The 106753-nt window shown below is 42.2% G+C and overlaps 4 protein-coding genes across 5 annotated transcripts; 2 read left to right on the top strand and 2 right to left on the bottom strand.

Moving 5' to 3' along the window:
* Nucleotides 1-6055: 6055 nt before the first annotated feature.
* Nucleotides 6056-7835, bottom strand: admp (anti-dorsalizing morphogenic protein; the record flags this gene model as incomplete). Its single annotated transcript, XM_079529335.1, has 5 exons — nt 6056-6483; nt 6617-6809; nt 6965-7084; nt 7304-7440; nt 7568-7835. 5 exons carry the CDS (start codon nt 7833-7835, stop codon nt 6056-6058), a joined length of 1146 nt encoding a protein of 381 aa, XP_079385461.1.
* Nucleotides 7836-11108: 3273 nt separating this feature from the next.
* On the bottom strand, nt 11109-17487 carry pnhd (pinhead). Its single transcript, XM_079529932.1, has 7 exons — nt 17326-17487; nt 16141-16236; nt 15722-15861; nt 14876-15152; nt 14346-14527; nt 12182-12240; nt 11109-11486 (listed from the first exon to the last, which is right to left on the bottom strand). The coding sequence occupies exons 1-7, from the start codon at nt 17375-17377 to the stop codon at nt 11336-11338; spliced, it is 957 nt and encodes a 318-aa protein (XP_079386058.1). The 5' UTR covers nt 17378-17487; the 3' UTR covers nt 11109-11335.
* A 460-nt stretch (nt 17488-17947) lies between these two features.
* Nucleotides 17948-23452, top strand: LOC306943478 (serine/threonine-protein kinase NIM1-like). 2 transcript variants are annotated; one of them, XM_079529860.1, is made up of 5 exons: nt 17948-18013; nt 19982-20084; nt 20271-20601; nt 21957-22225; nt 22382-23452. In XM_079529860.1, exons 3-5 carry the CDS (start codon nt 20379-20381, stop codon nt 23132-23134), a joined length of 1245 nt encoding a protein of 414 aa, XP_079385986.1. In that variant the 5' UTR covers nt 17948-18013; nt 19982-20084; nt 20271-20378; the 3' UTR covers nt 23135-23452. The 2 variants fall into 2 exon arrangements, with proteins under 2 accessions (XP_079385986.1, XP_079385987.1); XM_079529861.1 differs by lacking the exon at nt 17948-18013 and having other exon boundaries at nt 19795-20084; nt 20288-20601.
* A 12641-nt stretch (nt 23453-36093) lies between these two features.
* ranbp3b (RAN binding protein 3b) lies at nt 36094-57536 on the top strand. The gene is made up of 17 exons (XM_079530474.1): nt 36094-36194; nt 40731-40786; nt 41545-41581; nt 41697-41786; nt 41883-41960; nt 43377-43442; nt 45646-45738; nt 46091-46200; nt 46389-46508; nt 47597-47697; nt 49737-49812; nt 49943-50039; nt 50450-50574; nt 50760-50880; nt 51454-51596; nt 53231-53423; nt 56047-57536. Exons 1-17 carry the CDS (start codon nt 36173-36175, stop codon nt 56094-56096), a joined length of 1578 nt encoding a protein of 525 aa, XP_079386600.1. The 5' UTR covers nt 36094-36172; the 3' UTR covers nt 56097-57536.
* The last annotated feature ends 49217 nt before the right edge of the window (nt 57537-106753 follow it).

The following is a 106753-nucleotide window of genomic DNA, read 5'->3' as shown; positions in this document are numbered from 1 at the left end:
AACACATGTAATGTAATTAAACATTACATTTGATCATATTTCTTTTGCCAAGATTAGAACAAAATTCTCTCAGTATATCTCAGTCATACAGATGTTTCACAGCATGGCAGTCAGATGATCTATAAGAGGGTTGGTCGGTGTGTTCGTAGCTAATCTCGCAAACCGCTGGACCGATCAGTAGCAAATTGCCTACAGGAGCAGCTCCACTATTTTTAATAGGAAGCGACACATGTCCATCAACATGCTTGGAGAACCCAGATAGTAAGAATATCCCTTGTCAACAGACAAGCCACAGACAGCTTTGACAACAACAGTCTTTCAAGTCACCTGGTCATGGATCACCATCCCAGAGTACCCCTCATATCATCGCTTTACTCGGGACACAAGCTTTTGTTCTTCTCACTGTAGGTGCTGTCACAGGTGACATTAGGAAACAGCTGAGCCTGGGTCTTATTTCAGTATATTGTGGGTGGGTGTATGTGTGTGTACGCATGCATAATCATAGCATGTGAAATATAAAACAAAAATACATCGCATGGATGCACCTGGGACGTATCCTCAGTGATGTATCCCAAGGTCATCAGGGTTTCGGGTCTCCCAACATCATACCTCTCACTCGGGTGTCCCAGCCGGGGTGATCAAGTCCTGACTTACGTACCAGTAGCTACCCTCGATCAGTCCCATTAGGGAAAAACCAGGGCCACACAATCCGTTCCTCCCGAAATACTCTGCCGGGACTGGGAGGCACTATTCTGGCACGTGGAAGGACTAGGCTCTGTGGGTTGACTCCTGTCCGGGCCCCTCCTACGTCTCACCAGGTCCACTCCTGCTCTCACGAGGTCCAGCCCCTGTGCATTCCACCAGACTCCCAGGAATGGTGGATTCTCGAGCCGCAATGGTTCTGCAGGCTCCACCTAGCCCATTAGTACAGGAAATCTATGGAAAATACAGGATCAACCTCTAACTAATTGCAAAAAAAACGAACTCAGCTGATTTTGCATCTTCAATATATCCTGAATAACAGAAAAAAAGTTGCCTGGAATTGTCTGAGGGGAAAGTGTTGAAAATAGCCTGTACAGTGTGGCCACCATTGACATCATATTATAAGGTAATATTTTCTAAATGTCCTTATGCTTTAAGTAGCATGTGACATATCAAACTATAGGGTTTTCATGATGCTGAATCCATTCCAAGCATTAGTTTTGCATAAAAACACTCATTGGGCTAAATTTGGCCATAGCAACTTGCCCAAATGTGCTGACCTCATTACATTTTGGCAAGTTGCTATGGCCAAATTTAGCCCAATGAGTGTTTTATGCAAAACTAATGCTTGGAATGGCTTCAGCATCATGACAACAACCTAGTTTGATATGTCACATGCTACTTAAAGCATAAGGAAATTTAGAAAATATTGCCTTATAATAGGATGTCAATGGTGGCCATACTGTACAGGCCATTTTCAACACTTTCCCCTCAGACAATTCCAGGCAACTTTCTTTCTGTTATTCAGGATATATTGAAGATGCAAAATCAGTTGAGTTTGTTTTTTTTGCAATTAGTTAGAGGTCAAATTACATTATTACTGGACTACATGGTGGTGCCGCAGGCTCCACGTGCGGCTTGAATGGCCCTCCTAAAGGCCTCACCGTGGGTTTGTTGGGCTTCTTCCTCACGGAAGACACAGGCTGGGGCGCCAACCCATACTGCTCCCGGGTGCCGTCTACATTCTGTCTGTCTCTCCTGTGGTCACCAGACTATTCCTGGTTTATAATATAATATAATAAGAAAAAATACATTTAAACCAATCTCTGAAACACATTTTGAAATATTATTTTGTTTTTATTTATTCATTTTTTCTCATTCCATATAGGCCTACCGGTATCCATAGATTATGGGCTCCATCTTGCGCCACCCTTTACCCCTAAACTTATTTGCCATTTTTTACTATTTTAAAACATTCAAAAATAGTTAAACTAGCCAATCTACATCGACATGTTGTTACCTATTTGTACTATTTTAAAATGTTTTAAAATAGTAAAAAAATTCAAATAAATTTAGGGATAAGGAGTAAGGGGTGGCAGATCTAGGGCATAGTATCCAAAGGGGTTACCCAACACTTTCATCAACGTTTCATCACCCTCTGGTGGTAATACTCTCTCTGTGCAGACTGTAGAACATCAAAATATCTATAAAAAAAAGAACTGTTCCCTTCCAATTTGATGAAAGCCTGATTTTAACAGGTTAAGACCAAGTGATATTTTCTTCTGGTCCTCATTGCAATTCTTATTTTATTTTTTGTTCAATCTATTACAGGTATTGATTTTAAATCAGTTTAAAATGTTCCGTAACTTATTTAAACGAATAAAACATTATTGTAACCAATCGTTATGGCAGTGTTAACTATAGCACATCTGTAATGGTTGGAGGTGGTCATATGTCATGACTTCCATTAACCCATTTTGGGCGGGAACCCCTTTTGGTGTTAGCATTATGTTATGCTTTAGCTATTGAAAAATAGCAGATCTACAAGCCCATAGCGTGCTACCGAGTGGCGCGCTACGAGCTTGTAGATCTGCTATTTTTGAAAAATCGAAGTGTCAAAATGGGTTAATTGTCACCAGGTCTCAACATAGAGATTTTGGACTGATGTGTTAAACAGAATTGGACAATCAATGCTAAGACAATAAGACATTGAAGCTTTTCTGGTGGCCCATGACACCTTTTTTTACATGATATTTTCATTTTAATTTGTCACCTGTCTCTCTGTATAATAGAACAGTTACCTGAGAGGCTGCAGTGCTGGCATTAAAGTGAATTGGTGGCAGTAAAATAAACATACAAACAGCAGTAAAAATCACTAATGGCAGTACAAAATGTGAATGTCATTCTGTTACAGTTTAATGTTTGACCTCAGAAGCCAAATTGACCTCATGACTTGTCACATGTCATGTCACCATTTATAGCTACACTATTTTTTTCCTTTCACCAGTGAAATGTTTTGTAAAGCGGAAATGCTGTAAAACTAATCTGATATGATATTCCCTTATATTAAAGGGACTATATGCTTTAACATATGTTATTCCTATAATACTTGCCTCCGAATAGTAGTTCATGACATAGTAGGCATTCAATGAAGCAATAATGATCTGAGAGTCAACCCAAAAGCCTGCTCCAAATGCATGTCTACTGCTGGACAGTTAGAGAGACAATACATTTTCAAATCCACACTACTCATTGAAGACTTGTCACCTTTAGACACTTTGTTCTCTCCAGACACACTGCTGTGTGCAAAATACAGATGTGGATTGGCACTCAGCAATGCACGTCCATTCTTTTTGATGAATTGAACATGGTGGACCCTCTTGTAAACAAGTGTAATGCTTAATTGGGTCGTCCACTCACAGTTAACAGTCTTTGTATTGAGTTTGTGCTTGAAATGTACTGTAATTCTGCAAACTGTTAATAAATATTTCAATCAATCAATCAATCAATTCTCAGGTGAATTTACCCATTACGCTAGGCTTAATTTTAGGGATCTAATCAAGGTATATGTTAATCAGCATTGGCTATGTTAAGCCAATGAGTTTTTAAACCTTTTCCAGTGGCTAAAATGTCTCTAATCACTAATCAAATATTTCCGTAATAGAGTATAGCTGCTGCAAAGCTTGTTCCAATAAGAATACAGCAACATGTTCAATATTTTAATTACCGGTATAGACCAGATTTGAAAATAACATGTTTTGGGTGATTTGATCGGGACATCCCTACTTAATTTAACCATATATACATGACCTTATGTGGGTTGGGATCTCTCTCAAGTAAACCTCACCTGCATTTAATATTTGAAACAAAAATCAATATAAAAATGTACACATACAGTACAAAAACACTGAGAAAACTGTTGCGCCTTTATTCGTCCTTTTTATTTTTATTTTCCAAACTTGACTACGGTACACATACAGTACAATACAGCTGTTATAGCATAACAGCCTATAGGCTGTGAATTATTCAAGCTTTAATTGGATAAAATGGTAAATAGAAGCATAGCCTAACAGAGAGAGGGAGAGAGATCATTGAAATAGCACCAATGTAAAATATGTTTTCGTGTGGATAAAACAGAATACTGAAAGGTGTTCTGAATTTGTGCTTTTTTCTTTTCTTTCTTTTGCCAAAATAATGGTGTGCGGGCCCTACCTCCTTCCAAGAAAAATGAATAATACATAAATTAGAGATATCTCGTTCAAAAGAGATACTTTATTTTTCTTCCCATGGCCATTCAGGGGCTCCGTAGTTATGCCCCTGTTGGAGCAAAATGTTAACACTGCTCGCTTTCTTTAAATAATGGTATATTGCAGGGGTTGTCTACGTTGAGACTGTATTATGTGAACAGAGCAGCAATCTTTCAGGGTTTTGCAGTCCCTTTTTGGGACAAATAGCAGAGGTTTTCTAAAACAATTTAAAGGGAAACTTCACCCTTTTTGCAAAAAGATATATGTTAATGACATTTTGAAGATTTAGAACACTTTCCTGGGGCTCTTTATGTGTGTAATATGTGGTTTTAGATATTTTAGATTTTAGCAGCCCAGTGTCTCTGATGTCATGGACACCAAGGACTATACGGTGGACTCCATGTTGCTCCCTGGAAGGAAAGAAACATGCGCAATGGGCAGCCAACACTTCTGTGTTCAGCTTCCTTGGTCTCAATTGCGCATGTTTCTTTCCTTCCAGGGAGCAACATGGAGTCCACCATACGGTCTTAGCCTCCTGTCCTCTTTTAATAGTCCTTGATGGACACTGGGCTCACTTCCTTCCCTGACTACAATTCCGATAATGCTTTGGTGCACTGCTCCTCCTTGTGGATAGGGGAGGGCTGTCTTACTGAGACAACATGTAGTCCAGGAAGTAAGTGAGCCCAGTGTCCATGACATCAGAGACACTGGGCTCACTGCTAAAATCTAAAATGTCTAAAACCATATATTACACACATAAAGACCCCCAGGAAATTAACGTCATTAACATATATTATTTTGAAAAAAGGGTTCCCTTTAAAGAGTTTCTCTCAGTCTCACTTTTTTAGACTCAGTCTCACACGTTTTATTGTCATTCTACTGTGTACAAAATGTATTCATTTTTAAACCCTATTTTACTTTGCCAGCTTTGATGAATTGAGTACAAAGGACCCCAATGGAAACAAGCCATAGTGCTTTTTTTCTGTGTTTAATCCTATTAACAGACAATCAAAAGCAAGTGCCCCTATAGGCCAGGGGACATGTGAACCTCTGTTCTATTGGATTGAAAAATAAACAGGATTTATAGAGACTTTGTAAATAAAGACTATGAACTTATTAAAGCTGTGCTGTGTAACTTTCCTCCTCTACCCCAAATTTGAATCCTGGCGTTCCTGCGCAAGTTCTGAATTTTTACCATTGAGCTAATAGAGCCTGTCTGCTTTCTCCAGTATAGACGTGTTTTTTCCCCAATAGAAGAGCAGGGAGACAGTATAACCACCAACTCTTCAAGAGCATGCGTTAATATATAGTCAAAACTATTACGTTAAAAAATGTACAGATTGCATATTTATTTTATATAATATATATTATATTTCTTTTTTAGCTGGGCTCTTAAATGATGATTAGAGATAAAACCTGATGTAGACTAAAATGGAAAAAGGGCACGGAAATGAGTGGGTATATCCCCACTATACCAAAAAATAAATAAATGTCAATGGACACATTTTCATTCTCTATAGTTTTTTGTTTTTCTACATTTATTAATAACAGATAATATAAACATGTACATCTTTCACAGGATATTACTTCCTTCACAGCTATATATTATAATTTCTGCATATTTACATATTTTACAATGCCACTTGCCATCGTGCACATAACTCAACTGTTACCATCGCATCTAAAAACATAGTAGTTTGTATGTAGAGATTGTTACAATTTTATAAAACCTGACTGATTTTCACATTGTAGCTTTCCGTTCACATGACTGTGTTATGTCCTCAGTGGCTGGTTAATAGTCTTATTGGTTGTCCAGACACATATCATCATTGGCAGCCGCAACTCCCTGCCACCATGTCGTCATACTGCTTTAGCACCACATTCTCTTCATCATCAAAGTACAGCAGGTTGATGGAGAAGAGCTTATCGGGCACGCAGCATGGCATGTCGATGCCCTTGGTCAGCTTCAGGGCATTGATGATGGACTGGACCGTGGCGTGGTTGGTGGGCCTCATGTTCTGGCCCAGGGGGAAGGGGCACGCGCCCTTGCAGTGGTAGGCGTTGTAGCCACGTGGGGAGACGATCCAGCCTGACCAGCCGATCTCTTCAAAGTCCACATAGAGGGGTTGTCGCTGGCATGGCGTTGGTGTGATGATCTCCTCATCGAAGTAGTCTAAGGAGCGGGCAGTCCGGGAGGCAGCCCCCATCATGGGGCCCTGGGGCAGGGAGGGAGAGTCCCCTGAGTCACTGGGATCTGATGGAAGAGAGAAGAGATTTTAATTTAGGAAATTATATGGTTGTTGTCAATTCCCACCATAGCCTAGCTCTTAGATCTGAATGTAAAGCACATTGATATTGTTGTGTTCACTTATGGCGATGAAGTGTACCTTTGTTCTCCAGGGTAGCTGAACGGCGTCCATCATCAGTGAAGAGGACCAGCATGGGCTGCTTGCTCTGGTGGTGGTTGCGTCCTGATGCGAAACGCACATGATGCTTCATGTCCATGGGGGTCCCTCCCAGGGTCCTCACTACCACCTGAAGACCCAGATTACTGTCTTCATCTGACATCCAGGAGCGCACCTGAACACATGAACAAAATGTCATTAAGTCGATTGTAACACAGTCATCATTGCAGATTAATTCAGTAATTATGTTCACATTCCCAAAGTAAAGTCCTCAGTATCAATGGACACTGAGGATGTTGCTGTGCAGTGAGACCTGTAGGCTATACTTACAGCTTGTGTAACGGTGAACACCTCCCAACCAGTGGAGTGGACGGGGATCAGCCGAGAGGAGAGCAGCTTCTTCTGTGTAATGTTCATTTTCTTGCTATTTAGGAGTTGATAAATGCTGACCTAAATGAAGAAAAGAGGGGAAAAGTTTGGTCATCAGTTCCATGCTTGAGCTTGATGGCAGATTTATATTAAAATTAGCCTATATCTATAGTGTATATAGGCTTACTTTAGATTTAATTGCATGTTAGAAAATGTCTGCTGAGTCACAATTCCAAACTATAATTGCTGAATTTGATTAGTTGAGCATGACAAATCATGGCAGTCATAGCATTCAATTACCTGGCAGAAATGATGTCTGTTGAACGTTGCTGATGTCTGGGGTCTCAACTTGAACAGATGCAACTCGGCAGTGAGAATTTTCTCAGTGCTCCCAACATTGGACAAATTGAACCTGAACTGAACTTGATCACTGCGCACTGAAAAAGACAAATAATATTGTTAGACACCGGCCATTCCATCTGCTGTAAATAATATAGTATGGTTCGTATTATAAGTTAACTAAACTATAGCATAAGACATTCATAAATTATATTTCAATCTTACGTTTGTCGAAGAAACTGCGAACGGTATTCCCCTCCAAAAGATAGGGGTCCTTGGTAACGCCGTTGACGTCTGCAACTGTGTTGTATAAATCCAGCATGTACTGAGGAGGCTGCTTGTGGCCTCGAGCCATCGGTGGATCCTCCATCCCAAAAACCTCCAGGAGCCTCTTGATAGCCGCCGAGCGAACCTCCCCTGCTTCGTTTTCCACTTTTAATTGGTTTTCCAAATTATTTTTAGTGGGCCGTGCAACTGCGGTGCACACGACCATGGCACAACAACTCAGCACAAAAAGCAACATGTTGGAAATAAAAGCCTGCAGTTGTCTCAGTATAGTCTCCTTGTGCGTAAATGTCCTCAAGCCACACCGCCAGCAGAGTGAAGTGTGAAGGCGTCTGGAGGAAGCTCCACTTTTTATATCAACCGTTTACAGTGCCTCCAACCTCTCAGCAAACAGCTATAAAGATGCTATTTGGTCGCAAATGTAAATCACCCATCAGTGACTATAAAGGGAAGCTAATGGCGCTGTTAACAAGGTGTGAACCCGATTGGAGATTTTATTCATTCTCCTTCTCTCCACGTCTGGCAAATTGTAAAATAATAAAACAAACAAACAAACAAACGAGATTTGTGTTATGAAACATTCCAACTCATGGATGAATATTATGGAATATTTTTTGTCATATTTAGCTTTATAGACTATACATTGAATGGAAATGCTAATGCTGTGGCCAGAATACACGGAGCTGATGTTTCTAGGAAGTGCACTCACCACGGGAGGCCAACACCTTATAAATGAATCCATTAATTTAGAATAATGGGTGGAGTGTCTTACAGGAATACCAATTACTTACAATAAATAGAAACGTGCTGTTTGCAGCTTATGGTTCATTTAAATGACTAAACTTCTAGGCTAGAAGTTACACCTGGATAAACATAGATTCGGTATTTTTTACTTAATAATAAATAATGTCAGCAGGCCTTGCTAAATGACCAGATATCACATGGGCGCACCTAGTATATAATATTACGTTATTGTTGTTGATGATGACGATGATGAAAATGTTATTATTATTAGGCCTATTATTATTAAGCTATTATACGGCTATTCATATACAGCCTAAACGTGTTATTTTGCTATCATTTTCTTAAATATGGCACAATAGCCTATATAGAACAGTCTCAGTCGATGCCCAGTTAAATATTGAAAGTTCTTTTTTTTTATATAGCCTATGTTTGCCTACAAGTAAAAACAATTAAATAATGTACAATAATGTACAATTTCACTATAGTCTATAGAGTTTTAGACAGTAAAGGAATGTCTATACAAATGTCCATTGGGTCCCAGAGATAAAAGTCCAGTGTCTGACGGTGGCCTATAATACATTTAAATTTAGGGGCCTTTGAAATTAAAAGGTTTGAGAGTCATTGGCCTAGATTAAAGGTACAAATTCGTTTGAAAATGCCTATCAAAGTCTATATCGCTCTGATGTTTGTGAATTGAGAACTGTCCCAATTAGTACCTTTGATCTTCACACATCTTCACTTAAAAACAGCAATTGAAGAATTGACTTGTCCTGACTATTACAACAATTGTAAAACGCAGATCAAACGTTTCTTTATACGTGACTTAGCAAGCAAATCGTATCTTGTTTTTGCGTGAATCACAGAAGTACACACATTGTTGTTTCACACCACGATATCAAAATAAGGAGCTATTAACTTTGATGTACCGTGTGTTCTTTCTAAGGGACATCTGTAAAATCGGGATGCCACGTGTTTTGCAAGACAGTCCATTGTGTGCACATCTGTTCAAATTGATATAGGCAGGCTTGTAATATATTACATGATTTGCTTTTTACTGTATTGGATTTTATTAAACTGGCTTACAATGAAAACTCTTGACACAAACCTTGAAGGTGCTGTAGTGTAGAATACTTATTTTTTGTGGTCAAAGCAAAAACGTTAAATATAGTAAAAACTCTATAATTATGCACTGGGGTGTTTGTTCAGTAACATGGGTCTCCCCATCTCTGCAGTTAAAAACTATAGCCTACTACTAATATTAATTCATATTAATATTAGTAGTGTTAATTAATTATGAATTGCAGTTCCAGGTACCAATTTGATCAGGAGAGAGAACCTATTTATAGCTTCAATTGTATATTAGACTACTTCCAATTTTGTATCATCACCTCCAATCCGCAATCATGTATAAAGTATATATCCTGCATTCATCTCTCTCCTTATGGATAAAATGTGTATATATTTTCAGTCTACTAAAGTGCAAGAGAGACGAGAGACATGTTAAACACTAGGAATATAGAGCTTTTTAACATTTATTTTTAATCTAATTAATACATTAGATCGTTTAATGAATAAACAAATGAGTAATTAAACATAAATAAAATGAACATCCCTTAAGTATAGGCCTAAATTCTCCCTAACAGGAGCCCTCATACAAGGTTGTTTTATGCATGCACCTCATGGTACCACAACACCTCAAAGACCATTAAAACAAGGCTCCAGACTTCCCAAAACAAACTGGTCAGGCTACTACTTGACCTTACTCCCCAAACCCACCTCACCCCTGCCCATTTTGATATATAGGTTGGAATGGCTTATGGGTTGACGACAGAGTACAGCAACTTGCAATGGGCATGGTCTACAAGATTTGCTATACAAGATACCCATGTACCTGTGAGAAAACACCAGTTCAACAAACCACGTGCAACCCAGATTCGGTTCAAAGAAGGGTTTAAATTCATTTCGCTCCTATATGCCACTAAAATGTGAAACGCCCTACCAACATCCATTATGAAATGTGAATCCCTAGACTGCTTCAAAACTGGTCTAAAAAAGCACCTACGGGCGTATACAAAAGTCAAAGTCCCCCCCTACCCCCTTCTTGTTTTTTTCCTTTTTTTTAGGGGCGCTAGCCCCTCCTATATTCAGCTATAGTGTAGATTTTCGTCTTACACAAACATCAGATCTGCCAGCAAATCTGCCATTTTTGTCCTACACGAAGTGTAAATTTCCATTGACAATGAATGGATGATGTACGATGATAAAAGTGCCCCTCACGGGTGTGATTTTTAACTGCATATCTTTGTGTATATTTGTGCGTCATTAAATGTTCTGATTAATTGAAAATGGAGGACCCTTATGTAAACAAGTCTTTGTGCTTTTTGAGTGGTGTAAACCACTCCTACGACTGGCTTTGTTAGTTTACGTGTCTGTCTGTCTGTCTGTTCGTACCAAAAAATTAGCATGGTTGCTACGGTCACCCAGTTCACCCGGGTGTGATTTAATTACGTCAAGACATTACGTCAGATCAGAGCTGATCAGGCTATATAATACCTTACACCACTCAGTTCACACGGGTGTGATTTTTCTGGTATATAGCAGTCTTTGTATTGACCTGTACTTTCGTTTGAAATGTATACGCATTCTGCATACTGTGAAATAAAATCCATCAATGTGTTAAGTTCATTGGTTTCTGTCATTTTGGAAGCACACATATCATTCACTCTCAGTATTATGAGATAAATTTTATTTACAAAATTATTATATATATCTTTTTTACATATATTACATATAATACAGCAGTATTTAAGAAAACAAAATTGTTAAGACATCAGAACTTCAAGTTTAGGGGTTGTCATGTGGCAATGAGCTATACAGAGACACTATACAGTAAATGCACGCTTTACACTGCATTAAGTTCTTGAGAATGTCAGTTCATGTGTTGTTCAATGGAGCGTGCATTATTTAGTTCTGACAAAGACAGGAGGTGATGGCAAGGACATTGCGAATCTGCCCATGCTGATTAAGGAACGTGTGGCTCTCGTGGCCTCGTGGAACACAGGAACGTGTTGGCCTTTCAGCCCACAAGTGGCAATTATCCGGATCAGAGGGACTCCTAAAGGAAATGACAAATGACAAAAAGAACACAATCAGCATGATTTTTTTGGGGGTAAATGAATGTCCTACTTCATCATAGTATAGTGTCACAAAAGGTCATGTGATGCTGACTCTTAATCACAGCGATGATTGAGTGAATGGCCTGAAGATCTGTTATGAGAGGACATACTGTAGCGTGTACATAGCCTATAGAATATATATATATACAGTAGGCCTATACTTTATGTTATGTCATGTGTTATTTATATAATAAATGTAACATGCACTGCAGACCACTTCAAACTTGATTTTGAGGGAGCAACGCTGCCTGAAAATCTAGGTGTGCCTAAACATCTAGTGTGATACATCTCCAGAAAGAATTAAAAAACAAAGGCTAAGTAAATAAGTAAATACTCTTGGAGCAATGACAAAATAACTAGTAAAATGGGACACCACAAAATCCTTGGTGTTAATTTAATGTTGAGAGTCTAACAACGGATCACTATGTTTAACTCTCGTAGTTGTTAAGAACACTGGGGATTTTACTGGGTAGTGGGTACTAGGAATGATTCAATAATCCCTCCCCATGCCCCAAACCGACATACTGGAAGGTGTCAGAGATCACAAGTTACTGCTGGGAGGACCCGGGAGGACCAGGGAGGGAGGGAGAGACATAATGGTGTCAAGCAGGCTGGCAGCTGTGTTCATGCTTACCTGAGAAGGCATCGGTTTCCTGCGGTGCAGCCTCCCAAACATCGGCCCACGTCTATTTCCTGTAGAAAATTAGCAACACAGTGAGAGGTCTATTCACTCACAGCTGGCCACAAATATTGACCCTTCTGAGAGAGCCCAAATCCTTGCCATTCAGCATGCTAAATGCTTTGATTCGACACCTGCAAGGCACCATGTTTGCGCTCTGCCACTCACACCTTTTGTGCAAGGAGGGGTTAAGGCAGGCTACTGAGACCCAAACACAACAGCCGTAAATTCAACCCGGACAAATACCTTTAACTTTTTGTTAACTATCAAATAGGCACATAAATGCACACTTTTATAGGAGGTTAAATAGTGTTTCCTGGACAAATTCTATCATCTCAACATTAGGTGATACAAAAACAAAGACTCAACACATTGTAAATGGTATTTCGGACAATATTGCTTGTCAGACTATTGATATGTCGGAAAAGCGTACGCACCCATTGTGAATAACAAGCCAAATTTGTTTTATCTTCCACTACACTACTCTTGGGAAGTATTTCCTTCCAAGTATAAATGGTGAAACGATCACCCAACATTTAATGTGTATTGGTGTCGGGTGTGACAATATCCTTAACAGTCTGGTGTGCGGTGCCAGCCACTAGACAGTGGATTCGGCTGATTGATTGCTGACTTCCAAGCCCACGAATAAAGATACTTCATTACTGTGTCTCACACCAAGCTGGGACCAAGAACCTCCCCATTTTATTAATGACAAAAGAATGACCCTAGTCATAACGGACAGATGTACTCCCAAATGCACAGTCCAATGAGCATCAGACAACTTTTAAATGCAAGGGATTTGGTGCTCAACAATAAGGAACCGTTTCCAAGCAAAAATAATAATAATAATATACCTGGGCACTTCAAGACTAACGGTAGGGTTTTAGTTTGTTAACATAAATTGCTATAAATTCTGATAGTACTCATTGAGTATTTGTTCAGTAACAGGAGACAACATAAGAAGTGATAAATGAGCAGACAAAATTGGAAGTGGAATACTATAAAATGTAATCAGATAATTGGGTACTCTCTCCTGATTAGCTGAAATTTGCAACCCACTTGAAAAAAGTATTTTCTGTTTATTAAAGAGGTGGATAGACCAGGGAGACCTGTTACTGAAAAAACACAAAATAATATCGTGCTTTAACCTTTTAACAAATAATCAAAAATGATCACTTCCTTGCCTTTAAGACACTGCACACATCTGCAGACTGCAATATGCAGATGTTTGCAGTGTCAACCCATTCTGGGCGGGAACCCCTTTTGGTGTTTTACCCCCTCAGGCCGGGAACCCATTTTGGTGTTCTGTACAGTATGTACAGTATTCAAAGATTACAAAAAAATTATGCTGCTATATAAATATTTGAAGTTTTTCATAAAACTTAGGTCAGGATTTAGAAGGATTTTTAGAATCGGCCTCAGGCCTAAATGGGTTAAAGGCAATTAAGGAAGTGGTCCCACTGTCCCTTTTGTAGCCTGTTTGAAGTGACCAGGTAAAAGGTTTTTTCATATGGACATTGGACAGATATAGTATAGTGTCTGTCCCTTTTGTAGTCTGTTTGTAGTGTCCAGGTAAAAGGTTTTTGCATATGGACATTAGACAGATATAGTATAGTGTCTGTCCCTTGTGTAGCCTGTTTGAAGTGACCAGGTAAAAGGTTTTTTCATATGGACATTGGACAGATATAGTATAGTGTCTGTCCCTTTTGTAGCCTGTTTGAAGTGACCAGGTAAAAGATTTTGCGTATGGACATTGGACAGATATAGTATAGTGTCTGTCCCTTGTGTAGCCTGTTTGAAGTGACCAGGTAAAAGGTTTTTGCGTATGGACATTAGACAGATATAGTATAGTGTCTGTCCCTTGTGTAGCCTGTTTGAAGTGACCAGGTAAAAGGTTTTTGCGTATGGACATTGGACAGATATAGTATAGTGTCTGTCCCTTGTGTAGCCTGTTTGAAGTGCCCAGGTAAAGAATTTTGCTTCTGGACCAATATCGTTTGTTGTGGTTTGAATTATTTATATAAGTTGTAAATCATTCTTAAATTTAGTTTTTTTTTAAATCCACAATTAAGATTAATCAATATTTATTAAATAGGCTCATATGTGGCCTATACTTTACCTTCAGCTTCTCCTCTTTGATTCCATCAGCATGGTCTACTATTTCATAATAGTACTCCACATATGGAACTCTGTAGCAGCTTTCCTTCATCTCACAGGTAGACACTGTCTGGACGAGGTCTGCTTTATTAGGGCTCTCTACCAGGGCAGAGCCAAACTTGGTTGGAACACAGGATAATCCCTCTGTGAATGTATGAATTCAGATGTTAAACTTTGAATATGATGTTCACAAGACAATAAAAGCATTGGCAGTGTAGACAACTTGCCTGCAGTAATAAAGCACTGATGTGGGTGGCAAACAGTAACCTGACTCCGCCAGATGGGGCAGCAGAGAGTACACTGGGTTCCCCCTTCCCAGTGTACTCTCTGCTGCCCCATCTGGCGGAGTCAGGTTAGGCAAACAGTGGACGTGGATAAAATTACTTTGTTAACCCCCCCCCCCCCCCCCTTTGTTACCCCCCCCCCCCCCCCCCCCCCATGTTTGTGGGTGGGTGACAGTGACAGGAGGTAACATGTGTCTACACTACACACCTGGTGAGCCCTTGGAGGTCGAGCATCCTCCCACGTCGATGACTGCCTCGTATGGTGTCTCAAACAGGTAGGTCCGCAGGGCGGGGACGCGGACACAGTGTGTCATCTTGATATCACACTGACACTCCTCGATGACTTCCACCTCCCGCGGTCCTTCAAACAGAAGCACCCGTTCCACTCGCATCCCAGTGGGTTCGCATACGTGGTTCGGTCCACATGAAGGTAAATGCCCGGCTGTCTCTGCTCCCCCTGAAGACACAGCTCCACGCGTCCTTATCTGTACACAAGCAATTGCATTAGAGGTTAGGCATTGTCCAAACATTGTGGACAAAAATAGTTTTGAAAGTGTGTAACATATAGGCCACGAGAGGGGTATCCGGAGAACAAGCAAGTCCACCGCAGCGAAAGTTCTTCATCAATGTCTTCATCGTTATGCTAGTCTCGCGTGACCAGACTGTGCCTCCGCGATTTCCAGATTGTGGCATAGTTGTCTGTTAACGCGAGACTATCGTTATGCTAACATGCTGTCTTCATCGTTATGCTAACATGCTGTCTTCATCAGTGTAGTAGGTCTATGTCAAAGTGATACAATTATTTTGTGCAATTAAATGGTCAGCTATAATGATAAAAAGTTGAGTATGTGGATACCAATGACCAGGATATTGTTTACTAATGAATTACATTGTTTCGGTACTTTGGTGTTTAAACTTTAGCATTCCTACTTTAAAGCCTTCACTAGGCTTCACTGATAACTTCACTGGCGTTTTGTTGTTATTTTACTCCTTGGTCGACAACAATGAGGTTGCAGTTCCCCCTTGTGGCGCTTTTGGAAACGGCAGCACTTACTTTTTTGTTCCTGAGAAACTCCAGCATTGAGGAGTATCTGGTGTACTCTGGCTGTACGGCTGCATGTGATGTCCTGGGTGCTCCACCGCAATGTGTCCTGCATTTTCCTACGTCCACAGTGACTGGGCTCCCAGAGATATCTAGAAGAACATGGCAAAAATAACTATTTGAAACAACATGGTGAAAAATATTACATTAGCCTCCATCTATCTATCTCAAAATTACATCTTTATTTAGTTTTTCTTCAGCAAAACATTTCGTGACATTGGACTGCATAAAAGTAAAATGAAATAGGCTAAACATGAAAAAGAAAGGTAGGCCTATGGTTTTAACCTTTTTATGTAAAAAAGCCAAAGTAATAAAACAAATATTACATTGCAAGCATACAAAGGAACATAACAGTTGGCATGGTCTTTTACCTTGGCCGATGTAGACAAAATGACTCTGTCTTCTGCAGCATGCCCTCTGAGCCACCAGGTGGCGATGATCCACATGTTTGTTCAACACTCCAGCCACTGAGAATAGTAACATAATAACAGTCAGTACTGGTTAAATGACAGCCGTGTCTTTGACCTGGCCGACACAGACAGTTTTTTATGGACATAATTATATATATACTACTTTGTATTGTCTTCAAAAGTTCTATTACCATAGATATTACTGCCGGGAACCCCTTTTGGTGTTTTACCCTCTCAGGCCGTGAACCCATTTTGGGGTTCTGTACAGTATTCAAAAATTACAAAAATGTGATGCTGCTATATGAATATTTGAAGTTTTTCAGAAAACTTCAGGTCAGGATTTAGAAGGATTTTTAGAATCGGCCTCACGCCTAAATGGGTTAATAAAGCAAATTGTGAAATTAGTATACCTAAACAAGCAGTATGGCAGAATGGAAGTAAATTCACATTTGAATCAATCTATTCCACATGTGCATTGGTTGGTGACATTTTTCAGTTATGTCACATGAGATAATATATCTAATAATAATATAGGATACTGGTATTCCAATTGTCAAAGTATTCTTTAAATGTTTTGGGGCTTTAAAGTGTGTGTGTGGTTGTCAAAGTATTGTCAAAGTATTCTTTAAATGTTTTGGGACTTTAAAGTGTGTGTGTGGTTGTCAAAGTATTGTCAAAGTATTCTTTCAATGTTTTGGGGCTTTAAAGTGTGTGTGTGTGGTGAGGGTGGGGGGTTAGGGTTAACTGAAAGTGAAATGATCCCAATCCCCATCTGTTCTCCACAGCTGCAGAAACAGAGACATAACCACACTGTCATGCTCAGTTCAGGGTGTCAATGCTTTCCTAATACTAATACTAATATGTTTTCCAGCCATATCAAATTGCAATTATCTGGCAATAGGTCTGTATCTGAGCTGACTGGTGTCTGTTCAGTTAGAGTTAGACAATAGCTAGCAATTCAATTCAATTCAATTCAAAGGAGCTTTATTGGTATGAGAAAGCATACGTTTACATTGCCAAAGCGAGTGTCAAAATATAATAAAACAGTTGAAAATGGGTAAAGTATATACCATTGGAGGGGTTATAGCATTGTGTAAACGCTTGTTACAACTGGTACAACAACAGAAGAAAGCAAACAGTACTTACAGGTTAGGTTGAGGGCGCACAGAAGGAGCACACATGGCTTCAGTACATCCATGGTTGCTGTTGTAGTCCTTATTATTCCCTTGCCAGGTGTGGCGTTTCCCCTCTCCTCGCTGGGCTTTAGTCCCAAATGTCACCAGAGCTCCTTCCGTGGAGTTGAAAAAGTGAGAATGAATCAAATTCCCATTGCTTTTATAAATGCCTTGATGGATGCAAGCTCTTAGCCTCTTACAGGCAGGGACCACTTCAAAGGCAATTCCTCTCAAAGTATTGTGTCTTTTCCACCCCTGTCTGCTTCTGCCGTGGGAGACCTGGTGACTGCCTGACTGGCATGTGTGTGTTGACTGGGGATCAAGGCCCCTAATGAAGGGCTTAAGTAGGCTTGAGCCAATGCCGCCCCTCATTCAAAGGCATTAATCATCTTTTATCTCAGTGGGTAGGTGTTAAACACCTACCCACTTAAAACAAAACAGGGCTTAAACATAAACAGGATCAGCATGGGGCCCTGGGCCCTGGCACCTTTGTGTTTAGGGCCCAGGTCTGCCTTACAAACCACAAAGCTTCATTTTCTGCTGTCTTTCCAAGGGGAGAAAAGGGGTTAATAAACAAATTATTGTATTTTCTAGCTTCACATCATAATTTTGATGACATTTGGATGGAACCAAGACCAGTGGAATGACTTTTCTACAAGGTGAAATGCCTGTTTTTTGTTTGTCTTTCTCAGCTACATTTTACCTATATAATAAATGTATTACAAAATAATTATAGAATGAATTATAAATGAAATACATTCTGACAACATGACATCTGTGTTCTGTTATTACTTTGCATTGTGCCTGTGTGTGTATCTTCATTAGAAGTTTGACATCTTTTGATATGGTAATGTGATCCCCTCATTTTCTCCCTGGATCAACGGATCATCGTTCACACATGGTCGTCAACGTCCAAGATACTGATTAAGTTAATTACAAACAGCAGTTTCATTTGTAAATCCCTTTCATTAACTTGGTAAGGTGATAATCCAATCAAAAATAGAAACTCTGATTTAATGTTAACAATTAGTTGGATCAATTCAGTCATCTAGTGCAAACACACACACACACACACACACACACACACACACACACACACACACACACACACACACACACACACACACACATTACACCCCATGATTCATTCACTATAATCATCATGCTTTTTATTACATTTTTACAATTACAGAAATGTTGTGGAAGACACTTCACGTCCCTGTTTTTTGGATATTATAACTCACAGTAACTCACTTCGGACAACATTACTGTGTAATAGGGCATTCATTTATAAAGTAAGCTTGACCAAATCTGAATACAAATGGCAGTGACCCACACTTTAGTATTAATCCACAACAATTATCTACACACTAGGTCCAATGTGGATATCAGAGGACTGTAGAAGAGACAGTCAGACAGAGTGTCTGTGGGGAATGACAGATCCTCACATGGCTGGCTTCCAGACCGTCTGGCTTCTTGTCTCTGTCTGGGATACTTCAGGCTCCTAGCCTGGTAAACCATTCCAGTCGCGTGAATTTACATTTAATTCTGAGACTGGGCTAGGGGACTCCACCTTGAAGGTTTGGTGCACATAGAGGCCCACTTTTTTGTTTCCTTTATGTTTAGGGTTAAACATAAGGATAATAAGAGTAAAGTTCTATTGTTTTAGTTTGTATTCTGATAGGGAAAGAAAATTATAGGTATCTTTTTTTCTTTTAAAGGTGTGATGTTGTGACAGGGCTGTTTGCTACAATGTAATAATTCTTTATCGATTTGATGGATACAAACTCTGATCATCTACATACAACAATCTGAAAAAGCTGATTGCAATATGAAACTATTAATAAAAGTCAACCACAGAAGACCTCTCGCTCTATATTTTCGTCCATGCTAAACCTCTTATCCCTAAACTTCTTTGCCTTTTTTTTTCTTTTCTTTTTTTTACCATTTTGAAAAACATTTTTGAATAGTTCAACTAGCCGATCTACATCGACACGTTGTGAGCTTGTAGATTGGCTATTTTAACTATTAAAAAATGTTTTTCAAAACAGTAAAACAAGGCAAAGATGTTTAGGTATGAGGGGTTTAGCATGGATGAAAATAGAGCCCATCTGCATACCCCCAGGCCTTTTGATGTTCTAGGACTACTAGACAGTCGTTTATAATAGAGAGCTAATCCCATCAGTCTCTACTTCTACCTGGGCCAGGTGATATACTGTAGGACGGTTTGCTGTCTGAGGATTTAAACAAGCCTCCACAAAGCCTGTCCTCATGGAAGGAGTCCAGACTCCATACTTGGGGATTAGAACTGAGTACAGTGGCTGGATTACAGTGGCACAAGATAGACTTGGAGGAAGGAGCCTGCGCAGGGAGCGACTTTGAGGGAGTGAACTAGTGTGTGAACTTGTGTGAAGTGTGTGAACTCGACGCCCCGCAAGAGAAGCGCTCCGCATAGAGGACAGTGAGGATTGAGATGGCTAGTTATGTTTGGCCCAGGAACATCTATCAGAGCATTCCTAAAGAATACAAATGTTTGTGATTTCCCTAATTGCTATTTGGATTTATACCGTGCCATGCAAGGAAGTGACTTATTCTTGTGTGACATTAGAGTAATATTCACATTTTAGGGTTCATTTTCGGGTGACCAAAAGACCAGTCATATGATTTCAAACAGCAGAAGCAACATTAGAGCCCAGAGAAAGCAGAAGAGCACCAAAGGAAAGCTGTTATGTGAGTACACTATTATACTACTACTACTACTACTATATACTACTACTATACTACTACTACTATTATATTGTAGCATTTATGCTCCGACAGTCGTGGTTCACATTCAGTAATGAGTTTCATTGTTCACTGTCAGGAAATAATTCAGCAACTTTTGCATTCTCAATGCTCATGCCTCCCCTCCCCCAGGGAAAGGGTCTCATCAGAAGATTGCACTGCGAAGAAGAAACTTCACTGCCCTCATGCCCCCAAGGGAGGCAGAGGAAAGTGAGGGGCTGAGGGCAGAGGGAAGGTAGTATGACAGCAGAGGAAAACATGGAGTTAAAGCTGGCTGGAGACGAGGACCAGGAGAGGAAACAGATGACTGCTTTTGAGAAGGCTCTCCACGACCTGACACACACAGAGAGAGTGAAGAATGAGCTGATGTTCGGACGGAGGGTGGCGCTTTACCAGCTGAGAGGGCAGATCGGCTCGGGCAACTTCTCCCAGGTCAGACTTGGGATTCATGACTTGACCAAGGGTGAGAGACATTTTAGCCTTTGCTTTTGGGGGTTTTAGTTGCTTTCTGAAAGGCAAACTCAGAATGGCGAATGTTAAGGGTTTGGGTCAGGTGGTTGACTGGTGACGTGCTCAAGGACACGTCATGGTCGCTGATGGACATATTTATTGTCGCAGGGACTGTAGTAGCTGAAGAAGTGACCTTTTGGTTATGGAAGGGTCTGGAGCCGTTATGCCTGGTGCTCACGCAAGTGTGCTGCCATAAATACATCAAGTTGACTGATGTCAAGGACATTCTGCAGTAGAAAGATGTCCTTATGTTTCGGGAAGACATCGAGATGTTTCTGTATATTGTGCCCAAACAATGTTGCCCATCCTTTCTTATTAAAGGGGGAACAATCAGCTTCCAGGCATATAGGCATGTATTAATTAAAATAATATATACAAAATACAAAAGAATCCTGGGAACGTATGCAAGCTTTACAAGGCTTGCCAGGGGTTGTACATCACTGTTACAGGATTGACACTTTTGCGGGGACAGGGCAGGGTTTTGTGATTTAATCATAGAGAAGACATTCATCTTCATGTTTGTTTTTTGCCTATGTATTGTTATTTATATAATGGCACTGGGCCATTCCCCTGCGACAATGTATCATCTATCCAGCTCAACCTGAGGATATTTTCTAAAATGCCATACAGTGATCCGCACTGTATATTTTACCGTCGTTTGACCAGACAGTGTCCTTGAGGGGGGAAGTACTTGTTAACATGGCTTGATTGATTCACTAGCAGGAGACCTGCCTTAACTTTATGATTAATGTCAGATACAGGCTCTACTCTAACTCTACACCTCCTCATGGAAGACTCTTTAGTCAGCTCAATGGCTGCAGCCTCACGCTGCAATGCAATCCATTAGATTCCTATCTAGGTCATTACAGATGCCTAGAAGACAATGGCTAATCTCATCAACCAAGTGCCTGCTAATCCACCTATAAAGTGTCTTGAGCTCCCATAGTATGTAGCTTGTGTAAAAGCTAATAGTGATATTCTGTAGGAAGAATAAATGAAGAAAGAAAGAAAGAGAAAGAAAGAAAGAAAGAAAGAAAGAAAGAAAGAAAGAAAGAAAGAATAGAAAGAAAGAACTATAGACTTTGCTGTTGTTAGTTTGGACTCTTCACCTCTGAGCAGTCCCTGGCAGGGCTTGAACCCTCACCATGGGCATTGCTCACAGGGTCACTGAGCCATTTAAGCCTCTCCACCACGGCAAGGTCACAGCAACAGGAGAGGAAGAACTAAGTGAAAATGTTTTCATTGCCTCATCTCATCACACCCTGTCTGTCCTTCTCTCCCTTGTCACTTCTATGTTGAAATGGACAGAAAGAGTGGCAGTCAAAATCCTAGATAAGGGGCGCCTGGACAAGAGATCACACACAATGTTTGCCTCTGAAATCTCCTGCATGGAGAAGCTGGCCCACCCAAACATTGTGTGTCTGTACGAGGTGGTGGAGACCTTCAAGCGGCTCCATCTGGTGATGGAGTATGCCAGCGGAGGAGAGCTGTTCTCCCGTATCAGCACCAGGGGGCGCCTGTCAGACCTGGAGAGCAAGCTCATTTTTGCTCAAGTGCTGTCAGCTGTGAAACACATGGTAAGTCAGCATGGAAGTGTCTTAGCAGAGGCCTGCAATTGTTTTGGACAAAAATATGAGGTGCTAAGAGACCCCGGCCCTCACGGGTTTCAGTAATGTCTCTTGTGAACCTTCTTCAAACTGTTCTCTTCTCTTCTCTCTATCTTTCCCCCCCAGCATGATAGCAACATTGTCCATCGGGACCTGAAGGCAGAGAATGTATATTACACCACCACCTATTGCATTAAAGTGGGCGACTTTGGCTTCAGCGCGTCCTGCCGTCCCGGTGATGCCCTGAACACCTTCTGTGGCTCTGCACCTTACGCAGCGCCAGAGCTGTTCAAACAGAAAAGCTTTGTTGCTCATTATACGGATATTTGGGCCCTTGGCATCATGCTTTACTTCATGGTGACTGCCACCCTGCCATTCAATGCCACAGACCTGAATAAACTGAAAATATGCATCCTACAGGGCTCTTACTATATCCCTGCCTATGTGCCTGAATCATGTCAACAGATTATTAAGAGCATCCTTAGACCCACACCCACCGATCGCTTCAGTTTGCCACAGATTATGGCAAGCGATTGGCTAAGGGGAATTGAGTACCCCCAGGCATACCCCACCTCTGTCCTCACTCCTAGACACTTGGCCAGTCATTTACACATCCCCAACGAGGTAGAGCTGGAGGTAAAGGTGGCACTGGAGGAATTAGGCATCACCAAGATTCATCTCCTCAAGAACAACCGTCCAGACCTGAGGAGCCCCGTCACCGGCACTTACCGGATCCTCTTACAACGCATCCAGAAGAGGAAGGCTGTGGAAGCTGTGGGCTGCAGCAGCCAGAGCCCCAAAGACTCCCAGGGGAGGTGGAAGTGGAGTGCTACTGACCAGAGGAAGGAGCATCAGTCTGTGGTTTGCATCATCATGTAGACAGACGAGAAGAGGCCATTAGCCTACATACAGCAGGCTGGAAAAATACTATGGATTATGTTTCTGCAGACCTGTATACGTGCTTAAAGGGAAAAGCTTTGCTTTATCCCTGACAGCATTTTGGAACGCATTGCCCCTGTGACCATAAAAATCAGACCCGTCTGAAGTGAGTGGTGCTGTATTGTACTTGTGCTGTACGTACTCTACAAGCCCTCATCCCTGGCCTTTGTGTGTGTGTGTGTGTGTGTGTGTGTGTGTGTGTGTGTGTGTGTGTGTGTGTGTGTGTGTGTGTGTGTGTGTGTGTGTGTGTGTGTGTGTGTGTGTGTGTGTGTGTGTGTGTGTGTGTGTGTGTTAGGCTGTGCAACAGTTGGTGGTGAACAAACGCTATAACACTATTTTCGTGCTCGGACGGACCCAGCCACTCAGCCTTGGACAGACACAGGGACCCAGGGACCCAGGGATACACATAGCTGTCTATAGGAGTGGTTGCACCACTCAAAAATGTAACATGCCCTTATTGTACTGTGAGGAGCTTTAAATAAAGACGTCTGTCAAGTGGTATTTCTAAAAATGTCAAATAATTGAATGAGACGAAACGTTGAAAATTGAAAAACAAGACCACACCGGGGGGTTTGTGATATTCTGTGAGAGCATAAATGCCATTCAAACAGGTTAAAGTTATAGATGTCGCTGGCAGTCCACAATGCATCCTTTTCAACAGTGTAATTTATTAAAATGCTACTTTTTCTGTTATGTTCCAACTGTTAAGTTTTGTTCCACAGGTTCATAATGTCTATACAGTTTACTTCACAGAGTGATGTGAACATTATACTATATTATAATTTATAATTGATCTAAGCTCACAATTCATCACACTGCAATGTGTTGTGAGCTTGTAGATCTCAGTTATGTTTCGTCAACGTGGTTTAAATCAGGCATTATTCTTACTTTCTGTCCACTGTAGTCCCCTTGATGTCCTGTGTCCCATCCAACTACACCCCAGCATGCCATAACAGAGAGCATAATTTAGGTTTAGGGCATTCCTCACATCAGTAATGATAGGCCTATCAACAGGATAAAAAAGGTAACCCATATTTTTTTTATGTACCGGTAACTTGAGTATTAGGCCTTCAAAGGTACTTTTTTTTTTGTACTAAATGTTTTATCCCACAATTTTGTAACCCATTTTTCACCCAGTGTCAATTATCTAATGTAATCCTGGGCGCTACACTTCCTCTGCCAACCTGGGGGGGCAGCAGACTGACCTCATGCTTCCTGATATGCATGAGGAGTCCAAGCTGCTTCTTTTCACCTGACGGGAGAGTTTCCCCGGCCGGACGTAGCGCGTGGAAGGAACACGTTATTCTGACCAGTTCCTTTCCCCTCCATAAGGCGCCCCGGCTAGCCAGGGGGAGGTAGTTTAGAGACCAGGATTACGGCATGTTTTTGTGAGGGTACCTACCCTAGAGGACACGGTGAGAACATGCAAACTCCACACAGAAAGGCCCTTTCGCCAACCCCGCCTCGGGTATGGGCACTGATGACGCGGAGGAGGAAACACGCCCCCAGTGCCCACAGCGGCCCCAGCGGGAACCGAACCCAGGGCCTTCTAGCTGTGAGGCGACAGCACTACCGACTGTGCCACCGTGACCCCCAAAGGTGCTTTCTTGAGTTTGTTGTCGAACGTTAATTAGCTCTCCATAGAATTCCCATCAACATTGAGGCTGCCATGACATTAATAGCCTGGAATCTGATTTGGTGACTAGCTGTCACAAATGTCTTTCAGCATATTTGGCAGCCTACCTAGAATTTGTTCTGTTTACAACTGATGACTAACCGACTTTTAACTGACCACTCTGCGATCTGTGACACGGAGTGGTGTGTGTGTGTGTGTGTGTGTGTGTGTGTGTGTGTGTGTGTGCGTGTGTGCGCGTGTGCGTGCGTGCGTGCGTGCGTGCGTGCGTGCGTGCGTGCGTGCGTGCGTGCGGATATGTAGCCTACTATGCAGTGCACACCGATGCAATATCTGTGAATATGGTCACTGGAGCTTTGCAAGTCTTCATCAGTCTCCATCAGTGTCTAACCGTCAGCATGTTGTGACTTGTGAGTTGCAGCAGGTACAGGTAGGTAGGTTTTTCATTTTTGTTTTCATTAACAGTATACAGGCATGCCCCAGTTGTTCCTGCCTGTGCCTGTTTTCATTAACAGTATACAGGCATGCCCCAGTTGGTCCTGCCTGTGCCTGCATGCCAATATGAAAATGTATAGTTACGACAGAACAATGTGAATGAACATGTAAACCTCTGAGGCTATCCAGCATGGTGTCAGATCAGATACGGGAACTGGCTTTAAATCACTGAGACCTTTATTGGTTATGTGATGAGCACTACTTCCAGGGGCACAGCTAGTGCAATAGTGGGCCCCCTGAAAATGTCATCCCAGCTAGCTTACAAGTAGGCCTACTTTATACTAGTTCTTCAATATATCAATCGATCGATTTATATTTAACCTGCTACAACTCCAGCTGTTGTATCGCCAACCCTTTATGGAGGACTTAAAATTAACAGAGCTAACCTATACAGTATATATACTGTCTAGTATTTTAGTTTTAGTTAGTTAGGGAAGAGACCACCCAGCATGCCCGGCACGTTCGGTTCTGTCTCACTTGTGCTTCTCCGTTCAGGTCACCGGGCCGTCCACCTCCCCAACACACCACCCAAGCCGAAAACACCACCAGGGTTGGACCGACATTCAGGCTCCAGAGCCCCCTGTCCTGTCTTCCATCAGGCAGGACCTGCTTTGACACTCATCCTGCAATGTGGCCCGTGCCAAAGTGTTGATGACATGAGAATTCCTCCATCGTCAGGCTTCGGCGATGGTTATCCATGAGAGAGGTGCGGAGTTGTTCTGTTACGATATAGCGGCTCAATTCAACGGCTGGTCGGACAGCAAGAGAAGAACTGCTAGTGGAAAGGCAGAGAGGGTAAGTACTGGAGACCCTCGCAGGCCTCCCAGTCTTGAATCCCATGGTGGATGGGATGCAGTGCTCTCATGGTTGGTTTCTTCTTTTTTTTTTACACTGCATTTACACGCCCATCACAAGGGGGGCATAAACACGTGTGTATATAAGTATAAGCTGGTGCAGGGGTGGAGAAGAGACCTCTGTGGACTGCAGCCATGAGGAGGAGTGTTGGTGGAGGAGGTCAGATATTTGTAGGTGAGGAGGAGGCATTTGTAGGTGATGTGTAACTCAACCGGAAGCCAATAGGCCTCTTAGGTGGATGAGGGTAAGAACCCCTGCATCTGAGTTTCGCACATACTGGAGCCTAGCTGTCCATGGGCTTTTATCCCGAACAGGACATTGCCATAATCAAGATTAGATAAGGATAGGTTGTCAGAGGGCCAGCCTTGAAGTTACCAATTTGTCTGCTGTATTTTAGATGGTGCACACCTATAACTGGGAGAGATACCAGTATCTCTGCCATGTCTCAGGGCTCTTTTCCAGCCCTGGACCCTTTGAATCATTTAGAGTTTTCTCCCCAGTATGGCACCCCTGCATGTACCTCACATTGTAATTTTCTGCATTTTTTAGCGTCCTATAGTAAGCTTGTAACTAAAAATAACTACAATATTAAATACAGGTATAGTAAAAACCATGAAAGTATATACACTTCAAAAGGCTTTCATAAGTAGATAAGTTACATATTGTTGAATTGCATCATATTCTCCTTGAACTATTAAATGGAGACAGATTTCCTTTCTTCACAGAAAAAGGAATTTTGTTTAAAGTGAAAGTACATGATTGTGTGGGATCATTACATTTATGGCAGCCTCATAAAGTGCATTTGAGTGCCCATTGGTGTTTACATTATTAAGGGTGGAGGAAGCTCGAGATAACAAGTGTTTTAGCTGCTCCATGTTGAAACTTTCTTGGCTCACTATTGCCCTTTTTACACAGCCATTTGTTGTGGTCAAAGTTGAAAGTTTCTTTTTGCTCTCATTTTTAAAATGAATTCTGAGCTTTTGATAGTTAAAGGCATACTTAATATATTGTTTTGTTATGTAAACACAGGCACACAGCACAAAAAAATACTATGCCTTTAAACATGAGTTATTTTTTTAACATTTAGAGATAATTAATCTTGCAATTCTTAAATAACCATTGGAGTAACACTGACCTGTATATCGAGTTATGCACTCCTTAAGTTGTGCCAATAATTTGTGTCATGGGACATTATTTGAAAGCCAGAAAAGCTAGCAATCAGCAACAACACGGAGTGAAAGGTTAGAAAACAATATTATGAATTGCAATAATAATTGTATGAATATACTGTCTGTGTATGTGTGAGCGTGTGCATGTACCTGCAGATATGTCATTGTAATGTGTAAAACATATAGAGATAACTTCACAGAGGGAATTTTGCCTCATAATCCTTTTATAGCTTTCTTACTTTATTTCCATGGCATCAGTGGCAACAGTACAAAAGAATGATACAACATACAGTATACACAAACAAAATAACAAGACTGTAAGTAAAAACCCCACTGCTATTCTCAGTGGAAAACAGGAGACACAAAAGTCTTCCAAGGCTGAGGATGGGAGATGGATTTCAAACGCCTTTATTGATAAGGCTTGTCAATACATTTTTACTAAGCAGGTCTACGTGGTGCCTTGGGGTTTTTGTGCTTGTAACAAGACATTTAGGCTTCAGGTTCCAAATTCTCCTTTATATCTATATATATACCAAGTCACTTACATACTGCAATTGCATGTTTGTTGGAAAGCAAATCTTTGGTCACTTCTAAGGAGAAATGATAGACTACAAATGAAACCAAAGATTTTTACACAATCAAATACCTTTTTCATCATTAGAGATCATTTATAGTCTATTACCAATGATTAAACTTTCCCTGCAACCATTTACACAAAACTGTATTTCGAATTTGGAACAGCCTCACATTTGCACCCCACACTTACATTACACATCGATCCATGCTGTGTCCAGAGAAAGCCTTTGACCAGCAACATTACACAACTGAAAGCAGAAGTAATGCAGAGAACTGTTCATGGCCATACCCCTCAAATAGCAAAGGGTGAGGCTCCATAAATGTCATATTGATTTACAACAAGACTCAGCCAAGGGTGAACTCAGTCAATATTAAGAACTATTGTCGCAGGCGATGTCCTTCAGGCTTTCGTCTTGGTTGATGGGGCTGTTTAAAGAAAAGCATCCATTTCAACCACAGTTTTTCATTTAAATGCAATTGTTAAGACAGAAGTCATTATTGTTATTACCTTTTTGTTGGGAATCTTCTTCATGTCAATCTTCTTCATTAGTTCACTGACCCACTTTGCGTCTGGGTTTGCGCAGAAATGGCGCCCCTTCCTCATTGTGAACCTAAAGAATTATTGCAAATATTGGAAATATTAGACAACAATATGATTGAATCTGTTATCATCTATCTATCCCTTTTTTCTTCTTTTTTATATCAAATATATATGAATAAATATATTTACACAATAGCAGGGATGTTGCAGCTCCCATCTGCTATTTGCCTCCTGTACTTCACCACCCTCGGTTGCAGGCCTTTCTTGACATCTTTGACATATTTTAGACAACAGTCCTTATAGGAACCTGAGGACCAAAAATTCAGTACTGTTACAGACAGTATCTATACGTTCCAACAAAATTGTTTCAAAACTGTGTATATGCATTGAAAATACAGTCGGTGTAGTTATCTGTAGTATAACTCTAACAAATGCAAGCCAGGAATTGACTGTATCTTCTTCTGTACTTGAATGTTTTGTCCATTTTTAATGACCTCATTTCATCTTTGCCTTCTGCGCCGCTATTGCTTCCGTTTTTATGCTACAGGCTGAGTCATGGTATTCATAGTAATTTACCTTGTGCCAATGTTACATAGAGACATGCAAACATGAGTAGGAAGAATAGCACATTGATCCTCATTGTTCTGCCTTGAGAAGTGCCTCTGCAAAAGAATGTAAGACAGAATGAATTGATAACAGTACTAAACATAAATCTTATCAGTTGGAGAGAATTTTCCAATTCTATTCCCATGCCAGCCCCATGTCAACCTTTTAGCCTCTGATTTTTGACTGAACTCTTAGTCATAGTATCTCATAATATCAAACCCTTTTAAAACATTTGTCTGTTGTTTAGATCGAAGTTGATGTACCGTATCTTTGTTTGTTTGTTTGCAATAGTTAGCCTAAATGCCTTTGAGGAAGAGTAGAGTACTAGCCTACCACGTTTCCTTTCAGCCTTAAATAAATGCAACAAATCCCATCGTTTGATTTATGATGTTTTGAAGTTTGAAATTTGTTGAGCGCACCTGAAGCAAAATATACGCTTTACTTAAGTTGCCTATTTATTCTTCTGATTCTACATGTTACTCACCTGTAATTTTCGTAGAGAATATTGATTGTAGCTCTTTCCTTGCTTCTGGCTGCACGTGCAGGTCAGGTACAGTCGGTACTCTTATAAAGCAGCAAGGTGGGGGTGTTTTGCAAGGGATCGTATTTCCATCTAAGCTTCGCAGCTCACCTTTGTACCTGAGCCTGAACAGTCTTGTTTTTTCCCCCCATTGAATTTGGATGCCGTTCTAGCTACGACTCTGTGATTGGCATATGCAGCCTTTTAGTGTTCAAAGGTTTGTCATTAACCACTTGAACCCTATACTTAGTTGATCAGATTCCCAAGGGCTCTACAGTATACTAGGTGCCTCCTGTTCGCTCTATACTAAATAGCCTGGCTGATAATAGCAGATATACAAGCTCAGAACACGTTGCATTGCAAAGAGTTGCACGCTTGTAGATCTGCCATTTCTGCCGAATGTAAGCCCCAAATGAATGCTACTATATAGGGTTCAAGTGGTAATAACTAGTTCTTTCTGAATCTGACCACTCATGTACAATGCCTCCCTAAAACCAGTAATTCAAATAATGGTTTCACAGGGATCTAGCAATGCAAGCTATTAATCCTGCTCAGGAAAATATATGGTCTGCAATCCAAAGGGCACATTAGGATTTAGGAAGCTGACACATTTATGTTTTCAGTTGCCTAAGGTGAAAATATACTCTGAAAGAAAAATAATGAATGGGAATACTGACAAAATTTCGTTTTAGTTTTGGGGCCTAAAAGGTTTATACAGAATAAAAAGTTTATAGTTACAGGAATATATATATATATATATATATATCTCATATTATATCTATTAAACTCTGCAGTTGGAAATCATAGGCAGATATAAAGAAACTCAATATTCTGATCTTTGCTGTATTTGGATGGTTTATGCTTTTATCAAACCATAAAAGGCACATTGACATTATGGTTCCTATCACAGGATTAATAAGAAAGCACACATTGTAAAGGGAACTGGCTGTGCACCTGTCATAGGAATAAGAAGTTATAACTCCTAACTCATTAGCCAGATCCTCAACATCACTACATCAGAGATATTGTGGCAATGGTGGTAGTTAGTCCATTTCATGTTCTGACAGTTTGTACTTCTCAGCAATTTCATAGCATAGCAGCCTTCTATGTTCTTTCCAACTGACTCATGAGAAATGGGGTTCATGTTTTTGGTTTCAAGAGGATTTTCTTTTTTTTTAAGCTTAGGCACGCCACTTAATACTAATGGTCTTTGAGCATCTGAGTGGACACTTGATAGTGTTGTATGTGTTTACACTCGCATCCACCCTGCTAAAACTCAGAGAGGCATTTCATGGACATGCCCTTTCAATTCCCTCTGTCTCTAGGATTGTGTTGCTGTTCATGTTCCGTGAACTGTGTGCTCATGTGGCACAATTTGGAGAATGTCTGCCCTCTTCTCACTTGTCACCCAGAGTTTCAAGAGGAGAATGTGAGAGCAAACTGGTGAGAAAGTTATTGCAATACAACTACACATGCTTCTGAATCAGTTTGATTTATTCACACCTTATCTCAGACCTGCACACTGTAATCTGTGCACTATTCTTTCCCGCTTGCCCTTGTGTGTGATAAACCACCGTTCTGTTACAAGTTATGGAGGTATTTTGGCAAAAAATTCAAAACTAAAAGGTAAAAAAGGTAACAGCACGAATTATGAATTAATTTGGCTACAGTTTCCCCCTTCCCTGGTTGGAACTGCATGTTCATTGTTCCTGAATCCTGATGGATTAATTGCACTGAAGGGTAACCATGGGAAATAATGTTTGTTATTGTGATGATGGTCTTATGAAGATGATGGTCTACTGCCAAGCCAGCTTGGATGGAGTCCATGTGATGTCAGCATTCCATTAGACAATATGATATATTGCTTTAGCTTTAGCTCATAAAAGTCAATGTCATTTTTTCACCCATCTGAAACGAGATGTCTGTGAAGCCATTCATCTTTTCTTTGGTACCAAACTTGTCTGTTTAAGTTGAATACCAACGTTTGGGCTCATACCTACCGGTGTATCTGATACTAAATAATAGAAATAATGTATGAAATAATTATGACTAACTACTGACCAGTAAGACGCCTGAGGGTGAAAAGCGACCTCGCCCTAAAGGTCAGCTCCATGTATAATATGGAGATCTATGGGTGGCAGTGGTGGCAGTGTTTCGAGTGTACAGGGTTTGATGAGGGCCCAGGTAGGGCCGGGCCATTTTCGGGCCTGTTGAGAACTCTAGTTTTCGGCTGCACGAATAACTTTGGGGCAGGCCCGTCTAGAGTTTAAATGGACAGGTATCAGTCAAAAGGGAGACATCGAAGAGGAAGGATGGATGGGGAAGGATCAACATATGGAATGTCAGAACAGGGTCTGACATATATCCATACTAATATTGATGACATCAGGGATCTCCATATATGGGAGCCTGGGTGTCTTACTGATGTCATAGTGATGTCACCAGACCTGGGCACAATATATGGGGGCATGTATGGGGATTTTGTGTGACAAAAAAAGGCAAGATTGCACAGTTAACAATAATGATCTTTTGTATGTAACTTGGATTGGGAAAACAAACTGATTCTCAAAGCAACAAGGATGATAAAAAAATCGCACCCGTGTGAAGTGAGGGGCGCTAATATATTAAAGTCATGTTGATTAGGTGATGTAATGGTGATGTAAAACAAACGGTGCCAACACAAACATTAAATTCTCTTTATTGTTAATGGCATTTAATGTTTGTGTTAGGGACACGATGACGTAAATTTTCCCTTCATTGTCAATGGCGTTTTTAAAACAAACATTGAACTAAAAACAAACATTAAACCTGTAGCGCCAATATATTTATAGCACAGAAGGTGCTGGGAAATCTCTATTTTTATTACATTTATAAGTATTATTATTGTTCAGACAAATTACCAAAGGTACTCAAAACTGCATATTAAGCGGTTAACCCGGTCTCACCCAAACACTGTGAAATAGTTGATTGATTGATTGATTGATTGATTGAATACTTTTTATTATTTTTATTATTATTTATTTTATTTACTTTCATTTGTAGCCTACTTGAATACTTTTTTATTACTAAAGTATTTTTAAAAGCAAGTACTCCATTACTTTAACTCAAGTACAAATTTGACAGTGCAATTATAACCCCCCCCCCCCCCCCCTCTCGCATTAGAAGGACAATATCAGTCACCAGAAATGTATTTTCGATGAATCTATCATGATTAAAATGGAGTTTTAATTTACAGGGTTTGTAGGCTATAGGCAGGGGGTATAAAATGATATAAAATATCTAAATACTGAATCAAGCAACTTAAAAACTGTCTGTAGGGCTCACAAAAGTCTGAGTAGATTGCCCCAAACATGTTTGAAAGTGAAATACCTTTTAATGTTCCAATCTGTATGGTAGAGTATGTTGATAGAATATAACTTACAGTATATGATTGGGGTTGTTGTATTTTGTCTCACTGCTCTTTTATTGAGACATTTAGATCGTGTCAAAGTTCACGTCTCACCGAGATAATGTTCGAGATTCAATTTAACCCCTGAGGAAGCAGACTATTAGCTCAATGGTAAACAATAAAATTAAAGAATTTGCACAGCAAACCAGGTTCAAATTCTAGGTAGAAGAGTAGGGCCTCACTCACACCTATAGTGCAGCTTTAATCTGATTCTATTATTATTATTATTATTATTATATTTATCTCCTTTCAGATATGTGAACATTTTACAGCGACTTTGATGGGCTAAAGAAACATTTCATATTGTCTAATTATTATTAACCTATGTCATTGAGCATTATGAATCTGTCATGTGGATGCCATGTCTACTCTCTTTCATTAACATTAAAATACAAAACAGCTAATATTTAAGATTTATATGGATAATATACTGGATATTATGGTGACATATCTTTTGTTTTTCTTTTAGCTTTTCACCCTCCAGGGGGTTATCATCCTTGCTTGAAAGATATTCCAGTTATGTAACCGTATCAAGCTGAGGGAGACATCAAACGATCCATAGATCAAGGGAGACGGCAGCAGCTATCTATTTCACATTATAGAGTTGCTGGAATCCACCTAAAATGCGTTTAGAATAGTAGGTTGTTAATTACCAATGCTCCTGGTCACATAATATGGATTTGTTTCTGCCACACTTCTTTTCTGGTAGCTAAACCTATGACACCATATTACTGTATAATAGAAATATTCCTGTTCATATTCCAGTTCATGTTGTATAGAGGGTATGCGCGTGACATCATCATCAAACCCGGAAGTTATGCAGGAATGCCTACTGAGTGGCAAAAAACTATTTTCTGGCCATGACAGCCCATACATCCAAACAGAAAAGTCCTATCTGATTGCATTAAACAACGTTAAACAATGTTAAACTCACTTTGCATGTTGCTTTGCCACTCGATGTGCCATTCACTTTAAGCATGCGCATACCCTCTATTGCCTGATAACTAAGCTTCAAGTTCCAAGTTGGAACACGCCCTAGCTAGCTGGTATGAGTTTCATCAAAACTTGGTCAATATGATTGATTCAAATCACTGGTCAGCATTTTTCCTGAATGGTGTGCCTGTTAAATCAGAAATCTGCTGGGCCTGAATGTTGTTCTGGACTCCAAAGGAGTTCTCTAGTCTTAGGTACCAATTAGTTTGACTGTCCAGAAAAATAATGAGGTTATCTGTATACGCACACACCGGTTTCTGGTGGTCTTGTGGCATTTATATTCCACTGTTGTAGCTACTCAGACATTTGGGGATAAGCACCCACGTTATCAGGCAATGAAATTTAAAAAGTTTTGCATCTGTTATTGCCAGCTACATTACCCCATCTAGTGGTACGTGTAAAAATGTGTCTAGAATTATCAGCCTGCCCTACATGGTGGATTTGTCAGAAATCAGAAATAAATTGATAGATGTGTTGAAATAAGATCTTACCCATGCCAAAGAGCCAGCACTCGCCCAGCAGTCATGCCGTCACCCAGGCAGATATGTTGATCTGACGCCCCATTCCAAAGCACCAGCGCTCACCCAGCAGTCTGCTGTCTAATGCCAAGATTAAAAATCACACCTGTGTGAAGTGAGGGGCGCTCTTATCATCGTACATCATCATGCATCATCTCATGATGGCCAATCAGAATGCCTGTTGCCTGTGATTGGTTAGCTGATTTGCTCGTTTACATATGACGTAAAGTTTCCCTTCAATGTCAATGGCGGTTAATGTTTTGATGTTAAATGTACGTCATATTTAGCGGAATTCTGACGTCATTTCTCCGTTCATTGTCATCGTACATCATCATGGATCATCTCATACTGGCCAATCAGAATGCCTGTTGCCTCCTTTCATTGTCAATGGCAAATATTGAGACGTGTGGGGACACGATTTGGCGGACATTTGACATAATTTCTCCTTTCATTGTCAATGGCAAATATTATTATTATTATATTATTATTATATTACCTGTGTGAAGTGAGGGGCGCTCTTATCATACATCACATTCCGTGCTCAACCAATCAAATCATCACAAATGTCATTCCAGCCAATCACAATTTGCGTCTTCACTTTTCTGTCCTCACTTTTGGCTTTAATGTTTGTGACACTAAAAGTTGTGCATAGGAGGGGCTAGCGCCCCTCAAAAATAAACAACATTAAATTCAACTATAAATGCCATAAATGTTAATTCAATGACATCGTTTCAACATTTAAGTTTGATCCACCATCAACCTTCAACCTTAACCAGAAATCAACATAATTCAACGTGGTTTAACAACTTTTGTTGTCTGGGATGTCAGCATTGTGGTCAGTATCATGTTAGTATAATGTCAGTATCATGTTAGTATGTATGGAAACCCAGGTGAACGTCTGTCTGCCCACGAAGCAATGGAAACTTGACAAACAAACAAACAAAGTAATACATACATACATGTATGTATACATGTATGTATGTATGACGGTGACGTCCAACAGCCAATAAGGGACCACCATTCTTGGTGATTCAATGGTCAATAACGGATCTAAAGGATTTAGAATAGCAGAGCTCTATAGGACTCAGAGCAGCAGTCGTACCCAGACAGCAGCAGAGAGCTGTAGGACTCAGAGCAGCAGTCGTACCAGCAGCAGTGAGCTACTTGTGTGCAAGGGAGGCGCAAGTTGGCATCTCAAGAGAGAGTGCATTTCTAGTTGCTTTTTGTCTTTGTTAGGTGCTAGGCCTATACCCTGGTCTGCAAATGTAGGCTATCTTTATGTAAATTTAAGTAAAAGACAAAATAAATAATAATAACATAATAATAAAGGAGAAAAAAATAAACTTTGATAATGGGACTGCACTTTGGGCATCAATCCTGAATCCTGGCCTAGTATGCCAGGACCCTGGCAGTTAGAAAATTGAAAGTAACAAAAATGCAGCAATTCAAAATTGTAGATTATATCTAGATTACATTGTAATAAAATAACAAAATATAAAGTTAAATAATAATTAAAAAAAACTTTTAAACGGGAATGAAATGAATGACTTGGAGTGTACTGTGAAGATGCTACCCTACTTGTGTTCTTTGCGCGGTGGGTTGTGGGTGTGAGCGTAGAAGTAAAATGGCGGACTTGGCAAACGAAGGTGAGTAGTGGCGGTGTGAGAAAACAAAACAAAGGCTACGGCGTTTATACACGAAACGTGTACAACAATATCACTGGCAGTGAATGAAACAGCAGCTACGCATCTTTGTGATTATTAACCGGCATGGACGTATTGTTTTATTTGAGGCTCTGTTGCGTTTGAAAGGCAACACAAACGTTAGCTTACATTAGGGCCTCGGCTATTACCTGGAATGAAATTGCGTGCCGTTAGGACGCCGCTAGCTGGCTAACTAATTCCTGGCACCATGCATGCACCGGGTTATTTATAGAATAGTGTCTGGTATGGTGATTTAGGGGTAGACTAGACTGGTTTGTGTTGTCTCCCAGAGGTCGAATCAATTAGTTAATGTTGAAAACTTCTTAGTTGTGAGGGGGTTTCTGCAGTTGCATTTCAGGCGGGTAGATGGAATAATGCAAGCCAAAGCAGAGGGGACGACTCAGTCTAATTGCTGAAGAGCGATCAGATGGCATTTCCTTTTTATTTTCGTGTTGCACTAGTGTCGTATTGCTTGTTTGGGCAACTATTCAGCTATGTCCTCTGAGGAGCTTGGTTGTTGCATTGCATGTCATGAGATACGAGATGACTCATGGGCCAGCAAGCGCATTACCAAGCTAACTTTAGCCAATCAAGCTACCAGTAGAGTAGAGTAGACAACCGATGGGGGTGGCGGCTATGTGCTGGAACGGATCAGATGGCAAACATGTTTGTAACGTTAGTTCATGTAAACGAACGTCACGCGGGTTATTTGGGTTACGGTTGTAAGACTGTACACACATCTGGGTGCCTGCATGATGCATGGAGTGAGGATACATCACATAATTGTGCAATATGGGTTTATTATTCCATGTTTTTTGCCATAAATTTATGTTATAATTCGGTAATCTGGCTCAGCCTTGAGGGTTTGCGCCAGTATTGGTGAATATATCTCTAGGTCCATGTGTATGCAGTGCATTCTTGTTCCATCCGAGCAGGCACTTGATGGGTGTAGCTACACTAGCTATGGGGCTAGCCTCTTGAAATAGGCTTATCTCTGTCGGACAACAAGCCGTTGCTTTAATATGACATGACGGATTGGGTGTTAATGCAGTATAGTATACTGTCATGATGATCCCAATAGTTGCTCCTCTACCTCTAGTGTTGTGTTGACAGTAGTTTTCATGCAACGTATCAGCGCTGAGCTGAATTATGTGCTCGTATGTGCTCGTGTAGCACAGACTGTTTTGGTACTTGGTAGCTATTTATCCATTATCACCCAATTACAGATCATGTCAGTTCATTTCATACTGAACTGGACTGAATATTGTTTAATGTGGGACAAAAATTGGTCCCCTTTTCTCTTGGTTTACTTAAAGAAAAATGTTTATAGAAGTAGCCTCCCTGTGCAGAATTATCTCTGCCAGGCTAAAGGCCAGTGATATTGTTTTCACGTGTGTGTGTGTGTGTTTGGGGCTAATCTCACAAACTACTACACTGATCAGTGTCACATTTCTTGTGCACGGTGCCAGTAGGCCAAGTATTGATTATGTTTGGTTGTAAGTGTTAGATATACTGAACAATTTACCCATTTCCTATGTATTCTTTGGTTCTTGCAACTCTATAAATGGCCTCCTAAATCTGTGGGAGGCTGCTGCCAAAAAGCATGCATATTAAACCCTACCTCCCTCTCTGTTGTATGTAGTGCATGCAATGACATTGTTATCATTATGCCTATGTATGAAAAGGCACAGGGCTGGGGTGAAAGTATAGCTCTATGAAAAGTGGAACTATGATCCATAAGGGGCGCCACAGATGAGAAATGTGCAAAACTGTTTGAATTGGCTGTAATTGACTTGGAAGTTGAGTTGGAGCAGACCTTTTTATATACAAAATGTACTGTATATATTATGGATCCAATGTCCAATCACCCTCAAAATTGTTGACACAGGGCCTCAGCAGGGCCTCAGCAGTGGTTCCCAAACTTTTAAGCTCAAGACCCAAAAGAGATTTACACCCAAACTAATAAAAATAGCAGACCTACTAGTTCACAACGCATCACTTCAGGCCATGGTGTGTTGTGAGCTTGTAGATCGGTTATTTTCACTACTTCTTAAACACTCTGACTCTGACTCTGTACAAATCTAAAGGTATTTACAATCAGCATCCTTTGTCATAATATAGCCAGAGCTCTGGGCCAGAGCCCAGGCAGACTGTAGTAAATAAAGATTTGATATAATTTTAATTAACCAGATCTGTAAAGGTTTTATTTTGTGCCCAAAAAAGTGGATTTTATACAAAAGGTGGGGTTCTGTTTTGAGACGTTTCCCACCAAGGAGAACAATCTTTCAACATAAAGCTGCCTTTGATTCGTTGAGTAGCAAAATTGTCTACTTTATTTTTTACTACAGTTGGAGGCCTCACACGGTAATGGAAGTTTCTCTTTATGGGAATACCTCCGCGTCTGACCGATCGTTAGAGAGAACTCTCTAACGTAACGCTCTGGATCAGAGCTAGCCTTTCCCTGTGCCTTTTCGTACATGGGCATAATGACAATGTCAAGGCATGCACTACACACAACACAGAGGGAGGTAGGGTTGTGCCTTCTTGCTGAGATTTGAGCTTCAGGATAGGGCTGCCACTGCAACTATCGGATATTTGTATGTGTCGAATTAACACGTTGGTCCATTAGTTATTCGGACTAATCGATTTATAATCGTTTAAAACTAATCGTTTAGTCCATACATTAACTAGCCCAGTGGTTCTCAAAGTGGGGTCCAGGGACTCAAATTTCAAGGACCCCATAACTGTGTACAAATTAAACCAAATGGACCCTTTATGGTTCTATTTGTAGTTTTGTACACAGTACACACATGGGATCCTTGAGTTGAAATAAAAAAATTGAGAACCTCTAAACTAGCCCTATTGGACTTCATGGTCTATATGATTGTGTATTTAAAGACATGTACAACATGGGGTGCCTTATTCATTTTATTCATCTCTCACAAAGCTGAAGTGTTCATCTCACACAAAGCTGAAGTGACAAAGCTGAAAAATGTGTATTATTCAGAAGTCAAAGAAGATGTTAATGAAACAATGACTGCGCTAAGTTAGTTTACATTTCATATCAACAGTTCAACACCATTATGCATTCCTGCAACGTTCACCTAAGAAACAAAATAACAATCTAAATCAAATCTTTATTTAGATGATTAAATGTTGCAGCCCTACTCCTCTGAGTGCCCCTTTATTCTTTTTTAAGATATTAATTTTGGCTTTTTCTGCCTTTATTGATAAGTTGACACGGTGGCACAGTCGATTCCCGCTGGGGACGCTGTGGGTACTGGGGGCATGTTCTCTCCTCCGTGTCATCAGTGCCCATACCAGAGGCGGGTTGGTGAAAGGGCCTTTCTGTGTGGAGTTTGCATGTTCTCCCCGTGTCCCCTACGGGAGGTACCCTCACAAAAAACATCCTGGCATCTAAACTGCCTCCCCCTGGCCAGCCGGGGCGCCTGATGGAGGGGAATGTGTTCCTTCCACGCGCTATGTCTGGCCTTGTGAAACTCCACTGTGAAAAGAAGCAGCTTGGACTCCTCATGCATAGGAGGAAGCATGAGGTCAGTCCGCTGCCCCCCCAGTTTGGCAGAGGAAGTGTAGCGCCCAGGATTACATTAGATAATTGAGACTGGGTGAAAAAAATGGGTTGCATAAATGGGTTGGGATAAAAAAAAAAGAAAAGTTGAAAGTAGACTGGAGAGATATGGGGGAAGACACGCGGCAAAGGCCGTCGGGATCGGGCGTCGAACCCGCGGCACGGTTGAGCTAACCGTCCGGGCCTGAGTGCCCCTTTCTATTGAGTAATGTTACTATTGAGTAATGTTACTCCCTGATTCCCCTTTGGATTGAATTCAGTTTGGCACTAATCTGCTTGATATCATTCATGATGCTATCTAAGCAGTATGGTGTCACAGGCTCCTAATTATAGCCAGCTGCACAAGAGAAGTGGCACAGTAAACCCACAAATTTGTTTGATCTGCTGCAGAAACAGTGTAATATTGCAGCGGTTCTCAAACCTTTTCATATCAAGGACCCCCAAATTGATGTGCATTTGGCCACAGAAGACTGTTTGGAAATAGCACATCAGTTAAAGTGGTTAAACTGATTTTGATGCTATCTTAAAAATAATTTAGAATCACTGTTTAAGATGTTCTTTTACATGATTAGAGGTCATGATATTTTGATCTGATATGGTATCTATCTGAGGCATCTACAATTCTGCTGCCAGACTGAATTTCCTGAATATGCACAATTCTTTGCAACATCCAAGACAATTATGTTCGTGAGTGTTGCCTTAAACTACACAGTCCTTGTAAATGCTTCAGCAGTCACCCTTTAACTATTTTTGATGCGAAAATTAGGCCAAGATGTTACTGGGGTATAGCCTGGGCTATTTATGTTCCAGAAATAAAGTGGAACTTGTCAGACAAATTCTTTGTCTTTTCCTTTTAACCTGTATAACTAGCTTACATCTTTTCTTAACAGACAAGCCTGCCATAGCCCCTCCTGTGTTTGTTTTCCAAAAAGATAAACTACAGAAGGTAAGGCTTCATATGTTCAAATGTGGATCTACACCGTGTGATTGCAGATCATTACACCCCTTCACTTTCCCCCCACAACTTATTGTAAAGTATGTTATGGTTAGAAAGCTTAACCTATCTACCATACCATAATATAGTATGGTAGATAGGTTAAGCTTTCTATGTCTCGGAGTACAATGAACAAGACTTAAACTGAAATGTCCAAATCTGTTGACCTGATGATGTTACAAACTAAGCCAATTTATACAACAGGTCGTTTTGAGGAAGCAATCTGATCAGCTTTCTAGGCGTGCTTCAAACCACATTATTTCAACGCCTAATCAAAACAAACAATTCAGCCGTGCTTTTCTCTCAGAGCGCAGCAGACTCGGTGGCTAGGCTAGCTAGTTTCTTGGGACATTTGTGGTCGTAGTGACTTCATCTGTCATCTGTCAAAAAAAAATTCAGCGATTCTTAGTTTTAAGGGTAACTGTTGTACAATTGCAATATTACACTCGAGGGGGTCGTTTAACGTCATTAATGCACGCCTGCAATGCTGCGAAAGCAGCGCAGAAACCACCCCCTTGTGTAATATTGCTTAATTCATTCTCAGTATGGGACAATGCTCTCTGCCTTTGCTTGTATCTAGCAGCAGTTCTGAATTCTCTTTTGTTGTATGCTGTATCTCTTCTTTATTTGTATTTGATCAACATTTCATTAGGTCCATTTGCACTCTTACTTATGATAAATAACCTGCCATATGTTGCCTTCTGTCACAGCGGTCGGCGGAGGGATCGAGTGCAGAAGATGGAGAAGGTAAATTTCATGTCCAAATGAAGACTGACCTTTTCTGATAGCTTTTACAAACATCAGTATGAATCATCTGCTGGGGTCATTTGGAGCATCTGTGTGTATGTTTGCTTCTCCCCAGATTCAGACAAAGACGAGGGAAGCTACTGCCCCCCGATGAAAAGAGAGAGAACCTCATCGTTAACACAGCAGTTCCCACCCTCACATTCTGGTAAGGGCAAAGCAAGCAAGCCATTTTACTTTTTACTGTTTGTAATCTAGACGGTGATTTGTATGCAGAGCATCACGTTTGTCCTTTCTTTTGCAGTTCCCAAGAACAATGTGTTCATGCCCTCAAGTTTCTGCCAGTCTCCTACTGAACTCCAGAACTCTGACTCTGAGCCAGGTGAGGCATCTCAGACGCCACTCATTTTGCTTCCTTTAAGCAGGCTCTGCTGTAAGCAGTCGTGCCTTTTGAGAACCAGTGTAGGATGAACGTCTTGTGTTGTAAAGATTACATATGGCACACTTTTAACTAACAAGCATCACAACAAACTAATAACTATATTTATTGAAAACGGCACTGAGGAAGGGATGAACAAGTATTGAGAATGAGGGGATGAATTGGGCCCAAGTTGTACAGCGAGTGATTGGAGCCGAGTAGTTGTCTCAGGGAACCCGAGTTGAGTTGATACTCAGGTCGGATTCACCGTCTCGTTTCTCAGGAGTCGTAATCATAGACATAGAAACTAAGGTAGACGCCTCTTCCGGCTCTGGGGCGAATGCTCCCAACAGGGGGCAAGCTTCCACATTGGTGCTTCACAGAAGCTTCCGCATGCGTCACAGAGCAGATGTTCGGGTCTGATAAGTCCCGGAAAAGATGCGCTGTGATTGGGTCACTTGAGTGGCAGCGTAGCGTAGGCGTGCCTTCCGCACTTCCGCCCCATAGTGTAAATTGTTCTGCCCTCCTGTCGATACACATGGCTCCAACGAACTTCAGCGACCAATGAGGCATCTATTTATTTTAATATATATGGTTGTAATGTTGAACTATTTCCTCCTGTCGTTCTGTACTCCGAGAGAGAGAGAGTGCCAAGAAAATACAGAGAAAATGTTGGGAGAGATGGATGTGAGAACTGAGACGGAGAGGTAGAAAGGTGTTAGCCACACTTACATCTGCTGGAAGCCTGGAACTCTAATTTAAGGTGTTAGAAACATGATCTTTGTTACCAAACTAAACCTGTAGCAGCTTGCAGTGTCATGCGTGTGTGCATTTTTAGAAGGAAACCCTGGAACTTGATAAGGTTTGATTTATGCTCGTCTGTGATTATCACTTAACACATGCCTTGTTTAAAACAAATATTTCAGTAGGGAGCCATATCATAAATTGATGTACAGTGTCATAGTCAAAGCTGCCTATGAGATGTCACTATGATCTGTACGGTTCATGATGATTTTTTTTATTGATACCCCCTGGGGAAATTCAGGCGCCAAAGGAGTATTCTTATACTTGTCAATTACATTGGAGGGTGCAGGTGTTTTACAGCACATATAGCTAGCACCTATAAAAAAGCTTGGGTAAGGCCTAATAAAGCCACTGATGTAGGTAGAGTACATTATGGAGGCGCTCGAGGCCACCATACTATGGCACAAAATTAAGACCAAATTACACCTCTAGGTTTCAACAGCATTGTCTTGGTCATGAGTTCCATGTCCGTAAAGATGGAAAGGCAAATGGAGGGTAACCTTAAAGGTTGCCCATGAAAGTTCCAGTTTTAGTGTTTTTACATTTCTGCTATGTCTTTTCGTTTCCTCCCACCAGAGGAGAAGCCTGTGGGTTTCCGTTTAAAACCACCGACTCTCATACATGGACAGGCACCGAGTTCAGGTGGGTGATCAAGTTACATTTATTTTAAACACTCTGTTTAACAAGCAGATTCTTCACAAAGTGTTACTGGAATGATTTGATCTCAGTCTGACCTTTTGTTCTTTAATATATCTTAACATTGGGTTGTTTTGAGTTGACATAAAAAATGCACGTTAGGGCTGAACAATAAATAGAATTGATATTGCATTAGAGGTAGGCACAATATGCGCATACATTACGAAGGTTCACTAAGACATTGAATGTTTCACTGTTAAGAATCACAGGCAATCACTAAAGTATGCTATATAACAACCCAATAATGACAAACCTCACCACAAATACCCATACTTACACTTGATGGAAAAGTAGCTAAGTAAAAGCAGACTGAACTGCATATATTTAAAAGGGATGACATGTTTTTAACCAAGCAAATTAGTTAGCATTAGCAATGTTCACAATGAAAGGAAATGTCCTGTCAGGAATTTGAGTACATTTCATGGTCTTTAAAATCTGCATGATTAATCATGTGAGGATAATTATGCAGTCTTGCACTAGTTCAATAACTTTTTCCTCAAAAGTATTAATCTTGAGCCACAGTCATATTTATATTTGAATTGTAATAGAGCGTCGCAGTCCCGCCCCCTACCATGGACCAGGAAATGAATCCCAATGCATTTTTCCCATAAACATTTCAGAAAGTATTTATTTAAAGACGGTTACGCCACGGACAAAGCCAACTCGAGTCGTGACAACTCATGACAACACAAACAATATTTTGGACCAAACAAATAATTACAAAGAAGAAAAACAACACAAAAAGTGTTGTAACCTGCCGTTTTTTTCTTCTTTCTAATTCTTTTTTCGGCCCCAAAAATTGTGTTTGTTGTCATGATTTGTCACGATTCAAGTTGGCTTTGTCCGCGTCTTTAAATAAATACTTTATGAAATGTCTATGAGGAAAAAGAACGGAGAATAATTTCCTGGTCCATGGTAAGGGGCGGGACTGCGACGCTCTATAGAGGGGGCACGGTGGCACAGTCGGTAGTGCTGTCGCCTCACAGCTAGAAGGTCCTGGCTTCCATTCCCGCTGGGGACGCTGTGGGCGCTGGGAGCATGTTCTCTCCTCCGCGTCATCAGTGCCCATACCCGAGGAGGGGTTGGCGAAAGGGCCTTTCTGTGTGGAGTTTGCATGTTCTCCCCGTGTCCCCTAGGGTAGGTACCCTCACAAAAAACATGCAGTAATCCTGGTCTCTAAACTGCCGAACGATATTGCCTCAACGACTCGATGCGGTTGCCATACAGGCAAAGCATTGAATGACCCAAATTAATGAAACCCAGGCTGCAATCGTGTCACAACCAACCATATGATTTGGACGAATTGCTGCGAGGGGGGTATCCAAAAACTAGAAAGATCTACACACCAACACCGTTAGAAGTTTGACTTCTAAGTATACAGCCTCCTTTATTCACATTTACGCTACAATAACGTATTGGACTGGTACGTATACTAGTGGTCTACTCATTGAGTAGTCTAGTCACATTTAATTATATAGCACATTTAAAGACAACAGGAGTTGACTCAAAGTGCTTTTCATTTGAGGTAGATGACCAAACAAAAAGCATCATAACCATATTTAATCACTAAAGTGTAAAACGCATGAATCACATGAAAAATTATAAAACTAAAACAAAGTTGTCAAGTGAAGAGAAACTGGACAAAACGGATACAAACACTGTAAAAAGATTTTAAAATGATAGAAAAACCATTGAGTATAAATTATGGGGCAACCTCACATGAGGCTAAAAGCAAGAGGAAAAGGCGGGTGGGATGCTCCGATCAGGTTTTTTGGGACCGATCACCGATTGTTTTTCTCATGTTCGGCCGATACCAATCTTGTGCATAAGTGAATATTTCGAAAATTATTATATGTCAAGACCCACGTCAAAACTTCCTGCGTGTGGGGAGGAAGGGGAGAATGTTTAGGCCCGTCACAAAAATGCTAAATATTATACTATTAATCTGATTGAAATACCACTTAAATGGTGTAAAAGATCGGTTCCCTAAGATTGGTACCCTAAAGTACATCAAGACATTCAAATAGGGCAAGCAAAAATCTGAAGATGCTGTGCCACTGCATCTGACTTGCTATGGTCTTTGTCAAATTTTAATCTAGAATGCATACGGCACCTTCAGAACCAAACGTGTTAACTCTTTGTGTTTCAGGGGTCCCGAGTCAGAAGCCCAAGGAGCTGCAGCGCAGCGTTCTCCGCCCGGCCGTGCTGCAGCCACCTCCGTCCAAGTCCCACGCAGAGTCAAGTAAGCAAAAACCTTGTCTTAGAACATGTTGAGTCTATTGGCATAAACGGATACCTGTTTTATCTTTGTTATGTGCCTGTATATCTGTCTTTACTAAATTCATATTATCTCCACATTGTTTTTTGTTTTTTTTGTCTACAATTTAATAAACACAACAGGCAAAACTCAGGCAGAACGCTGGGACCAAACAAATCGGAAAATGGATTGATAAAAGCCAATTGAAATATATTCAAATTTCCACATCTTATTTTAAATGCCACAGAAAAGGTAGTGCAGTCACTACAGAATATCCTGTAAAATCAGCCCTCACTCTCACCCTCTCTCTCCCCTCCCCCTCCCTCCCCTCCCATAGACTCCAGCTGTGGGACCAACGGAATGAAGAAGTCATCAGACGGAGCACATGGGACCCAGTCCCTATTTCTGAACAACACGGAGCACTTGGCCAGCTTGGCCAAATCACAGGTGAGGCGCACAGACTGTTCAATTCTATGCTCTCAGCTGCAACAGTTTATTTATACATTTAAAGCTGAGGAATAAAAAACACGAATAACAACATTAAGGTGATTAAATTAAAAAAAAGTGCGGGTGAGATGGAAAAGACTCATTTGGCTGTTATGAAGTGGCCATGATGTGCGTCTGTCTCCTTCTAGAAACATGGAAATATGGAGGAAGATGAAGCAAGTGACAACATAGATGAGAGCGGAGGGGAAAAGGAGTCTGATGTAGCGTCCAGTTTTGTATTTGGTCAGAATATCAAAGACAGAGCAAAGGTTTTCTCACATTTTGATTTCTCTTCCTGATTTGTATTCCATTCCCCAAATTGCTTTGTTTATCCTGTTTTCTTTTAAATGTATAGAGCACCGAAGTCTGACATCGATATCGGTAGAGGGCTCTAAGTCCACGGTTTCATGTACTTTTTATTTGCATTGTAATCCCCATAGGGGGATTTTAGATCGCCTCATATAAGAACTGCGTTTGAAAAATAAACAAATCATCCCAGCCGTTACACTTATATGGATATGAAGAATCAACTGACTGAGAGAAAACGCTAATGTTACTGCTGCTGAATTAGTTACATTTTTGCTAGAAACAGACTTTCAAAACACACATCAAATATGAGTGCCTGACTGTTGTAAAAGATACAGAGACACCTCCCTGACAATAACGCAGAGACAGTTTGTTTACTTTTGGACCACGGTTTTAAGATGACCCCATGTTATTCTCCATAGAGAAAGTACTTCCGTGAACCAGGGGACGAGCGAGTGACGTCAGTACTTCGGTGCTCTATTGAGTCATTTTTTAAGTTTTGTGTTTATACCCATGGTCAAGGGGATGTTCACACTGCCTCTGTCATGTGCTTCCATTAACACATTGGATCCCTAGGATAGGTACACTCGTCCTATAAATTAATTATGCTGGGTACTCATGACGAGCAGGCTCGTCTTAAGGTGTTTGATATCGCCATAAGATTGCCTCACCCCTGAGGCAATCGACAACAACGGGATGTATAATTAATTCTAACGCGACTAGCGACGGGACCGCGTTGGCCCGTCTAAAACATAATCTTTGATTAGAATTGGACGGAATGATTTAGATCAACAGTTATTCACGTTTTAAGATTTTTAAGATCTGAACCGCTAAAATGGCGGGGAATATTTTGGGTGACGTCCCAACCGGGAATTACATCGAATGTTGCCCAACAGACGCTCCCAGCCTGTGGAGCGATGCTATCTGTTTTGATATCAATAAATCTCCGTCCTTTTATTAATCTCCGTCTTGAGCGCTGGGCGTAACTATTTGATAGGACGGAGAACTCCGTTTATGCCGCTCAGGGTGTTAACATGTCTTTCCTCTCTAGTTGGAAGAGAACAGTACAGAAGACAAGTTGAAGGACGGAGTAGCAGCGGATTCACAGTCAGAAGGAACTAATTACTTCTTACAATACATCTCCACCCCCAGGTAAAGTGTCAGGCTGGAGGACTGGTACCTTTCAACTGTTTTGATTTGAGTTCAATTCCATTATATTAAGTAACCCATTTACCCCCCCCCCGGAAGCAAAGATTTGAGTTAAAAACGTTCGCTCTGAAAGAATATATATATTCAAAGATTTGCGCCACATTTTTACTATTTTTCAATAGCTAAAGTATAACCTAATGCTTAAAACACCCAAAGGGGTTCCCGTTCACAATGGGTTAAAGCTGCAATTTCGTATCCTATCTGAGAGTTGAGCCTGGCTCTCCTGTGCAAGCGCCAAAGCACATTTGTGGATGAGAGGTATTGTCTCCACCAGGCTGAAGGCATGGGGAGACTATGTCCGTCCGTCCGTCCGTCCGTCCGTCTGTGTGTCCCTGTCTGTGAACAGCTAATCTCCAGGACCGCTGGCTGGATCGCAGCAAAACTACACACACACTCCCTGGATGCCAGAGTAGAACCTCTGCCCCAACATTTTCACATGGGCCAGTTATGGCACCACCAGGAAACCATCACGCAAATTGGTACACAGTACCAATGTCTGTGTAGTCATTCATCAAAATAGGTTTTTCAGGTTTTTCATATTCAATCCTGATTGGCTTCCAAAGTTTGTAGGAGTGCTCCATTTTGAACAAAATGTCTCAAATCATGACGATTTCCGTGGAATTCTTTTTAATATTCCAAACATCACACAAATCGGTATACATTATCTCTAGTCAAGTGATCGAGATGGATCCGTCTGACTTTTCATGCTCCATCCTGATTGCTGCTTTGGCCCCCAAAACCTACCTGACCTGGTGGACACCTGTGCTCCGAGGAGCACATTTTCTGGTTTCCATTTGAGTTTCACCTCTTGTCAACCAGTAGTGGTGCTACCTGACCACAGGATCTAAATGTCTCAATAGAATAGCAGTAGGAGATCTCCTCCAACCACCGCAGTTGTGTTAGACCCTTCCACTTTGTGTCGGGATCTTATCGTCCTGTTGGGGTTTATTTCTTAACAATGACCAGCTGGCCATCAATTATCCTGCTTATTACATGGCTATTACATAAAGAAATTAATCCATCGTCTTAAGGCGTTTGATAACGCCATAAGATTGTCTCGCTGTGTTTCATTTTTGGAGCCACTCCGGTTGCTATGTACGGTTGCCAGGGCCCTCCCCGAACTGTTTTTGTTTCTCCATAGCCATTAGCTTCTGTTTTAGTCGCGGCCTTTGCACGCTCCTTTCTCGGAAACTATGCCGCTGTCCGTTTGTTTTGAACTATTCACCGATGTTCAGAGGTCATTTCTGATTATCCGGTGACTCTAGAATCCGGTGATTCTAGAGCAAGGATTGGCCTTATTTTTGCTCGCTAGCATTAACGCTAATATCCAAGATAGAAGCCAAAACCGAGATTGTGTCGGGATCTTATCGTCCGGTTGGGGGTTATTTCTTAATGACCAGCTGGCCATCAATTATCCTGCTTATTACATGGCTATTACATAAAGCAATTAATCCATTGACCCAAAAGTAATAACAAAGGTTTCATTGCTGACGTTAATGAAAGTATTCCAATAATTTATGGCAGTTCACTTCCAGTGCAACTTGTCGTCCCGTAAAACAGGAAGTGTTGGTCAAATAAAATAGAATATATTTGACTGCCTTGTCTATTTCTCGCTTCAATGTTTGGCTGTAAACGACATTGCGTGCTTCTTTATGGCTGCCATGTTGGGTATGGCAACAATCAAGCAGCGCAGCAGGTGGCGCTCTGACTGAGCCTTCGATTAGACAGCGGTCTGTGGGCCCAGAGGTCATTATGGAGAAATAACACACCACTGAATTCAGTGATCAATCAGAAACAAGCATTCAACCAAGCTGTGTAATAAAATACGGTACTCATATCCACTAAAAGGTTATGGATTGCAGCTTTAAGTTATTCATGCCCATCCAGTTAAAAAACTAAAAGCAAACCGAAAGCAACCAACACAAATATGAAGTGTCGTCAGTTGATTTGTATTAACTCGTTTGTCACCTCTGCCCTTGCAGTTCAAAAAATCCCACAAATAATACAGATACCGGAGCGAAATTTGTCTTTGGACAGAACATGTCTGAACGAGTTCTGGTGAGTAGTTCTGTTTTATTTTTCTTCTGCTGCTGTTTTTTGTCAGTTTCCTTGTACCACACTGCCAAGCCTGTTAATAATATTTTTTGCATGAGTTCCTAATGCGGTATGTTGCCTTATGTCCTTTCAGAGTCCCCCCAAGGGTGAGTCATCAAATGAGGAATATAAAGACGTGTCGTCTGCTATTGTGTCAGAATCCTCCTCGCAGGAAGCCACCCCAGAGAAGGGTAAACGGCTTTGGCCTCAGACAATGCAGTCATAAATGCAACTAATACCACAAATCTCTGTACAAATAAAAGTCATTACGTTTCCCAGACCTGGACAAATAGTGTAAATTGAATATCACGGCACACGGTAGTCCGACATGCATTAGTCCGACATCCCGTTAGTCCAACATTACGTGGCCGGTTAAGACTCCACGTGCGGTTATGTTTAGGGTTTGGGGATAGGGTTACTGTCGGATTCATGGTTACTGTCGGATTATTGGGACGTCGAACTTCTCACTGACATTTTCAGTCAAATATCAAATTTGGATACTAGTTTAAATGTCAAACGACTATTTGAGCTACAAAAATATGTTATACTGCAACTTCCCTCTGTGGCCAAGTGCTGATTTTCTTTTCTTTTTCGTACATAGTGAACAGTGTGACGGAGTCTTTGGAGGAGTCTGCAGCAGCGTACACCAAAGCCACAGCCAAGAAGTGCATCTTAGAGAAAGTCGATGTGAAAACGGGCGAGGAATCGGAAAGCAATGTATTACAGGTGAGGCATTCGATGGTCCTTGTCCTTGTCACGTAGTTAATAAGTATGCAGTGAAAGCAGTTCACTGCAAGCAATGTATTACAGGTGAGGCATTCGATGGTCCTTGTCCTTGTCACGTAGTTAATAAGTATGCAGTGAAAGCAGTTTTGAGATGTATGGTTTGTTTTCCCTCTTTGTTTCTTTAGATACAGTGCAAGTTATTTGTGTTTGAGAAGCTGGCTCAGTCGTGGATAGAGCGGGGTCGAGGTCTACTGAGGCTCAATGACATGGCATCCACAGACAACGGCACGCTACAGTCACGTCTAGGTAATCACACTGCAGAATATTAAGTCAATGGAACTTTCTCACTTGTTTTTTGTATTTACCTCTTTTTTTCACTGTCACGCCAAGTCATTGGCCTTCAATTTAATTTGGTTTTCAACCGTTTATTGTGATTCAACAAGCTTCTCTGGGCGGAGTTGTTACAAGAGGCTTCTCATGAGGTCAATGCCAATTGATCCCAGTCTAATTTGTCCGTCTCCATTTTTGTCTGACATGGATGATCCATGCATAACCTTTGCAAAGCCTCATCGATCACCACATCATCTGCTAAGGTGTTTTTTTTACAGGAGAGTTGTAAACTTGTAAAGATCAGCGAATCAGCAGGACCATGAAATTATATTATATTATATAGTATTGCGATAACGACAACAATATTCAGTTGTAGTTTAAGCCTAAGGTGTGTATTATACACACATTTGAACACATTTAGGCTGGTTAAATATATATATATATATATATACTGTGTGTGTGTATATATATATATAGAAAATGCAACAAAAATGTAGTTTAGCATCCTGATGGAAAGGTGTCTCTCTCTCTCTCTCTCTCTCTATCCAGTCATGAGGACCCAGGGCAGCCTGCGGTTGATCCTCAACACCAAGCTGTGGTCCCAGATGCAGGTGGACAAAGCCAGCGACAAGAGTGTACGCATCACTGCCATGGACACAGAGGACCAGGGTGTCAAGGTCTTCCTAATATCGGTATGCTGTTGTAGCCCCGCAACTCAATGAGAGACTCCACAAGGTCTTTCTTTGCAGAGCAGGACACATCTGGACAGTTTTTCTCTGATAGCAATTTGACCCGACGGCATTGCCACATTGAGTTAGGATTAATAGACCAAATGTGCTCTGTGCGTCCGCAGGCCAGCTGTTGTCATGGGGGGTGGGGGATGTTTCCCCTCCGTCCACTTACATTATAAGTAAAGGTGTATGATATAATTTTTAATCTGATGATATCGGCCTATTTATGCCGTATTGGTATCGATGCGATCTCAAAATAACTTATTTTCACTGATGCTGTTGACGCATGAATAACATGACCGTCAATAGTTTAGTACTTGCAGAGCGGCCTGTCTGCCTGTCTCTTTAAGAGGCACAGCTGTTGAGCCCTTCACACACACGCTGCTGGGGACAGAGCACGGCTGCACGCACGGTGCATCGACACTTGGAGAGAAGCCGTTTGCCGTAATAGCAGTAGGCCTACTAGTCAAACAGCAAATAACTTAAGAACAGAACTTAGAGAAGGTTTCTTGTACATCTTAAATTAGTTTAGAGTAGTGAAGTGATGATATGTCTTCAACACGAACGTGATTGCCTCGTTAACATCAAAGCAATGAGCACTTTACTGGAGCGTAGCAACGGCTACTACAACACACAGTGAAATTTATAAGGGGCCAAGGGGGGCTGCATTAAGACCAGAGGCAAATTATTTTAGGCAACACACATAATGAATAACAGTGTAAGACTAATAACTTAAAGTTTCATAGGCCACATTAATGCATGTATAGTCATTTCATACTATTTTTCATCATAGCAGGGTTAGTGGGAGAGAGAGGGGCTTACCATCAACTTTCAACAGCAAAAGAAATGCAGCAATGAGCTATAAAAGAAAAACACTTGTCTCTCAAATGTGAACCTCTGTGCAATGTGCTGTATCTCTGGTTGAGCAGTGCTGTAACTAATTTAGTTACAGAGATGTTCTTATTTAGTTCATGTTGTACTCAAGCTGCTTATTTTTGTTAATGTTATGTTCAAATATCAATCAGCATAGGATTACAATACTCTGTTTTGTGTATTTTCTAATGTTTGAAGGCAGCAGAGGAATTTTTCAAAAGTGTCTAGTACCTCTAGTCTAGAACAAAATGTGTGTACTCATCTCATTTAGTAGTGAAAACAGACAATTGGAAAAAGAGTATATTTATTGATCGTTTGCATACTTTATTAACAGGCTTTGGGCCAAGCCCCAAGGGCCTAGGCTTGTTTCCATTGTGGTCCTCTGTATAATATCAGAATCAGTCAGAATCGGTATCGTCAGATACGACCCCGCAAATAATCGGATATCGGTCATAATGTCATAATCGTGCACCCCTAATTATAAGCGCGATCTTTAGCAGTGTTTTTCTCTGAATTTCGGTTCACCAGGGTGAATTTCAAAATAAAACTTCCGGTGAATGTCCTTTCACTGCAAATCAAACAACCGCGGCAGTGAATGAGTTGACGATGATTATGTGTAACCTGATTTATCCCAGAATAAAGGCACACTGAAGAAGGCGCACACATCAATTTGTGTGTGTGTGTGTGTACGTTTCACTTACTCGCCATCACTGTTCCCTCAGGCCAGCTCTAAAGACACAGGGCAGCTGGCCGCAGCACTGCACCACCGTATTCTGGCCCTGAAGAGCCGGGCGGAGCAGGAGGCTGAGGCTCCGGCAGCAGCCATCCTCGAGGCAGAGGTCCCCCAATCCAACGAGGACGACAGTGACGAGGATGAGGTGGCCAACACGGCCTCATCCTCTAATCCAGCTACAGGTTAGTCACTCTGGCCCTTTTTCCACCGGGGTTGAACCGGTTCGGTTCTTTCTTCCCGCCAAATATTGAACCAGTTCAGAGTGTTTCCACTGATTTTTTTTTTATTTTTTTCCCAAACCATAAACGTTCGTTCCCAATGTGAAACACAAAACGGTGGTTCAGCTTTGTAATTGCACGCAGTGCTTTGTGAACCGAGACGATATAAGTGAGTGTGTCAGTAGGTTGGAACTTGTCAGTGGGTTGGAACTTGGGAGGACGCAGACACACGCAACATAACATAACAGACAAACGATGCCGCAATTTTCTTTTGCATCTATCTTCAAAGAATGTGCAATGGTCTGATGAAGAAACGGAGTGTTTGTTGTCCGTATGGACATCTCCTGACTGTTTCAGGAGAAGTTGGAGAGTACCCAGAGAAAGGCCAAATTATATTCGGCATTGGTAGAAGAGTTGGCGAAAGCTGGGTTCACTCGAACGGCAGAGCAAATAATCAAACTAAAGAAACTCAAATCGGATTACCGCGATGCCAAAAAGGAGTTGTCCAAAAGTGGAGCAGGGTATGATCATTGAGCTATAAAAGGCTGATGCCTTTCCCTATTATGACATCATCGACGGGGCATTGGGACATAGACCTACAAACCAGCTGTTGATCCATACAGGTTTTTTGGATAAAAATAAATGTCTGCATTAACAGCATGAATGCTTGCAGATATTCTATGCGATCAACCATCTTGAAAGCATGCAGGCAACAAAAATACGTTTACATTAACACCTTGGATGTCCAAGCCGGAGTTCTCCGTCCAAGTTCAAGGTCACGGTCAAGTGCCCAAGCCGGAGATTGATAAACAAGACGGAGATTAATGAAAACAAAACCGTTCGCATCGCTCTAGAGCCTTGGAGAGCTTGTTGCCCGATCCGATGACGTGTCAAAAAGTGACACGTCATCGAAAATCTCCCCTGCCTGTTTAGCTGACGAAAACGAAAATCTTAAAACGATCATAACTCCCGATCTAAATCATCCCGTCTAATTCTGAAAAAAGATCCTGTGTTAGACGGCGCTCAGCAGTCCAGTCGCTAGTCGCGATAGATTTATTATTACCTCCCAAATTTCATCCCCCGCAAAACTATTCCCAGGGTTAAAGTGGGCTAGCCTGTTTTGTACCTGTTTTATACCCCAGGGGCCAGGGTATATGTTGAATTAGTCCATAATGGACTGGACTAGTCCATAATATACCAGTTTAATATTCAGAAGTTTGTATCACGTGTAATAAAACCTTTAAGAGCACAAAAAGACTAAGATATATTACAATAACAAAAATCCCAGGTGATCTTATATGAAGATAATTTTCTATTGTGGAATCTAGCCAATCTGTAGTTAAAGGAGAGAGTAATTTGTGATGCATGTTCACAGGGCTCGACTAACCTGACTCCGCCAGATGGGGCAGCAGAGAGTACACTGGGTTCCCCCCTCCTGCTCCCATCTGGGAACTCTCAGGCAGACTTGATGCCCGGCTCTCTGCTGCCCCATCTGGCGGAGTCAGGTTAGGGCTCGACAGCAGGTACTTGCATTTGCTAGTAAAAATAGTACAGTGTGAATTGTGAAATGCACTTTGTAGCACGCATGCCACTACAGAATTTGACCATTCAATTAAAGTTTTCATCAGGCCTGAAAATTAAAGCCCAGCCCTACCCTAACTTGGCCTTCCCGAGGCTCGGCCAGACCCTAACAATTACCATAATGTTAGGCCCGAAAACCCGAAAAGCCAGAGTTTTTAAAAAAAAGAAAAGAAAAGCCCACCGTGGGCATCTAGACAGTCTTGACAGTTATGTCCAATATTGTCCCTGTTCGCAAATTATGCAACTCTTTCATCATTCATCATGCAACAGTCCCGAAACAGAGTTTGACAACTGTCAACTTGGCTATAATCTAGTAGGCGTAATGTGCGTCACAGACGGTGTCCAAAATAAGACCTACATAGATGATGCTGACTGCTGAACTAGAGGTCAGCCAGCGAGCGATACCAAGTTAGCAACAACCACCACCACCACCAGAGCATTTTTGCTTATAAATGCCTCGCCTTGCTTATAAATTGACTTAATTAAAGAAAATCACACCTGTGTGAACTGAGCGGTACAATACATTTATTGTTATAGTTACTGTACTCTGTACTGTACTTATTTTTGGAAGAAATCTTTGAGAAATGACAGTTACCGTGTGGAGGTCCCCGGAACATCCAGAGCCCCAGGAACATGCCCAGGGGGCTGGCCCGGTTCCAGCAAGCCTTCCCTCTTCCGAAACGGTCGAGAAATGACAGTTAAGGTAGTTGCACACCGGCCGCGTTTTTCGGAAAACCGATGGAGAAACGCCGCTAAAAATCCGAATTTGCATCCGATTCGCGCCCGGTGTGTGGAGACCTTTACCGTTTGGTTTGTAGGCTAGAAATTCTAGATGGGCTGTCTGAAACAGCGCTCCATCCAACAGTAAATGCTTCAGCCTTATGTTCTTTTGCAAGTACGGTAGTCAAGCCTGAGATTTCCATACTTGACCTGATTAATTATACAGACCTATGTTATACCTAATTTTCCAAGCACTGTTAACCTCATGCCTCCTCCTTCCCTACAGGAAATTCAGAGGGAGGAGAGAGCCAGCAAGGAGCAGCAGGAAGCACATAGCGTCAACGCTGTATGACGGCCTGCTGTTAAGATGCTGCTGTTGGGGCATTTTACTGTAGGCATCTCAATGGACACCCCCCTTGACCAATGTGGGTCCTCCAGACCAGTACTTTTTTGGATATTTAGAAGTCTAGCTCCAGGAAATAACCCCTCCCTCCCTCCCTGTGCCGGAGTGTCTCACCCAACTCGTGCAGTTTCATCTACTCTGCATTCAGCGTAATATCTGGAGTCGTTACTGTCCCTCTCCCCCTCCGTTTTGTGTTTTATTTTTGTTTTCGAGTATTATAATTTTTTTTTTTTTTTTTTTTCGATAGCAAAAATAAAAGACTTTCAAAGCTTTTGGTTTGGGACTTGTCTGCTCATCATATTGATGAGTGTAAGGGTGTTTTTCCTCTACATTTAAAAAGAAAAATGTATGGCACATGTCAAGACTGCAGTTTCTACTACTTTGGGACCTTTTTACTTCACTCTCTACGGCTGTGCCTCTCGGGAGACACACTTCCAGAGGAGCTTCATTCACGATGTATTTGACTAATTGTACAGGTCGTTTCAACGTTTTAAGTCCTCCGCATCTGACAAGTGTAACTTAGGTGTAACACTTGATTTCACAGTGGTCTTATTCTGATAAAAAAAATAAAGATGTTTGTGTTAACTGATGAAAAGCTGTTTTAAGTGCATCATTCTGCTGTTAGTACTCAGTGAAAACCACCCTAACAGTGCAAGTGCTAATTTGTTCACGTTTCCACTATGATCAATATTTGCATCTTAAGTATGCACAGGAGGATGCTTTACTATTCTCTTCCACAGGTAGATCAACACACTAGAGTGAGGCCATTGTCAAATAAGTGTTGCCGTGATTTATCTGTCGTTTCCACGAGGCATCTTTAACACATATGCACTGTTTGTAAAGGCTAGCCAGGACCACTGAGTCATTGAAAATAGCAGTTTCTTATATTTCCTATTGGCCTACACTATAGTGAATAAAAGGACTAAACATGATGCTGGCTCCTAATGAAATGTGTATGAGGGCAAAAAGATTCACCTGTTCTCAGATTAATAAAGATGCATTCATCGTTCACCATGTTTTTTTTGTTTTGTTTTTTTCCTTTGGTTAAAATATTTTTGTCAAACCAGAAATTATTTCAACATTCACCGGCATTCTGCATGTAACTCATGTAACATTTTTTTTTTCTTTCCAACATCCTGAAGGTTTATATTGTGTTGATACATTTTTTATTTTGAAAATATTATAGAAACTTTTTATCAATTTTCATTTGGGGAAAAACATGTTTGAACACTTATTTTGTGTGGAAACGTTTTGAGTGATAACTGTAATACCCTTGAATGTCATGTACATTTGAATATATTATCATTTCGTAGCGCACCATGTTTCTCAACTCCTCCGACTGCCCCTTTACAAAATAAAACATTTTGGACAGACCCCATTTTATTTTTTCCCAGCAAGTTGCACAGTTTAACGGTAAATGGTGCATTTGTTTAGCGCCTTTATCCAAGGCGCTTTACATAGATTGTGCATTACATCATTCACACCGATGGTGGAGGAAACCATGCAAGGCTGCGGCACCAACCGGCACATCGGGAGCAATTAGGGGTTCAGAGTCTTGCTCAAGGACACTTCAACACTAACTGGGGGAGCCCGGATCGAACTGGGAACCTCGCGGTTGCCATCTTGCTGCTCTACCAGCTGTTCTACCCCTGAGCCAATTTGCTCATAAGCATTGGTGGAAGAAAGGATAAAAGTAGAACTACTCGTACTTGTTTACAGCCAGGCCCTGCTCATAGAACATTTCATGGTAGTGGTTCAATGCCTTGCTCAAGGGCACTTGAGTGGTAATTTTAACGTGCCGGTCCGGGGATACGAACTGGCGACCTTCCGGTATCAAGACCGCTCCGCAAACCGTTCGGCCACCACTGCCACAATGTATACAGCAAGCATACAGCAATCTGTTGTAAAGGTCTGAGTGAGGCCTTGGCCTACTTGAAATGTACAAAAGTATTCCATAAAATAATTGTGCCAAAAGTCAAAATACTATTGGATAATAACCGAAATACAAACTCACGATGCGTCGCAAAATAACATGTTTCAAATCATTGTACGGAAGTAAAACTATTTCACTGTGAGATGCAAGGGAGTAAGTATTGAAATACTCCAGTAAAGTAAAAAATAAAACACCTCAAAATTGTAATCAAGTACATTTCTTAAAGTAAATGTAATTTTTGAGAGTGTTTCTCACTAACACCTGATTGTTGCTTTGACGATAAGCTCAGGACTCGGGAGTCCTTAATACTTTAGTATTAAGTAGCCTACAGTACGCTACATAGCTTCAATATCTTGCTTTTGTGGGACTACAATGGGACCGTCACCTAGAATCTAGAAAATAGATAAGGGACCCAGCAGTGAATTCACCCAGCAGTGAATTCAAATTGAAACCTTTGAATTTTGTGCCAAGGTTAAGTATACTGGGTCAACACTAGGGGGCATCAAAGACTGCACAATCATAATGGACATGACAGGTATTATACCAGTGGTTTTGGTACGACAGGGCTACTTTGCTAAGACAGGAAGAGTGGACACCTCGAAGCAAAATTAGGAAGGCTATTTTAAACTAAATGTATGTTACAATCCGGGATATGGATTGGCTGACTTGGACGTTGTGTGGCTAATTGTGCAGAGAGAAAAGACTTAATTTATTTAATTTGTGCAATACTTGGCTCATGCATTTTATGCACCATATCAATTGTTTGAGTGCACATACGGTTAAGGAACCCAAAGTCACACTTTTTATAATTCAGCTTACTGTGGAGACACATGCTGGAACTTTTTACTTTACTTTTTTTTACGTTTTGTAGTTTCTTTGTTTCTGAGTTATTTAACTTAAACGTCTTTTTTTCAAATCCTCAAAAATGATGAAAACCGGAAACGGCATGCTATAGTATGGGCTATATCCCATGGTCAAAAAGGATGAAAACCGAGGATTTGAAAAAAAGATGAAAATCACCCGAGACCATGGGCTATAGTCCATGGTCTTGGGGTGATTTGAAAAAAAGATGAAATCACCCGAGACCATGGGCTATAGTCCATGGTCTTGGGGTGATTTTCGTATTTTTTTCAAATTCTCAAAAATTATGAAAACCGGAAACGGCATGCTATAGTATGCCGTCCGAGACCATGGATTATAGCCCATGGTCTTGGAGTGATTTTCATATTTTTTTCAAATCCTCGTTTTTCATCCTTTTTGACCATGGGCTATAGCCCCGGTCTCGGACGGCATAGCCTACTATAGCATGCCGTTTCCGTTTTTCATCATTACGAAAATCACCCCGAGACCATGGACTAGCCTATAGCCCATGGTCTCGGACGGTCTTGGAGTGATTTTCATCTTTTTTTCAAATCCTGGTTTTTCATCCTTTTTGACCATGGGCTATAGCCCATGGGCTATAGCCCATGGTCTCGGACGGCATACTATAGCATGCCGTTTCCGTTTTTCATCATTTTTGAGGATTTGAAAAAAGACGAAAATCACCCCGAGACCATGGACTATAGCCCATGGTCTCGGAGTGATTTTAAACTTTTTTTGAAATACTCCTTTTTCATCCTTTTTGACCATGGGCTATAGCCCATGGTCTCGGACGGCAAACTATAGCTTGCCGTTTCCGTTTTTCATCATTTTTGAGGATTTGAAAAAAAGACGAAAATCACCCCGAGACCATGGACTATAGCCCATGGTCTCGGAGTAATTTTCATATTTTTTTCAAATCCTCGTTTTTCATCCTTTTTGACCATGGGCTATAGCCCATGGTCTCGGACGGCATACTATAGCATGCCGTTTCCGGTTTTCATCATTTTTGAGGATTTGAAAAAAAGACGAAAATCACCCCGAGACCATGGACTATAGCCCATGGTCTTGGAGTGATTTTCATCTTTTTTTAAAATCCTGGTTTTTCATCCTTTTTGACCATGGGCTATAGCCCATGGGCTATAGCCCATGGTCTCGGACGGCATACTATAGCATGCCGTTTCCGTTTTTCATCATTTTTGAGGATTTGAAAAAAAGACGAAAATCACCCCGAAAATCAGGCTCTGTACACAGTGAGCCACTGTGCTTGCTGTGTACAAAAAGCAAAACAGATAATGATAGAAGAGCCAGAGACTTGTTTCCATTGTGGTTCATAAGCATTCAAACCTCTAGAGATAAACAACAGCACAAGAAACAATAGACAAATCTCCTGTTATTTTATTTATTTTTATTTTTGTACAAGTGTTGTTAGTCAAAGGGAGAGGCAAACTGTGTTGTGACAGGTAGCAAGTAGCTCAGTGACTTATCACACTGGTTACATGATCTGGAGGTTGTGGGTTCAAACCCCACTCAAATCTTTACTTGCCAATATCTGCCATTGAGCCCCATTGTACATTTCTCAAATTTGAAAGCACTATATTTCTAAAACTATGAAACATTTCAAAGATTCATTTTCAGGCAAACATGTCCACCGTAAGATTAACCTAAATAGGTTTGAATGGGGTTTCTAGGTGTAAGTATGTAGGACTAGTAGCATGCCAAAGTTTGTGCTATTGCCATTGAGAATGCATTGGGCGTTTAAGTTAAATAACTCAGAAACTACAAAACATTTCAAAGTAAAAGGTTCCAGCATGTGTCTCCACAGTAAGCTGAGTTATAAAAGTGTGAATGGAGTTTCTAGGTGAAAGTGCTTTTTTGACGTGCCAATATCTGCCATTGAGCCCCATTGTACATTTCTCAAATTTGAAAGCACTATATTTCTAAAACTATGAAACATTTCAAAGATTCATTTTCAGGCAAACATGTCCACCGTAAGATTAACCTAAATAGGTTTGAATGGGATTTGTAGCAACTCATAATGTAATAACTGCTCATAATGTAATAAGGGCTCATAAGGGCTCATAATGTAATAATTTAAATGTAATACAAACTCATAATGTAATAATCAGCTCATAATGTAATAAAAATATGAGCGCATAACGTAATAACAGATATTTCTATAATGTAATAATGTAATAATGTGTTACGTTATGAACGAACACATGGCAGTTCATAATGTAATAAAAGTTCATAATGTAATAATGGCCCATATTGGTGAGAAAAGTCTTACACTGTCATATTTATTACTTCTGTTGACAAATGTAGACTTTCTTATGGCCCATATAGTCTTACTGTCATATTTATTACTTCTGTTGACAAATGTAGACTTTCTTATGGCCCATATAGTCTTACACTGTCATATTTATTACTTCTGTTGACAAATGTAGACTTTCTTATGGCCCATATAGTCTTACACTGTCACATGTATTACTTCTGTTGACAAATGTAGACTTTCGTATGGCCCATGTTACACTGTCATATTTATTACTTCTGTTGACAAATGTAGACTTTCGTATGGCCCATGTAGTCTTACACTGTCATATCATATTTATTACCTCTGTTGATCTTATGGTCCATATTGTTGAGAAAAGTCTTACACTGTCATATTTATTACTTCTGTTATCATGTCAGTAACATGGCCAGTGATCAGTATCTTCGGGTTACTTCAGTAACCTCAGTTAGATAAGAGAGAGAGAGAGAGAGAGAGAGAGAGAGAGAGAGAGATAGTCATATGGGGTCCAAGCCAATAGATGGTGCAGGCACACAGCCTAACATACACTCACAGAACAATTCTATTGGGTTGTGAACTGTCGCTCAAGGCGTGGTTGTATACCCCATCCACCTGGTATATAACCTGAGGTCCGCCCTCAGCGCGTCATTCCTATCGACCTGCTTTCTGACTTATTGACAAGACAGAAGGGCGACTTAATGACTCTCTCTCTCTCTCTCTCTCTCTCTCTCTCTCTCTCGTCACTTATCTAACTGAGGTTACTGAAGTAACCCGAAGTTAGCTTAAGTCCCTCTCGGAGAGAGTCGTATGGGGAACATAACGCTCCCGTATGATTGCCCTTGGCTGATAGAAAGATCGACCCTAGGATCATCTCTTCTAGAGAGAGACTAACGCAAGCGGTGGCTCTTAGAGTACCATCCCTGCACGTTCACCTAAAGAGACATACACTATGATGATGTCCTTGACCCAGGGGCTGACAGCTCTGCCGTTCCAGCTGCCCTGGTCAAGAAACATGGTCATCCATACCCACGGTCAGAGGCCAGAAGGGACCTATTGACCAAAACCAGTCAGACTGTCTGACTCAAGGAGCGGCAACCTCCAGGACTGCATGTCCCAGGTTTGCTGGGGGCCAGGTTATAATACGTGGCGGAAGTCGATGGAGGCGACCAACTCGCCGCGGCGCAGACATCTTGAATCGGGACTCCCTTGGCCAAGGCCCAGGATGTGGACAAACCTCTCGTAGAGTGTGCACGTAGACCCTCAGGGGGCTCAGTACCACTTGAGGTATAGGCTAATCTTATAGCCTCCACAATCCATTGCGAAAGTCTCACCTTCGAAATGGGTTTAGCCTTCCATTGAGAACCCCAGGCTACAAAGAGCTGCTCACCCAGCCTGAAGGGGGCAGTCCTTGACCTGTAGACATTCAGGGCCCTCACGGGACAGAGACAGTGCAGTCTCCTGTCCTCCACCGATGAGAAGGGAGGGGGATGGAAGGACGTGAGGTCCACAGGCGCGCAGCCTGAGGGGAAGGTCTTAGGTAGAAACGAAAGGTTCGGTCTAAGTGTGACCCTGGTGTCATTACCGCTGAATCTCAGGCAACTGGTCTGAGGTGCGTAACTCCTTTCATGAACTGACGGATCAGCAGGTGTTCACTGACTGGTCTATTGTTCATACCATGATAGGGCGCTATGGCCGCTAGGTTGACTTTGACTGAGGAGAGGCCCAGACCCCTGTCCAGGAACTCCTGCAGGAAAATCAAAATGTTCCTCACAGATGCTTGAAAGAGGAAGACCTCTTCCTGTCTGTTCGAGCACCAACGTTCAAACACATGCCATGCTGTGTTATAACGTCGTCTGGTGGAGGCAGCCCTGGCTCCGAGCATCGTTTCTACGACATTCGGAGGCAGGCCAGTCGCTTCCAGCGACACCCCTGGGCCAAACCCAGAGATCTAGGTCCTGAGGACGTGGGTGAAAGATCTCTCCTCCGGCCTGGGTCAGCAGGTCCCTCCACAGGGGGAATTGCCACGGTTCTTCGAACAGGAGATGGACTATGTCCTGTCTCCACGATCCCAGGCTGGACCTACTAGCAGTAGCTCTGATCCCTGAGTTCGCACCCTGGCTAGGACATGCAAAATCAGTTCCAACGGTGGGAATGCGTAAAGCAGCCCATTGATGGCCATTGATGCGCTATCACATCTAGGCCCAGCGGAGGGGAGCCTGACAGAGAGAAGAACAGCGGGAGCTTGTTGTTCGTCTCCGAGGCGAAGAGGTCCGCCCCCGGTGTGCCGAACCTGGTCCAGACCAAGTCCGCTACCCTGGGGTTCAGGGACCATTCGCTGTAGCGTAAGGGTCCCCTGGACAGTAGGTCCGCCCCTTCGTTGAAGTGGCCCGGGACGTGGCATGCTGTGAGTGACAGCAAACGGCTGTCGCACCACGTCAGGAGTCTGTGCGCCAGGGAGCACAGACGAGAAGACCGGAGTCCCCCCTGCCTGTTGATATAGCACACCGTCGTGGTGTTGTCGGAACGGACCAGGACGTGGTGACCTCTGAGGAATTGTTTGAAGTTCGAGGACACTTTCACTCTGCGTTTCGTGAATCTGGTGGACAGTTCCTCCGCTGCCTCCGTGCAGTGGACAAACACTCTGGGACTGAGACATCCCAAATGGGAGGACCGTGTTCTCGTAAGCCTTTCCCTGGAACCCAAACCGCAGGAACTTCCTGTGAGGTGGGTATATAGGGATGTGGAAATAGGCGTATTTTAGGTCTATGGACGTGAACCAGTCGCCTGGAGCGCACCAGGGACTTGGCCGTCAGCATCTTGAACTGGAAAGACTTGAGATGCTTGTTGAGTATCCGTAGGTCCAGTATAGGACGGAGGCCTCCCCCCCTTTTCTTGACCAGGAAGTAGCAGGAGTAGAACCCGCTGCGACTCTGGGCCAAGGGTACCTCTCTGACGGCCCACTTCTCCAGCAGGGAAGAGATCTCCTGTTGGAGAACCAGACCCTCCTGACCCATGGTGTTAGTGAAGATGACTTCTGAGAACGCTGGGGGTGTCCTGGCAAATTGGAGTCGGTACCCCTTCGCTCCCACTGTGCCAAGTGCTTGGCCAGTGGGTTCTCACCGGCCATTGGAGGCACCCTCCGTCTGTGGGCGGTGTTCCCTGGTGGACCAGAGAAAAATTGGGATGACCGTCTCCCCAGTGGCGTTCTACTACACCACTGACCTCATGCCGTGCCGCACTGCGTCGGGGAGCCCATGGGGCTCCCGTGGCAGTGGGCTCATGTCCCCCCCTGTGTTATTTTTTTTGTTTTGTGGCAAGGCCTTTAATACAGAAAATACAGAAACAGCTGTATTTGTGTAAACAATATCCAGGGACCTGGCTACAGGCCCTCCTGTGCCATGGTCCATAAGCACTTTGCGGGCGGACCGGACGTGCAGTCCGAGACTGCTACGTCGGGTGATGGGCCCGGTGCGTGGGGGGAGGGTCGGGTGCGTGTCACTTAGACTGCTGGTCCTTGTTGGGCTTGGCGGTGCCCTTCCTACGACCAGTCTGGGGGCCTATGTCGTGACGGCGCTGGACTCCGGGGCGTCGTTGTCGTCCATCTTTATCACCGGGTGGGGCTGGCCTGGAGGGGTCCCGGGCCCCATCAAACCTGTCAAGACGGGGATGCGGGCCCTGGCGAGCGTTCCTGTTGCCTACAGGATGCTGTTGGCATTGAGGAGGACGAGGACGCTGGCGAGGAGGTTGTCCCTGCGCACGACCCTGAGTGCGGGGACGCACGGCACGGTGGAGGAAGGCCGCCAGGGCCTCGCAGCCTGGTCGCTGTACTTCCACGGACCACGTTGGGCCGGGGCATCCTCGGGTAGGGGACGGTCGCGGTCCACTATGACCTCCTCTGGAGGGTCACCTCCATCCGGGCGTCGGCCTCATCAGCTACGTCGGCAGTGTGGTCACGGTCGTCGTAGCCTACTTCGTCCAAGGCCCTCTAGTTGTCCAACGGTTCCTGGAATGGTGGCAGCTCATCCATAGGCTGCTCCTCATCCAGTAGGTCACCCATTCCTGGTCGTCGGCCAGGAAGAGAGGGTGGAGGTCGTCAGGACTTGGGGAAAAAGGTGCGTTGGGGAAAAAGATGCGTTGGGGAAAAAGGTGCGTTGGGACAAAGGTGCGTTGGGACAAAGGTGCATTGGGGAAAAAGGTGCGTTGGGGAAAAAGGTGCGTTGGGAAAAAGGTGCGTTGGGGAAAAAGGTGAGTTGGGAAAAAGGTGCGTTGGGGAAATAGGTGCGTTGGGGAAAAAGGTGCATTGGGGAAAAAGGTGCGTTGGGAAAAAGGTGCGTTGGGGAAAAAGGTGCGTTGGGGAAAAATGTGCGTTGGGGAAAAGGTGCGTTGGGGAAAAAGTCCCATTGGGGAAAAAGGTGCGTTGGGGAAAAAGATGCGTTGGGAAAAAAGGTGCGTTGGGAAAAAAGGTGCGTTGGGGAAAAAGGTGCGTTGGGAAAAAGGTGCGTTGGGGAAAAAGGTGAGTTGGGAAAAAGGTGAGTTGGGAAAAAAGGTGCGTTGGGAAAAAAGGTGCGTTGGGGAAAAAGGTGCGTTGGGGAAAAAGGTGAGTTGGGAAAAAGGTGAGTTGGGAAAAAAGGTGCGTTGGGAAGAAAGGTGCGTTGGGGAAAAAGGGTGCGTTGGGAAAAAGGTGAGTTGGGAAAAAGGTGAGTTGGGAAAAAAGGTGCGTTGGGAAAAAAGGTGCGTTGGGGAAAAAGGTGCGTTGGGGAAAAAGGTGAGTTGGGAAAAAGGTGAGTTGGGAAAAAAGGTGCGTTGGGAAAAAAGGTGCGTTGGGGAAAAAGGTGCGTTGGGGAAAAATGTGCGTTGGGAAAAAGGTGCGTTGGGAAAAAAGTCCCATTGGGGAAAAAGGTGCGTTGGGTCATAAATATGACAGTGTAAGACCATATGGGCCATAAGAAAGTCTACATTTGTCAACAGAAGTAATAAATATGACAGTGTAAGACTTTTCTCACCAATTTGGGCCATTATTACATTATGAACTTTTATTACATTATGAACTGCCATGTGGTCGTTCATAACGTAACACATTATTACATTATTACATTATAGAAAAATCTGTTATTACGTTATGCGCTCATATTTATATTACATTATGAGCTGATTATTACATTATGAGTTTTTATTACATTTAAATTATTACATTATGAGCCCTTATTACATTATGAGCAGTTATTACATTATGAGTTGCTACAGGGTTTCTAGGTGTAAGTATGTAGGACAAGTAAGACGCGCGAACGCGGGAAGCGAATGCAGCTCGGTTTTTTTTAAGTTCTCTTTTTTATTATTATTAATTTTTAAAAAGTTTTTTTAAGTTAAGTTTTTTTTTTAAGTTCTTTTTTTTAGTATGTGTATGTGTGCGTGCGTATGTGTGTGTTTCTTTTTTTAAAGTTTTATTTAAGTTTTTTTTAAAGTTTTTTCTTTTTAAGTTTTTTTTAAGTTACGTTTTTTTAAGTTACGTTTTTTTTAAGTTAAGTTTTGTGTGTGTGTGTGTGTGTGTGTGTGGGGGGGGGGGTGTTTTGTGTGTGATACAGCTGCGCCCTCTGGTGGCGGATGGGTGGTGTTACAGCGTGACACACACAGACACACAGACACACAGACATGTTCTGCTAGGTCTCATAGTTAGTGCTCACTGCGGTCACCCCGAGACCATGGACTATAGCCCATGGTCTCGGAGTGATTTTAAACTTTTTTTCTAATACTCGTTTTTCATCCTTTTTGGTCTTGGACGGCATACTATAGCTTGCCGTTTCCGTTTTTCATCATTTTTGAGGATTTGAAAAAAAGACGAAAATGGCCCCGAGACCATGGACTATAGCCCATGGTCTCGGAGTGATTTTCAACTTTTTTTCGAATCCTCGTTTTTCATCCTTTTTGACCATGGGCTATAGCCCATGGTTTGGGGCGGCATACTATAGCATGCCGTTTCCGTTTTTCATCATTTTTGAGGATTTGAAAAAAAGACGAAAATCACCCCGAGACCATGGACTATAGCCCATGGTCTCGGAGAGATTTTCAACTTTTTTTCTAATCCTCGTTTTTCATCCTTTTTGACCATGGGCTATAGCCAATGGTCTCGCGCGGCATACTATAGCATGCCGTTTCCGTTTTTCATAATTTTTGAGGATTTGAAAAAAAGTCGAAAATCACCCCGAGACCATGGACTATAGCCCATGGTCTCGGAGTGATTTTCAACTTTTTTTCAAATACTCGTTTTTCATCCTTTTTGACCATGGGCCGGCATACTATAGCTTGCCGTTTCCGTTTTTCATCATTTTTGAGGATTTGAAAAAAAGACGAAAATGGCCCTGAGAACATGGACTATAGCCCATGGCCTCCAGATTCCCAGGCAGGCTCTGTACCCAGTGAGCCACTGTGCTTGCTTTGTACTAAAAGCAAAAAAGATAATGATAGAAGAGCCAGAGACTTGGTTCCATTGTGGTTCATAGGCATTCAAACCTCTAGAGATAAACAACAGCACAAGAAACAATAGACAAATCTCCTGTTATTTTATTGTTTTTATTTTATTTTTGTACAAGTGTTGTTAGTCAAAGGGAGAGGCAAACTGTGTTGTGGCAGGTAGCAAGTAGCTCAGTGACTTATCACACTGGTTACATGATCTGGAGGTTGTGGGTTCAAACCCCACTCAAATCTTTACTTGCCAATATCTGCCATTGAGCCCCATTGTACATTTCTCAAATTTGAAAGCACTATATTTCTAAAACTATGAAACATTTCAAAGATTCATTTTCAGGCAAACATGTCCACCGTAAGATTAACCTAAATAGGTTTGAATGGGGTTTCTAGGTGTAAGTATGTAGGACTAGTAGCATGCCAAAGTTTGTGCTATTGCCATTGAGAATGCATTGGGCGTTTAAGTTAAATAACTCAGAAACTACAAAACATTTCAAAGTAAAAGGTTCCAGCATGTGTCTCCACAGTAAGCTGAGTTATAAAAAGTGTGAATGGAGTTTCTAGGTGAAAGTGCTTTTTTGACGTGCCAATATCTGCCATTGAGCCCCATTGTAAATTTCTCAAATTTGAAAGCACTATATTTCTAAAACCATGAAACATTTCAAAGATTCCTTTTCAGACAAACATGTCCACCGTAAGATGAACCTAAATAGGTTATAGGCCCATAGCCCATGGCCTTGGATGGCATGCCTTTTTTCATCATTTTTGAGGATTTGAAAAAAAGACGAAAATCACCCCGAGACCATGGACTATAGCCCATGGTCTCGGAGAGATTTTCAACTTTTTTTCTAATCCTCGTTTTTCATCCTTTTTGACCATGGGCTATAGCCCATGGTCTCGGACGGCATACTATAGCTTGGGCCCATGGTCTCGGAGTGATTTTCAACGTTTTTTCTAATCCTCGTTTTTCATCCTTTTTGACCATGGGCTATAGCCCATGGTCTGGGGTGGCATACTATAGCTTGCCGTTTCCGTTTTTCATCATTTTTGAGGATTTGAAAAAAAGACGAAAATCACCCGAGACCATGGACTATAGCCCATGGTCTCGGAGTGATTTTAAACTTTTTTTCTAATACTCGTTTTTCATCCTTTTTGGTCTCGGACGGCATACTATAGCTTGCCGTTTCCGTTTTTCATCATTTTTGAGGATTTGAAAAAAAGACGAAAATGGCCCCGAGACCATGGACTATAGCCCATGGTCTCGGAGTGATTTTCAACTTTTTTTCGAATCCTCGTTTTTCATCCTTTTTGACCATGGGCTATAGCCCATGGTCTGGGGCGGCATACTATAGCATGCCGTTTCCGTTTTTCATCATTTTTGAGGATTTGAAAAAAAGACGAAAATCACCCCGAGACCATGGACTATAGCCCATGGTCTCGGAGAGATTTTCAACTTTTTTTCTAATCCTCGTTTTTCATCCTTTTTGACCATGGGCTATAGCCAATGGTCTCGCGCGGCATACTATAGCATGCCGTTTCCGTTTTTCATCATTTTTGAGGATTTGAAAAAAAGTCGAAAATCACCCCGAGACCATGGACTATAGCCCATGGTCTCGGAGTGATTTTCAACTTTTTTTCAAATACTCGTTTTTCATCCTTTTTGACCATGGGCTATAGCCCATGGTCTCGGACGGCATACTATAGCTTGCCGTTTCCGTTTTTCATCATTTTTGAGGATTTGAAAAAAAGACGAAAATGGCCCCGAGAACATGGACTATAGCCCATGGTCTCGGAGTGATTTTCAACTTTTTTTCTAATCCTCGTTTTTCATCCTTTTTGACCATGGGCTATAGTCCATGGTCTGGGGCGGCATACTATAGCATGCCGTTTCCGTTTTTCATCATTTTTGAGGATTTGAAAAAAAGACGAAAATCACCCCGAGACCATGGACTATAGCCCATGGTCTCGGAGAGATTTTCAACTTTTTTTCTAATCCTTGTTTTTCATCCTTTTTGACCATGGGCTATAGCCCATGGTCTCGGACGGCATACTATAGCATGCCGTTTCCGTTTTTCATCATTTTTGAGGATTTGAAAAAAAGACGAAAATGGCCCCGAGAACATGGACTATAGCCCATGGCCTCCAGATTCCCAGGCAGGCTCTGTACCCAGTGAGCCACTGTGCTTGCTTTGTACTAAAAGCAAAAAAGATAATGATAGAAGAGCCAGAGACTTGGTTCCATTGTGGTTCATAGGCATTCAAACCTCTAGAGATAAACAAAAGCACAAGAAACAATAGACAAATCTCCTGTTATTTTATGGTTTTTATTTTATTTTTGTACAAGTGTTGTTAGTCAAAGGGAGAGGCAAACTGTGTTGTGGCAGGTAGCAAGTATCTCAGTGACTTATCACACTGGTTAGTGTTACATGATCTGTAGGTTGTGGGTTCAAACCCCACTCAAATCTTTACTTGCCAATATCTGCCATTGAGCCCCATTGTACATTTCTCAAATTTGAAAGCACTATATTTCTAAAACTATGAAACATTTCAAAGATTCATTTTCAGGCAAACATGTCCGCCCTAAGATTAACTTAAATAGGTTTGAATGGGGTTTCTAGGTGTAAGTATGTAGGACTAGTAGCATGCCAAAGTTTGTGCTATTGCCATTGAGAATGCATTGGGCGTTTAAGTTAAATAACTCAGAAACTACAAAACATTTCAAAGTAAAAAGTTCCAGCATGTGTCTCCACAGTAAGCTGAGTTATAAAAAGTGTGAATGGAGTTTCTAGGTGAAAGTGCTTTTTTGACGTGCCAATATCTGCCATTGAGCCCCATTGTAAATTTCTCAAATTTGAAAGCACTATATTTCTAAAACCATGAAACATTTTAAAGATTCCTTTTCAGACAAACATGTCCACCGTAAGATGAACCTAAATAGGTTATAGGCCCATAGCCCATGGCCTTGGATGGCATACTATAGCATGCCTTTTTTCATCATTTTTGTGGATTTGAAAAAAAGAAGACGAAAATCACCCCGAGACCATGGACTATAGCCCATGGTCTCGGAGTGATTTTCAACTTTTTTTCGAATCCTCGTTTTTCATCCTTTTTGACCATGGGCTATAGCCCATGGTCTCGCGCGGCATACTATAGCATGCCGTTTCCGTTTTTCATCATTTTTGAGGATTTGAAAAAAAAGACGAAAATCACCCCGAGACCATGGACTATAGCCCATGGTCTCGGAGAGATTTTCAACTTTTTTTCTAATCCTCGTTTTTCATCCTTTTTGACCATGGGCTATAGCCCATGGTCTCGCGCGGCATACTATAGCATGCCGTTTCCGTTTTTCATCATTTTTGAGGATTTGAAAAAAAGACGAAAATCACCCCGAGACCATGGACTATAGCCCATGGTCTCGGAGTGATTTTCAACTTTTTTTCTAATCCTCGTTTTTCATCCTTTTTGACCATGGGCTATAGCCCATGGTCTCGGACGGCATACTATAGCTTGCCGTTTCCGTTTTTCATCATTTTTGTGGATTTGAAAAAAAGACGAAAATCACCCCGAGACCATGGACTATAGCCCATGGTCTCGGAGTGATTTTCAACTTTTTTTCTAATCCTCGTTTTTCATCCTTTTTGACCATGGGCTATAGTCCATGGTATCGGGCGGCATACTATAGCATGCCGTTTCCGTTTTTCATCATTTTTGAGGATTTGAAAAAAAGACGAAAATCACCCCGAGACCATGGACTATAGCCCATGGTCTCGGAGTGATTTTCAACTTTTTTTTCTAATCCTCGTTTTTCATCCTTTTTGACCATGGGCTATAGCCCATGGTCTCGGACGGCATACTATAGCATGCCGTTTCCGTTTTTCATCATTTTTGAGGATTTGAAAAAAAGACGAAAATGGCCCTGAGAACATGGACTATAGCCCATGGCCTCCAGATTCCCAGGCAGGCTCTGTACCCAGTGAGCCACTGTGCTTGCCTTGTACTAAAAGCAAAAAAGATAATGATAGAAGAGCCAGAGACTTGGTTCCATTGTGGTTCATAGGCATTCAAACCTCTAGAGATAAACAAAAGCACAAGAAACAATAGACAAATCTCCTGTTATTTTATGGTTTTTATTTTATTTTTGTACAAGTGTTGTTAGTCAAAGGGAGAGGCAAACTGTGTTGTGGCAGGTAGCAAGTATCTCAGTGACTTATCACACTGGTTAGTGTTACATGATCTGTAGGTTGTGGGTTCAAACCCCACTCAAATCTTTACTTGCCAATATCTGCCATTGAGCCCCACTGTACATTTCTCAAATTTGAAAGCACTATATTTCTAAAACTATGAAACATTTCAAAGATTCATTTTCAGGCAAACATGTCCGCCCTAAGATTAACTTAAATAGGTTTGAATGGGGTTTCTAGGTGTAAGTATGTAGGACTAGTAGCATGCCAAAGTTTGTGCTATTGCCATTGAGAATGCATTGGGCGTTTAAGTTAAATAACTCAGAAACTACAAAACATTTCAAAGTAAAAAGTTCCAGCATGTGTCTCCACAGTAAGCTGAGTTATAAAAAGTGTGAATGGAGTTTCTAGGTGAAAGTGCTTTTTTGACGTGCCAATATCTGCCATTGAGCCCCATTGTAAATTTCTCAAATTTGAAAGCACTATATTTCTAAAACCATGAAACATTTCAAAGATTCCTTTTCAGACAAACATGTCCACCGTAAGATGAACCTAAATAGGTTATAGGCCCATAGCCCATGGCCTTGGATGGCATACTATAGCATGCCTTTTTTCATCATTTTTGTGGATTTGAAAAAAAGAAGACGAAAATCACCCCGAGACCATGGACTATAGCCCATGGTCTCGGAGTGATTTTCAACTTTTTTTCGAATCCTCGTTTTTCATCCTTTTTGACCATGGGCTATAGCCCATGGTCTCGCGCGGCATACTATAGCATGCCGTTTCCGTTTTTCATCATTTTTGAGGATTTGAAAAAAAAGACGAAAATCACCCCGAGACCATGGACTATAGCCCATGGTCTCGGAGAGATTTTCAACTTTTTTTCTAATCCTCGTTTTTCATCCTTTTTGACCATGGGCTATAGCCCATGGTCTCGCGCGGCATACTATAGCATGCCGTTTCCGTTTTTCATCATTTTTGTGGATTTGAAAAAAAGACGAAAATCACCCCGAGAACATGGACTATAGCCCATGGCCTCCAGATTCCCAGGCAGGCTCTGTACCCAGTGAGCCACTGTGCTTGCTTTGTACTAAAAGCAAAAAAGATAATGATAGAAGAGCCAGAGACTTGGTTCCATTGTGGTTCATAGGCATTCAAACCTCTAGAGATAAACAACAGCACAAGAAACAATAGACAAATCTCCTGTTATTTTATTGTTTTTATTTTATTTTTGTACAAGTGTTGTTAGTCAAAGGGAGAGGCAAACTGTGTTGTGGCAGGTAGCAAGTAGCTCAGTGACTTATCACACTGGTTACATGATCTGGAGGTTGTGGGTTCAAACCCCACTCAAATCTTTACTTGCCAATATCTGCCATTGAGCCCCATTGTACATTTCTCAAATTTGAAAGCACTATATTTCTAAAACTATGAAACATTTCAAAGATTCATTTTCAGGCAAACATGTCCACCGTAAGATTAACCTAAATAGGTTTGAATGGGGTTTCTAGGTGTAAGTATGTAGGACTAGTAGCATGCCAAAGTTTGTGCTATTGCCATTGAGAATGCATTGGGCGTTTAAATGGAGTTGGTACAACGTAGGTTCAGGAGGAAGGCCATGCCTACAAGCTAAGATCGGTGACCTCCCCTGCCACCATGCCATGCTAATTCTATTCCTAGCCTCAGGTATCTAGCTACCTCCTTCCCCACAGCTACAATCAACTCCACCACTTACCTGCCATGACTACCGATGCCAGCTCCACCCTCGCCACTCACCGAGGCCCTGCTGCCATGGCAACTGTCTGGCGCTCTGCCCTATCACCACCCTCGCTCCATTAAAGGGAAGAGTATATATGCCAGCCTGTTCCACTTGTCACTCGTGCACCGTATCTCGTACCCCTCCCTCCCTCCCTCTTCTTTACTAACTCTCGTTCTCCAGTTTCAGGTTCCAGACGGGGGTCTCGGATTGGGGGCGTGTCCTCGTACGATCAGGACGCCCGCTACTCAGACCCCATGCCAAACACCCAGGGTATCCTACCCCCCCTGGAACCCGGCCTTCGTCCACCACCTCCCCCCCCCACAGAGCTTCGCAACGAGCTGGCTCTTCCTTCACCTCCCCCAGGGGCTTAGTCTTCACTATCATCCCTCCCCCTCACCCCCTCCCCCCTCCTGTAACGCCAAATCATCCATGTCTTCCTCACCCCTCGAACCTCCCCCCCCCCCCTTTCACCCGTCACCCTGCCCCTCGGAAACTATACCCTTCATCCTCACTCCCCCCCTCCTTCCCCTATTCCCAACCCCTCATCCTCCTCCCTTCCCCCCTCATCCCCACGGACAGTCCAAGGCCATCCTACGCATATCAATATGCACGCATATCTACATGCACCTCATTTCTATCATTCCTTTTCATGTTCCTCCTCTCTTCTAAATAAACGCTAAACTATGTCAAACGATGTTCGATTGAATGTGTGGTCTGTACTAGTGAAGTTAAATAACTCAGAAACTACAAAACATTTCAAAGTAAAAGGTTCCAGCATGTGTCTCCACAGTAAGCTGAGTTATAAAAAGTGTGAATGGAGTTTCTAGGTGAAAGTGCTTTTTTGACGTGCCAATATCTGCCATTGAGCCCCATTGTAAATTTCTCAAATTTGAAAGCACTATATTTCTAAAACCATGAAACATTTCAAAGATTCCTTTTCAGACAAACATGTCCACCGTAAGATGAACCTAAATAGGTTATAGGCCCATAGCCCATGGCCTTGGATGGCATACTATAGCATGCCTTTTTTCATCATTTTTGTGGATTTGAAAAAAGGAAGACGAAAATCACCCCGAGACCATGGACTATAGCCCATGGTCTCGGAGTGATTTTCAACTTTTTTTCTAATCCTCGTTTTTCATCCTTTTTGACCATGGGCTATAGCCCATGGTCTCGGACGGCATACTATAGCTTGCCGTTTCCGTTTTTCATCATTTTTGAGGATTTGAAAAAAAGACGAAAATCACCCCGAGACCATGGACTATAGCCCATGGTCTCGGAGTGATTTTCAACTTTTTTTCTAATCCTCGTTTTTCATCCTTTTTGACCATGGGCTATAGCCCATGGTCTCGGACGGCATACTATAGCTTGCCGTTTCCGTTTTTCATCATTTTTGTGGATTTGAAAAAAAAGACGAAAATCACCCCGAGACCATGGACTATAGCCCATGGTCTCGGAGTGATTTTCAACTTTTTTTCTAATCCTCGTTTTTCATCCTTTTTGACCATGGGCTATAGTCCATGGTCTGGGGCGGCATACTATAGCATGCCGTTTCCGTTTTTCATCATTTTTGAGGATTTGAAAAAAAGACGAAAATCACCCCGAGACCATGGACTATAGCCCATGGTCTCGGAGAGATTTTCAACTTTTTTTCTAATCCTCGTTTTTCATCCTTTTTGACCATGGGCTATAGCCCATGGTCTCGGACGGCATACTATAGCATGCCGTTTCCGTTTTTCATCATTTTTGAGGATTTGAAAAAAAGACGAAAATCACCCCGAGACCATGGACTATAGCCCATGGTCTCGGAGTGATTTTCAACTTTTTTTCTAATCCTCGTTTTTCATCCTTTTTGACCATGGGCTATAGTCCATGGTATCGGGCGGCATACTATAGCATGCCGTTTCCGTTTTTCATCATTTTTGAGGATTTGAAAAAAAGACGAAAATCACCCCGAGACCATGGACTATAGCCCATGGTCTCGGAGAGATTTTCAACTTTTTTTCTAATCCTCATTTTTCATCCTTTTTGACCATGGGCTATAGCCCATGGTCTCGGACGGCATACTATAGCTTGCCGTTTCCGTTTTTCATAATTTTTGTGGATTTGAAAAAAAGACGAAAATCACCCCGAGACATGGACTATAGCCCATGGTCTCGGAGTGATTTTCAACTTTTTTTCTAAACCTCGTTTTTCATCCTTTTTGACCATGGGCTATAGCCCATGGTCTCGGACGGCATACTATAGCTTGCCGTTTCCGTTTTTCATCATTTTTGAGGATTTGAAAAAAAGACGAAAATGGCCCTGAGAACATGGACTATAGCCCATGGCCTCCAGATTCCCAGGCAGGCTCTGTACCCAGTGAGCCACTGTGCTTGCTTTGTACTAAAAGCAAAAAAGATAATGATAGAAGAGCCAGAGACTTGGTTCCATTGTGGTTCATAGGCATTCAAACCTCTAGAGATAAACAACAGCACAAGAAACAATAGACAAATCTCCTGTTATTTTATTGTTTTTATTTTATTTTTGTACAAGTGTTGTTAGTCAAAGGGAGAGGCAAACTGTGTTGTGGCAGGTAGCAAGTAGCTCAGTGACTTATCACACTGGTTACATGAACTGGAGGTTGTGGGTTCAAACCCCACTCAAATCTTTACTTGCCAATATCTGCCATTGAGCCCCATTGTACATTTCTCAAATTTGAAAGCACTATATTTCTAAAACTATGAAACATTTCAAAGTATTCATTTTCAGGCAAACATGTCCACCGTAAGATTAACCTAAATAGGTTTGAATGGGGTTTCTAGGTGTAAGTATGTAGGACTAGTAGCATGCCAAAGTTTGTGCTATTGCCATTGAGAATGCATTGGGCGTTTAAGTTAAATAACTCAGAAACTACAAAACATTTCAAAGTAAAAGGTTCCAGCATGTGTCTCCACAGTAAGCTGAGTTATAAAAAGTGTGAATGGAGTTTCTAGGTGAAAGTGCTTTTTTGACGTGCCAATATCTGCCATTGAGCCCCATTGTAAATTTCTCAAATTTGAAAGCACTATATTTCTAAAACCATGAAACATTTCAAAGATTCCTTTTCAGACAAACATGTCCACCGTAAGATGAACCTAAATAGGTTATAGGCCCATAGCCCATGGCCTTGGATGGCATACTATAGCATGCCTTTTTTCATCATTTTTGTGGATTTGAAAAAAAGAAGACGAAAATCACCCCGAGACCATGGACTATAGCCCATGGTCTCGGAGTGATTTTCAACTTTTTTTCTAATCCTCGTTTTTCATCCTTTTTGACCATGGGCTATAGCCCATGGTCTCGGACGGCATACTATAGCTTGCCGTTTCCGTTTTTCATCATTTTTGTGGATTTGAAAAAAAGACGAAAATCACCCCGAGACCATGGACTATAGCCCATGGTCTTGGAGTGATTTTCAACTTTTTTTCTAATCCTCGTTTTTCATCCTTTTTGACCATGGGCTATAGCCCATGGTCTCGGACGGCATACTATAGCTTGCCGTTTCCGTTTTTCATCATTTTTGTGGATTTGAAAAAAAGACGAAAATCACCCCGAGACCATGGACTATAGCCCATGGTCTCGGAGTGATTTTCAACTTTTTTTCTAATCCTCGTTTTTCATCCTTTTTGACCATGGGCTATAGCCCATGGTCTCGGACGGCATACTATAGCTTGCCGTTTCCGTTTTTCATCATTTTTGTGGATTTGAAAAAAGACGAAAATCACCCCGAGACCATGGACTATAGCCCATGGTCTCGGAGTGATTTTCAACTTTTTTTCTAATCCTCATTTTTCATCCTTTTTGACCATGGGCTATAGCCCATGGTCTCGGACGGCATACTATAGCTTGCCGTTTCCGTTTTTCATCATTTTTGTGGATTTGAAAAAAAGACGAAAATCACCCCGAGACCATGGACTATAGCCCATGGTCTCGGAGTGATTTTCAACTTTTTTTCTAATCCTCGTTTTTCATCCTTTTTGACCATGGGCTATAGTCCATGGTCTGGGGCGGCATACTATAGCATGCCGTTTCCGTTTTTCATCATTTTTGAGGATTTGAAAAAAAGACGAAAATCACCCCGAGACCATGGACTATAGCCCATGGCCTCCAGATTCCCAGGCAGGCTCTGTACCCAGTGAGCCACTGTGCTTGCTTTGTACTAAAAGCAAAAAAGATAATGATAGAAGAGCCAGAGACTTGGTTCCATTGTGGTTCATAGGCATTCAAACCTCTAGAGATAAACAAAAGCACAAGAAACAATAGACAAATCTCCTGTTATTTTATGGTTTTTATTTTATTTTTGTACAAGTGTTGTTAGTCAAAGGGAGAGGCAAACTGTGTTGTGGCAGGTAGCAAGTAGCTCAGTGACTTATCACACTGGTTAGTGTTACATGATCTGGAGGTTGTGGGTTCAAACCCCACTCAAATCTTTACTTGCCAATAGCTGCCATTGAGCCCCATTGTACATTTCTCAAATTTGAAAGCACTATATTTCTAAAACTATGAAACATTTCAAAGATTCATTTTCAGGCAAACATGTCCACCCTAAGATTAACTTAAATAGGTTTGAATGGGGTTTCTAGGTGTAAGTATGTAGGACTAGTAGCATGCCAAAGTTTGTGCTATTGCCATTGAGAATGCATTGGGCGTTTAAGTTAAATAACTCAGAAACTACAAAACATTTCAAAGTAAAAAGTTCCAGCATGTGTCTCCACAGTAAGCTGAGTTATAAAAAGTGTGAATGGAGTTTCTAGGTGAAAGTGCTTTTTTGACGTGCCAATATCTGCCATTGAGCCCCATTGTAAATTTCTCAAATTTGAAAGCACTATATTTCTAAAACCATGAAACATTTCAAAGATTCCTTTTCAGACAAACATGTCCACCGTAAGATGAACCTAAATAGGTTATAGGCCCATAGCCCATGGCCTTGGATGGCATACTATAGCATGCCTTTTTTCATCATTTTTGTGGATTTGAAAAAAAGAAGACGAAAATCACCCCGAGACCATGGACTATAGCCCATGGTCTCGGAGTGATTTTCAACTTTTTTTCTAATCCTCGTTTTTCATCCTTTTTGACCATGGGCTATAGCCCATGGTCTCGCGCGGCATACTATAGAATGCTGTTTCCGTTTTTCATCATTTTTGAGGATTTGAAAAAAAAGACGAAAATCACCCCGAGACCATGGACTATAGCCCATGGTCTCGGAGAGATTTTCAACTTTTTTTCTAATCCTCGTTTTTCATCCTTTTTGACCATGGGCTATAGCCCATGGTCTCGCGCGGCATACTATAGCATGCCGTTTCCGTTTTTCATCATTTTTGAGGATTTGAAAAAAAGACGAAAATCACCCCGAGACCATGGACTATAGCCCATGGTCTTGGAGTGATTTTCAACTTTTTTTCTAATCCTCGTTTTTCATCCTTTTTGACCATGGGCTATAGCCCATGGTCTCGGACGGCATACTATAGCTTGCCGTTTCCGTTTTTCATCATTTTTGTGGATTTGAAAAAAAGACGAAAATCACCCCGAGACCATGGATTATAGCCCATGGTCTCGGAGTGATTTTCAACTTTTTTTCTAATCCTCGTTTTTCATCCTTTTTGACCATGGGCTATAGCCCATGGTCTCGGACGGCATACTATAGCTTGCCGTTTCCGTTTTTCATCATTTTTGTGGATTTGAAAAAAAGACGAAAATCACCCCGAGACCATGGACTATAGCCCATGGTCTCGGAGTGATTTTCAACTTTTTTTCTAATCCTCATTTTTCATCCTTTTAGACCATGGGCTATAGCCCATGGTCTCGGACGGCATACTATAGCTTGCCGTTTCCGTTTTTCATCATTTTCGTGGATTTGAAAAAAAGACGAAAATCACCCCGAGACCATGGACTATAGCCCATGGTCTCGGAGTGATTTTCAACTTTTTTTCTAATCCTCGTTTTTCATCCTTTTTGACCATGGGCTATAGCCCATGGTCTGGGGCGGCATACTATAGCATGCCGCCCCAGACCATGGGTATTTTTTTCCATGAGTATTAGAAAAAAAGTTTAAAATCACGCCGAGACCATGGGCTATAGCCCATGGTCTCGGCGTGATTTTAAACTTTTTTTCTAATACTCGTTTTTCATCCTTTTTGGTCTCGGACGGCATAATATAGCTTGCCGTTTCCGTTTTTCAACATTTTTGAGGATTTGAAAAAAAGACGAAAATGGCCCCGAGACCATGGACTATAGCCCATGGTCTCGGAGAGATTTTCAACTTTTTCTCTAATCCTCGTTTTTCATCCTTTTTGACCATGGGCTATAGCCCATGGTCTGGGGCGGCATACTATAGCATGCCGTTTCCGTTTTTCATCATTTTTGTGGATTTGAAAAAAAGACGAAAATCACCCCGAGACCATGGACTATAGCCCATGGTCTCGGAGTGATTTTCAACTTTTTTTCTAATCCTCGTTTTTCATCCTTTTTGACCATGGGCTATAGCCCATGGTCTCGGACGGCATACTATAGCTTGCCGTTTCCGTTTTTCATCATTTTTGTGGATTTGAAAAAAAGACGAAAATCACCCCGAGACCATGGACTATAGCCCATGGTCTCGGAGTGATTTTCAACTTTTTTTCTAATCCTCGTTTTTCATCCTTTTTGACCATGGGCTATATAGTCCATGGTCTGGGGCGGCATACTATAGCATGCCGTTTCCGTTTTTCATCATTTTTGAGGATTTGAAAAAAAGACGAAAATCACCCCGAGACCATGGACTATAGCCCATGGTCTCGGAGAGATTTTCAACTTTTTTTCTAAACCTGGTTTTTCATCCTTTTTGACCATGGACTATAGCCCATGGTCTCGGAGTGATTTTCAACTTTTTTTCTAATCCTCGTTTTTTATCCTTTTTGACCATGGGCTATAGCCCATGGTCTCGGACGGCATACTATAGCTTGCCGTTTCCGTTTTTCATCATTTTTGAGGATTTGAAAAAAAGACGGAAATGGCCCTGAGAACATGGACTATAGCCCATGGCCTCCAGATTCCCAGGCAGGCTCTGTACCCAGTGAGCCACTGTGCTTGCTTTGTACTAAAAGCAAAAAAGATAATGATAGAAGAGCCAGAGACTTGGTTCCATTGTGGTTCATAGGCATTCAAACCTCTAGAGATAAACAACAGCACAAGAAACAATAGACAAATCTCCTGTTATTTTATTGTTTTTATTTTATTTTTGTAGTGTTGTTAGTCAAAGGGAGAGGCAAACTGTGTTGTGGCAGGTAGCAAGTAGCTCAGTGACTTATCACACTGGTTACATGATCTGGAGGTTGTGGGTTCATACCCCACTCAAATCTTTACTTGCCAATATCTGCCATTGAGCCCCATTGTACATTTCTCAAATTTGAAAGCACTATATTTCTAAAACTATGAAACATTTCAAAGATTCATTTTCAGGCAAACATGTCCACCGTAAGATTAACCTAAATAGGTTTGAATGGGGTTATTTTAAGTGAGCATTCGCGAAATATTTCGCTTATGGGAGGTTTCCTACTGGCAAACCGAGCTGCAGAACTTCATTTATGAACTCCCACAGGGATCAAAAGGTCCCTGCGGGTTTAAGAGATGTGACGTCAGGCGCTGTGCCCCCGGGGTATAGAAGGCGCGCCTACGTCACCAGCTCTCATTCTACTTTTCTCTGCCAATAGAGGACTGCAAGACTTCTTGAACTCGAGTGCGTTGAATGTTTTAAGCTTCACAAGCCGGACAAGAGAAACGAATTTCTTGAGTACCGTGAGGTTCGACGCATTTTTCAAAGCTTCTTGAATATTTTCACGTAATTATACGCTGTTTAACAGCCTTTCTCGGCGCTAGCCAAGATTTCCCGCTGTTAGCTTAGCCAAACTAGTGTTAGCCTCGTGCGACACACTAGCTTTGCCTAAACACAGTTAGCTAGCTAGCCAAACTTGTTGCGCGGCGTTCAGAAAACGCTTAGCTTCTAGTTCTGTTAGCTTTAGCTAGCTTTAGCTTACACCGGGCTGCCGGTGTAGCTTAGCTTTCTTCTTCGGAAGAGAGATGGTTTACCCCCGCACGAAGGCGCGGAAGGAAGCCACAGGAGGAGAGGAGCCGAAGCGGGTCTGCCCCGTCTCTGGATGTGGCAACACCATGGCAAGGGAAGACGGACACGCTGTTTGTCTCTATTGCCTTGGAACCGCTCACGCTCGCCAGGCGGCCCAAGGAGGGGACGGACTGGACTGCAACAAGTGCCTCTTGATGACTTTCGAGATTAAGGAAAGCAGACTTCGGCGTTGCCTAAACTTTTACGAGAAGCTACGCCTTTCCAACCGACAACCCCCTCCTCCTCCTCCTCTTCGAGACCCCTGGCCCTCCGAGGTTCTCACCGGTGGGGGACCAAGGGACGCTCCAAGGAAGAAGCTGGACTACCCGCCGCTAACACGCAGCGCCCCAGCCTCTTCGACAGCCGGACAGAGGCCTGTTCCAGCACCGCGGAGCCGCGCTCCGGCAACGGTCTCTAGCTCCCAGGCCTCCATAGTCAGGGCTACCGACTACGAGGTCTGCGGAGCTAGGCCAAAAGCTACAGCTACGCCTCGCTACCTGGCCCCGCCGGCTTCTCTCCCCGCAGAGGCTCCTCCACGTGAGGAGGCTAGGCCCCGGTCTGGGGACCGAAACCCTCCCATACCAGCACCGAGACACGGTAGGCGTCCTACAGTGTCCAGCGCCATGGAGGAGCGCCTCGACCCATCTCCACAGAGGAGCTATCGCTCTGACCGAGAATGGGCCGAACAGGAGGAAGGTGAGTTCTCTGATGAGGAGCTCCCTTCACGCCAGTATCGACAGGAGAACTTTCACGTTCTGGATGAAGTGAACGTCTTCTACGACGACGAGGGTGACGAGAGAGACTACGACGATTACGAGCCACGTGTCACTTTCCATGAAGACGACATGGACGTCGACTCTCAGGGGCCACAGGTGGATGCACCTGTCAGCCCCCCACCCCAGCAGGACGAGCCTGCTGTTCCTGTGATGCTAATGAGGGACGACTCCCCCATTATGGACATCTATAGGAAGGGAGCCTTTCGCTGCCAGCTGGAATGGCCAACATGCACCACCAAGGCACGCGCATGGCTGGGGATGTCTGCGGACCAACTCCCCCCCCCACCCCCGAAGAAGCAGAAGCTTCCTCAGGCCCCGGAGTTCATGGACACCATGCTCCGCCCCTGGAAGAACCCCTCTGTGAGTGCGGAGTTCCAACACCGCACCACAAAGGCGGTCCCCGACATGGTGGACATTGGCAGCATGGGCCTCCTCGCCATGCCCACCATGGACAGGGCAATGGCCGCCTACCTAGCCAACCCTCAGGCTCCCAGGGTCATCCCGCTGGAGAGGGAACCAGCCTTCACCAGCACCATGGACAAGGAGGCCTCCAAGCTCAACAAGTGGCTCCATGCCCACTTGAGCTTTATAGCCAAGGCTACCAACGCCATCGCCATCCTGCAGGGCTCTGTTAAGGCTCTCCTCCTGGAGATGAAGGACTCCTCCACTCCAGCTCAGCTGGCAGAGCTACGCCGCCTCAACCATGAGATGGCAGCCCTCCAGTGTGAGATTGCGCAACACACCAGTGAGTCACTGGTGTGCTCCGTGCTGCAAGAGAGATGGAGGTGGGTTAACCTGGCTCCTCTCTCCGATGCTATTAAGAAGGAGATGGTGGGCAAGGACATCTCTCATGAGGGCCTCTTCCACGGGGTCCTTGAGAGTATGTCCATCTCCATTCAGCAGGCCGAATCCTCTTCGAAGACGATGAAGGCCCTCGAGCCACTGGCTGTCCAGGCACCTCCTAAAAACCCCAGGGGAAGGAAGGCACCCTGGAAACCTAAGGCAGGTGAGAAGGGCCCACCCAGGGCCCCTGACCGTAGCGGAGACAGACAGCAGCAGCGCCCGCATCCCAAGCCGGATCGCCGCCGCTCTCCTCCTCCCTACAAGGCCAGCGCTTCCAGAGGCCGAGGCGCAGGGAAGCGGAAGTGACACCCCCGGCCGGGTTCAGAGGGGGGCCTCGGCCGAGCCCCCCCATCATCTCCCAGTTCAGAGACTAGCGCAGGAGGTAGTGGTCACGGACCTCACCTCCGGGCCGGCGCCCAAGCGCTTGCGGAGGGAAGTACATGCAACTGTTGCCTCTGTACTCTCCCTCCCAAAAAATGTTGTTGTAATGTGCAATTCACAAAGTGTACCTGTTTTTGTACCAATAAAGTTGACAAAAAACAAAAAAACACAAAAAACAACAAAACCATCTCTGAAGGGCATAAGCCCACCCATGGGAGATATAACCCATACTGGGACAGCGCAGGCTGTCTCAGGCAAGAGCCGTCACGCCCGATTTTTCCGTCACTTCCCGAAAAATCCACTAGAGGGAGACATTACACCACAGGTGAGTCTTCCCCTACACAGGCCATCCCTCCCCGCCCAGCCATTGCTAGGAGTCGTCAGAGGGAATTCCCTATCGAGTCATCTGTCACAGTGGCGGAAGCACGGGGCTTCCCCGTGGATCATCCGTACAATAGCGACAGGATACAGACTCCAATTCGCCTCGAAACCGCCCACGTTCGAGAAAGTAATATTCTCCCGAGCGAAAGGGCGGGAAGCGGACATTTTGCAGCAGGAGATTTTTTCTCTGCTGCAGAAGGGCGCTATCACAGAGGTGCCCCCCCACCAGTCACTCAACGGGTTTTATTCTCGTTATTTCCTGGTGAAAAAGAAAGGGGGCGGGCTTCGTCCTATACTGGATTTGAGAGCCCTGAATCGTCATCTAAGAACATTACGTTTCAAGATGCTGACTCCGCCAGTCCTAATGCGCTCAGTCCGCATGAACGACTGGTTCACGTCAATAGATCTGCAGGATGCATATTTCCACGTTCCAATTTACCCCCCCCACAGAAAATTTCTGCGGTTCGGGTTCAAAGGGAAAGTGTACGAGTACACGGTTCTTCCCTTCGGAATGTCATTGAGTCCGAGGGTTTTTGTCAAATGCACAGCGGCGGCTATAGCCCCACTGAGACAACAGGGTCTTCGTCTAGCCACATATATAGACGATTGGATCCTAATGACAAACTCTCCACAAGAGGCTCGGTTGCACACACATCAAGTGCTCAACCACCTCTGCTCACTAGGGTTCCAAATAAACCTAGAAAAGAGCATGCTGACGCCGACTCAGTCTATAGACTTTATCGGAATAAGGCTGGATTCAGTTTCTTTCACAGCTCGCCTGAGCAAGGAAAGAATGGAAACAACATTACAGTGCGTGGCATCGTTCCAGAAGGGACGTTCGATTCCCTTCCTCACGTGCCTTCGGATGGCGGGGTTTATGGCCTCAGCAGTCCATTTAATCCGCCTGGCCAGATTACACATGAGACCATTCCAGCGATGGATGAGCTCTCTACGTATACCTATGTACCGTCGCCGCCAAAAAGTGTTAGTGACGTCACAATGCGTACTAGCCCTTCAATGGTGGGCGAACAGACGGACTCTCTCAGAGGGCGTCCCTATGGGGAGACCTCTGACGAGGAAGGTGGTCACCACGGACGCAAGCATGTCCGGATGGGGAGCCACACTGGAAGGCTATACAGCCAGAGGGATATGGGAGGGACCTTTACGATCCCACCACATCAATTACCTGGAACTGATGGCGGTCTTCCTCGCACTAAAGCACTTCAAACCGCGCATTCAAGGTTGGCACGTCCTAGTCCGGACGGACAACACGACAGCTATGTGCTATATCAACAGACAAGGCGGACTCAGGTCCCCTCGTCTTCATCAGCTAGCACGCAGACTCATATTATGGTGCGACACACACATTCTATCAGTTACAGCGTGCCACGTCCCCGGTCTTCTGAACACAGGAGCAGACCTGCTGTCCAGAGGTCCCCTCCGTTACGCAGACTGGTCCCTACACCCTCAGGTGGTAGCCCAGATCTGGAGCAGATTCGGGACACCCGAGGTGGATCTCTTTGCCTCAGAGGAGAACACGAAGTGCCCTCTCTTCTTCTCCATGAGAGAACCATCGCCGCTGGGACTAGACGCTCTGTCACACCGGTGGTCCAAGACGCTACTCTACGCCTTCCCCCCCCTAACCCTGATTCTCCCCACTCTAGACAGAGTGAGGACTCAGGGTCTGAAGGTGCTATTAATAGCCCCGTCCTGGGGGGTATGGAGGTCAGAAATAGCCCCTCTTCTCTTCGATCATCCATGGCAGATTCCTCTACGAGCGGATCTCCTCACGCAAGCGAAAGGGGAGATCTTCCACCCTCACCCCAGAGACCTAGACCTGTGGGTCTGGCCCGTGAGAGGGTGATGTTGACAGCAGCAGGCCTTCCCCCGAACGTGGTGGCAACGATCCAGAAGGCCAGAGCCCAGTCAACAAGGAACCGTTACGACACGGCCTGGCGCATATTCGAGCAGTGGTGCTCGGATCAACCAGACCACGTAATTCCTTATCAGGCCTCAGTAGTGCACATACTGACGTTCCTTCAGGACTTCCTAGACAGAGGCCTAGGCCTCTCGTCAGTTAAGACCCACCTAGCAGCCATCTCAGCATGCCACGTGGGCATAAACGACCAGACAGTGTGGAAACACCATCTGGTCAAACTATTCATGAAGGGCGTCCGTAGAGAACACAGGGTTGTAAAATCCCTGGTTCCCTCTTGGGACTTGTCCCTGGTTCTGGAGGCCCTAACCACGGCACCCTTCGAACCACTACAGGCAGCAAACCTGAAGTGTTTAACACTCAAAACTGCCCTCCTAGTTGCTTTGACAACTGCAAAGAGAGTAAGTGACCTACATGCACTCTCGATCTCTCCAGAGTGCATGAGGTTCGATGACAGGTCAACAAAGGTCACCATCAAGGCGAACCCGGCCTTCATTCCCAAGAATGCCCTCTCGGTGTGTCTACCAGTAGACCTACAAGCTTTCCATCACCCTCCTTTCATCTCCGATGAAGACAGGAGGCTGAACTGCCTCTGTCCAGTAAGAGCGCTTCGCACTTATGTGGACAGAACGAGTCCCTTCAGGAAAGGGAACCAGCTGTTTGTGTCTTGGGGTACCAAGACCAAAGGGAAGCCTGTTACAACAGTCACTATCTCCAACTGGATAGTGGACGCCATCCGTCTGGCCTACACTAGCCAAGGAAAGGAGCCCCCACAAACGCTGAGGGCCCATTCCACACGAGGTATGGCAGCATCGTGGGCACTCTATAAGGGGGTGTCGATCCAGGAAGTCTGCACTGCAGCAAGCTGGTCTACACCCTCGACGTTCGCCACATACTACAACTTAGATGTGGCAACGCCCTCTCTGGCACATGCGGTCCTAGGAGCGGCTTCTCTATAAAGAGGCCCACTCCGGCCCTCTGTGCCATGGGATGCACAGGCGACACTCTGAGTTAACCTGTACATCTCCCCAGGGACCGGGCAAATGACCATTGTAGTCATTCAGCCCACCTTTTACCTCCGGTCCTAACATTCACTCGTTGGTTCAGGATTCGGGAGTTGATAAGGTCCCATAAGCGAAATATTTCGCGAATGCTCACTTAAAATAACATTAAGGTTACTTTAGTAACCATGGTTATTTAAGTAAGTGAGCGAAATATTTCGCGGAACACCCTTCTGTCTTGCTATTGGCAGGAGAAAAAAGTTCCGAATGAGAGCTGGTGACGTAGGCGCGCCTTCTATACCCCGGGGGCACAGCGCCTGACGTCACATCTCTTAAACCCGCAGGGACCTTTTGATCCCTGTGGGAGTTCATAAATGAAGTTCTGCAGCTCGGTTTGCCAGTAGGAAACCTCCCATAAGCGAAATATTTCGCTCACTTACTTAAATAACCATGGTTACTAAAGTAACCTTAATGTTTCTAGGTGTAAGTATGTAGGACTAGTAGCATGCCAAAGTTTGTGCTATTGCCATTGAGAATGCATTGGGCGTTTAAGTTAAATAACTCAGAAACTACAAAACATTTCAAAGTAAAAGGTTCCAGCATGTGTCTCCACAGTAAGCTGAGTTATAAAAAGTGTGAATGGAGTTTCTAGGTGAAAGTGCTTTTTTGACGTGCCAATATCTGCCATTGAGCCCCATTGTAAATTTCTCAAATTTGAAAGCACTATATTTCTAAAACCATGAAACATTTCAAAGATTCCTTTTCAGACAAACATGTCCACCGTAAGATGAACCTAAATAGGTTATAGGCCCATAGCCCATGGCCTTGGATGGCATACTATAGCATGCCTTTTTTCATCATTTTTGTGGATTTGAAAAAAAGAAGACGAAAATCACCCCGAGACCATGTTGGACAATAGCCCATGGTCTCGGAGTGATTTTCAACTTTTTTTCTAATCCTCGTTTTTCATCCTTTTTGACCATGGGCTATAGCCCATGGTCTCGGACGGCATACTATAGCTTGCCGTTTCCGTTTTTCATCATTTTTGTGGATTTGAAAAAAAGACGAAAATCACCCCGAGACCATGGACTATATAGCCCATGGTCTCGGAGAGATTTTCAACTTTTTTTCTAATCCTCGTTTTTCATCCTTTTTGACCATGGGCTATAGCCCATGGTCTCGGACGGCATACTATAGCTTGCGGTTTCCGTTTTTCATCATTTTTGAGGATTTGAAAAAAAGACGAAAATCACCCCGAGACCATGGACTATAGCCCATGGTCTCGGAGAGATTTTCAACTTTTTTTCTACTCCTTGTTTTTCATCCTTTTTGACCATGGGCTATAGCCCATGGTCTCGGACGGCATACTATAGCATGCCGTTTCCGTTTTTCATCATTTTTGAGGATTTGAAAAAAAGACGAAAATGGCCCCGAGAACATGGACTATAGCCCATGGCCTCCAGATTCCCAGGCAGGCTCTGTACCCAGTGAGCCACTGTGCTTGCTTTGTACTAAAAGCAAAAAAGATAATGATAGAAGAGCCAGAGACTTGGTTCCATTGTGGTTCATAGGCATTAAAACCTCTAGAGATAAACAAAAGCACAAGAAACAATAGACAAATCTCCTGTTATTTTATGGTTTTTATTTTATTTTTGTACAAGTGTTGTTAGTCAAAGGGAGAGGCAAACTGTGTTGTGGCAGGTAGCAAGTAGCTCAGTGACTTATCACACTGGTTAGTGTTACATGATCTGGAGGTTGTGGGTTCAAACCCCACTCAAATCTTTACTTGCCAATATCTGCCATTGAGCCCCATTGTACATTTCTCAAATTTGAAAGCACTATATTTCTAAAACTATGAAACATTTCAAAGATTCATTTTCAGGCAAACATGTCCACCGTAAGATTAACCTAAATAGGTTTGAATGGGGTTTCTAGGTGTAAGTATGTAGGACTAGTAGCATGCCAAAGTTTGTGCTATTGCCATTGAGAATGCATTGGGCGTTTAAGTTAAATAACTCAGAAACTACAAAACATTTCAAAGTAAAAAGTTCCAGCATGTGTCTCCACAGTAAGCTGAGTTATAAAAAGTGTGAATGGAGTTTCTAGGTGAAAGTGCTTTTTTGACGTGCCAATATCTGCCATTGAGCCCCATTGTAAATTTCTCAAATTTGAAAGCACTATATTTCTAAAACCATGAAACATTTCAAAGATTCCTTTTCAGACAAACATGTCCACCGTAAGATGAACCTAAATAGGTTATAGGCCCATAGCCCATGGCCTTGGATGGCATACTATAGCATGCCTTTTTTCATCATTTTTGTGGATTTGAAAAAAAGAAGACGAAAATCACCCCGAGACCATGGACTATAGCCCATGGTCTCGGAGTGATTTTCAACTTTTTTTCGAATCCTCGTTTTTCATCCTTTTTGACCATGGGCTATAGCCCATGGTCTCGCGCGGCATACTATAGCATGCCGTTTCCGTTTTTCATCATTTTTGAGGATTTGAAAAAAAAGACGAAAATCACCCCGAGACCATGGACTATAGCCCATGGTCTCGGAGAGATTTTCAACTTTTTTTCTAATCCTCGTTTTTCATCCTTTTTGACCATGGGCTATAGCCTATGGTCTCGGACGGCATACTATAGCTTGCCGTTTCCGTTTTTCATCATTTTTGTGGATTTGAAAAAAAGACGAAAATCACCCCGAGACCATGGACTATAGCCCATGGTCTCGGAGTGATTTTCAACTTTTTTTCTAATCCTCAATTTTCATCCTTTTTGACCATGGGCTATAGTCCATGGTCTGGGGCGGCATACTATAGCATGCCGTTTCCGTTTTTCATCATTTTTGAGGATTTGAAAAAAAGACGAAAATCACCCCGAGACCATGGACTATAGCCCATGGTCTCGGAGTGATTTAAACTTTTTTTCTAATCCTCGTTTTTCATCCTTTTTGACCATGGGCTATAGCCCATGGTCTCGGACGGCATACTATAGCTTGCCGTTTCCGTTTTTCATCATTTTTGTGGATTTGAAAAAAAGACGAAAATCACCCCGAGACCATGGACTATAGCCCATGGTCTCGGAGTGATTTTCAACTTTTTTTCTAATCCTCGTTTTTCATCCTTTTTGACCATGGGCTATAGCCCATGGTCTCGGACGGCATACTATAGCTTGCCGTTTCCGTTTTTCATCATTTTTGTGGATTTGAAAAAAAGACGAAAATCACCCCGAGACCATGGACTATAGCCCATAATCTCGGAGAGATTTTCAACTTTTTTTCTAATCCTTGTTTTTCATCCTTTTTGACCATGGGCTATAGCCCATGGTCTCGGACGGCATACTATAGCATGCCGTTTCCGTTTTTCATCATTTTTGAGGATTTGAAAAAAAGACGAAAATGGCCCCGAGAACATGGACTATAGCCCATGGCCTCCAGATTCCCAGGCAGGCTCTGTACCCAGTGAGCCACTGTGCTTGCTTTGTACTAAAAGCAAAAAAGATAATGATAGAAGAGCCAGAGACTTGGTTCCATTGTGGTTCATAGGCATTCAAACCTCTAGAGATAAACAAAAGCACAAGAAACAATAGACAAATCTCCTGTTATTTTATGGTTTTTATTTTATTTTTGTACAAGTGTTGTTAGTCAAAGGGAGAGGCAAACTGTGTTGTGGCAGGTAGCAAGTAGCTCAGTGACTTATCACACTGGTTAGTGTTACATGATCTGGAGGTTGTGGGTTCAAACCCCACTCAAATCTTTACTTGCCAATATCTGCCATTGAGCCCCATTGTACATTTCTCAAATTTGAAAGCACTATATTTCTAAAACTATGAAACATTTCAAAGATTCATTTTCAGGCAAACATGTCCACCGTAAGATTAACCTAAATAGGTTTGAATGGGGTTTCTAGGTGTAAGTATGTAGGACTAGTAGCATGCCAAAGTTTGTGCTATTGCCATTGAGAATGCATTGGGCGTTTAAGTTAAATAACTCAGAAACTACAAAACATTTCAAAGTAAAAAGTTCCAGCATGTGTCTCCACAGTAAGCTGAGTTATAAAAAGTGTGAATGGAGTTTCTAGGTGAAAGTGCTTTTTTGACGTGCCAATATCTGCCATTGAGCCCCATTGTAAATTTCTCAAATTTGAAAGCACTATATTTCTAAAACCATGAAACATTTCAAAGATTCCTTTTCAGACAAACATGTCCACCGTAAGATGAACCTAAATAGGTTATAGGCCCATAGCCCATGGCCTTGGATGGCATACTATAGCATGCCTTTTTTCATCATTTTTGTGGATTTGAAAAAAAGAAGACGAAAATCACCCCGAGACCATGGACTATAGCCCATGGTCTCGGAGTGATTTTCAACTTTTTTTCTAATCCTCGTTTTTCATCCTTTTTGACCATGGGCTATAGCCCATGGTCTCGGACGGCATACTATAGCTTGCCGTTTCCGTTTTTCATCATTTTTGTGGATTTGAAAAAAAGACGAAAATCACCCCGAGACCATGGACTATAGCCCATGGTCTCGGAGTGATTTTCAACTTTTTTTCTAATCCTCAATTTTCATCCTTTTTGACCATGGGCTATAGTCCATGGTCTGGGGCGGCATACTATAGCATGCCGTTTCCGTTTTTCATCATTTTTGAGGATTTGAAAAAAAGACGAAAATCACCCCGAGACCATGGACTATAGCCCATGGTCTCGGAGTGATTTAAACTTTTTTTCTAATCCTCGTTTTTCATCCTTTTTGACCATGGGCTATAGCCCATGGTCTCGGACGGCATACTATAGCTTGCCGTTTCCGTTTTTCATCATTTTTGTGGATTTGAAAAAAAGACGAAAATCACCCCGAGACCATGGACTATAGCCCATGGTCTCGGAGTGATTTTCAACTTTTTTTCTAATCCTCGTTTTTCATCCTTTTTGACCATGGGCTATAGCCCATGGTCTCGGACGGCATACTATAGCTTGCCGTTTCCGTTTTTCATCATTTTTGTGGATTTGAAAAAAAGACGAAAATCACCCCGAGACCATGGACTATAGCCCATGGTCTCGGAGTGATTTTCAACTTTTTTTCTAATCCTCGTTTTTCATCCTTTTTGACCATGGGCTATAGCCCATGGTCTGGGGCGGCATACTATAGCATGCCGTTTCCGTTTTTCATCATTTTTGGTAGCAGGTAGCAAGTAGCTCAGTGACTTATCACACTGGTTACATGATCTGGAGGTTGTGGGTTCAAACCCCACTCAAATCTTTACTTGCCAATATCTGCCATTGAGCCCCATTGTACATTTCTCAAATTTGAAAGCACTATATTTCTAAAACTATGAAACATTTCAAAGATTCATTTTCAGGCAAACATCATGAAACATGTCCACCGTAAGATTAACCTAAATAGGTTTGAATGGGGTTTCTAGGTGTAAGTATGTAGGACTAGTAGCATGCCAAAGTTTGTGCTATTGCCATTGAGAATGCATTGGGCGTTTAAGTTAAATAACTCAGAAACTACAAAACATTTCAAAGTAAAAAGTTCCAGCATGTGTCTCCACAGTAAGCTGAGTTATAAAAAGTGTGAATGGAGTTTCTAGGTGAAAGTGCTTTTTTGACGTGCCAATATCTGCCATTGAGCCCCATTGTAAATTTCTCAAATTTGAAAGCACTATATTTCTAAAACCATGAAACATTTCAAAGATTCCTTTTCAGACAAACATGTCCACCGTAAGATGAACCTAAATAGGTTATAGGCCCATAGCCCATGGCCTTGGATGGCATACTATAGCATGCCTTTTTTCATCATTTTTGTGGATTTGAAAAAAAGAAGACGAAAATCACCCCGAGACCATGGACTATAGCCCATGGTCTCGGAGTGATTTTCAACTTTTTTTCTAATCCTCGTTTTTCATCCTTTTTGACCATGGGCTATAGCCCATGGTCTCGCGCGGCATACTATAGCATGCCGTTTCCGTTTTTCATCATTTTTGAGGATTTGGAAAAAAAAGACGAAAATCACCCCGAGACCATGGACTATAGCCCATGGTCTCGGAGAGATTTTCAACTTTTTTTCTAATCCTCGTTTTTCATCCTTTTTGACCATGGGCTATAGCCCATGGTCTCGGACGGCATACTATAGCTTGCCGTTTCCGTTTTTCATCATTTTTGTGGATTTGAAAAAAAGACGAAAATCACCCCGAGACCATGGACTATAGCCCATGGTCTCGGAGTGATTTTCAACTTTTTTTCTAATCCTCGTTTTTCATCCTTTTTGACCATGGGCTATAGTCCATGGTCTGGGGCGGCATACTATAGCATGCCGTTTCCGTTTTTCATCATTTTTGAGGATTTGAAAAAAAGACGAAAATCACCCCGAGACCATGGACTATAGCCCATGGTCTCGGAGTGATTTAAACTTTTTTTCTAATCCTCGTTTTTCATCCTTTTTGACCATGGGCTATAGCCCATGGTCTCGGACGGCATACTATAGCTTGCCGTTTCCGTTTTTCATCATTTTTGTGGATTTGAAAAAAATACGAAAATCACCCCGAGACCATGGACTATAGCCCATGGTCTCGGAGAGATTTTCAACTTTTTTTCTAATCCTCGTTTTTCATCCTTTTTGACCATGGGCTATAGCCCATGGTCTCGGACGGCATACTATAGCTTGCCGTTTCCGTTTTTCATCATTTTTGTGGATTTGAAAAAAAGACGAAAATCACCCCGAGACCATGGACTATAGCCCATGGTCTCGGAGTGATTTTCAACTTTTTTTCTAATCCTCGTTTTTCATCCTTTTTGACCATGGGCTATAGTCCATGGTCTGGGGCGGCATACTATAGCATGCCGTTTCCGTTTTTCATCATTTTTGAGGATTTGAAAAAAAGACGAAAATCACCCCGAGACCATGGACTATAGCCCATGGTCTCGGAGTGATTTAAACTTTTTTTCTAATCCTCGTTTTTCATCCTTTTTGACCATGGGCTATAGCCCATGGTCTCGGACGGCATACTATAGCTTGCCGTTTCCGTTTTTCATCATTTTTGTGGATTTGAAAAAAATACGAAAATCACCCCGAGACCATGGACTATAGCCCATGGTCTCGGAGAGATTTTCAACTTTTTTTCTAATCCTCGTTTTTCATCCTTTTTGACCATGGGCTATAGCCCATGGTCTCGGACGGCATACTATATAGCTTGCCGTTTCCGTTTTTCATCATTTTTGTGGATTTGAAAAAAAGACGAAAATCACCCCGAGACCATGGACTATAGCCCATGGTCTCGGAGTGATTTTCAACTTTTTTTCTAATCCTCAATTTTCATCCTTTTTGACCATGGGCTATAGTCCATGGTCTGGGGCGGCATACTATAGCATGCCGTTTCCGTTTTTCATCATTTTTGTGGATTTGAAAAAAAGACGAAAATCACCCCGAGACCATGGACTATAGCCCATGGTCTCGGAGTGATTTTCAACTTTTTTTCTAATCCTCAATTTTCATCCTTTTTGACCATGGGCTATAGTCCATGGTCTGGGGCGGCATACTATAGCATGCCGTTTCCGTTTTTCATCATTTTTGAGGATTTGAAAAAAAGACGAAAATCACCCCGAGACCATGGACTATAGCCCATGGTCTCGGAGTGATTTAAACTTTTTTTCTAATCCTCGTTTTTCATCCTTTTTGACCATGGGCTATAGCCCATGGTCTCGGACGGCATACTATAGCTTGCCGTTTCCGTTTTTCATCATTTTTGTGGATTTGAAAAAAAGACGAAAATCACCCCGAGACCATGGACTATATAGCCCATGGTCTCGGAGTGATTTTCAACTTTTTTTCTAATCCTCGTTTTTCATCCTTTTTGACCATGGGCTATAGCCCATGGTCTCGGACGGCATACTATAGCTTGCCGTTTCCGTTTTTCATCATTTTTGTGGATTTGAAAAAAAGACGAAAATCACCCCGAGACCATGGACTATAGCCCATGGTCTCGGAGTGATTTTCAACTTTTTTTCTAATCCTCGTTTTTCATCCTTTTTGACCATGGGCTATAGCCCATGGTCTGGGGCGGCATACTATAGCATGCCGTTTCCGTTTTTCATCATTTTTGGTAGCAGGTAGCAAGTAGCTCAGTGACTTATCACACTGGTTACATGATCTGGAGGTTGTGGGTTCAAACCCCACTCAAATCTTTACTTGCCAATATCTGCCATTGAGCCCCATTGTACATTTCTCAAATTTGAAAGCACTATATTTCTAAAACTATGAAACATTTCAAAGATTCATTTTCAGGCAAACATCATGAAACATGTCCACCGTAAGATTAACCTAAATAGGTTTGAATGGGGTTTCTAGGTGTAAGTATGTAGGACTAGTAGCATGCCAAAGTTTGTGCTATTGCCATTGAGAATGCATTGGGCGTTTAAGTTAAATAACTCAGAAACTACAAAACATTTCAAAGTAAAAAGTTCCAGCATGTGTCTCCACAGTAAGCTGAGTTATAAAAAGTGTGAATGGAGTTTCTAGGTGAAAGTGCTTTTTTGACGTGCCAATATCTGCCATTGAGCCCCATTGTAAATTTCTCAAATTTGAAAGCACTATATTTCTAAAACCATGAAACATTTCAAAGATTCCTTTTCAGACAAACATGTCCACCGTAAGATGAACCTAAATAGGTTATAGGCCCATAGCCCATGGCCTTGGATGGCATACTATAGCATGCCTTTTTTCATCATTTTTGTGGATTTGAAAAAAAGAAGACGAAAATCACCCCGAGACCATGGACTATAGCCCATGGTCTCGGAGTGATTTTCAACTTTTTTTCTAATCCTCGTTTTTCATCCTTTTTGACCATGGGCTATAGCCCATGGTCTCGGACGGCATACTATAGCTTGCCGTTTCCGTTTTTCATCATTTTTGTGGATTTGAAAAAAAGACGAAAATCACCCCGAGACCATGGACTATAGCCCATGGTCTCGGAGTGATTTTCAACTTTTTTTCTAATCCTCAATTTTCATCCTTTTTGACCATGGGCTATAGTCCATGGTCTGGGGCGGCATACTATAGCATGCCGTTTCCGTTTTTCATCATTTTTGAGGATTTGAAAAAAAGACGAAAATCACCCCGAGACCATGGACTATAGCCCATGGTCTCGGAGTGATTTAAACTTTTTTTCTAATCCTCGTTTTTCATCCTTTTTGACCATGGGCTATAGCCCATGGTCTCGGACGGCATACTATAGCTTGCCGTTTCCGTTTTTCATCATTTTTGTGGATTTGAAAAAAAGACGAAAATCACCCCGAGACCATGGACTATAGCCCATGGTCTCGGAGTGATTTTCAACTTTTTTTCTAATCCTCGTTTTTCATCCTTTTTGACCATGGGCTATAGCCCATGGTCTCGGACGGCATACTATAGCTTGCCGTTTCCGTTTTTCATCATTTTTGTGGATTTGAAAAAAAGACGAAAATCACCCCGAGACCATGGACTATAGCCCATGGTCTCGGAGTGATTTTCAACTTTTTTTCTAATCCTCGTTTTTCATCCTTTTTGACCATGGGCTATAGCCCATGGTCTGGGGCGGCATACTATAGCATGCCGTTTCCGTTTTTCATCATTTTTGGTAGCAGGTAGCAAGTAGCTCAGTGACTTATCACACTGGTTACATGATCTGGAGGTTGTGGGTTCAAACCCCACTCAAATCTTTACTTGCCAATATCTGCCATTGAGCCCCATTGTACATTTCTCAAATTTGAAAGCACTATATTTCTAAAACTATGAAACATTTCAAAGATTCATTTTCAGGCAAACATCATGAAACATGTCCACCGTAAGATTAACCTAAATAGGTTTGAATGGGGTTTCTAGGTGTAAGTATGTAGGACTAGTAGCATGCCAAAGTTTGTGCTATTGCCATTGAGAATGCATTGGGCGTTTAAGTTAAATAACTCAGAAACTACAAAACATTTCAAAGTAAAAAGTTCCAGCATGTGTCTCCACAGTAAGCTGAGTTATAAAAAGTGTGAATGGAGTTTCTAGGTGAAAGTGCTTTTTTGACGTGCCAATATCTGCCATTGAGCCCCATTGTAAATTTCTCAAATTTGAAAGCACTATATTTCTAAAACCATGAAACATTTCAAAGATTCCTTTTCAGACAAACATGTCCACCGTAAGATGAACCTAAATAGGTTATAGGCCCATAGCCCATGGCCTTGGATGGCATACTATAGCATGCCTTTTTTCATCATTTTTGTGGATTTGAAAAAAAGAAGACGAAAATCACCCCGAGACCATGGACTATAGCCCATGGTCTCGGAGTGATTTTCAACTTTTTTTCTAATCCTCGTTTTTCATCCTTTTTGACCATGGGCTATAGCCCATGGTCTCGCGCGGCATACTATAGCATGCCGTTTCCGTTTTTCATCATTTTTGAGGATTTGGAAAAAAAAGACGAAAATCACCCCGAGACCATGGACTATAGCCCATGGTCTCGGAGTGATTTAAACTTTTTTTCTAATCCTCGTTTTTCATCCTTTTTGACCATGGGCTATAGCCCATGGTCTGGGGCGGCATACTATAGCATGCCGTTTCCGTTTTTCATCATTTTTGAGGATTTGAAAAAAAGACGAAAATCACCCCGAGACCATGGACTATAGCCCATGGTCTCGGAGTGATTTAAACTTTTTTTCTAATCCTCGTTTTTCATCCTTTTTGACCATGGGCTATAGCCCATGGTCTCGGACGGCATACTATAGCTTGCCGTTTCCGTTTTTCATCATTTTTGTGGATTTGAAAAAAATACGAAAATCACCCCGAGACCATGGACTATAGCCCATGGTCTCGGAGAGATTTTCAACTTTTTTTCTAATCCTCGTTTTTCATCCTTTTTGACCATGGGCTATAGCCCATGGTCTCGGACGGCATACTATATAGCTTGCCGTTTCCGTTTTTCATCATTTTTGTGGATTTGAAAAAAAGACGAAAATCACCCCGAGACCATGGACTATAGCCCATGGTCTCGGAGTGATTTTCAACTTTTTTTCTAATCCTCAATTTTCATCCTTTTTGACCATGGGCTATAGTCCATGGTCTGGGGCGGCATACTATAGCATGCCGTTTCCGTTTTTCATCATTTTTGTGGATTTGAAAAAAAGACGAAAATCACCCCGAGACCATGGACTATAGCCCATGGTCTCGGAGTGATTTTCAACTTTTTTTCTAATCCTCAATTTTCATCCTTTTTGACCATGGGCTATAGTCCATGGTCTGGGGCGGCATACTATAGCATGCCGTTTCCGTTTTTCATCATTTTTGAGGATTTGAAAAAAAGACGAAAATCACCCCGAGACCATGGACTATAGCCCATGGTCTCGGAGTGATTTAAACTTTTTTTCTAATCCTCGTTTTTCATCCTTTTTGACCATGGGCTATAGCCCATGGTCTCGGACGGCATACTATAGCTTGCCGTTTCCGTTTTTCATCATTTTTGTGGATTTGAAAAAAAGACGAAAATCACCCCGAGACCATGGACTATAGCCCATGGTCTCGGAGTGATTTTCAACTTTTTTTCTAATCCTCGTTTTTCATCCTTTTTGACCATGGGCTATAGCCCATGGTCTCGGACGGCATACTATAGCTTGCCGTTTCCGTTTTTCATCATTTTTGTGGATTTGAAAAAAAGACGAAAATCACCCCGAGACCATGGACTATAGCCCATGGTCTCGGAGTGATTTTCAACTTTTTTTCTAATCCTCGTTTTTCATCCTTTTTGACCATGGGCTATAGCCCATGGTCTGGGGCGGCATACTATAGCATGCCGTTTCCGTTTTTCATCATTTTTGGTAGCAGGTAGCAAGTAGCTCAGTGACTTATCACACTGGTTACATGATCTGGAGGTTGTGGGTTCAAACCCCACTCAAATCTTTACATGCCAATATCTGCCATTGAGCCCCATTGTACATTTCTCAAATTTGAAAGCACTATATTTCTAAAACTATGAAACATTTCAAAGATTCATTTTCAGGCAAACATCATGAAACATGTCCACCGTAAGATTAACCTAAATAGGTTTGAATGGGGTTTCTAGGTGTAAGTATGTAGGACTAGTAGCATGCCAAAGTTTGTGCTATTGCCATTGAGAATGCATTGGGCGTTTAAGTTAAATAACTCAGAAACTACAAAACATTTCAAAGTAAAAAGTTCCAGCATGTGTCTCCACAGTAAGCTGAGTTATAAAAAGTGTGAATGGAGTTTCTAGGTGAAAGTGCTTTTTTGACGTGCCAATATCTGCCATTGAGCCCCATTGTAAATTTCTCAAATTTGAAAGCACTATATTTCTAAAACCATGAAACATTTCAAAGATTCCTTTTCAGACAAACATGTCCACCGTAAGATGAACCTAAATAGGTTATAGGCCCATAGCCCATGGCCTTGGATGGCATACTATAGCATGCCTTTTTTCATCATTTTTGTGGATTTGAAAAAAAGAAGACGAAAATCACCCCGAGACCATGGACTATAGCCCATGGTCTCGGAGTGATTTTCAACTTTTTTTCTAATCCTCGTTTTTCATCCTTTTTGACCATGGGCTATAGCCCATGGTCTCGCGCGGCATACTATAGCATGCCGTTTCCGTTTTTCATCATTTTTGAGGATTTGAAAAAAAAAGACGAAAATCACCCCGAGACCATGGACTATAGCCCATGGTCTCGGAGAGATTTTCAACTTTTTTTCTAATCCTCGTTTTTCATCCTTTTTGACCATGGGCTATAGCCCATGGTCTCGGACGGCATACTATAGCTTGCCGTTTCCGTTTTTCATCATTTTTGTGGATTTGAAAAAAAGACGAAAATCACCCCGAGACCATGGACTATAGCCCATGGTCTCGGAGTGATTTTCAACTTTTTTTCTAATCCTCAATTTTCATCCTTTTTGACCATGGGCTATAGTCCATGGTCTGGGGCGGCATACTATAGCATGCCGTTTCCGTTTTTCATCATTTTTGAGGATTTGAAAAAAAGACGAAAATCACCCCGAGACCATGGACTATAGCCCATGGTCTCGGAGTGATTTAAACTTTTTTTCTAATCCTCGTTTTTCATCCTTTTTGACCATGGGCTATAGCCCATGGTCTCGGACGGCATACTATAGCTTGCCGTTTCCGTTTTTCATCATTTTTGTGGATTTGAAAAAAAGACGAAAATCACCCCGAGACCATGGACTATAGCCCATGGTCTCGGAGTGATTTTCAACTTTTTTTCTAATCCTCGTTTTTCATCCTTTTTGACCATGGGCTATAGCCCATGGTCTGGGGCGGCATACTATAGCATGCCGTTTCCGTTTTTCATCATTTTTGAGGATTTGAAAAAAAGACGAAAATCACCCGAGACCATGGACTATAGCCCATGGTCTCGGAGTGATTTTAAACTTTTTTTCTAATACTCGTTTTTCATCCTTTTTGGTCTCGGACGGCATACTATAGCTTGCCGTTTCCGTTTTTCAACATTTTTGAGGATTTGAAAAAAAGACGAAAATGGCCCCGAGACCATGGACTATAGCCCATGGTCTCGGAGAGATTTTCAACTTTTTCTCTAATCCTCGTTTTTCATCCTTTTTGACCATGGGCTATAGCCCATGGTCTGGGGCGGCATACTATAGCATGCCGTTTCCGTTTTTCATCATTTTTGTGGATTTGAAAAAAAGACGAAAATCACCCCGAGACCATGGACTATAGCCCATGGTCTCGGAGTGATTTTCAACTTTTTTTCTAATCCTCGTTTTTCATCCTTTTTGACCATGGGCTATAGTCCATGGTCTGGGGCGGCATACTATAGCATGCCGTTTCCGTTTTTCATCATTTTTGAGGATTTGAAAAAAAGACGAAAATCACCCCGAGACCATGGACTATAGCCCATGGTCTCGGAGTGATTTAAACTTTTTTTCTAATCCTCGTTTTTCATCCTTTTTGACCATGGGCTATAGCTTTCCGTTTTTCATCATTTTTGTGGATTTGAAAAAAATACGAAAATCACCCCGAGACCATGGACTATAGCCCATGGTCTCGGAGAGATTTTCAACTTTTTTTCTAATCCTGGTTTTTCATCCTTTTTGACCATGGACTATAGCCCATGGTCTCGGAGTGATTTTCAACTTTTTTTCTAATCCTCGTTTTTCATCCTTTTTGACCATGGGCTATAGCCCATGGTCTCGGACGGCATACTATAGCTTGCCGTTTCCGTTTTTCATCATTTTTGAGGATTTGAAAAAAAGACGAAAATGGCCCTGAGAACATGGACTATAGCCCATGGCCTCCAGATTCCCAGGCAGGCTCTGTACCCAGTGAGCCACTGTGCTTGCTTTGTACTAAAAGCAAAAAAGATAATGATAGAAGAGCCAGAGACTTGGTTCCATTGTGGTTCATAGGCATTCAAACCTCTAGAGATAAACAACAGCACAAGAAACAATAGACAAATCTCCTGTTATTTTATTGTTTTTATTTTATTTTTGTAGTGTTGTTAGTCAAAGGGAGAGGCAAACTGTGTTGTGGCAGGTAGCAAGTAGCTCAGTGACTTATCACACTGGTTACATGATCTGGAGGTTGTGGGTTCAAACCCCACTCAAATCTTTACTTGCCAATATCTGCCATTGAGCCCCATTGTACATTTCTCAAATTTGAAAGCACTATATTTCTAAAACTATGAAACATTTCAAAAATTCATTTTCAGGCAAACATGTCCACCGTAAGATTAACCTAAATAGGTTTGAATGGGGTTTCTAGGTGTAAGTATGTAGGACTAGTAGCATGCCAAAGTTTGTGCTATTGCCATTGAGAATGCATTGGGCGTTTAAGTTAAATAACTCAGAAACTACAAAACATTTCAAAGTAAAAGGTTCCAGCATGTGTCTCCACAGTAAGCTGAGTTATAAAAAGTGTGAATGGAGTTTCTAGGTGAAAGTGCTTTTTTGACGTGCCAATATCTGCCATTGAGCCCCATTGTAAATTTCTCAAATTTGAAAGCACTATATTTCTAAAACCATGAAACATTTCAAAGATTCCTTTTCAGACAAACATGTCCACCGTAAGATGAACCTAAATAGGTTATAGGCCCATAGCCCATGGCCTTGGATGGCATACTATAGCATGCCTTTTTTCATCATTTTTGTGGATTTGAAAAAAAGAAGACGAAAATCACCCCGAGACCATGGACTATAGCCCATGGTCTCGGAGTGATTTTCAACTTTTTTTCTAATCCTCGTTTTTCATCCTTTTTGACCATGGGCTATAGCCCATGGTCTCGGACGGCATACTATAGCATGCCGTTTCCGTTTTTCATCATTTTTGTGGATTTGAAAAAAAGACGAAAATCACCCCGAGACCATGGACTATATAGCCCATGGTCTCGGAGAGATTTTTAACTTTTTTTCTAATCCTCGTTTTTCATCCTTTTTGACCATGGGCTATAGCCCATGGTCTCGGACGGCATACTATAGCTTGCCGTTTCCGTTTTTCATCATTTTTGTGGATTTGAAAAAAAGACGAAAATCACCCGAGACCATGGACTATAGCCCATGGTCTCGGAGTGATTTTCAACTTTTTTTCTAATCCTCAATTTTCATCCTTTTTGACCATGGGCTATAGTCCATGGTCTGGGGCGGCATACTATAGCATGCCGTTTCCGTTTTTCATCATTTTTGAGGATTTGAAAAAAAGACGAAAATCACCCCGAGACCATGGACTATAGCCCATGGTCTCGGAGTGATTTTCAACTTTTTTTCTAATCCTCGTTTTTCATCCTTTTTGACCATGGGCTATAGCCCATGGTCTGGGGCGGCATACTATAGCATGCCGTTTCCGTTTTTCATCATTTTTGAGGATTTGAAAAAAAGACGAAAATCACCCGAGACCATGGACTATAGCCCATGGTCTCGGAGTGATTTTAAACTTTTTTTCTAATACTCGTTTTTCATCCTTTTTGGTCTCGGACGGCATACTATAGCTTGCCGTTTCCGTTTTTCAACATTTTTGAGGATTTGAAAAAAAGACGAAAATGGCCCCGAGACCATGGACTATAGCCCATGGTCTCGGAGAGATTTTCAACTTTTTCTCTAATCCTCGTTTTTCATCCTTTTTGACCATGGGCTATAGCCCATGGTCTGGGGCGGCATACTATAGCATGCCGTTTCCGTTTTTCATCATTTTTGTGGATTTGAAAAAAAGACGAAAATCACCCCGAGACCATGGACTATAGCCCATGGTCTCGGAGTCATTTTCAACTTTTTTTCTAATCCTCGTTTTTCATCCTTTTTGACCATGGGCTATAGCCCATGGTCTCGGACGGCATACTATAGCTTGCCGTTTCCGTTTTTCATCATTTTTGTGGATTTGAAAAAAAGACGAAAATCACCCCGAGACCATGGACTATAGCCCATGGTCTCGGAGTGATTTTCAACTTTTTTTCTAATCCTCGTTTTTCATCCTTTTTGACCATGGGCTATATAGTCCATGGTCTGGGGCGGCATACTATAGCATGCCGTTTCCGTTTTTCATCATTTTTGAGGATTTGAAAAAAAGACGAAAATCACCCCGAGACCATGGACTATAGCCCATGGTCTCGGAGAGATTTTCAACTTTTTTTCTAATCCTGGTTTTTCATCCTTTTTGACCATGGACTATAGCCCATGGTCTCGGAGTGATTTTCAACTTTTTTTCTAATCCTCGTTTTTCATCCTTTTTGACCATGGGCTATAGCCCATGGTCTCGGACGGCATACTATAGCATGCCGTTTCCGTTTTTCATCATTTTTGAGGATTTGAAAAAAAGACGAAAATGGCCCTGAGAACATGGACTATAGCCCATGGCCTCCAGATTCCCAGGCAGGCTCTGTACCCAGTGAGCCACTGTGCTTGCTTTGTACTAAAAGCAAAAAGGATAATGATAGAAGAGCCAGAGACTTGGTTCCATTGTGGTTCATAGGCATTCAAACCTCTAGAGATAAACAACAGCACAAGAAACAATAGACAAATCTCCTGTTATTTTATTGTTTTTATTTTATTTTTGTAGTGTTGTTAGTCAAAGGGAGAGGCAAACTGTGTTGTGGCAGGTAGCAAGTAGCTCAGTGACTTATCACACTGGTTACATGATCTGGAGGTTGTGGGTTCAAACCCCACTCAAATCTTTACTTGCCAATATCTGCCATTGAGCCCCATTGTACATTTCTCAAATTTGAAAGCACTATATTTCTAAAACTATGAAACATTTCAAAGATTCATTTTCAGGCAAACATGTCCACCGTAAGATTAACCTAAATAGGTTTGAATGGGGTTTCTAGGTGTAAGTATGTAGGACTAGTAGCATGCCAAAGTTTGTGCTATTGCCATTGAGAATGCATTGGGCGTTTAAGTTAAATAACTCAGAAACTACAAAACATTTCAAAGTAAAAAGTTCCAGCATGTGTCTCCACAGTAAGCTGAGTTATAAAAAGTGTGAATGGAGTTTCTAGGTGAAAGTGCTTTTTTGACGTGCCAATATCTGCCATTGAGCCCCATTGTAAATTTCTCAAATTTGAAAGCACTATATTTCTAAAACCATGAAACATTTCAAAGATTCCTTTTCAGACAAACATGTCCACCGTAAGATGAACCTAAATAGGTTATAGGCCCATAGCCCATGGCCTTGGATGGCATACTATAGCATGCCTTTTTTCATAATTTTTGTGGATTTGAAAAAAAGAAGACGAAAATCACCCCGAGACCATGGACTATAGCCCATGGTCTCGGAGTGATTTTCAACTTTTTTTCTAATCCTCGTTTTTCATCCTTTTTGACCATGGGCTATAGCCCATGGTCTCCCGCGGCATACTATAGCATGCCGTTTCCGTTTTTCATCATTTTTGAGGATTTGAAAAAAAAGACGAAAATCACCCCGAGACCATGGACTATAGCCCATGGTCTCGGAGAGATTTTCAACTTTTTTTCTAATCCTCGTTTTTCATCCTTTTTGACCATGGGCTATAGCCCATGGTCTCGGACGGCATACTATAGCTTGCCGTTTCCGTTTTTCATCATTTTTGTGGATTTGAAAAAAAGACGAAAATCACCCCGAGACCATGGACTATAGCCCATGGTCTCGGAGTGATTTTCAACTTTTTTTCTAATCCTCGTTTTTCATCCTTTTTGACCATGGGCTATAGTCCATGGTCTGGGGCGGCATACTATAGCATGCCGTTTCCGTTTTTCATCATTTTTGAGGATTTGAAAAAAAGACGAAAATCACCCCGAGACCATGGACTTTAGCCCATGGTCTCGGATAGATTTTCAACTTTTTTTCTAATCCTCGTTTTTCATCCTTTTTGACCATGGGCTATAGCCAATGGTCTCGCGCGGCATACTATAGCATACCATTTCCGTTTTTCATCATTTTTGAGGATTTGAAAAAAAGACGAAAATCACCCGAGACCATGGACTATAGCCCATGGTCTCGGAGTGATTTTAAACTTTTTTTCTAATACTCGTTTTTCATCCTTTTTGACCATGGGCTATAGCCCATGGTCTCGGACGGCATACTATAGCTTGCCGTTTCCGTTTTTCATCATTTTTGTGGATTTGAAAAAAAGACGAAAATCACCCCGAGACCATGGACTATATAGCCCATGGTCTCGGAGAGATTTTCAACTTTTTTTCTAATCCTCGTTTTTCATCCTTTTTGACCATGGGCTATAGCCCATGGTCTCGGACGGCATACTATAGCTTGCGGTTTCCGTTTTTCATCATTTTTGTGGATTTGAAAAAAAGACGAAAATCACCCCGAGACCATGGACTATAGCCCATGGTCTCGGAGTGATTTTCAACTTTTTTTCTAATCCTCGTTTTTCATCCTTTTTGACCATGGGCTATAGTCCATGGTCTGGGGCGGCATACTATAGCATGCCGTTTCCGTTTTTCATCATTTTTGAGGATTTGAAAAAAAGACGAAAATCACCCCGAGACCATGGACTATAGCCCATGGTCTCGGAGAGATTTTCAACTTTTTTTCTACTCCTTGTTTTTCATCCTTTTTGACCATGGGCTATAGCCCATGGTCTCGGACGGCATACTATAGCATGCCGTTTCCGTTTTTCATCATTTTTGAGGATTTGAAAAAAAGACGAAAATGGCCCCGAGAACATGGACTATAGCCCATGGCCTCCAGATTCCCAGGCAGGCTCTGTACCCAGTGAGCCACTGTGCTTGCTTTGTACTAAAAGCAAAAAAGATAATGATAGAAGAGCCAGAGACTTGGTTCCATTGTGGTTCATAGGCATTAAAACCTCTAGAGATAAACAAAAGCACAAGAAACAATAGACAAATCTCCTGTTATTTTATGGTTTTTATTTTATTTTTGTACAAGTGTTGTTAGTCAAAGGGAGAGGCAAACTGTGTTGTGGCAGGTAGCAAGTAGCTCAGTGACTTATCACACTGGTTAGTGTTACATGATCTGGAGGTTGTGGGTTCAAACCCCACTCAAATCTTTACTTGCCAATATCTGCCATTGAGCCCCATTGTACATTTCTCAAATTTGAAAGCACTATATTTCTAAAACTATGAAACATTTCAAAGATTCATTTTCAGGCAAACATGTCCACCGTAAGATTAACCTAAATAGGTTTGAATGGGGTTTCTAGGTGTAAGTATGTAGGACTA

This window comes from Electrona antarctica (genome assembly GCF_951216825.1).
Source record: "Electrona antarctica genome assembly, chromosome: 19".
Taxonomy (NCBI): domain Eukaryota; kingdom Metazoa; phylum Chordata; class Actinopteri; order Myctophiformes; family Myctophidae; genus Electrona; species Electrona antarctica.
Note: the sequence above shows the minus strand (reverse complement) of the source record. Positions and strands in the feature narration are given on the sequence as shown.

Coding starts and splice junctions, on each gene's coding strand:
- pnhd (XM_079529932.1), bottom strand. CDS start 17,377: ATGGATGTACTGAAGCCATGTGTGCTCCTTCTGTGCGCCCTCAACCTA. Junction 15,862..16,140: donor TTTTGTCTACATCGGCCAAG/GTAAAAGACCAT, acceptor ATGTTCTTCTAG/ATATCTCTGGGAGCCCAGTC. Junction 14,528..14,875: donor GACCTCCAAGGGCTCACCAG/GTGTGTAGTGTA, acceptor ATACATTCACAG/AGGGATTATCCTGTGTTCCA.
- LOC306943478 (XM_079529860.1), top strand. CDS start 20,379: ATGACAGCAGAGGAAAACATGGAGTTAAAGCTGGCTGGAGACGAGGAC. Junction 20,602..21,956: donor GATTCATGACTTGACCAAGG/GTGAGAGACATT, acceptor TGAAATGGACAG/AAAGAGTGGCAGTCAAAATC. Junction 22,226..22,381: donor TGTCAGCTGTGAAACACATG/GTAAGTCAGCAT, acceptor TTTCCCCCCCAG/CATGATAGCAACATTGTCCA.
- ranbp3b (XM_079530474.1), top strand. CDS start 36,173: ATGGCGGACTTGGCAAACGAAG. Junction 36,195..40,730: donor GGCGGACTTGGCAAACGAAG/GTGAGTAGTGGC, acceptor TTTTCTTAACAG/ACAAGCCTGCCATAGCCCCT. Junction 41,582..41,696: donor GAGTGCAGAAGATGGAGAAG/GTAAATTTCATG, acceptor GCTTCTCCCCAG/ATTCAGACAAAGACGAGGGA.